Source organism: Canis lupus, chromosome 5 (genome assembly GCF_003254725.2).
Source record: "Canis lupus dingo isolate Sandy chromosome 5, ASM325472v2, whole genome shotgun sequence".
In the NCBI taxonomy this organism is placed as follows: Eukaryota; Metazoa; Chordata; class Mammalia; order Carnivora; family Canidae; genus Canis; species Canis lupus.
The window spans coordinates 66,709,229-66,852,994 of NC_064247.1; the positions used below are offsets into that span (position 1 = coordinate 66,709,229).

The 143,766-nt window shown below is 51.5% G+C and overlaps 2 long non-coding RNA genes across 5 annotated transcripts; one reads left to right on the plus strand and one right to left on the minus strand.

Moving 5' to 3' along the window:
* Positions 1-13,875: 13,875 nt before the first annotated feature.
* On the minus strand, positions 13,876-36,548 carry LOC112646775 (uncharacterized). 3 transcript variants are annotated; one of them, XR_007410933.1, is made up of 5 exons: positions 36,200-36,548; positions 34,881-36,127; positions 21,566-21,597; positions 16,211-16,309; positions 13,876-15,665 (listed from the first exon to the last, which is right to left on the minus strand). It is a non-coding gene; the product is annotated as an uncharacterized LOC112646775 (long non-coding RNA). The 3 variants fall into 3 exon arrangements; XR_007410932.1 differs by lacking the exon at positions 21,566-21,597; XR_003127863.3 differs by lacking the exons at positions 16,211-16,309; positions 21,566-21,597 and having other exon boundaries at positions 13,878-15,665.
* On the plus strand, positions 31,838-95,686 carry LOC112646776 (uncharacterized). Of its 2 annotated transcripts, XR_004816015.2 has the most exons (4): positions 31,838-32,092; positions 32,382-32,513; positions 59,150-59,282; positions 95,412-95,686. It is a non-coding gene; the product is annotated as an uncharacterized LOC112646776 (long non-coding RNA). The 2 variants fall into 2 exon arrangements; XR_004816016.2 differs by lacking the exons at positions 59,150-59,282; positions 95,412-95,686 and adding an exon at positions 35,702-36,548 and having other exon boundaries at positions 31,850-32,092.
* Positions 95,687-143,766: the final 48,080 nt, after the last annotated feature.

Consider the following 143,766-nt stretch of genomic DNA (forward strand, 5'->3'; position numbering starts at 1 on the left):
ATAAAAAAGACCCAGAGGGCAGTTAGCACAGCCCGGCTGGTTATTGGGCACTGGGTGTCCAGGGCTAACACTGCCCGGGGCAATGGCATGGCACTGGAGTCCCAGACGCTTTGGAAACAGCATGCCTGCTGGCTGCATAGGGAAGCCTTGCTCCCGTGGCACGTATGTTGTAGGACATCGTCCCTCCTGCTCAGTGCCCCAAGACAGGGGCTGGCATGTACCCACCAGGAACCCAGAGCTTTACTAGGACTGGGAGAGGTAAAAAAAAAAAATAAACTTCTGCTTACGAAAGCATGTTATTCAAAAAAGGATCGTCTGGGATTTGGGTCACGAGACGTGGATGTGAAGCTCATAGGAAGGAGTATCACACGTGGTGGAGAAAGTCTGCCATCTCTGAAGTGTGTTCTGTACGTGTATTACTGCACAGTGATGCTGACTTTATGAATCTGTCCCTTCCAGAAGCAGGGGCCTCATCAGATAAAACAAAACAGTAACAACAACCACCACTGAGTGTGTGTATTTTTTCTCGCCAGCATCACCGACTCAGACACTCGCAGACACCCTATAGCCCTCATGCCCAGATGGCAGCCTGGATGCCGCTCGTCAGCCCGGGTTTGTTGCAGGAACGTGTGCTCACTCCGTGCCGGGCTCTGTGCCTGGCTGAGGGAGGCAGTGGACCAGCCCCTCAGCTTAGGGAGTCTGGTGTCTCGAGGGGGAGACAGGCAGAGGTCAGACAATCCCACAAACATAAGGTCCTACACATGGCTGGTGCTGGGATGGCTCGTCCCACCTGTGGGGCAGTGTTTGACACCGTGTGGTACTGGTGGGCAGCCGGGACCCAGAGGAGAGAGTCCAGGCAGTGCGGCAGCTGAAGAGAAGCAAGTGGCCCCTGCATCCAGAGTCTCCTGACTCTGGGCTCCTTGTAACTGCTCGCCACCAGATTGGAACCTTCTAGAGCCCAATAAAGGACAAATGGGTGCTGAGCCCCAAACCGCCACCTGGATTTCAAACCCACACGATGGGAAGACTGTAACTGTCCTGCAGCTGTATGGTCTTGGCAGCTCTGGGGAAATGACCGCCAGCACCCAAGCCCCATGGGGGATGCTCGTGGATGCTCGAGGTCCCAGAGCCGACACATCCGGACACCTGCACCCAGGAAGGGTGCTGGAGGAGCAAAACCTTGTTCGCAGCCCAGAGTCAGGCCTATTGCTGTGAGGCACCAAGCTTGGGGCTGTAATGGGGGCAGGTCCACTTAGGGGCTGCTGGCCAGGGTGGTTGGAGACGGCCCCAAACCATAGGGAGCCATATGAGGTGGTTTGCTGTCTGTGCAAGACACAGGAAACTGTGTTCCGTGGTGCATCTTAGTGTGTGCGGAGTTGTGTGCGGGTCTGAGTGTGTGTGAGAACGTGCATGCGGGAGGACATGCACAAGTGTGTGGCCATCTGGGTGTGTGCCAGTGTGCACGAGCTTGTGTGTGGGAGTCTAGCGGCCAGGGCACCTCGGAGGGAAAAGGATGTAGATAGAGATCTGCTTGGCGCGCTCCCACGTGCTCCCGTGCTGGTCCACCGCACTCTCCGGACACTGCCAGTTATCAGGGGATTTCTGGAACACCCGGGAGTGATGGCAAGGTCCTTCCAGGAGGAAGCGGCTTCCTGGCAGAGGGAAGGAGGTAGCAAGTGCGTGGACCATTGGGAGGAGCTGATTGCAGAGGGGGTCACGGGGCTGGGCAGGCAGCGAGCTGTGCGCAGGATTGAATTGTTCTTCTCTGCGGGTTGGCATGCTCACAAAACCCTCTCGCTTCAACATCCTCCTGAATGCCTTCTCTATTTGTCTCTACTCTTTTTCCCAATATCCCCAGAGAGGAGGTCCACAGAGGGAATTATTCCCATTTTTGGCTGCAGAACTAGGCTTGATGAGATGACTTGTCCAGTGTCAAGTGGGTGCAAGTGACCAAGTGGAGTCCAGGGCTGGGGACCTGTCCATCTGCGTGGGGGCCCCCGAGACCTGACAAGGGGGGGTCAAGCAGAATTTTCCATCACAAGTGTCAAGTGTGTGCCAGTGTGTCAGCCCTGAAACGTTAAATCCCTCCCCATCTGTCCTCGATGGCCTCAATGTTAACGCCCCGGGGTGTCACTAGCTGCCCTGTTTTGCTAATTACTTGGTTGTATTACTTCTTCCATTGTTTATACCAAATACTTACACGCCTGTTTGAGGCAGCAGTTTGGAGGAATGCTTTGGGATGAGTGTGCACCGCCTACACCTCTGCTGCATTCCCTCTGGACCGTCGGGAGGAAGGATGGGCATCTCAGCCGTCCGGATGCTTTGTCCACGGAGCCCCAGACCTACACGAGTGCTGGCTCTGTCCTGTGGCCTCGGACGTTTGTCGTCCCAGAGATGCGGCTGCACAGGAGAGGCAGCTGGCTATTTATTGCATCCTCACAGTTTTACTGGGGTCCCCGTAAAACCTGCTTGCTGAGCCAGAAGGTTTATGGTCCAGGCTGTGTTCTGGGGATTGCAGATTCTGCGTGTCTGGTTTGTCATTTTGAGAAAAGCCACAAGTTTTGTTTTGTTTTGTTTTTGTTTTAAACAAAGGAATTTCAGGATTTGTGGGGAAGCTACATCCTGCAGGGAGGAAGAACATTTTCTGGGACATTTTCAAGGAAATAGAAGCTACAAAGATTGGGACCCTTCATCTGGTGTTTCTCAACCTTTAATTTTAAAGTTCTTAAATCTCTTTGTCTCTGTCTCCCTCTCTCCCTCTCCTTCTCTCTGTCTCTCACCCTGGTAAAATAGCTAGAGGCAAAAAGAAAAGCTTCAGGAAAAAAAAAAAGTTATCTCCATACAATTTCCAAAGACTTCATAGTTCTCGTAACTTAAACATAATTAAAACTTGCTTGCCAAGGGAAGAGGCGCAGGTCTGTGTTTCAAGAGGATGCCACATGCCACATGCCTGTTGTAAAGACACGTCTTGATTCTCCCAGAAGGAACATAAACTGTAAAGGTCACAGAGACGTGTTGTGCGTGAGTTTCAGGAGTGAGCAAGCACGGGAGCACGGCGCAGAGCGGTTTCCTGCTTCTGCCCCTTCCGAAGTAAGTGAGGAGCAGTGTAGAGAAGCCGATCCTGTCCACCTGGCCTCGTAAATATTCCCACTGCGTGATCTTTGCCTTCAGTGACAACTGCTACGGGTAGCATCCAATTCACAAAAACTGTGAGTCTAAGAGGAAAACTTTTGGTAGGCAAAGCCATTCTGCAAAACTTACCTTAGTGTAAATGTCACTCAAGGAATATTTCATGTATGTGCATATTCACGAGTAGTAAGTGCACAAAGTCACCTCGGGTGGGAGCAGGGCTTTTGCAATAGCTCACACTCGCCAAGATAGGTTGTTAGGTTTGCTGTGGCTGTGGACACAGCACGAGCCAGAATGCAGCAGAGTCTCCAGAGCAGCTCAGACTCACACACGGCACCAACCAAAGTGAGTGGAAAGGACTGGTAATAGCTCAGACTTAATCACCAATTTTAATAGGGTGAGTGGATGCACCCTCATTCGAGGTATTATGAATAAAACACCCTTCATGCTGGCTGTGGGGAACTGGTCATTTAAAAAAAAACACACACAGTAGGTCTCTCTCTGTCTGCACATCGTCTGCAATGAATCAATCAATAGATGTGGGTCATGTTCGCCCCCCTACAAGGCAGCAATGATCAAATGACCCCTGGAATATATGACGGCCGGGGGTCTTCTGGTGAAGACAGCAGACAGTTTCCCCCAGGACAGGGAGGGACCCGCTGGCTGCCAGATTGCCATCCCGCTGAGTGCTCCTGTGGGACACACTGTGCCAAAGCTGTGTCCCTCCCGCGTGGGGGTGACCAGCACACCCCATGGCGAGGGAGAAACTCGGTGGGCTCTTCGCATGTCTCAACAGCAGGGTTGACAAAATCCACAACTGGTGGAAAACGTGTCTCAGGAGTGACTTAACTTTTATGCTTTTAAGTTGGACTTGTGGCATTAAAGATGCAATCTGAAATACCTCTGCATCAAGCAACGTTGATGGCGATGTTGACATCCTCCCCTCCCCAGTCTTTGAGTGCTCCTGCTCGCTGGCCGTGGGAAGGAGTGAGCCAACCGACCCCAGGATGCCCGGTCCTGCTCCAGGCCGAGCCTCGGCCCTGCCTCATGCATGTGTGCACACGTGTGCATGGAGCATGTATGGGGAGGGCACCCTCTGGGAGACATGAGGCAGCAAGGTGGGGAAGGAAGAGGAGGCGCAGGACAGGCAGTGGCAAGGAACTCCAAACCCTGTAGATTTCCCAGGCCCGAATTTACTCCATTTGCAGCAAAGAAGGAAAAAAGTCCTTCCCTTCCTCTGACTCGGGGCAAGGCTTCTGGCAGTGGCGCTTTAGGTGTGGCCTGCACTCCCCAGCTCAGGATGGGTAGGGCAGCGGGAAGTGTTTTTGAGTGGGAGCGGTCCCTTCTTGGAGCTCAGCAGGCTGAGGCACCCTAGAAGAATGACTTGCTCAGTCCCAAAGTATGGAATGAGGGTCAGAGGTGCAGGGGCAGAGACCGTCTGGCTCAGCTCAGGGACATTCTTCCTGCCATCTGACCAGGCAGGGGTGTGGGCATCAGAAGCAGTCTCAATGTGAGTGTGTCCTGCAGGGAGTGGCAGAGGCCAGAGTGCAGAGTGATTGTGGCCAGGTACCATCGTGGGCAGCTCCCACCTAGATGTGGGTCCCACCTCAGCTCCCCCTAGATGTGGGTGCCTGAGGGGAGGGGCCCACATGCCAAGATTCCATGGCCATCCAGGGAGAGGGTCGTGCCTACAACGAGCCATCTCTCTGTTCCTAATGGATGTGAGGCTGACAGGGGTTACATGAAGGTTCAAGATCTGACCAGATTTCTAGCATGGGATGGGTACCGGCCACCGCAGCTGTCACTCACTCTCAGGAACCAGGCTCAAGGCAGCCATGGACAGTGGCCAGGGACCCCCAGCCCTGGTGACTCGATCATTATAGACCGTAGTAAGTGCACAGTGCAAGGGCTAAAGCCATCAAGGCATCTCAGCACTGTTAGAGACTGCCATCAGGGCCGCAGGCAGGCAGGCTCTCCCACCAAGACCGTTGAGATTGGAGTCGGCACCTGCTTGCCCCTCAAGAGCACACATGAAGCCTCGGCGAGAGAGGAGAAAGGCAATCTCCAGGGGCTCCTTCTCAGCTGGTGCCCCTCAACCCGGCACCCCCATGAGGACCACAGCTCACAGTCATGCCTCCGCAACAGCCCTGGCCTCTGGCTTTGTGCGTCGTGGGGCTGAGGAATGACAGTGACTAAGGAAAATCTCCTTAAAGGAGGAAAATAAAAGAGCAGGAAGGTTGTTTAATATTCTATAATACATGTTATGGCCTCACCCACCAGCATGGCTAAAATACGATGTCGGCAAGAAGACAGGAAGCTGCTTGTGGGCACATGAACTTCCCCTGTGGAAGAGGACACGAGTGCTGACAGCAGGCCCATCGGGTGCCTGGGCGATCCTGCTCTGAGAGACACATGACAGAGGTAAATGTGTGCACATCCAAGAATATGCAGACGTGCCCCATTCCTAAGGCCCTGAACTGGACCCCGCCTGGCAGTCCCTCCGCAGGAGAACGGACAAGTGAGGTTGGTGGGTTTACTCCACGGAATAGTACGCAGCAGTGAAGACGTATCCCAGCCCTGCAACAGGTGGATCTCAGCAGGTGGAGCCAACAGGCCCCATGTGCAGAGTGTGTGCTGTGTGATCCCATGTGCAGAGTGTGTGCTGTGTGGTGTTCCAAACAGGGGGAACCACTCGGGCTACCAGGAGACCAGGAGAGCAGCTGCCTTTGGAGAAGCAGGGCTGGAGATGTGAGGGGCTTCTGGGGCACTGGCACCCCTTCAGTCCCTGATGTGGATGGGGTTATACAGCTTAATTCCCTGTGCTCTGCTCATAGGACCTGAAGCTTTCCTGTAGGTGCTTTATGCAGAATAAAGAACCAAATAAAAATCGTCTGACAATTTATTTATGTACCAAATGATAGTAGGGAAGGCAGTGGGCTGGCTGTGGGGGCCTGAGGCCAAATCCCCATCTACTTGCTCTGAGAATGAGGGGTACAGGAGGTCTTCACCTTTGTGAGAGCATGGACCTCTCCAACATGCTGTGGGTTCTCACCCAGCAAAATGTATGTACCATGTTTTGCATGGAAACTGTGAGGTCTTGTGGACTCCCAGAAGCCCATCCAGTGACACCCAAAGGGGCTCACAGACCCCAGGCCAAGGGTTAGGAAGCAGGTTCTAGAACCTGACACCCTGTATCTGAGCTCCACCACTTTCTAGTGAAGGGGTCTTGGGTGAGGGATTTGCTGTTTGGGTTTCAGTTTCCTTGTCCATAAAATGGGGACAGCAAAGCTTGAGGGGAGAAGGGATGGTTTGTGGAGATGAGGCGCCCCACGCTGAGTTCAGAGCTGGTGTCGCAGTGAGAATGCTATAAATGTCAGCAGCTGCTAGGAGGTGGTGGGAGCCTCTTCCAGCTCCAGAGTCCCGGGGTCCGCTTTCCACACAGCATTCCACCCCGAACTCAGAACTGGGTAACACGAGTCAGCCTGTGTCCTCTCTGTCAAGGTCAGGTTTCCTTTGGAGAGACATGGTTTTGGCATTTGGGCTCACTGGAAGCCAAAGTCAGCTCACGAATGAGGAGATGTCACATGTGTCCGGTGACAGCGTCATGGGCCTCCTGCGTGCAGAGAAGTTTCCAGGAGGACATCCGCTCCATCCCAGAAACCACAGGAGAGTCCCGCGTGGTCTCAGGCTGTCTGACTGGGGTTTTATGGCAATCAACCTTCGGCCAAAAGACTGCTTGGAGCCTCCCTCGGAGTCTGCTTACTGCTGCTGGGAAATGCGTGCCACATGCCTGGATTCCCGTGGGGCCGGGAAGGATGCACATCCCTTGCGGCCCTGCCTCCTCCACCCCAGCTTCTCTCCTCTCATGCCAATAAAAAATAATATTTGTAGCAATAATAAAATAAGCCCAGATGAACTGTATTCCTCCCTCTACTCCCTCTAATATTGAGAACATTATTTTCCTGATTGAGAACTGACCTGAAAGTTAAGAGACTCCTGGCCAGACTGGCTTTCAGTGATGTGTGTGTGTGTGTGTGTGTGTGTGTGTGTGTGTGTGTGTGTGTGATATGTACGTGATATATGTGGTATGTAAGGGTGTATGGTATGAATGTGTGTGGTGTATATGGTGTGATGTAGGTAGTGTGTATGGTGTATGTGGTGTGTGATATATGTGGTGTGTGATGTATGTGGTAAGTGGTGTGTATGTGCTGTATATGTGGTGTGTCGTGTGTGTGTGCTGTGTGAGTATGTGTGGTATGTATGTATGTGGTGTGTATGGTGTGTGTGATGTATGTGGTAGGTATGATGGGTGGTGGGCATGGTATGTGTTGTATGTGGTGTGTGTGCGTGTGTGTGTGTTGCTCTACCATTCGGAGTCAGGCAGGACTCCATGCTCATCTCCTGGCTCCCCAGTTACCCTCTATGCCCTGAGCCCTTCCATTCAAGAGTGAGCTGATTCTGAGAAGGGGACATGCCCATTCCAGCTGTCCCACTGCTGAAAGGGACCAGTCCTCCGCCAACAAGTCCTATGGTAATTATCATCTATGCTGGACATTTGTAACATCAAGTGCAACAGGTAGTCTCAGTTGAGGGCTTCTTGTGCTCAGGGTTGCATTGAACCCTCAAAGCAGGGTCAGGATCCATTTATATCCAGAGAAGAAAACTGAGGCTTAAGGAAGGTAGGTCCATATTAGTGAGTGCTAGAGCTGGGATTTGAACCCAGGCAGCACCAGTAGTCCTCCCCACTGTTACACAACATTCCCTTGATACAGATATGAGAGCTTTCTCTTCATTCTCCACTTGACAAAAGAGGTTCATAAGCTGACTAGGACCTTCATCAAAAAGTGAAATGGACCACAGTCTAATCATGAGCAAACACCAGACAAATCCCAATAGAGGGACATTCCACAAAATACCTGACCAATATTCCTCAAAAATGTCAAGGTCATCAGAAACAAGGAAAGTTTGAGAAACTGTCTCAGCCAAGAGGATACAAAGGAGACATGATGACTGTCATGTGATCCTGGATGGGATCCTGGAGCAGAAAAAGAACATTATGTGAAAACTAAGACAACAATATGAATAAAGTATGGGCTTTAATTAATAAAAATGTAATAATGGCATATCAATATTAATTAATTAATTAGAGCAAATGTACTATATTAATGTAAGATGTTAACAATAGGGAAATGGGGTGTTAGTTTGGGGGATCTCTGCATGATATTCTCAATTTTTCTGTGAATCTAGAACTAAGAACTAGTCCATTAAAAAGAATAAGATGACTGATCGGCTGGAAGGATGGATGAACAGACAGGAGGATGACAGAATGGATGGGTGGATAGATGGACAGACAGATGGGTGGATGGATGGATGGATGACAGGATGAATGGGTGGATTGGTGTGGGTAGATGATGGGCAGATGGGTGGATGAGTGGATGGGTAGATGATGGATGGATGAATGGATGAATGGAGGATGACAAGATGGATGGATGGATGAATGGATGGGTGGATGCATGGGTGGATGGATGGGAGGATGATAGGATCGATGGGATGGAAGGAAACAGAAGGAGGATGGAAAGTAAAGCATTAAAGCAAGAATCTCAGAATTAAAGCAAGAATCTCAGAATATTGACAATTCTAGAATCTCAGTGATGACTATATGGGTTTTCACAATGGGTAACTTTCCCATATGTTTGAAATTTCTTCTAATCCAATGTTGAGAGGATAAAAATGATCATAGGCTAAGGGATGTATGCAACCCTCACCATTTGGTTCCTTTATTCTTTGCACTTTGCACTACTCTGCTGGTGAGGAGAGTGAGGGTGGCCACATATTAAGTATCTAAATACATATTTAATATTCATGAAAACTTTGTTGCTGTCCTACTGCCTGAACACATTGCCTCTGGAATTATGCAGTATGGTCCCCTTTTATTTCTAAAGTGGATCCAAATTTTGACAGGGCTAAGAACACCAGGGTAAACTAGGGATTACCCCCAGTTTACTAGGGATGGAGACAGGACCCCTGGCTAATCACTATTCAGTCCTCACAGCACACAGTCAGGCCATTGGATGGAATCAGGATATTTTTGGGCATGAGCTTTGTGCTAGGCACCTCCTCCTGCATGGGAGGAGGAGAATCTCACACCCAGGACTAAAGAATCTGTCAACGCTTTGGAGAAGTGTAACAGAGAGAAACGTGCATCTGGTGACAGGCAGACAGCACTGGGCACATTGCTGCTACCGGCACAGCCCCTCCTCGGCCTGATTGAGGATGGGACGCACAAACAACCCCAAATGCTTCCAATCTGGTCCTTGAGGAGAAAGGATATTTGTGGTAACGGAGAAATTTGCCACCCAGCGCTGTTGCTTTGGTGTCATGTTTCTGTGGTCGCAAGTTATTCATCCAAAATTGGTCTCTGCTAGGAAACGAGAAAAATATTCCATACTATAAAATGAGATTTGAAGTGATCTTCCATCCCAAGGTTGACGTTTGGGGGGAATGAAAGAAAAAAAACGATCAAAAGAAGAATAAAAATTGAAGAAATCCTCCCACCTTTGAAAGGTTTTTCTCGTGTCCGGACACTGGGCTTTCTTTTCCTGGAGTCAGGGTGATCTGCCCACTGTAACTTAGAAGGTCTCTGGTCTTCCCTACCATGGATGTTGGGGTGCAGTCTCAAAGGGCTAAGGGTTAGGGTACACCCAAATGCAAACCCCAATAGCACACTGTAGAATCCCCATAAGATGGCATAACTCCCAAAACGTGTCCTCTCTACCCCCTCAGTTTCCATTTTGAAGAAAGAGGTTTCTCAGTCAGCCTCTGGTCCAGTCCCTGGAGGAACTAAATGCACGCAGTGACAGCCTACTCTCTGGAAGTGCAGAACATGGGGTGTCTGCTCGAGCTCCCCTGCCCACACCTGCCCCAGGCTCTCCATTGGCAGGATGGGCGGCTGACCTGGGGGTCTCTGACATGGAGAGCTGTAACCTCTTGGGAGCTGATCAGCCCAGGTTGGTCCCAGTGCAGATCCCAGTGGCTCTGCTGTGTGACCCGTCAACTTGCTTGGATCTTGCTAAGCCTCAGCAGCTTCATATACAAAATGGCAATGTGATAATGCTCACCCCTGGGATTTTGTGGGGAATGACCGAGTCAACCCATGCAAAGTGCTTAACATGACGCCGGACCAAAGTGATTACTCAGCAAGTGCCCCCATAATTATGAAGCAGACGCAATTCTGGAGGAGTCTGATCTCTCCTCCCAGATCCCAGGCCTTGCCCGCCTACAGCTGACATGTGAAGGAGTGCTGTTCGCAGTTGGGGAGCCCAGGCTCTCAGCTTCCTGGAGGAGTGATGGGGTGATGGAGCCACCCCATCAGAAACATGGAAATGCATTGGTTAGCCCACCGCTGCTCCAGACTTCCCCCACCTTGGGGACAGGTGAGCAGAGAGGAGCTACACACACTGTCCTGATCGGGCCCTTCCCAAGCCTGCTCTGTTCTGCCTGTCACTTGATGTGACCTGGGAAGTGACATTAATAATTATCCATTTAGGTACACTAACTTCCCCTTGTGTGTGCTCACAAGGATACAGGCCACAGATGGATAGGTCGGCACGATTCCTCACCATGCCCTGGAAGGTGAAGTCCAGCCTGTGTCTCTGGGCTAACAAGCATTTCAGTGTGGGCAGCTATGCTTCCAGTTGTTTCTTCTGATGACAGACTTTTGGGGGCAAGGACAGAGATTTTGAGCCAATAGAGTAGGGACTGGAACATGCTGGAATGGGTGCCTGAGTTCCTCAAAGCCCTCCTTCGCAGCAACACCTGGGGTGTGAGCTGATAACCAGCTGGCTCAGCTGCAGAGGATGAAGCCACTCAGTGTGGATGCAGGATCGCTCTGGGAAGCGTTCACAAGGGTAGAGAGAGCATGATCCCCAGTCACTGCCACCCTTAGAGCTCTGCTCCTGTGGGAAGATATCCTGTCACCTGCTACTCATGCTGCACACCCTCTGCTTGGGGACCCTGGGAACCGTGGATAGAACCAAAGGCCAACTAGTGATAGGGATTCCTGGCACTAGTCTATCCCAATGCCATTCATTGCTCTCCCTGTCCATTCATTCACTTATTCATTCATTCACTTACTCATTTGGCAAATATACCATGATATCTCCCCTGGGTCAGGCTTTGTTCCAACATAGTGGGTACTGAAATACTTCTGCATCCTCAAAGCCCAGACCAACCAGTGCCTGGCACCCGGTAGGAATACATTTTTGAGGGATAGATGGATGGATGGACAGGTGGATGGATGCATGCACACATGGATGAATGGATGGATAGAGGGATGGACGGATGGATGGACAGATGGATGGATGGATGGATGGATGGATGGACGGACAGGTGGATGAGTGCTGATATCTGCGCTGTATCCACATAAAATCCAAGCAACAGTCTGTCTTTTTCACTTTTTCTTTCTGGAAAAAAGTAGATCACCCAGAGGTACAGACCCAGCCTCTCATTCCTACATCCTCTTATGTCCAACATTGACTGGGTTCCTACCTATCATATGTTCAGAATCATGCTGGGTCCCCAGGGTCGAAGTTAAAAAGAAATACGGTGTAGGTAGGTCTTTTCTCAGAAGGTAGGGATCTTCTGTTCTCATGGCCCTGCCCAGGTGAGGAATCCAAGATCAGAGAAGTTAGAGACTCAATCAAGATCACCCTCTCTGCTGCCTTGAGAGGCCAGTGTTTGCTCTAGGCTGGGGCTCTGAGAAGCCAATGCTAAGGAGGGCAGGGTGAGGAAGATGGACAGGCTCCAGCCACTTAGATTCGGAGGGAGGAGGGGCATGAGGGCTTCACGCCTAGGGGGGGCTCTGAGAGCTATGGAGCCAGGGGGTAGTGGGCAGTGGGTGGGGCCTGTGGGCTCTCAAGAGCAGAGAAGGGGTGACAGTGCCAGCTTTGGCCAGGCCAGCAGCCAAGCCCCCTCAGACACAACTGGCTCCTGGGACCGCCAGGATCTGCTCCACGTTCCCTCCATATCCCCCAAAACAACCTCGATGACAATAATGATAGCTGATAGACTTGACTCTGACTTGGTGTAGGCTCCCAAGCGGAGAGTCTGAGTCCACTGTTGTGCATGATGCTCCTGAGGGGGAGCCACCAGGGAGGGCAGCACCGGCGTACAGGTGAGGAGCTAGAGTGTGCAGAAGTAGGAAGGTCTGCCCTCTAGAATGGGCGCCCACGACCGCTCATCCCTGTGGCTCCTCTTCACCACCAGCTCTAGGAGCAGCTCCTGCTCACTATCCCAGGGCAAGAGCCCATAAGGATGGGATCCTCAGGGTGGCTGAGAACTTTGCCCCGGCACGCAGCATCTGAGTGGTGGTCTGAGGTTTGTTCCCTGTAGTCAGATCTGTCCCTGCCCTGTACCGCCTCCTGCCTCGGTACCCAAGTTCCTGGGCCAGACTCTAACTTACCTCCTCTGGGCCCCCGTTCCCCATCTGCAAAAGGAGCGGGTTCATTGATAACAGTGATTCTCAAGGGTGGCTTCGCCCCCCAAGGACATTCAGCAGTGTCTTGAGGCATTTGGGGTTGTCCTCACCGGGTGGCAGTGGGGGAAGGGTGGGATGATGCTCAACACCCTGCACCACACAGGACGCCCCCACAAAGAATGACCTAGCCCCAAATATCAACAGTGCCGAGGAGGAAAGCCCTGATCTAGCGGATGTCAAGCTTCCAGAAACTAAGTAAATGCCAAAGCTTGTCAGAAGTGGAATTCTCCTTCTGGATCTCAGAAAGGAAGAAAAAAAAATCCTTTCTCCCTTTCCCAGCATGGGCCCCAGCAAACCCACTCCCCAGCCTCACGCAGGGATCCTTGCAAAGCTGCAGTGAGTGATTGTGGGGGGCTGTGATCCAGACAGGAAAGGGACTAATTGCCCAGCGCAGACCCCGATTTTCTGACTATTTCATATCTGCACACGATCGCGGATCTGTTCCTACTGCTGTTCAGTGCGGGGGGCAGCAACTCCCTTCTTGCATTTTGTGTTTTCCCTCCCGGCTGCCCTGGGACCGAAGCTCAGTGAACTCTGGCGCGGGCTGCAAGAACGTCTTTATAAAGGGCCGCACGAGCTTTCTTACTCTATCGCAGTTCCTGAGGGTGATGTATCACGTTACTAATTCCCTTAATTGCATGTCTAGGCTAAAAACAGACTTTCTTAGTTTTCCTAAGAAGTTACATTCTTAATGACATTAAAACACTGTGGTAAATGAAGCTAAATGTTAACTGGTGCACTGAAATCATGAATCAGTATATAGAGTGTTTACCTAAACTTGTTTACCCTTCTTGGTCACTCATTTTGTAGGTTTTGCCAAAACTGAGAGACGAATCATGGTGTCAGATTCAGGATCTGGAAATAACTCAAGAATTCTTGTTTTCTTTCGATTTTCAGTCCCGGCCTGAGTGGATGCTGCAATCATGTAGTAATCAAAGAATTAGAGAGCAAAAGGCTGCAGGCTGATTCATTTCCCTGGATTTTTGCAGAGGATGGGAGGGCGGCGAGGCTGTAGGGAGAGATGACGTTTTTTCCCCTAAGGATGAAAATCTTAAAACTTGCATTGTTTGGTTCTTTTCAATTCAATTTTGGAAAAAATACAAAGCAAAGAGAGAGAGAGATGTGTGATTTAGTGTAAGGGGTAACAGCCAATGGAGTACCTACTGGATGCCAGAGGCCCTTCTAAATGCACTGCGTGTGTCGACTCCCAGAGTCCTCCCCACAGACCCAGGAAGCGGGAAGCAGCGTCCTTCCCAGATGAGGGAGCTGGGGCCCAGATGGGCTGAGTGCCTTCCCCAAGATGACCGGGCTAGCCAGCAGAGGGACTGAGATTGGAGCCCCAGCAGGCTGACGCCCGCACTCCTGACGATGATGCTTCCTGCCCAAAGGTCTAGCTATGAGGTCCTATGTGCTTTCAGGAAATAGAAACAGTCCACAACCGAGACCCATCTGTAACAAGCATTATCGCTTGTAAATCCCTTTCCCCTAGATAAGCTATCACATTGACTTCATGATGGGTTTTCCCCCCTCTCTGTGGGTTCAAAGTGCTCTTTTGCTTTGTTTCAATTTTTCTCTGTCTCTGTCTCTCTCTCCCGGGAAGCCACATTTTATTTGTAGATAATGTATTTTTTTATATAAACAATGAATTGACAAAATGATCAAACAGAACACTTCAGATCTCTGCATGTGACTTTATGTACATTTGGCATAAAAAAAAAACCCTCATAGACAGCTACTGAACTCTGGCTAATTGTTAGCTGTGCAAAAGAATCTGGGGCAGGGGGTATACTACTAGCTGCAGTTTGCTTTGAAATGCATCAAAAATAAGAGGGTTTGATGAAAGATGGATGGATGGGGGATGGATGAGTGGATGGATGGATGGATGGATGGATGGACGGATGGGTAGATAGATGGGTGGATGGATAGATGGATGGTGGATAGGGGATGGATGGGTGGGTGGATGGATGGATGGTAGATAGGGGATGGATGGGTGGGTGGATGGATGGATGGATGGTAAACCAAGTACAGCAACATACTAACTGCAGAGCTAAGACGGTAGGTACACGGATGTTCACTGTACAATTCTTCAACTTTTCTTCATACTTACAAATTTTCATTAAAAAGATTGAAAAAATAGGGAAGAAAAATTCTTGATAGAAATTCAAAAGACACAAGTTAACAATAGATATTCCTCTACCTCACCCTCTCCTCAGTCTCTCGGTTTCCCTGGCAGAGCAATCCCTGGCACCTATGGTTCTGGGCACCCTTCCAGGAGCTTTCAAAGCCTACCTCAGCATATATGTGCTCTCTTTCCAAAGATGGCAATGATACAGTAATAATAACTAGTATCGTACAGCCTTTGCTTCATGTAAGCACCATCCTATGTTGGTGTTTGATACATACAGGTTCATGACATCTCTTCCATGGCCCTGCAGGGTGGGTGCTGTCATCATCCCCACTGTACAGATGGACAAAGTGAGGAGGAAAAGGAGGCTGAACGTGAGCCCGATGTCAGCTGGCTCATCATGGGGAGCAGTCGGCATGCAGACTTTTTTGCACCCGGGGGCTCCCACTGAGTGACGTGTCCCAGTGACTGCTGCCTTTGCGAATCCGCCTCTTTGTTCTGAAGACTACACCACTTTCCATTTTGGGATGGGCCTTGGTTTATCGGCTTGCCTCCCCTCTCCACTCCAGCCTGTGAACCAGCATCTAGGCTGTGTCCAGGCTTCTACTACTGCGGACAGTGCTGCAGAGGGTGAACCAAACTGCACAGGCTTCTGAAAAAGCCTATGAGCTCTTAAGGTGGGACAAACCCTCGAGAGTGGAACCAGAGGGATGCCTGGGTGCCTCCATCAGTTAAGTGTCCAATGCTTGATTTCGGCTCTGTTCATGATCTCAGGGTCATGAGACTGAGTCCCACGTTGGGCTCCATGCTCAGTGTGGAGCCTGCTTGAAATTCTCCCTCTCCACCTTCTCCACTGCATCCATGTGCTCTCTCCCACTTAAAAAAAAAAAAAAAGAGTGAAATTGCAGGATCCCAGAAAAACTGCATGCATCATTTTGGTAGTGACCACTATATGTCTTTCCAAGGGGCTTGTCCTGAATGCCACTGCAGCCAGCGACATGTGAGAGCCCCCGACCCCCACTCTGCACACACGCACTGCCCCTCCCGTCCACCACCCAGCGCTGCGCCCATGCCAACAGCACCTCCCAGGTTGTGCTGTGCACCACATGTGTGGTCACACCTAACAGCCCCGAGATGTTGGGAGAACAATCTAATTGTAGTTAGAATTTTTTTTTCCTTCAATGAAGAGTAGAACATCATTTTATAGATAGGTTGAAACTCGTTTCTACTGCCTTTCCTTTGACTAAAATGTTTCTCTCCCAAATTGTGGACTTAAGCTATTGGTTGGCACACAGACTTATTCCTCTCTCCCAGGGTTCTCATGGAACTGGTAGGTGGGAAAATAACATTCACTGAGAAAACACTTCTTTTACTGCTCTGAAGGAAGAAACAAACTGTAAAAGGCGATGTGAGGGGAGCACCTGGGTGGCTCCGTCTGTTAAGCATCCGACTCTTGGTCTTGGCTCAGGTCCTAGTCTCAGGGTGGTGAGTTCAAGCCCCATGTTGGGCTCCACAGCCCACTTTAAAAAAAAAAAAAAAAAAAGACAGGGAACATGAAGAAGAAAAGAAACATGGATTATGAGAGCCGCCGGGATCCCTGGGCCACATCACCCACTTGAATCTCATTCTGGTCAAACCCTGTTGCAACATTTTCCAAAAGGCTGAAAAAGGAAATACTCTGGGAGCAGAGGAAGGGAAACATGCAGGGAGCATGTGCTTGAGCGCACGTGTGTGTGTGTGTGTGTGGCACACGCGTCTATGTGTGTGCTTCAGACATGGACTTATAAAGACAAAGTAAGGAAGGAGAGAAGGCAAGAAAATTAAACATGAAAAAGCAAGAAAACACGAACGTTATGTTCAGGAAGGCATCAAGCAGGGAAACATTGCAAGGGGCTTTCAAGTATTGTGAGAGTCTGCAGGTGTGTCCTCAACATCTAGAACATTCCGATCCAGTGTGCATCTGTGCCCTCGGAGAGGAAGTGGTATGCTTCTCCAGTGCCCTGCATGCCCGGTGCCCTCTGAGTAATTCGCTGGTATTTATGAGGAGAACACAGCTTAGCGGTCTCTTTCTGATCTCACACACTTGGAACGTAACTTAGGACAGTACTGTGTGTTTTCTTGTGAAACTGCTCCCTGCCCCCCACCCCCACCCTGAAAGCTCGCGGTTCTTGGGGACTCTTGGGCGGCTCCTGAGCCCTGCCTGTCAGGAAGGGATGGTCCACGGGTCTGGGATAGGAAAGCCAGGCTCATTTTTGGTTTTGGTTTTTTTTTTTTTTTTTTTTAATTGTGATGAAATTGCAAACTTACATCCTGAGACTAAAATTAAATGGAGGGAAGGTCTGCCGTTGTGGGTGGTCTTCCTCGGGCGTTTGGAAGGAGGGGTCGGATGGAGCAGGAGAGCGCGTTTAGCAACATTTCCAATAGGGTAATGACAGGAATAATGATAGCTGTCCCACTTGGGAAGGGGAAATCACAAAAGCCTACACGGCGACGAAAATAAACAAGCGTGCAAGGCTGGCCAAGGGGCCTGGGTCCGTTCTGAACTTGAAAAACATCAAAGTGAAGCCAGTTATCAGGCCGGCCAGGCTCCAGGCTCCGCTGCGTCCTGCCCAGCACTTTTATCAGCCTTGGACGAGCTCGGAGGACGGCTGCCCAGCACAGCTGTGGGAAGACGAACAGTGGACCAAGTCTAGGAGCATGTGCTCGGCTGCCGCAGCTGGAGGGGAGACGCTGATGCTGAACAGCGCACGGGACCCCCTGCACTCGGATGCCAGCAGCTCCGCCCCTCGGGGTGCAGCAGGGAGAGCCGAAGGAGCCCCACTGCGGCCCCAAGAGCCAGGAGCCTGGGCACATGGGGCTGTCTCTGAGGCCCCCTCTTCCGCACATAGGGGGTGTCGTGAGGGCGAAACGCACTGAACGTTCACCCAGTAAAGATGTTTTGAGTTTCTGCCATATGCCAGCCATGGTTCTGGGCACTGGGAACAAAGTAGTGAGAAAATAAGATTTTTTAAAAAGACTTTTGAAGAAATCAGGTTAAAATCAAAACCTCCAGAGAAATCAGATTAACAACGTCCTTGTGGTGATGGAAGTGTTCTGCACCACGCCGGTGGTGGTGGCAGGTGACTCTACGTGCATGACAAAGGTACGCACACACGCACACGACCACAGGTGAATCAGAGATGGGAGTAAAGAGTGGGTTGCATGGGCCTGAATACCCTGCTTGCAACGCCATACTAGAGTTTTGCACATGTTACCACTGGGGGATTTCCCTGAACCATTTCCTACAGCTACGTGTGACTCTACAATGATCTCAATACGAATTCTAGTGAAGCGGGACAAAGCCCCTGCCTCCTGGGACACGTGTTCTGGTGGGGAGCCCTCCCCTGAGAAGTAGGGTGGATATGGAGCCCTGCCTCCCATTAAGCATTAGGTGCTGGGCTGTGGGTAATCAGTAATTGCCTGGTTAGGGACACAGGGTCAGTCAGGGTCCTGCTGGGTTGGAAATAAACCGCCACTCAAACTGGGTTTTAAATGAAAGGGGGTTTAATTTATTAAATTAAAATTTAATAATTTTAATTAAAATTATTAATTAATAATAATTTTGCAAGTGTTTGCAAAGGTGTTTGCAAGGTGTGCACAAGGTTTGTGGACCTAGACGAGGGACGGCAGGCAGCAGTGGGCAACTGCAGGGACAAGGGAAGAGAGGTGACTTCCAGGTAGGGGGTCTACTTGGAGAAGATCCCAACAGGAGCTGTGACCTTAGGTAGGGGCCACAGTCAATCAGGTGGCCCAGTGGGGAGGGAGTGGACAACACCTGGCCTCCCTCCTCCCACTGCCAGCTCCAATCAGGAGCAGAGGCCGGGGCAGGACAACAGAGTCCATGAAGGTCAGCCACCAGGGCCGGCGAGAGGGCAGAGAAGGCAGGAGTGAATCTGGAGGGGCGCACAGAAGGTAATCCTCACAGAAACCGTCCATCAGGATGGTCTATCTTAAGACAAAGAGACTGGCGACAGCATCAACTTGCCCATCACATCTCAGGGCATCAGTAAGAGGGAGCACGGTGGGCAGCTGGGAAGGCTAGGGCTTGGGTAGCTCGCCCGTTGGGGCAAAGCTCTCCAGGTGTGACTCAGAGGAGTGGCCCCTCCTGGGAGTCACCTGGCTGTCTGCAGCTGAGACTGGCTGCATGCATCGGGGCCAGGGGGACAAAGGACTCATGGCAATGATGAGGAGCATGGGAAGAGGGACGAGGACCCCTCTCTGCATTCCCCAGAGCTTCATAAACCATAGGACAGGCTTTTGAAATTCCCCGGGTGGGGACTGGAGTGGATTTGGCTTCCATACACCCCAGGGGCTGACTCCCCACTGGGGTCTGGGGCAGTGCTGGCTCCCGCTGTTCTTCAGACCAACTACCCTGAGGACCAGAGCAGTGCTTCTCCCTCCCTGGCTCCCAGAGGCTCGCGTTGTCCCTGTTTGGGGCGCTGGCGCCACAGCTGTGAGCATCATACATGCACAAAGGCTTGCCCTCCTGACAGCCAGTGGGGGAAAGCCCATGGAGAGACTTGCACAAAACAAAGCAGAGAGGAAGTTGGATGGTGCATTAGTTTCCTAGGGCTGCCCTAAATTGCTACAAACCAGTGATTAGAACAACAGAAATGTATTCTCTCTCCATTCTGGAGGCCAGAAGCCCAACACCAAGGTATCACAACCTCCAAAGGCTGAAGAGGAGGATCCTTCCTGCCTCTTCCAGCTCCTGGGGACCCTGGGCGTCCCTTGGCTTATGGCCCTCTTCGTCTTCCTTTCTGGTTTAAAGTACCAGTCTCGGATTCAGGATGCTCTCCTTTGCAGATTCTTAACCTAATATATCTGCAAAAACCCTTTATCCAGATAAAGTCCCATCCACAGGTTGCAGGGATGAGAATGTGGACATACTTTGGGGGCCATGTGTGGTTACAGGGAATGGGGAGCCTGGCAGAGCAGAGGAGGAAGAGGGACCGCCCGGGCTGGGGAGAGGCGAGGGGAGGCGTCCACGAGGTGCACAGCCATCTGCCCTCTGAGAGCAAACTCTGGTGGCTCGGATCAGGCCCCGGGTGAAGTCCCACCCTCGCCATCACTCCCTGTGCTGGGTATTGAGTGCTCTGTGTGTACTTGTGGGATGGATTGCCTCGTGTTATATAAGTTGGGTGGCTAAAGCAGCCATCTGTGTTTTACAACATCCAGAAAGCCCATGCCGCCTTCAGGTACTGACCAAGTCAGCAGCCTGGGTCTGTGGGAGGAAGATCTCCTGCAGGTGGGCCAGCTGCATAAGCTGGGAGTGAGGGGGGGAGGGCTAAAGGGAAACCAGGGGCCCCTCCCTCAACAATTAGGATTTTCAGGATGGTGACAACTGGGGGTGAAACCTGGCTGGGCCTGTCAAACAGGGACCCAGTTTGTGTGGCGGAGGGTCAGGGCAGAGCTTCTCAGCCCAGGCTGCTCCTGAGAATCACCGGAGGTGATCGGAAAGCAAGCCCGGACTCCCGGACCCCACCCTGGCCACTGAAATCAGAGTTCAGGTGGACTCTCAGGCCTCTTCCTCAAAGGGCACCTGTCCCCTTGCACGAGGGCCCGCTTCTGCCCAGCACGGGGTCAGCGGAGCTGGAGTGGCGACACGGCGTTCTCGCCACTCCGCATGCTGGGGTGGAGCTCGGCTCCTGTACCTCCAGACGGTAACCGGCTAACTGTGCTGAAGCTCTCTGACACCACTGGCTCCTACTGGCTCCTGGGGGGAGTGCTGTCAGTGTTGGCTACCCTAACCAGGCACCTGGGCCAGCACTGAGGCACAGGTAGGTGTCCCGCAGGTGCTTGTGAACGCATGACACCTGGGTGTGAGAATTAGGGGAGGGAAGCAAGGGTCTGAGGTGTGCAGCATTCCTAGAGTCCTTTCCTGGCTCCTCATTTGGTTTTCTTGCTAACAGCAAGGACCAGCTTGAGTCTTTGCCTAAATTAAACAGCCCCTTCTGTGACTCTCAACCCAACGAAAATACACTCCCACAGCTTACACTCACACACACACATTTATTTTCATTGCTGTTCATACTTCTCCTCTTATAGTTTCTCTAATCCTGATCCTAAGACTCATCTGATTTTGTTCAGAGCCCAAAGCACAGCACTGAAGGCACACACCTGGTCTACCTGCAGCGAGTCAGTGAGTGGGTGGAAGGGCAGTCCAACACTGGGTGCCCACCATGCTGGGACGCATAGGGAGGCACAGAAAAGTCAAAGATATGGGTGGAGTATACCCTGCAAGGAGCAAGAAATATGATGTAGAGGAAGGAGCCATGGTCTACATGGTATAGAGGAGGGATCCCATGGTCTATGTGGAGTAGAGGAGGGAGCCCCTGATCTCTGCAATATAAAGGATAGAACCCATGGTCTCCATGGGGTAGAGGAAGGAGCCATGGTCTATGTAGGGCAGAAGAAGGAGCTGTGGTCTATGTGGGATAGACGAAGGAGCCCATGGTCTACATGGGGTGGAGGAAAGAGCTTGTGATCTACATGGTGTTGAGGAAGGAGCCAGTCTACATGATGTAGAAGAAGGAGTTCATGGTCTCCATGGTGTGGAAGAAGGATCCATGATCCACATGGTGTAGAGGAAGGAACCATGGTCTATGTGGGGTAGAGGAAGGAGCCATGGTCTAGGTAGTGAAGAAGAAGGGGCATGTGATCTAGAGGTGGACTGTCTGGCTTCAAAACCCAGGCACCGTTGTTCACCAGGAGCGTGAACCCAGGCAATTACTTACCTCTTGCTATGCTTAGCTTCCTCATCTGTAACCTGGAGACAAGAAGAGTGCTTTACTCTTTATGGCTGTTGGGAGAGTGGGATGATTGCACACACTGAGTTACTTCCATGCTTGTGAAAGAGCCTAACACCAACCAAGCCCCACGTGGGTTCACTGTCCTCATTATTCACCTACTGCGTCAACCAGAGGCTGAGTGCTCCTGGGCTCCTGGCTGTCCCACTGCCTCTGAGCTTTATTGTTTTCATCTATAAAATAAAGACGAACAGTGCTAGGCATTTAGTAGATGCTCAGCAAAATTATTCTCCTTCCCTGAAATTGCTTGTAGTCTAGTGGAGACAGGACGCCCAGGGAGGACCTCATAAGTGGAGGTGAGTCTGAGGGTCCTGTGGGGATTTCAGACAGTCGGCGTTGTGGAATCTCGGAGAAATCAGAGCCCCTTCTCACCCCGACTACGAGTCAGGGATGCCTCAACATCCTTTCCACTTACCCACCCTGAAAGCTGAGGTTAATTATTACAATTCCAGTATATCGCTTTCATTTTTGAAAAGTTGTAATTCCTCAACTAACATATATTTGTTGTGGGAAAATTAGAACATGCAGATATACAAAAAGGAGACAAAGACCCCACCATACCCCACCAGCCAGAGATAACCAGTTAACATGTTGGTGAGCGTCCATCCAGATTTTCTTACTTAAGACACAGCAATGGAATCGCCTTGTCCTCTAATCCACTCCAATCTGGCTTCCCCCTCACCACATCACTGACCCCCACCTTGTCAAGGTCACCAGTGACCTCAATGTGGCCCAGTTCCGAGACCACTTGGCTGATTTCATAGACACCCTATTGCAGTGACACTACTGTAATCATCCTTCTTGTGGAAACTTGTCATACATCTTATTTATATATAAATAGATTTTTAAATTAATCCCCTCCCCAAATGTATAGAATCTTAAAGCTATGGAAATAGCAACAACCACCCTGATCCCTGCCTTTGCATCCCTTCCCACCCCAGGAAACCAGTGCATGGAGTCCGATAAGGAGCAGCAGCCCCATTAAGACCAACTGGCCATACGGCAGACATAATGGGGGTATGGGATATGGCTCCGCTTGGCCGGGAAGAAGGAGGGTGTAGACCTATGCCACCCGGTACGGTAGCCCCTAGCTGCACGTGGCTACTGGGCACTGGCAGTGTGGCTGGTCAGAACTGAGATGTGCTGTCATATTTTGAAAAATTGGTATAAAGGAATTTTAAATATCTCAATTTTTAACATTAATTTGGGGTACTATTTTGGATATATTGGGTTAAAATATTTTAAAGGCATTTCCACCTATTTCTTTTTGTATCTTTTTTTTTTTTAATGTGGTTGCTAGAAAATTTTAAATTACATGTGTGGTTTGAGTTATATTTATATTGGGCAACACTGGCCAAAACATCCCCCTTTCTCACACCCGCAAAATTATTTATGCCTGTCAACGAGCGTTTATTGGCTTCCTGTGATCTCACCACCCCATCAGGTGAAAATTGCTCATCTTTGTTTGGCAGATAAAAATGTACCCCTTGAAGAGATGGGAGACTGCTGAAAAGAGCAGGCTCTAGAACCAGATCTCTATCCAAGGTCAGGGCGTGTCCCTATCCTCCTCGGGAGCACCCCTGCCTGGAAGGCTGGTCCGGGACTCCCAGCCTTCCAGATCTGGGCCTGAGAGCCTTTGTGCCTTGCTCAGCCTCGCTCTCTGCGGGAGTCTAGACTTCCAGGGGACTCTGCTTCTGATTCTGGAAGCCTGAGGGAGCCCAGATAACTGGGGAAAGAAAGCAGGGCCTTCTCTGCCCTTCAGCCCTGTCCTCCCCCTGCCCTGTAATCCTGCCCTGCAGCCTTGCCTTCCCCCACCCCGACACCCTCCCCTGCCCCTGTCTCCCCCACCCTACAACCTTGCTCCCTCCCTGCCTCCCCTGCCCTGCAGCCCTGCTCTCCCACTGCCTCCTCCTGCCCTGCAACTCTTCCCTCCCCTTCACTATCCAAGAAGAACAGGTTCTGTGGAGTGGAGGGGAGGCTGCCCACTGTCCTGCTGGGTCCTCTTTCCATTAGGGTGACTGTTGACAGGAACATGTCACAGGGGAAGACGGATGCTGGCTTTGTCACCTAAGTCCTCAGACCTCAGTGTCAGAGGCGGCCCCAAAAGGCCTTTTCTCTGTAAATCACTGCGTTTATTTAGTCCTTGAGGGCTGTACACAGAGCCCGGCAGGCCACAGAGGTGGTCCATCCAGTTCCCCCTGATGGTCACCAGTTGGGAGCGGGGCCTGCCCCGGACACACCATCCCTTCTACCACAAGGACACCAGAACCAGCCTGGTTCGAATCCACCTGCTTCAGGAATTTCTTTATGGATTAGAAGCACATGTCAGTCTTCACTAGATGTGATTCTAACCGTCCAGTTTGCATTATTTATAGCAACATAGTGAGTTGGTGAAACCAACACAGATTTGAGGGTCCTGCGGTGGCCTCTGACAGCACCCCGCATGCCTTCCGGGTGGGCCTCACAGCTGTGTTTATGGGGTGCCACTGTGCAGCCAGCAGTGGGCTTGGAGCAGCCCCTCAATCAGAGCCAGATGTGCCATTTTCTAAAAAAAGAAACTGAGGCCAGAGAGGCGTAGAGGTAGCCAGGGAATGGTGGCATCAGAACTTGAAGAGGGGCCACTTTTCATCAAGGGTCTCAAACAGACCACGGGCTGGGTGACTATGCGGGAGGCCCCGCCAGTGACCACAGCCCCACACTGGGATTGTTATGTACATAAGGAAGGCATGACAGTGTCCCTGGAAGGTGCTGTGAGTCAGCCTGAGCTAGAGCGGTGGGGACACCCACCTGCTGTGGGAAACCCAGCAGGCAGCTCCTCCGGAGGTTAAACCTACAGGCACCGTGAGATCCAGCAATCCCACTTCTGGGCTTATACCCAAAACGTTGAAAACAGGCACTTAAGCAGAATCTTGCACGCAAATGTCCCCCAGCCACACTATTCAGAACAGCCAAAGCTGCAAACGGCCCCAGTGTCCAACACCAGGTGCCCGAAGGGACTTAATGTGGCCCATCCACAAGGTGGGACGTCACTCAGTGTGACAGGGAGCGCTGGCACGCACACAGTGTGGAGCCCCTGGGAAGGGCCATGCTGAGGGAAGAGGCAAGCACACGGGATTGCATACGTGAAATATGGAATAGACACACCATGGAGCCAGAGAGCAGACGGGTGCTTGCCGGGCTGGCTTAAGGGGGATGGGGAGTGACCGCGGGTGGAGGGGCTGTGTCTCTTTGGGGATGATAAAGATGTTGGGAACTAGACAGAGGTTGGTGGTCATGCGACATCGTGAATGTGCTCAGTGCTGTGGGTTTGGCCCACTTGACGCCTGCAGATTTCCCAGCCGCATAAAGAACGTCAGGCACACGCAAGCAGAGGAGCAGACAACCGGGGCGGGGATTACGGACCTTCTCTGTGCTGTGCGGCAGGAGGGCCCTCCAGACTCTCCTATGTTGTCTTCAGTTTTTACAGCGCAGACCCCTTGTGCCTTCTTCTCGCTGCCCAGTGTCATCAGGGAGGAGGACTCCGCGATGACAGGCAGCGCAGTCAGGCGCTGGGGCGCAGGCGGGGAAGCCACTACAGGCCTCACGGAAGGCCAGCGGCCGCTGCAGCCCAGAGTCCCCCCCACCCCCAACCACAGGGCAGGGCGTTGCGGGAGCTGCAGGCTGATTCTCCAGGCTCCAGAAGGTTCTCAGCTGAGACCATTTGCTCTTTCAGAGAGGCAGGCTCCTTATCTCAAGCTTTCTTCAGCCACAGGGGAGGAGTTCGCAGGCCATCTCCCCGACTGCAATCTCCCGAGACGTCTCTGCACCCCTTCCTCCAGCTCCGGTCTGGGTAGGCCTCTCCAGCAAATTTCCTGCAGGCAGCTGAGATTGATAGCTGCCCAGAGAGAGCCCACCCCCCACCCCCCCAGCCCTGAGCTCTGCAGAGGGAGCTGGATGCTTTCACAGAGAGCTGCTGCATTTCCATAACAACCAGAGGTTGCTCTCCCGCATGTCCCAGCTAATGGGCTTAGAGCTCCCTTCGGAGACCAGAGGGTTCAGGATGAAGGCGTAAAGAAGCTAAGGCGGGCATCTCAGAACCACAGTGGAGATTCCACATCCTTGCTCCTTAAAGTAGCAACACGAAACAAAACAAAAAAAGTGAAAGGTGTTAATGCCCAGTGTTGACAAAGGTGTAACGAGACAGGCGTTGGCGTGCACAGCTGACGGACCGGTCAGTGAATTTACAGCCTTTCCACGCGGCCATCTGTCAGTGTATACACAGGAGCTTACAAGTGTCCACACCCTCGGAGCTGTAATTCCCTGGGAACTTACTGGCGGAAACACACAGGCGGGCCCACAGGACACGTCCACATCCTCGTGCGTGAAGGTGCATCTCCAGGAGCAGCTCACAGGCCGGTCCGGGGTGGGGGACAGGCTGGTGCAACGCACAGTGAGCTCCAGGGAGGCGTCAGCTTCACATCTGCGCTGTGTCCTGTCCTGGTGCTTCTGTTCGCTGGCAGAAGCATCTTCCTCTACACTTCCTTCCACTACAGGATTCATTTTTTTTTTTAGTTTAAAATATACATTTTCCCAAATAATATTTAAAGAAATGGAAATACTTCATGAAGAAATGGCAATGAGAGGGGCACCTGGGTGGTTAAGCATCTGTCTTGGGCTTAGGTCATGATCTTGGGGTCCTGGGATCGAGTCCCACCTCCGTCTGGTTCCCTGCTCAGCTGGGAGCTGCTTCTTTCTTCCACTCCCTCTGCCCCTCCTCCCTGCCCGCTCTCTCTCTCTCTCTCTCTTAAATAAAATCTTTTTTAAAAATGATGAAAAAAATAAGATCTAAAATTATATAATACTTCTAACTAGGTTTTATATATATATATATATATATATATATAGAGAGAGAGAGAGAGAGAGAGAGAGAAAGGTTAAGAGAGAGAGATAAAATATAACAAAATGCATAAAGCTGCTAATCCCCAGATGGCAGGGTTATGATCAATAAATTATTCCTTAAATGTTTCCATTTCTTAATAAACTCTATAATGAATGTTTTGGTTTATAATAACATAAGATACTTATTTTACAATGGAAAGAAACGTGCTGGTTTTCAAATCCCTGCCCATTGTGAACTCAAAGTTCATCTTCAGATCCCCTGTGGAGCTTCGCCATCCCAGGGGGCAGGTGTGGGTCCTGCAGAGCCCTCAGATTTGGTGAGTTTGGTCAGTCAGGACTGGGTTGCAGACCTGGTGCTAAGCAAGGGGCCTCCCCATGGAGCAGAAAAAAAAAAAACCGGCCACTGTCCCCCAAATCCCAGCAGGGCTCTGGGGCCCAGGGCCCAGAACAATGGAGGGTGTTAAGCTGTTTATTATTCCAAAGGAGCAGAATTAGCAGACTTCACCAGGTACTTAAGATACATGCCACCCTCCAGAACGCCTGCCTCCTTCAAGGGCCGCAAACCTCAAACCTCTTATTAGCGATGCTCGAACTGTTGAAAGAACACAGGCCCTTTTCAGGGCCTGACAAACCCCAGAGACCCCAGGGATGGCAAGGAACCTTCAAGGATGGTCAGCGACACCAGCTAGGGGTGCAGGGGGAGTTTCCCTGGATGTGGAAGGACCCGAAGCTGAGACCCCTCTGGATGCTGAGGGCCTGACACTGAACATGCCTTCCTCAGCCTGGTCCTCACCACACCCTGCAGGTTGGGAGCATTCAGCCCATTTTACAGATTTTTTTTTTTTTTTAACGAGCACAGAAAAGTTACCTGGCTCTGAGAGAAAACACCATTTATTCAGTCATCTGTTGAAAAATATGTACCAAAGCTGTACATGACAGGCCCTGTTCTAGACGCAGAGGAAACAATAGCAAACCCAGTCGACAAACCTCTGACCTCATGGACCTTGCATCTCCAGGGACGTGTAAACATCAGATACACAAATGTCAGGTCATGCTGAGTAAAAGGAAGGGAGGGAGAGGGGTAGTGGGCAAAGGAGACGGGGTCCATGCAGACTCTAGCCCTCCCAGAACCCTGCTGCCGTTTGGCCTGCACAAGGCGGTGGGTTATGTGATGTCATATCCTGGTTGTGACATCATGCGGCAGCTATGCAGGATGTCACCACCGAAGGAAACGAGGGATCTTCCCAAATTATTCCTGACAAGTGTGGTAGGCGTCTACAGGACCTCCAAATAAAAAGTTTCTTGAAAAAGAAAAAATTTTCAACCCTCTCCCTAATGCTAATAATAGCTGCTATCCATCAGGTTAGTGGAGAGACTGCAGAGGCCGACAGCCCTTCCTCCAGACCACCGCCCTGTGCCTCCGTATGAGCCTCTGAAATATGCATCCAAGATGGTCCCTACCTCCTTCAGTTGATGGGAAGAGGAGATGTTTCTGAACAGTGCCCCACCTGTGCTGTTTGTTTCTTACTGTTGTGACTCCGTGGAAGGTTCTGGAAGGTTCTGGACTGACCTTTTAGGAGCAAGGGCCAACGCCTTACACAATCCTCACAGCCACACTTCAGAGGCAGGACTAGACCCATTTTACAGCCTGTGCGGGGAGCAGAGCTCAGAGGGCGAGCAGGAGGCCCTGGGCCCACAGAGAGGGGGCCGGCCCCTGGGCCCAGAGGCTGTAGGAATCTGGCCAGGTAGGGGGGAGGGGAGTGGGGAGGGGGCCTGGCTCTGCAGAACCCCCACCCCCACCCCACCCCCAGCAGCTCTCCCGCACCTCACCCTCCGAGGACTATTGCTGAGATTTGGAGATGCCCATTTTTTGGTGGACCAAGGTCTCGTGGTGAGGCTGGAGCTGGGTCAGAGCCCAGAGGGCCTGCCGCTGCAGCCAGCGCTCCTCCTTGCTTCCAAGCCTGCCCGAGGTTTGTCTCTGCAAAGAGAGGTTTGGTATTTCCAGAAAGGGTTCTTCTTTTCCCTGAGAACAAACAGACCCCAGCTCGTCACCATCCCAAGGGGAGAAGACACGGAGGAGAAGTCGTGGGCGCTCCTGCCTGTGGAGAGAGGGGGGCTCCGGGTGGGCAGCACATGAGCGGGACCACCCCAGCTGAGCCCCCCCCCCCCTTGCAAGGCTCTCAGAAGCAAGGGCACCCCACAGAGAGCAGCAGAGCTGGCTGGGCCGCTGCTCTGACACCATTTAAGAAGTTGTGGGAGAAAACAGTGACATCTCTGACTCCCCTAGCTCCAGCCTCTCCTCAGGGTACTGCCAACCGACGGGGGAGCCGAGCCCCCACCCCAGTTCCCACCCCAGCTCTGGCACTTACTATCTGTATCCTACAGGGAAGTCGACTACACCTCACTCACTCCATCTGCAAAGTGGGCACAAGAGTAACTCCTGCTCCATAGGGTCGTTGGCAGAGCAAAAGGCCCCTAGATTTCTAGATGCTCTCTATATGTTAGCTCTCCTTTGTGAGACTTGTGCTTTATGAGAAAGCAAAGAAGCCAACGAAACATCAGAATTACTGAGGATAAATGACTGCCATGTAGCCTCAGTTCATCAAGATTTGCATTTTTTCTTTGGAAAATTTTAAAATGTTGTGGTTTTTGTTTTGTCTTGCTACATTTACCAGGGAAGAGAAAAGGCCACATGTGAACATGAGGCAGCTTTGTGGAACTCCCATCCTGGGCTTAGAATCTCCTCGTTCTCCCAGTTTGGACGGCAGACGGCCCTGGGCTGGGAGTGGGACCCTTGGCTTTCCTGCAGACCCACCCAACGAGGGGAGAGAGCAGAAGCAGGCATTCGGGAAATGACCCCTGTGCTGAGCATGTCTCTGCTTCACCAAATGCACAGCCTGGAGGGCACAACTCCAGGGATCCTTATGGGTGCTGCAGCCCCTGGGCCAAGGCCAGCCCCCACCCACACAGAGCATCTCCAGGGCATGAATTACAAACAGTGAAACCTCTGCTGTCTGCAGTTAGGCAAGTGGGAGCTCACAGGAGTCTGCACGCAGAAGTTTAGGGTCAGGGCAGTGGTTGTTGTCCTTGACTGTCCACGGAACTACCTGGGAGCTGGTAAAAAGTGCTGGTGCCAGCTCCCACACCCAGCCTGACGCCTCCTCAGTCTCCGGGCTGGCACCAGGCATCTGCACTGTCAAAGTTTTCCAGGTGACCTAAGGCCAGTCACCAGGTGGGGGATGGGAGGTTTAGGGTGAGGGCAGCAGGACACAAGCTCCAGCCAGCTGACCGAGAGGCCAAATGGTGAAAGGGAGGATGATTCAGGGTCCATCTGGCCCCTCCTTTGTGACCGTCCCCCAGCCTCTCCTCTGGGCTCCAGCTCGGCTGCTAGTGAACCCCCACTTCTCCTCATGACACATCCTTAACCTTTCTTGTCCCCTCCCACCCGGCCCATTTGTCACCCCTAACTCAGTTCTCTTCCTTGTGCCCCAGGCAGGACACACACCGTGTCTTCTAGATCCTGCCTCTCCGGGCCTTCGGGCTTCCTGCTTTGATGCTTGAGAGGTATAGGGCTCCTGCAGCCATGCTGGGAAGGAATACCAGGCTTCCTAGTCGCTCTCACTGACCAACTAGACTGACACGTGAGGCTTTTCTAGAGCAGCATTGCCCCAATACTGTCCTCAGGCCCCTGTCCAGCCAGAGTTCAGGCCACACTCAGAGCACCTCCTGGCCCATGCATTTCCAGCTGTCCCATCCCCTCTAGCCTGACAAGGGCCCAGAAAGCTCAGCACGGAGGTTGCTTTTGGGCTGCCTGCCATCCCGCTGTGAGGCTCCATGGCAATCACCAGGCCCCTATCCCTCCAGGCAGCATGCATAGGGGCCAGTGGTGCCTGCTAAGCAGGGAGCAACGACACCTGTCCAGGAATGAAAGACCGCACCCAGGGCTGGTACATACACTGCACAGTGGTCTCAGCAGGGCTTTTGCTCCCTGCCCATACTGTCACCCAGGGTGGCTTCCCAGGAAAGAATCAGCTTGTGTCTGAGCTGAAAAGCAGACTGCTCATCTGTCTATGTTGCAGAAAGGAATAAAACTTCCCGAGCAAGGGCCCCGGGAGAGATTAGGTTTTACGAAGGAAACCTGCAGGTCCTGCATTGCCTGAGAGGATGTATACCTGCAGATAAATCAGACAGGGGCTGAGGGTCGTGCGTCCCCTGTCTGGTCTGTGCGTCAAGTCAGTTGGCAAGGAAGACAATTCCGTGAAATAAAAGATCACTTTTAGGGTGAGGGAAGAAAGACGTGTGATCACTCACCCACCCAAGCGCACAGGTACACTGTGACATGGGAGGGCCTTCACCGGCTCGCTGATTCCCGGACGCTCATTGCCACGGGCCAGGAGAATGTAACGAGCAAGAGGGTGGTCGTTGAGACGTGCACAGGATCTCGGCGCTGGGACAAGCCTCAGCACATTGCCAGCCCCCTCCCTGTTTACAGAAGGAGAAAATGTGGCCCAGAAATAAAGACGCCCCCCGTGGCCACACAGGCAATGGGAACAGATGCGCCATCTCCCCCGTCCCGACCCTCTGCAGAGACCCCAGGCCCTGCTCTGAGCTGGCGTGCACACACAGACGCACGGCAGCAGGAACGCGCCCATCTCTAATAAGCCAGCAAATGTGGGGAAGGGGTGGGATCTTCTACCCCAAATGATTTTTTTTTTTACATCTGAATGTAGACATCTGGCATCCTATAAATAAAATAGAAAATGTAAATATTGTAAAACCCATTAGAGAGTGGTTTTAGGTTTGGTGAGAGCGTGGGTCAGCTGCTGCCCCGCTGCACTGTGCTGGGCAAATAGCACCCCACACGCGCGGGTGTCCTCGGCTTGTAGCCCGTAACCCTTGTCACGGAGGCGGCCAGGCTGCCCTTTGCCTGATTGATAAACATGAAAACACGGGTCACTCGTCTCATATTCATGATGTTGCATTAACAGCTCTCGATAGCTACCTAAAACCTTTTCTGCTTTCGTTTTATAACACGGGGGAGAAATGCTTTGTGAAGGAGGAGTACAAACCCAGGTCCCGCGCACACCAATTAAGCCTCAAGACGTGCATCCCGCCAGATTTCCAGCACTGCGTTTAAACTCCCCTCAAAAGACATTTTCCGTTTGAGACATATTAAACAAGCTTTATTTAATAATGCTCGATTTGACTTATCCAGTTTAAATATTTGCTCTGATCAGCAACCATTTGATCCCGGCTTCGTTCCTGGCTGCAGAATGATTTCCCCGGGTTATTTTTCTATGGTACGAGGTTGATCCCGGAGGCAGGGTATAACTGCTCTCGGGTTCCCTCCATTTCTCTAATCCGCGCTGTGGGTAGAAGGGAATAGAGCCATAAAAAGCCTGAACTGAAGGCCGCTTTTATAAGGTTTATATTGCTCGTCCTCCCATCTGTCTGGTAGGAAGCAGAACATGGCATTTAAAAGACTTCTCCTAATCAGATAATTATAAGGAGAGATTTCTCTTTTTTAAGGAGAGCATTGGAATATAAAGAAATTCCCGGGGAGGTGATCTTTTTGAGGTATCTTCTGACATCTGCTTTCCCCCACCCAGGGATTTTTATAAATCGCTCACACCAAACGCGTGGTCATGCATTAGGAGTGGAAGATTCTAGGACAGCATGGAGAGCAAGAGTCATTTAATACCTTAATTCACCATGTTTTAAAGGAGGGAATGACACGTTGATCTCTACTAACTTTGGGGACGCTCCATATACATCTCTTGGTTATTACTACTGCTATTGTGAAGATTTTACTATCAGTGTTTAAAAACTGAAGCCTTTTCTTTCTTTCTTTTTATTTTCTTTTTAGGCTTTATCTTTGCACACTGCCTTTGAAAACAGCCACCTAGAAGCCGGTGGCCCTGGTCCCCTCCCTAGGTCTCGTGAAGCCATTCATAGCGACACAGACCTCTGACAGCTGGCCTCTGGATACCAGAGCAGGGTAAGCGGACAGCGGTGAGGGCAGCCCGTTATCTGAGTGGCCTCTACAAAGGGGCTCTGCTCCCAGCCGGGGAGGGGTCTTTCTCGGTGAGAGGGGCATTTATGATTGTGGGCCAGCGCCTGGTTTATGGACCCCAGCCGGGTGGGAGGGTGCCGCCCCGCCAGCCTGCAGCCTGCGCCGGCCTGAAGTGTTTACCGCCGGGGTGATTTACACCATCCAGGTGTTCATTTGGGAAACATCTCGGCTCTGAGCTGACACGGCAATTGCCCCGGATTTGCAGACTTAGGCATTTTTTTCTGTTCCTAACGGTCCAGGACCTGAAGAGATGGTTTAAAAAAAAAAAAAAAAAGAGGACCGGCCAGAGTGGTTCGTGTCCTGTGATTTTCACACGGGAGGGCTGGGGAAGCACTAGCCCACTGCCCCGTGTCCTGCCCCATGCAGGAAATTCACCGGCACCGAATCTGCCCCTCATCACGCTAATTCCTCCTGTCTGCTCACTCTTCATAGATGCTACGTCAGGCTTCCTCTCTGTTCTCTTAGCACCCCGGTGCTTTCCAAAGGGCTCTGAAGCAGTGCCTTTCTTGGGCGAGATTCGGGGTCCTCCGGTATTGTGGACGCATCCTGGATGAGGGAGCCTGGGGTTGGTGGGGATTTGTTCTGTGTGGACCAGCCTCTGCTGGGGTGCTTGCACTTGGATGGACCCGCTCAACAGAAGTTTCTTCCATAATAGGACCACCTGCTGTTATTCTTGCTCACATTCAGCACAGGTGGCATTGTCACTATTTGTCACTAGGTTTGTGCCGGGAGTTCCAAACTCCTTGTGTCATCCAAACATTGAATTAGAACATGCCCCCAAGAAATCAAAATGATCTTTTCATTTCCCAAAAAAATACGTATTTTAAATTGTGTTTAATCATATCCATCCCACCCCCATTTAAAGGAGCTTGGACATTTATGACATATCCATTTTTACCCTTATACTAATCTTTTCTCCAGCCACTTCTGATAACGCTGATGAAAAAGAAAACAACTGGACTTTTGCCTCATAGAATATTATATCTATATCTATGTCTCGAGGTGAGGGTAGGTGAGGATGCTGGTAGGGGAATTGAGAATGATTCTTTGCCTATGTTTTAATTTTTGCAAATACCTTTTTTACCAATCCAGAGAATATTGGGCTGGTTTTAAGAGTTCATTTAAATTTAGCTATTTCTCTTTCATTGATAAAATGCCTCCAAAAACCATCGTTTGCCTGTTCACACAATCTGCAAACATAAAGCATTTGGTCAAACACAAGCATGTAAAGAGAAGGGGCCATCAGACCGAGGTTTCGCAAATGATAGAATTCCTTCCGAGTCCTACATTTAAAAAGTCTTTTCAGCCAGTGATTTGAATACTTACAAATTCACTGAAAAACAGCATTCAAACCTCCCCGGTGTATGCTCCTCTCTCCCGGATTATAAATACAGAAAACTTCCCGCTATAGAAAAAGATCGTTGATGCGCCACACTGAACAGGGACAGCATTTTCACCAGCAGTGCGACCGTTTTAAATTATCAGCCCCGGGGCAAGAAAAAAAAATTCCAGCAATAAAACAAAAACCTTTATTTCTAAACATCAGGCTGGAGTCCTTTCAAGTGATCGTGGACTCCCGGGGAAAAATGGTTTTTCTCTGTTACCGTTCACAGCCTCATATCGAGAAGCACCATGGAAAATATCATGCAGACTCAAAGAAAAAGATCTGACGTTTAAAAGAACGACTTTTGCCTTCGCTGTAGACTTCCTGTGTGCATTCGTAAACCTCTATTCTGAATCTAAATAGGATGCCTCCACAGACGTCTGAAAATGCATGTGACCACGGTCTATTTTCAAGAATGGCCCGGAGAACGTTGAATTTTCAAGCACACGACACAACACCAACGCCACCATGAGTACAATTTCACTAACCTACCGAATTCATTTCTTTTAACCCCTGCTGGAACTGTCCCAAGAAAGCAGGTGACTATTGAAAGATTTTGGGTTGGCTTTTTTTTTTTTTTTTATCCTAAATAACAAGAGGGATAAAATGAATGTCATGCTATAGGCTCTGAACATGAAAATGTAAGAGGGAGTTCGCCAGGATCTGGTAAATGGCTAAACAGATTAGTAGCCTTACTTTTTAACATATAAACATCTGAAACCCGTTTCCTGTTTAAGAAGAAGAAGGAAAAAAAAAAAAAAAGTCTAGGTGGATGACCTCGGGCACTTTTTTTGATTAACAAATGTGAATTGTACATCATGGTGGAAAAAAAAAATGGCGCACGCTTGGTGGTCTTTCTACAGTCTGTATATGGGAGAGAGAGAAAAAAATACAAAAATAAACGTTACCTTCTCACTTCCAGGGTGGGCAATGCCATTTCTACAGCGGCGTCCAGGGCTCTGGCAAATGTTAAGGCTGTCACCGCGGACAGAATCCCCATGGTCTGTGTGCCTCGATAGAGTCCGAAGAAAAACATTCCCTGCATTCCTGCTGGCGGGTCCTATCTCCAGGCCCCGGGCTCGGCCCTGCAGACCCGTGTCACCCCGTCAAGCGGCGTAGGACACGGCTAATCTAAACCCACGCCTTCCCCAGCCGGCTCGGCAGCCGGGCGAAAACCAGGGCCAGTTTGCTGCCTACACCCCACACGCCAAGTCGATTCTCTACCTTAAGGTTGAAGCACCAGCTGCAATTCGTTCAGCCGAGAAGGGCTTAGAGGTTCTGGCACATTCTGACAAGATAGATTTTATAGGGTTTGTGCTAAAATTTGATATTGGAAGTTGGGATTCCAATTTTATGTCCCAAATGATAACAATAACAGCTGGGACCTTTAAGAAACGTGTGTATTCCTTCTATTTCAGAATTACATAATAAAAGCTATTTATGTCAAACACCTTATAAGGGAAAGATTTAGGCGGAATGTCAATATAACATATAATACTTTGTATATTCGGATCGGAGAAAAGAAATCCGTATCAGCGCCACATAGCATTCTTGGTTTGGACTATCGGATATGTGGGGCCTTTAAAAATTTTAAGTAAGCATCTCCTCGCTTTAATTTACAAATTCACTGAGTAGCGCTTTTTTTGGGGGGGGTATTATTTCTATTTAAAAAAAAAAAAACAGTGCTGATGAATCATTATTTGTTTTTTTCACATCCTTCTGGTGAAAGGGCACAACTTGATGCTGTTCGAGTTGATTTCTACAATCTCCAAGCATGCAATACGAGCACTCACGGCCCCCATGCGCTGATGGCTGTCCTTGTCGGAAAGCAGCCGCAGCTTTGGGGAGTCACTGGCCGCCAGAACTTTTGTAATTCTGATGAGCAAAGGGGTCAGCTGCTCAGAAGGAAAATCTCTCTGTGGCAGCCCCAGGCAGCCTCCGCAGCTGGATCTCAAAGGGGCTCAGGATCGTCGCCTGCTCCCCAGCGACAGCGACAGCTCGCCCCTGTTTTCTGAGGACAGTGACTCCACTGCCAAATCGACAGGATTCCTGCAGATGCCGGACGCTCGGAAATGACCACGTGGCCTTGCCAGGCCGGCTTGTTAGAAAAGCCCAGCTTCCTCCTTATCTTGTCTGCTCAGACAAAGAGCAGAACCTAATCGAGAGAAGAGAACCCCAATTAGCAAAGCCCAGAGACGCGGCCCCCCACCCCCTGCCCCGCACCCACTTGCAGGGGTTCAGCTCCACCCTCCCTCTCTTCTGGCTTATCGGGCTGGCGGTGTGACCGGGTTAATGAGAAGAGCCCAGCTGGGCGGTGGCAGGAACGGTCATCCGGACAGAGGCCACGGGGACAGACGCAAACCATGGCTTCTTGGGCCCCTCTGGAACCGGCTGACACCAACTGAAACTCGGCAAAACACACGCTTCATTCCTCCTGTTCTTAGGTCACAGCTTGAGTGTGAGTGCTCCCGAGCAAACCCGACTTGGAAAAGTGACTTCTGAAGCCTCTCCCTTGTCTTCTCTGGCAGAAAGCTGCTGCGAGCCCAGGGGAAGGCAGCTTCCTTTCGTTCTCTCCTCCCACGGTGTGCCCTTCGAGTGTCCCCACTAATGCAGCACAGAGGACAGCAGGCACGGGTGGCATGTGGACTGGTGCCCCGGGCGCCGGCTGACCGTCGGGCATAACCACACTCCAGGCAGGGCCCGGGAAGGGCATCCCAGGGCAGTGTGGATGCTCCAGTGCAGACGTGCTGGTGCAGAGGGTCCTGGAAACACGTGTTGTTTGCAACAGCAGCTTTATCCTGATCGTCTCCTCTCTTCGGTGACACCCACGTTCACTATCGTCACCTCCACCACAAGGGAGCAGCGGGGAAGGGAGAGGCGGCCACAGTCGCAGGAGAGGCTGCTCTGTCCCCAGTGATAATCACACAGCTCACAGCCGGCCTCGGGGAGGCGATGCTGGATGCCAGGCGCCTTGCACTGCTGCGGCAGCTTACAGGAAAAGCCAATCTGACCACCCCCCTCCCGCCCGACAACCCAGGAGGCAGACTCACATTGCCTTCATTTTGTGGAGGCAGAGAGAGGTCAGCCTCCGAAGACCAGAGGGATGGACAGTGGCAAGTTCACAAGGTCAGGAGCCAAAGCCAACAAGAGCTTGGATGTAGCTCAGTGCTGTGATTTTAGGGATAAAGCTTGGGTCACACCACCCAGAGTTGAGCTCTAGTCCATCTCCTGGGCATATTAACTTGACCATCTTGAGCCTCCAAATGCTCACCTGCCAAGTGGAGTAGTGATGGTCCCACCTCATGGAGTTGCTCGGGATGGCATAGAATAGGGCAGGAAGAGGGCACCTCACATCTCCAGCACTTAGCAGACACTAGGTGTTAGTCGAGGACCTCAGCCCCACAACCAGGCCCCCTCTCCACTCACAAGGTGAGCGAGGCCGAGAGGCTCGCTTCGGGAATCCACCTGGGAATTGGACCATGTTCTCAAACATGGGATAGCAGAGCCTTTGGGGGCAGCCAGTGTGGGCCCCTGCATCTGCCCACGGAAGTGGGGCTGGCAACAGATATCTTCAGTGCCCTCAGGGAGGGTGGGCACAGTGGCCCGGGCCCCAGCCCTCACAGGGAGGGATGGTGTGGAGGCCCCAGGCCTGGCCTCGGTGGTCACATGACATGTCATCACAAGACGGCACAGGAGCCCAGCAGGCTCGCCGGCCACCCACCAGCCTCTTGGCCACCCCGGCCGCCCTCTGGTTTCTGTTGCATCTGTTTGGACAACAACCCCCTGCGGGAGCCCTCTTGCTCTACTGTCTTCAAAGTCCACCAGCCCTCACCCTTCAAACAATGTGTTGACACTTGCACAGAGCCACAGGAACAATAAACAGCCCCCGCCGCTCCAGCCCGGGGGCCTTCCCACCCGCAGAGGCTGGGCGGCAAGGCTGGAGGGGGCTTGGGCGTCGGGCAGACCAGGTTCAAACCCCACGTCTGCCTCCTGAGCTGGGCTTGCGCAGGCAAGTAGCTTGCCCTCTCTGGATCCCAGTTTCCCTGGCCAGAAAAGGGAAGCAGAGATGGGCAAAGAGCTGGTTTGTACTGAGTATCAATTATTGCATCGCCATTTAAATCAGACTATGGAAGGAAAACACCTGAATGTGTGGAGAGCAGGAACTCCTTCTTAAGAAACAAGATGCTGCCCCGTGACTGCAAAGGCTAGCGGGAAGGTCGACGGTGGTCTGGCGTGGTGGAGTCGGAGGAGCGCTGCCGCAGGACACCTGGGCTTGGCTCGGTTCTGTTTGGTGCCAGGCACCTGCTACATGACCGGGGACAAGCTGCTCCTCATTTCTGGGTCCATTCCCCCCACTGTATGAGTTGATCCCCATGTTTCCTTCCTACCGTCTTCCTCCAACTACCAAATAGAACCTTGTACCCCTGAAACATCACCTCAACACAAGCACACTGTTTTCAGCCACCCCGGACACCCCTACAGTGCTGGCATCTGTAAAGAAAATGATGCTGAAATTTTGCAAACATAAGAAACCTGAACATGGTAGGATTGTGGGTGATTCTTTTCTATAATGTATCTCTCTCTCTCTCTCTTTTTTTTTTTTACTTAAGTTTTAATTTTAATTCCAGTATAGTTACCATGCGGTGTGATACTTGTTTCAGATGTACATAGTGATTCAGCACTTCCATGCATCACCCGGCGCTCCTCACGACACGTGCTCTCCTTCATCCTCATCACCTGTTTTCTCCATCCCCAGCCACCTCCCCGCTGGTGACCACTAGTGTGTTCTCTACAGTTAAAAGGCTGCTTTTTTCTTTCTTTCTTTTTTTCTTTGTCCATTTGTTTTGTTTCTTAAATTCTACATATGAGTGAGATGGTGTGGTATTTGTCTTTCTGTGATGGACTTATTTCACTCAGAACAATACACTCCAGCTCCATCCATGTTGTTGCAAATGGCAAGCTCTCATTCTTTTTTATGACTGAAGAATATTCTATCATGAATATATATGCACCACCTCTTTATGCATTCGTCTGTCGATGGACACTCAGGCTGCTTCCATAATTTGGTATTATAGATAATGCTGCTATAAATACAGGAGTGCATATATCCCTTTGAATTAGTGTTTTCATATTTTTTGGATAAACATCCAATAGTAAGATTGCTGGATCATAGGGTAGTTCTAGTTTTAATTCTTCAAGGAGCCTCTATATGGTGTTCCACAGTGGCTGCACCAGCTTGCATTCCTTCCAACAGTACACGAGGGCTCCCCTTTCTCCACATCCTCACCAAAACCTGCTGTTTTCTGTGTTGAATTAGCCATCCTGACAGGTGTGAGGTGGTATCTCATTGTGGTTTTGATTTGCATTTCCCTGATGATGAGTGATGTTGAGCATCTTTTCATGTGCCTGTCAGCCATTTGGATGTCTTCTTTGGAGAAATGTCTGGTCATGTCTTCTGCCCATCCCTCCCCACCAACAGGGAAGAGGTGAGGGGCAGAGAGAGAGAGAGAGAGAGAGAGAGAATCTCAAGCAGACTCTGCAGTAAACACTAAGCATGGAGCCTGACACCGGTCTCAATCCCACCACCATGAGATCATGACCTATGTTGAAACTGAGAGTTGGACATTTAACCAATTGAGCCACCTAGGTGCCCCTCTTCTGTCCATTTTAACTGGATTATTTGTGTTTTTTGAAGTCTTGAGCTATATCAGTTCTTTATAGATTTTGGATATTAACCCTGTATCAGAGATGTCATTTGCAAATATCTCCTCCCATTCTATATGTTGCTTTTTATTCAGTTCTATTGACTGTTTCCTTTGCTGTGCAGAAGATTTTTATTTTGATGTGTCCTGTAACATATCTTAAAGTCTCATGTCTTCTCTTCCTAACCCCTTCTATGAATTTCTCCTGATAAGCACATAGTTGTGATGGTAGATGTAGCTGTGCCCTCCACACAGCCCTGTTGCTCTGACACGTACCTCGCCCCATGTGCAATGTTCTAACGGGGAGCCACACCCCTCCCTATTGTGGGTGTTTGCATGATTTCATGTTTGTGTTACATGTTTATCTCTGTAATAGGAATATTTTATCCAGAAAGCTTTTTGTCGTATTTCAGTTTATTCAAGGCAGGTCTGGGGCAGAGAGATTTCCAGTAGTGACAAAACAGAGGCAAAGGCTATCAGCCTTTGATGACCTTTGATACATTTTAATGGCACTAAGGAGCTCCCCAGGGGAACATGAAGCACCTATGCCCAAGCAGCATCCCAGAGGCTAAAGTTTGGTAGAAATGGCCCTAGGATCTTTGCTTTTGAACTGAAAGAACTGCATGAACTCAGACTTTTACAGACATGGTGAGGAAGACATTTTTTTTTCTTTAATTTAACTTATATCACAAATTCTCTGGAGGAGAATGGCGCTTTTTTTTTTTTTTTTAAAGATTCCATTCACTAATTCATGAGAGACACACAGAGAGACACAGGCAGAGGGAGAAACAGGCTCCTTGCAGGGAGCCTGATGCAGGACTCAATCCCAGGACCCCGGGATCATAACCTGAGCCAAAGGTAGACACTCAACCGCTGAGCCACCCAGGCATCCCTTGGAGAATGGCTTTATAGATGAGATTAGTATTAAGAGAATTCTTTACAGAGACTATGGAGAAAACACTTCTGCTGATTAAGGACATATCTAAGTTTATAAGTGAGATGGCTGAAAAAGCATAGAAGCCCAGAAACAGAAAGAACCTCTGTAGATTAACAAGAAAATCACAAGGCAATAGAAGGGAAAATGGAGAAATATATGACTAAAAAATTGGAAAAAATCAGAGAAGCAGTTAAAAGATGAACCAATGAAGCAAGTCACATTAAATATGCCTACTATAAAATATAATCACTACTGTCAGCTCTTTGCTGGATTTCCTTATGGCTTTTTTCATGGTTTAGTATTGCTTTTATGTTGAATTTCATACAGGTATAGGGACAGCCTCATAATCTTTTCAGGGCTTATCTCAACCTGCCCTGGACTGGATTAAATGTCAACATTGATCAGCTGATACCTGAGAACCTGGAGGGAATATTTCTTCTAACAACACAAACTCTCAGAGGTTTTAAGCAAGGAGAATCCATGAAGTAGCCAGGGGTGGATTAAGTCAAAGACCAAAACAAGACTGACCAAGATATAACTAAAAATAAAATCAGGGCAGCCCAGGTGGCTCAGCGGTTTAGCTCTGCCTTCAGCCCAAGGCGTGATGCTGGAGACCCGGGATCCAGTCCCACGTTGGGCTCCCTACATGGAGCCTGGTTCTCCCTCTGCCTCTTTCTCTCTCTCCTCTTTGTGTTTCTCATGAATAAATAAATAAAATCTTTTAAAAAATATAAAAATAAAATCAATGCTAAACTGTAAAATCAAAATTACATCAAAGTATTTCTTCCTCTCTTTGATGTATTGAATATCAAATCCTTTTTTTTTTTTAATTTAAAAAACTATTATTTTTGGAGGAGGGAACCCAGTAAGGGGCCTGTTTTCCCAGACGAGCTAAGCACAGGTGATGACAGGGAAGCTAGTTTCAGAGACATGAAGGCATTGAACACTGCTTATCTCTATAGTGACAGACCCTTCACATGTGTGCCTGCCATGAAAGAGGCTTGGTGTGAAGGTGGGTGGTAGGTGTGTCACAGTAGGTCTCTAGGAACTCTCCTTGCAGGAGCAGGTGCAGCTCCAGGGGCTTGGCAGCCCAGAAAGCAGATGGCAAAGAAGCCAAGGTTGCTCAGGGAAGGGCATCAGAGGTGGTCTGAACGTTATGGTGCAGGTACACCTAGCAAGCCCCTCCTGACTCTGCCTCTTTTACTTGAATGTTGCTCCTGGAAATAAGTCTTATTCATTCACAATGAGATGTAAGTCATAAAATGCCTTCCCCAAGAGGGATGGAAAGGCAGGGACAGAAGTTCATACCATGGTGCAAGTGACTACCTGCATGCAAAAGCCAGAATTGATGCAGAGCTTCAGGACATGAGAGCTTTGATGCCGGGGAGGGGCAGGAAGGAGGACCCTCCAAAGCAGGAAGAGTGGGCCCCGAGCCAAATCACTACCTGCTTTGAATCTGCAGCCCTTAAAATGAGCACAGGGTAAACTCCAGGTCAGCGTTGCTATCATTATTATCATAGAGGGTATCAACGGACTGATCCATCCTTACAAGTCTGGAGTCCCTTTTAGCTGGGTGCTGAGGGAGTGTCGGCAGGTTCTGCGTGTCTCCTAGGCCACTGCAACCAAAGTGGAGAAACAGTCAACACAGGTCCTCTGAAGGGTGAGCCCAGACCCGAGGGGAAATCCTGGTAGGCAGGCAGCCCATCCTCCAGACGGTATGTACTCTGGGGATGCCCGGGACAGAGGCCAGGGAGCAGCACCCCGGGGACTCAGAATGGCTGTCCTCAGCTGTGGAATCCCCTTAGACAGGCCCCTTCCTCTCCCCACCATGCCCCCTGCCCTGGGTGCTGCCAGTGGCTCAGCATATCCACTGCACATACACCCTCCAGAACTGGGGAGACAACCACAGGTGGGTTTGGGGACCCACTGGCCGTATCACAACTAAAACCCTGCTAATCCCCTGACCTTCCGGGACCCCCAAGACACTCTGCCTCCCGGACTAATGCCAGTGCAGAGCCTGTGTCCAGGTCTCCGCCAAAACACCAGATTGCTTTCTTTCCCCGGTACAGTCGACCCGGTCAACAGCTGCTCTTCCCCTGTCCGCACCTGCTCCCTGGAGCCAACCTCACACAGCAGCTGGGATGGCCTTTCACTCCCCAAGGTCAGTGTGTCATCCTTTTGCTCAAAGTCCTTCAGAGAGGGAAATACATCTACTGTTTCAAACCTGCACACTGCTGGGCATAGGTGGGACAACAGCCCCAACTGGGGATGGACAAAGTGGACCGTGTGGCCACCCATCGTTCATGGAGTGCAGCCAGAACGACCCAAGGGACTCATGGCACTCCAGTTATTGGGTTTTGGCCCCACAGTGGTCTTGTCCTGTCTTTGTGGCCCAGCCAACCAGGCCTCCCTCAGTTAGCCATATCTCTGAGCCGCTGCACACACATGGTTCCTCCTCACCTGCCTTCCTTTCTCATCTGGCTGCCTCTGAATACCGGGCCCTAGAGTAGCTCTGGCCTCTCCCCAGAGATATCCCCTTCCTGTCACCCTTGCCACACTTTGGTCTGTCATTTTTGCTGGTTGGCAAGGACAGGGCCACCCCCGAGCAGGTCCCCACTGGTGTCTGCCACGGGCACCCAGCAGACAACCGCAGATACTTGTCCAGCTCCCTGGATGCCTCCTACAGAAGAGGAAGAGTAGCTACCAGTCTACCGGGAGGCTCGGCGAGCAAAGGCAGCTTGGTGAAGCTTTCCTGAGCTGACATTTCCTGATTTGAACAACAGCCATCCAGTGGAGAAAAATGAAAAGTCTAGAGCAAAGTGCAAACCTCCGTGGTTTCCCCAGATGTGAGCAGCCCCAGACTCTTTCCACGCACAGTCCCACGGCCTCTACTATAGGGTGAAAGGTGGAGAGCGAAAGACTGGCCAGGGCCGGGACTCTGTGGGCAAAGCACAGAAGTGGGAATCCGTGAAAAGCTCCTGGAGGAACAGGCAGGGCCACCAGAGCTGTTGCGAAAATTATCGGGGTGACTGCGCTCTGGGCAGAGTAAGCCCTACATGGAGTGAGGGGTTGGTGAGCTTCCCGTGGGTGGGTGGGACTGCCACCCCAATGACCCCTTGGCCAAGGATGGAGGCTCAGGGAGCAAACCGCACGGCTGCTCGCAGCAGCCCTGGAAGGTGCCACAGCCCAGAGGAGCCCTTGCTGTGAGTCAGGTTGTGCACAGAGCATCCTTCTCCACTTTCCTACCCTGATCCCCAGTTCATAGAACCAAACCCTGGTGGTACCCTGCAGAATGGCTGCCATTGGAGCCACCGCTTCAACGCTGGGAACAGTGGCTGCGCCTCCCCGCCCTATGTCATACCAATGCTATTTCCTTTTATTATAAATAGGAATTTCACTCAAAGGGGTACAGCCTCATACCCCTTGGCTGCTTTGTACTTTAATCAGAGCTTTCCTGCTGAAAATGTTTATCTTCCAGCAAAGAGGTGCTAATTTTATCTTGCAAAAGTGGATATCTGCTTACGTCCCTTCTACCTTGGAGAAAGATAACCAAAAGCGCATTATGTCATCTAAATACAGCATCCTTGGAGATCAAAAGGCATAATGTATACATCTGCCAAAGTTGATGGAGCGGCCATTGGTGGGCTCTTCCGCCCCGGTTGTATGCGCTTCATTGATAGGCACACTTTGCATTTCTATGAAAGAAACTTCCAAGCCCTCTGTTTGTGCCAGTTGATTTCGGTGATATTGGGAGGTTTTGAAATGAGAATCCAAAATAGATGTGCCCTTCTCACCCCTCTGTGTAAGCCCTCACCACAGGAAATGGCACAGGTTCAAATTTTCGTAATGGAAGCACCGTGGGACTAGATAAGGCATATGTCCCTCACAGTGACGTTCTGATGTTTAAAATATAGTCAAAATGATCCATAGCCAAACTCCACCTGAGCGTATTTGTCTTTTGACACGAGTCCTGCTTCTGGTTCTGGTTCAGTGTTCCTCACTTTCTTGGATCCCATTTTTTTAAGTGTGCACATCCCAACACATACACACACACACATTTGAAATCAATGTCCTCAAAAATAAACATGCTCTTAAGATGGGCATGGGACCCTGATGATTTGTCTATTCCAGTCTAGCAGGAAATCTCATCCTTTGCTTTTCAAAATGTGGTTCCTGGACCACCAGCATCAGCAGCATCTCAGAGTTACCAACACAGGACCCAGGCCCGCCCAGGCCTGCACAATGACGGTCTATAGCATCATCAAGAGGACAAGCTCCTAGTCGGTGCACACAGATAATCGAGAAGCTCTGGTCCCATTTGTTTCCATTTTAAAACGTGTATCTTCTTGTAATTTGGTTGCTACTCTCTAAATGGACTAACCACTCCTCTGTGCTCCATGACCCAGCGTTTGACTAGCCTAATTTGGGACACTGGGGCCAGGATTCTTAGGGCTTCAGATCGCTCCGTTGGGAGAAGAAATTGATGTGTGCCTACAACTCTGCCCTTGGGAGATGCCCCAGATAGGTCTTCAGTATGCTCCAAAGGATGAAGGCATATAGTTACTTCTTGATGTAATAGTGCTGCATAATAACCAACCACAAAACCTCAGTGTCCTGAGGACAGTAAATGTATGTTGCTCATGTATCTGGGGTGAGCTGCGGGTCAGCTCTGCTCATCTGTGCTGGGTTTGCTCACATTACTGAGATTGGTGGGCTGTGGCTGATTCGGACTGGCCACAGCCAGGACAAATGCGAAATCAACTCAGCCGCATTGTTTCTCATAAACTCAGGCACGTCCTCATGGCATGGCAAAGACACAGGAGAACACATCCCAGTGCGGGAGCCCATATCAAGCTCCTACTTTCCTCATGCTGGCTAATGCCCCATTGGCCAAAGCAAGTCATGTGGATGAGGCCAAGGTCCAGGGGTGAAGCATGCTGCCCAGTCCACAGTGGGAGAGCCCTTCACAGTCACACCCAAAGGCATGGATATAGGGAGGAGTGAACAACTGAGACCATAACTTACTGCCTTGAGCGTGACTCTCTTAGAGATTTGACTTCCCCGTAATCAGAAGACAGTTCTCTACCTCACAGTAATGCTGAGAGGCTTGGATTAGACAGTGTAGCTAGAGCAGATAGTGTAGCGTCTGCACGAAGGACATGCTTCATAAATGGCAGCCCTTCCTGTAATGACAGTAACAACCAAGGATGATGGCAGGTCTCATATTCCAGCCCCAGGGGCCTGACTCTCCCTATTCCTCATTCTCTACAGAGAACAGATAAATCTATGTTCTGTATTTCAGGGTGGAGGGAGTTGGAGTGTGTGTGTGTGATTCTGTGTGTGTATGTGTGTGTGTGTGTGTGTGTGTAGCCAGATTCCCCAACTCTTGCTTTAGTGAAGCTCATAATGAGGTTGAGGCTCTAGCAAACCCTGATTGCATTATGCAGACACATTTTCCCAATAATAACCACATTCAGAGCGATTGCCCAACACCCAGCTATGATACTGCAGCCGCCCTGGAAAGATCTCAGCTCTCACTACACCTCCCACAAAGATTAAAATGTGGCCATTATTTTAAGAGCCCAGTAGACATTTCCATTAGCCTGAGGGTAACATGAATACACATTTTTCTGCTTTGGGACAGATTTTTGAAATCAATCTTATTGAGGCAAAATTTATTTACAATAAGATGCGTCCATTTCAAATTTTGACAAATGTATATACAATGCAGCCATAACCCCAATGAACATACAGTTTATTTCATTCATTTATATCGCCACAAAAATCCCCATGGCCCCTCTAAATCAATCCTTCTACTCCAGGCTACCCCTCATCTGATGTCAAAGCTATAGATTCATTTCGCCTGTTCTAGAACTTCTTTTAAATGGAATTATGCCGTATGTACTCCTCTATCTCACTTCCTCCACACAGGATAATATTTTAAGCTTCATCAATATTGCTTTGCATATCAGAACCTTGCTCCTTTTTATTGCTGAGTATTGCTCCATCATATGGATTTATCACAGATTGTCCATTAATTAACCTGTTGATGGATGTTAGGGTTTTAGGAGGCTTTTGACCACTATCAGTAAAACTGCTCTGATCATTTGCATGCTAGTCCTTTTGTAAGCATGTGTTTTAATTTCTCTCACTTTATTAGAAATTGCCAAGCTGCCTTTCCAAGTGGCTGTCCATTTTATATACCCACCAACAATATATGAGAGTTCCAGTTGTTCCTTATCCCCGCCAACACCTGGTAGCATCAATCTTTAATTTTAGCCATTCTGGTGGGCATGTAATATTTCCACACTAGTTTAAATTTGTGTTTACTAATAACTAATGATGTTGAGCATTTTGTGTGTCTATTGGATATTCTCCTTCTCTTGGTCATTTGTAATTGTCTTTTTAATATCACTTTGTAAGAGTTCTTTTGTATTCTGGACACACAACAATATCTAAGTATATGTATTGTAGCTATTTCCTTCCACCTGATGTTTGCTTTTTCATTTTTTTAAAGATTTATTTTTATTTTATTTATGATAGATACAGAGAGAGAGAGAGAGAGAGGCAGAGACACAGGCAGAGGGAGAAGCAGGCTCCATGCAGGGAGCCCGACACAGGACTCGATCCTGGGACTCCAGGATCGCGCCCTGGGCCAAAGGCAGGCGCCAAACCGCTGAGCCACCCAGGGATCCCCATGCTTTTTCATTTTTAATAATATTTTTTAAATTTTGAATTTCAATTTATCGATTTTTTTTATTTTGTTTTCTGACATGTCTGAGAAGTCTTTGCCTACTCCACGTTTGTGAAGTTTAGAAGCTTCATACTTTTAGCTCTTGCATTTAGATCTTTGATACATTTTATTTATTTATTTTTTTATTTATTCATGAAAGACACAGAGAGAGAGAGAGAGAGAGGCAGAGACACAGGCAGAGGGAGAAGCAGGCTCCATGCAGGGAGCCCGACGTGGGACTTGATCCCGGAACTCCAGGATCACGTCCTGGGCCAAAGGCAGGCGCTAAACCTCTGAGCCACCCAGGGATTCCCTCTTTGATACATTTTAAATCAATGTTTCTTTATGCTGTGAAGTAGGGATTGGGGTTATTTTTTTTTCTCCATTTGACTTTCCAGTTGCTCTTCACCAGGTTGAGCAAGTCACCGTATCACACACTGAAATACTAACAAACATGAGTTGCAAAAATAGGTAATAATCACCAGGACTACATAATTGGGAATGGAAAGATTCGTTCCTTCAGGTGGCTTTACTGCCCTAACAGCTAAAGGCATGTGACAGAGTGTCAGCTAGTGGTCCAGCAGCCATAGGCAAATCTCTTTTCCTTATCTCCCCAGGCAACCACTTTTCAGCCTCTCTTACAGCTAGCAGAGGACACAGTTTGGCCAATGAGCAATAAAAGAAACTATATTGTAAGACTCCTGGAAAACTGTTTTTCTCCCTGATAAAAAGAGTGAGGTTGCTTCTCCATCTGCCTGCCTTTGGAAGCAATCATACAATGATCTGATGCCTAAATAAATACCTGCCCCCTGTGACTATGCTAGAAGGTCAGGAAAACTTGAGAGATGCTACCCAGGGTCCTGCCATCACTAAGAAATTAATTCCACCATAGGATGGAGAACCCCAGACTTCTTATTTGGGGAAATAATCTCTTTATTATGTGTGCTGTATCAGGTGGATATTATTTATAAACCATAACCAGTCCAGAATGAACCTTCTCTAGAGTGAATCAGCTAAAAATTTTCATTACCAATTCTTTCCAAACAAGAGAATTAGGGAAGGTACAAGCCAGGGGACGGGGTCTGCAGAACATAGTGGAAACACTGCTCAGCCAGGAAGCTATAAGCCTGAGCTTTTGTGCTGCCAGCCTCCCCGCATTTCTAGTCTTCCTTCATTTTCTTAGTGTCCCATGCTCCTTCTCTTGTTAGAGACTTCCTTCTGCTTGAAATGCTCTCTTCTACCTCCACCCTTTCCTTTGTCTGGCTGGTACTACTCATTCTTCAGGTCTCAGCTTAAAGATTACTTCCTTTGAGAGTGCTTCCTGATCCCAGGATCATCTCTCCTAAAATCCTGATTTTTTTCTCACAACAATGATCCCAGTTGAAATTCAGCACCTGATTTGCTATAACCAGTCTCCTCCACTGGAACATAAGCTTCCTGAGTATGGGGATCCAATATGCTTCTTGGTACCCTAGTATGGTGCCTAGCACATCAGAAATCTTAAGCATGTATCTTTAATTGGTTGGATGATGAATGGATGGAGGGGTGGAGGGGTGGAGGGGTGGGTGGATGGATGGAGAGAGGGATGGATGGATGGATGGATAGATGGTTGGATGATGGATGAATGGATAGGTGGGTGGGTGGATGGGTGAATGGATTGAATTGAATTGCATTACCACCAACTTGTTACATGACCTTAGGCAAGTCACTTCCCTTCTAGGTTATAGTTTTCTCATCTGTCATATAAGAGTTTGAACTCCGTGGATCCTAAGAGTCCATCCACTGCCAACTCTTTGTCAAATTCAATCCAGATGCTCAGATGTGGCTTTGTTTGTAAAACTGCCCCCCCCCCCCCATTTATCCATTTACTTTCCACCACTGCTGGTGATGCCGCAACTGTTCCAGAAGCTCGTTCCAAAGAAGCATCCCATGGAGGACAGCTGGAGCTGGTTGCCCTGACTACCCCAAGATGCCGGGTGCAGTGGTTTACAGACATAGGAAGGCCACAATGTCTAGTGGTTTCTCCATGATGCCAAGTCCCTAGTCCCCTTGTTCTGTAATGCGAAAGCAGAATTTTTAGTGGGTTGGTAGTAATTGTCAGAGGAGGCCATACCTATTTGCTTACATTCCAGCACATCTGTTCATCATCACTCACATGGTGGATAAGAAGAGCCTTCTTTGCAGATTAAAGATCTCAACCAGTGCAATTTCCTGCAATGCCTATAATGGGCTTTGACATCTGCATAGCGGGTGCTGCAGGGGTTTAATCCTGAGCACCTGGCTGTACGTGGAAAGCTGTTCTAGAATCCACAGCATGCATATTGTGTATTAAACCCATAGCCTACACACTCATCATAGCCCCCAGTGGGAGCAAAAGCAAAGACAAGTGCCATCACATTTATTTTTTCCCTTTGTCCATGTCCTCAGGGAAGAAACACTGGCTCCTCTGCTACCCCCCTCCAACCACAAGAATCATGACAAGAGGTGACCAATTACTGAGCCTGCTGTACCAGGAACAGTACTGGGGACATTTCATACTTTCCCTCTATACTTCACAATTCTTGATTATGCATTCTCATTTCCATTTGGTAGATGGAGAAACTGAGGCACAGAGGCATGCTCAGATTTGCCCACAGTCACACAGGCCAAACTGGTGGGTCTGAGATTCTAATCCAGATCTGAGCATCCAAGGCAGAGCAAGTGTTCTATTCCTGGTTACCTTCTAATAATAACCTGTGTCAGAAACTAAACAAGGTGTCAGACTGTGGACTCAGAACCAAGTGAGCTGGCTGCTCAGCTGCTTCCCTTGCCTGGGGGTGAGATAGGGGTGAGCAGTTAGACATACACGGGGACCTCCTCTGGGTTCACTGCCGTCCACTCCAGCAGCCTGCAGCTTGAAGGCAGTGCCCCTACCCGAGATTACCATATAGCTCTCTGAAACAGGATTGGAACCATTTTTTTCCATAAATTAAAAGAGGATGCTTAGTAGAAAGAGATTGGGGTGGGCAGAAAACGAGATACTCAGAGCAGCTGCAACATCGTGGGGTAGAAGCTAAGAAAATCTCCAAGATGCCACTTTATAGAGTATTGATGTTGCTTAGCTAACTGCTTCCTCCAACCTTATTGTCCTGTGAGAAAAGTAACCTCCCATGTGTACCAGCTCTTGGTCTTAAATGAGTTACTTGTTGCTGATAGCATTCCTGAGTGATACACAATTTAAGCACCAAAGCACCTGCAACACACCCAGTTCCCTTCACTGGCTGTTGGTAGGAGAAAGGAGGGAGATCTGGATCCTTGACTCACTTTCAGAGCCCCCAGTACTCAAACCTCTGAACTTCGCTCCCAGACCATCTTAGGCAAGCCAACCGATATCCTTTGCTTCTCCCCTACAAAACCCCACCACAAATTCCAACCCCTGCATTGTCAAGGGATCCTTTTCCAGTGGGAATAATAGCCACTGTCTGTTCTCTAGCTGCACTTCCAAATTAAAAACAACCCCCCCACACACAGAAAATCAGAGAGAGAGTTAGCCTCCCCACATTCCCAGCTCAATAAATACAATCAAATGATGGGAGTTGAAAATCAAACAGCCTAGCATTCCATCTGAATCGGGAATCTGTAGCCCAGATCCTCTTGGGTAAAGCATGCCCCATCACCACATCATTACCCAACCCTGCCATTAGGGAAGGCAAACCCGTACTTACAATCACAATGAACGTAATGTGTAACCAGGAGGCAGCTCGCTTCCAGGAAAGGCAGCAGAGCCTTCTCCATCCCCCAGCTGGCCCTGCCAGCCTCCTTCCATCACCAGCTCTTGTTTCTGTGCTCAGCTGAGGTCCCCATGACATCAGAGACCTAAGGTCTCTCTGTCCCTCTGTGTTGTTCTCCTGCTTCCTGCCATGAGAGACACTGTCTTTCTCTGAACGTTGCCTCTTCTCTAACGTTAGCTTTCTTGGATAAGGCTCATTCTGCCTTCAATGGGGACTATAGGTCAAGATCTCAGGGCCAAAGAGTTTATATTTCACCATGAAAATGCACCTTGTTGGCCACCATGAAGGACAAAGAGGAAACTGGCGTCTTCTACGTGGCTTAACAGAGTCTGAGTTAGTGCAGCCAGGCTGAAGGGACAGTGGGTGGTATGTAGCCAGACCCCTCACCACGTCCAGGCCCATTGGCCCACCTACAGTAATGCCATCTAAGGAAAACCTGGAGATCACACATGAGCGTATGAATGTGGATACAGAATGAAGTGTTTTTATAGCAAAGTGCTGGGGACAACCTAAGTGTTCAAGAATACAGAATTGATTTTTTTTAAGTGCAAAAAAAGTATGCAGCCATTAAGAAGTATCTTTGTGAAGAACATTTAATGCAGAGAAAAGTTAATAATTCATATATATGAATGAAACACGCTGAGTGAAACAAGTAATAGAATGAGACACATACTGGATACTACTTATACCCTGTAAGTACCCAAGTATGAGGAACAAGGTGTATCTTTTGCAAGAATGCACTGGATAACTAACCCTCTGAAGGGCATGTACCCAGTAGTGTTCTAAGTACACTGATACCTACCTACTTCTAAGTGCCTGTGCACGCATCCTTTGACACAATTATTACAGCAACCCTCTAAGGCAGGGACCATTTCTATACACTGAGGCTTCAAGCCACCCAGCTCATCAGTATCAGATCTGGGACTCAAAACCAGGAAGTCCAGCTTTTCGATTCTATGCTGCAACAAAAATGTTTGCATTGAATCCATCAGAATGATGGTCAACAGAAAACAAGAAGGAGATGGAAGACGAAAGGAAATAAATAAGCAAACAAGTAAGACGGGGTCCTTCATGGTCCTAAAATGCAACCCTCTCCAACATGAGGTCCTAGGAAGGTGAGGGAAGAAGGAAGACAAACATAGGTATAGGTATAGATACAATACAGGTACAGGCATTTGTACAGGTACAGGTGTAAGTATAGATGCAGAGAGAGACGTAATATAGACGTACAGGTATGCAGGTAGGTATGTTATGTGTATCTGTAAACTTCCCGCTTCCTAGGAAGATATGCCATCCTTGGGATCCCACATCTCCCACCCACCGGCTGCCTTATCCTGGTCACACCAACTTACTCAGGGCTTAGCACTTAACCCATAGGAAAAATAATTCATAAGCTGGCCAGAAATCTCTAACCTCAAAAATGTTCACAAAGGTCATTTGATTCACTCAGGGTCCAGAGAATTTGAACTTAAAAACGTGGAAGGAATGTGCCAGTGAAGGGGATGCCAGGACAGAGGGATGACAGTGTGGAAGGGCCGCTGTGGAGCAGTCCAGGGGATGAGGTGTGTGCCTTCCACAGATGCTGTGAGGTGGGCTGGCTGGGTGCGAAGAACAGGGTCGTGGGGGCTGTGCAGGAGGTGGAAGAAGAAAACCTCCCAGGGCCTGGTGTTCCCCAACACCCCCCTCCCCGGAAGGCGGCCTGGGCTTCTCACTGCACGGCACCAGGCTTCCAAGAGAGAGCATTCCAAGTGTGGAAGCAGAAGCTTCAGATAGATGTCTTCGGACCTGGCTTCCAAATTTCCTCAGGGCACGTGGACCCCGTTCTGCACCCCCATTTCCCCATGAGACACACAAGCATTTGTAACTTCAGATGTCGGCACACCTTCTCCAGCTCCCCCTTGCTGCCTCTGCTCCCTGCTGCCTCTGCTCCCACTTGCAGGCACCCTCCCGTTGGCTGTGAGGCCTCAGGCAGGCGCTACCTGGGCTGGTCACCCCTGCCATGGGCAGGCACGGAGCCACCCCCCAGGCTCTCTGTGTCGTGCCTTCCATGTGCCTCTTACCAGCTCCCCACCGCCACCATCGGCAGGCCGCTTTAACGGTTAATTATGTACACTTTGTACTCAGAGAGGCCAATTCTACACGCTTATTTCTCTCCTTTTTCTCCTCTTAGAGAGAGAAAAAAAACTAAGCTTGACCTGGAAAACACAAAACGCTTGCCCAGTATTAACAATTTGTCTTCATCAACCAGTTAGCACTGGGACAGCATTCCCAAGGGAACTCGGAACTCAGAGCATGAAGCAGTCGGGCTCAACCACAAGCCTGGGAGCGGGCGCTCTGGGCCTGCTTGGTGCTCCGTGGATCTGTGTGGTCTGGGGGGGGGGGGCCACTCACTTGTGACCTTAATGCCTCTATTTCCCAGCAAAAGTATAAATATCAATGTCCTTTCCTGGTTGAGGTTTTTCTCCCGCAGATACTCAAATGTTGGACTGAAAATATTTGTCCAAATGTGAAAATGAAACCATAGAAAATCCCATGCATATAGGATAACTGGGTTATCTTTCCCTGTGTGTGTGTGTGTGTGTGTGTGTGTGCTGTAGAGTCTAAGAAGCAGTGACCCATAGCTACAAGATCAGGGTTCTAATCCAGCCTGCAGAGGAACTAATACGTGGCTTTATGTAAAGCCACTTGACCTCCAGAAACCCCAATTTTCCATGTGTACGAAGAAGAATGCTGGCCCAGATTAGCAGTCCTCAACCTCAGTGGTACATCAGAGTCATCTGGGAAGATTTTTTTGAATACTGATGCCTCTACCCCACCATGGACCCATTAAATCTGAATTTCTGGGTATAGGGCCTGGGCCTTGGATTTTTTTTTTTAATTCCTTAAGTGATTCCCAGTATGCCGCCAGGACTGAGAGCCTCTGAACTGGGTTCATGGTTTTAAAACTATTTTTAATCAGAGATTCAGTTCTTTAAACAAACACACCAGAGGCCCTGTGTGTAGAGCAAATCACATGCAGTTGTTCTGTGTGAAGCTGGAGAGGGACCCAAAGTTCTGCCCACTGAGCCTCTCGTCCCTCCACCATCCAATCTTGGAACCAGCCCCAGGGACCCCTCGAAGCCTTGGAACCTGAGTGTTCTGCTGAGCACGGTTTAAAAACTGTTGGAGACGAGACAATTTCCAAGATTGTTTAAAGATCTAAACTTCTGAAATCATGTGAGAACAGTCAACATCTGGAGCATTATCTGAATCATAAATATCCTCACAAATCTATCTGCTCGATGAAACCTAGTTTCCGCCCTATATCGTGTCTGATTATAGAACCAGGAGCCAACTCGGCCACAGTTGGAAAACTCGGCCAGCTGCTGACTTCCCTGGGTGCTCTTGCCTTGCAGCCGCCCAGGATCTATTCCTCAGAGACCAAGGGTTAGTCCACATGGCAGTGGTTGAGGAGCAGGGTCGCCGGAAATGTCCATGGAGCCATGCAGCTGGGGTATGGAGGGAAATTTACTTGTGTTGCACAAGAAATACAGGAAGCCCATTTTCCAGACTCAATGCGGAGCTTGTGTCATAAGTCGGACCCCAATCAAGAAGTCCCTGTTCTAGCCCTCAACTCTTTAAAACAAACTTCCCTTTGCTGTGCGAGGTCAGAAACATAAAGATGCCAAATACAGCCCTGTAAAGACAGGGTCAGAGTCCCCAGAAGAGTGTCATGTGGGACGCTGAGGAGCAGCAACATGGAGCCATGACAACATGGACAATAGGAAATGTCAGCATCACCATCAAAGCACAGGGCCAGAATCAGCGAGGGGCTATTGAGGCACTTGCCTCACCTGCACCATTTAAGGAGCCACCAAAGAACTCAGTACTCAAGTAAGAAATATTTTTAGTGCCAGATTTCAAAAACTTAAAACTAATGCAAACAATTCTATAATTTAAAAAATGAACATTTTAAATAGAAGATCAGTATTCCTGACTTTTCTTATTGCCACAGGCTCCAATATGGCTCAGGTTAGTAAAAATAGAATCCTTTGGATGGAAATAAAGAAAGTCTCATTCAGCCTATTACTAATGAGATTTCAGGAAAGAAAACCAAAAATACGTCATCATGCCATCAACAACAATGACCACAACTACCACCATTATCAGCATCACCACCATCACCACCACCACCACCATCATCATCATCTTGATCACCATTACCACCATTACCAACACCATCATCACCATTACCACCATCATCACCCTTACCATTGTCATCCAGTGGTTATGATTACTGAGGACTCGCCATGGTCTAGACATAGGTATTCTCTGCATTTACTTTTCACAACCTTTCTGAGAAGAAGAAATTATCACTTGACAGAAGAAGAAATTACCACTTGACAAAGGCCTCAATGGATAGGAATTTATCCAAGTGTGAAAAGAGGAAGTGTGAGGCCCACAGAAAACTGCCTGCAGAACCCAGGAGGTGGCCTGCAAGCAAGAACACTGTCATCCTGGCTAAGGTTTCCACCAGTTCCCTGACCAGGAGTAATAGACACTAATATCACCAAGGCCCACTGGGTGGTATTGATAGTGGCCATGTTTAATTGTGATTATGATAACTTTATAGAAAATAGGACACATGTTTACACTCTGTTATGCACTTGGGCAATTGCTTTTGCAAGTCAGTTGGCTCAGCTCTAAAACAGGAAGAGGGCCTGACTGATGTCCAAGCATCTGAGAACACTACGGTCTGTTCCTCAGCTGCCCACCTCCTCTATGACCAGCCTTTGGGCTGGTCCTTTCCCCTTGACTCTGAGGTTGCAGCTGGGTATTACCTGGGTCTTTCCATGGAAAGGGAGGTAATTGCCCCAAGGCTAATCCTCCTGAGGTATTACCTGGGTCTTTCCCTTTCCCTGGGAAGGGAGGTAATTGCCCCTCAGCTTCTCCTTTAGGCTTTTGTAACTTATCAGGCAACCTTTATAAAGCTTCAGGATAGAGAAGCCTTCCTGCCTTGACAGCCTGGACACTGGTGGGTGTATTAGGCAAGCATATTAGGCCAGATTACTGAATGTGGAATCAAGAAGTCAAGTTTCTGACTCAAGCCCTGAAGATACATTTTTTTCTTAGCACAGCTGCAATGCAGTACACCGCGCATCCCCTCTTGCTCGTTCTTCTAGCAGAGACCTAACAACATGGAAGGTGTAGGGATGACAAAAAGAGAGAGAGACCCATGCTTAGTCAAAGGGCCCCTCATCGTAAAGAAGAGAAAGGGGCAAAGACATGGAGAGAGCAGAAGTCGCCTGAGGCGGGGAGAGTGGGATCCTACCCAAACCCACTTTATTTTATTGTTTGAGGAATTTCCAGGAATCTGGTTAACAGGCCTGACGCCTACGGCTTGGATATATACAAAAGCAAGTGGTCTTAAAATGAACAAAGACAGTGAATGCCACTTAGCTCAGAGCCTAGGCCTTGGCTAGCTGAATCCTATGCTTGTTTTAAGTATAAATTTCAGATACAATCTGGACACTGTGGGGTGGGCATGAGGGGGCAGTGTAGATGACAGTTCTCCCCTTCCTCCTGGGCACAAGGCTGGGCTGTGTTTTCTAGAATCCTTTGCAGTTAGATATGTTTGATTGCATTATGAGCAGAAGTGGTGCTCTCCCCTTCCACACTTGGCTTGTCAACACTTCCACATGCTACCCTTCCATCCAGGGACCCAAAAGGGTACACAGCCACAGATGCATTCATCCCGGTCCCTGCATGTTGGCATGGAGGAAGGCACTCGGCAGATGTAGTGAGGGAGAAATAGCGCAGATCTGGTTAAAGCCCTGAGATGTTGGGGTCATGAGTTATGGCACTTGATTGGCTCTAATACAGGCAGCAACAGGCATTAATCTGAAGGGATCCAGTTGTCAAACCACCAAATATCAGGAAAGGCAGAATGAGGGCATCTGAGGACCTATGCCACAGGAGTTCAGGCATTACCTTTCTGGAAGTTTCCATCAATGTGGCTCTCCTCAATACTTTCAGATTCTGCTTCTCTCAGTTCAAAGTTTCAGATTCCCAGGAAAATTATTTTTATAGGCTCAGCCCGAGTCAGCTGACTTCCTCTGAGCAACCAACAGGCTTGCAGCTCCAACGGCCCTGCTGGGGCCCAGAAGTGGGTACCAGAGGCTTTTCTTTGGGAAGGGGGATTATAAATTATCAGCCACCCTAAGAGGTATCTGTCCCCCACAGCTTCACCTGAGGATGAAAGGATGTCCACCTGAATCCTTTTCTAACCCCCTCCCCCCAAATCTGTTCTTCCTTCTGTGCTCTTTCTGTGTCTCCTGAGATATAATCCCACCAAACCTTCCAAGGAAGCAGAGTATTTGGAGCTCACCTCACCTCTCCCCCTCAATCCCTGCAGCCAACTGGTCACCAAGAACAACTATCCAAACACCTGCCAATTCATTGCATTTCCAAGGTCCCCATCACTCAGCAATGCTCTCTTAACTCGTCTTCTTCTTCCCTCCCTCCTTGAACCCATCTTCAACCATGATCAAGCACAGGAGATGTACTTGTGTAACCACCAGGACAGCAGGGACCACTTCCATCAGGATGAGATAGTGAGCAATCAGAACAGACACTGGCCACAAGCCATCAGTATAGGCTTATCGGGGATTCCCAGCTCTGATAATACTACTAAAAAACATCTCCCCGATACCTACCAAAGCAGACTACGTGACCACCCTAGAGCCCAGCACTTCCACTCCCAGGTGCATACTCAGAGAAACGAAAGCATACGTTCACCAAAAACATATGTACCAGTGCTCATGCCATCTGTTTGTGATAGCCTTCTATTCTCCACCGACAGGTGAATGAATAAATACACTGTGGCTTGTCGTATAATGGAATGTTATTACTCTGGAAAGAGGAAGAATAAAGTACTAATACTTGCAATAACATGGCTGAATGTTGAGTGAAAGAAGCCAAGCACCCAAGAATATATACTGTATGATTCAGTGCATATAGTTCAAGAGCAGCCAAAATGAAGCTAGGATTTTGATGAAAGTCGGGGGAGTGGTTGCATCTGGGGAGTTGAGCAACTGGCCGAAAAGTGGCTCCAGGGAGCTTCCTTCTGGGTACTAGAAATATTCTGTGCCTCGACCTAGGTGTATGCGTATTTCAGAATTCATTGAGCTGTACCCTTCAGAACTGGTCACTTCATTATCTATATGTGAACCTTGAGTTAAAGATAAGTCACACGTCTTCCCCGTTCTACCAGCATCAGGGCCTCCCCTTGCCTCCAGGAGAAGGGCCACTTTCTTTAGCAGGGTACAAAGCTTCTTCACGACTTCACCCCCTCTTGGCCATGTCCAGCACCCACTTTCCATCAGTTTTCCAGACAAGCTGTGCTCATCGGTGTCTGTGTGCTTTCGTGGGCTATTCCTTCTGTCTAGAATCCATCCTTCCTCCCTGTTGGTGCAGCAAATTCTTCATCATCCTCAAGGCTCATTTCAACTGTCACCTCTCCCTTGAAGCCTGCCCTGATCCAGCAGGGAGAAGATGCTCCTCCCCTTCTGCATGCACTGGTCTTCATGGACCCGTTTTTGTTTCCTGTGGCCACTTTAACAAATGACCACAAACTGGGTGGCTTAAAACAAAATAAGTTTATTTCCTCATGGTTTGAGAGTCCAAAAGTCTGAAATCAAAGTGTCAGCAGGGCTGTGCTCTCCCTGAAGGCTCAAAGGGATCATTGGTTCTGTGCTTTTCTCTTAGCATGTATTTGTGACAGTCCTTGGCTTGTGTGTGCATCATTCCTGTCTCCGTCGCCTCATCCCATGGCCTCATCCCCCATGTCTATCTGCATGTCCTTTCCTGTCTCTTACAAAGATTTCATGGAATTAGGGCCCACCTCCATCCAGCACGATCTCATCTCCATCCTCACCTTAAATTTTGCAAAGATACTATTTCCAAAGGAATCATATCAGATCTGGAGGTTCTGAATGGGGGGGGGGGGGGGAGGAGGAGGGACTCTTCAACCCACCGCACTCTCTTCCTGTTGCAGTTCCTGTTTGTGATTATCACGTGTCTGTGTCAGGTGACGGTCCTGTCCCTAAGAGTGAGGCTATCTTCATTCTGGACCATCAGCCACTGGTGCCAAGCCCCTCAAGCAAGAACTCCAAGCACATATCCATTAGGTAAGTAATGAACGAGCAATCAGAGTGTGCTCCTCTGTCCGTGCTGTGCTCTAAGCCCTTCTAACTGTGGCTTCACTGGATTCGATATCCTGCCCGTTTGCGCGAATGAGTTCTTCCATCTGAAGGAGTCCGCCAGGAATCAAGAGGAAAGAGAGAAAACTCAGTGGGTTTAATTGCCATCCAGCTTCCTTTTGTTCCAGAAACTCTCAAAGCCAGCAGCCAAATGATTTAGTAAGTCTCAGGAACTCCAAAGCTCTGCCACAGAGGAGCTTGATGGGAAAGATCAGATCAGCACTATTGGTGTGGGCGGAGGGCTGTGAACGTTTTCCAGGGAGCAGATGGAGGGCAGAAGTTGGGGGACTTTTTATGAGTGTTTGCTCCAGCTGTTGGTTGGTGATTTGGTTCCTGGAGCAGCTGGAACCAGGCAACTCGGCCTCCAAATTCCAACCTGCTTGGCAATTACTGAGAAATGGCACAGCCTATAAATTGGGTAATCCCTGCCCACTGTCCCCAGGACCACTGCAAGCCCACGAAGGTGAATACTCAGGCTTGCTGACCTGTGGAGGCACCTGCATTCCTGAGGACCCCAAGCACTCTGTGCTCTTTCTGGGGGGTCTGCAGGAGACACCTAATGTGGGATCTCCAACCAGGCCTCTCTGTCCTACTCTGACCTGTCACTGTAGCCAATTCCTGCCCTGTCTCCTGAGGTCTCAAAGCTGAGCAGCCCTGTGAGTCTGCAGTGTGCTGTCTTCCATGCTAAAACAGGGGAGCTTCTTCCTCCTGTCTCCAGGGACCCAGGTTCCATCCATCTTGTCGGGACACCCAAGGATGGTCCCTATCTTCTGGTTGCTGGGTAAAGAGAGGAAGTGTCAGGAAGGCAATTTCCTTGGAAAAAATGCAGACACTGCATGGTTATTTCCACTCACCTCCTGAAGGTGTGGACGTGGTCACGTTGCTTCATCTAGTTTCAAGGGAGGCTGCAGATGGGTGGCCAGGGGCCCAATGAAAACCCAGGGGCTTTCCTGAAACTAAGGGAACCTTGTGTGTCAACTACACTTCAATCAGAGAAACAAACTAGGGGCTTTATTCATAAAGGAAGAGAGGGAGAAGGATAGTGAGGAGCAGTTAGCATCGTCTGCAGCAGACCTGCCTGTCCAGCAGAGGCTTCATGGAGAGTGCACGCAGGGCAGCTGTGACGTGCTTGAGGAGTGACAGCAGGAAATGCACACTGGGGTCTTCAACTTGTTTCTCTCTGGTTCTTGGGAAGGGAAGAGACCTCTGCGCACTATTCCCCTTTGGGAGTCACCAAAAAATGACTAAAATTAGGTCAGAGCAAGTGATCTTATACACTGTTGGAGGGTTATAGTTTGCAACAAACTATACAATTTAGAAAATCCTATCAAAAATTTAAATGTACAAATTATTTGATCTAGCAAGTAAATTTCTAAGAATTTATTCTACAGCTATATTCACATAAGAGGCAAAGACATATGTTAAAAATGCTCAGAGCAGCATCATTTGTTATAGTAAGACTGAAAAATACCCCATGTGTCCATCAGTAAGGGGCTGGTTTAATAAATTATACTACATCCATATAGTAAGATACTATGCAGTTGTCAAAAAGAGTAAAGCTTATCTGTGTGGACCAACATAGAACAATCTTCAATATGTATATATACACATTTTAAATTTTAATTTTAATATATATTTAATTAATATATAGTTGTATATTACTACATGTATTTAATATACATATAGTTATATATTATTATATATTTTGTTATTTATTATTCATATATATGTTATTAAATCTGTTATCTGCTTAATACACAAATACGTATGATATATTATTTATATATTATGTATATATTATTATATATTCATATATTGTATTTAATATATATTCTATATCTTAATACATTTATATATTACAACATACTTAATACACATATCTTTAATATATATGTATATATTACTTATACATATATATTTTATCTGTGTGTCTATTACATGTATTTATATATACATATGTGTATTACATATACATATATGTAATAAATTTTATATATATGTATACAACAAAAAGCCAGGTAGAGAGGAGAGCAAATAGTATATTTCTGTGTGCGTGGTGGGGTGTTGGAGGGCATGTGTCCTACATGCCTGCATGTGCGTGGCCCGTCGAAATGTTGCACAAGGCAGTGGCAATGCTGGTGGGCTCCGGGTGGAGATACAGAGTCTGGAACAGGGGAGAGAATTTCTTCTATCTACTCCGCTTTGTACATGCTGATCTTTGTGACCTTGTGTACAAATCACCTCGTCTTATTTTAAAAGCCAGGCAGATAAATGAATAGGTCAATGGTGGGATTTAAAGATTCTTAGAGACGAAAACTTCTATTTCAGTGGCCCCCTCCCTGCTGGGGTGACCTGCACCATCACCTGCAGGTTCCCCAGCAGAGCTCATCCGCAGCCCGGCCAGGGGCCCCACTGCCTGGACAGATGCTCAGCTCTGGAAAACATCGCAGTGACTCTACTGTTTACGGAACCCAAATGCAGCAGCCGCCCGAGGGAAACTTCCCAGATCCCTAGGCAGGCTTCTGTCCCAGGAGTGGTTTCACTGCTACGCAGCTGTAACTGCAGTGTTCGTGGGGTCTCCACAGCCACATTAGAGCTGCTTTGTCCAGAAAACAGAGATTCCAAAGACTTTTTAGGACACAAAACACTGTCTGTGCAGTGATTCCACACATTACAAACCAACAGCATCAACAACAAAAACAAACGAGAAAACAAAATGACAGAAATAAAACCCTAAAGCTGGCATGTCTGGGATAATATGGGCTAAGGTGCCCATGTGGCTTGTTTTTAAACTGTAGATAGTGTTTTCTGTTTTCTTCTTTTTGATGATCTACAGTTTTTCGTTGTTCTGAAATGAACAGACAGCAAGGAACGGTAGCAGAGAAATTGATTTTTCCCTGGCTATGTCAAAATATAATTCACAGAGCACACAACTCACACTGCTGAAGTATGCAATTCCGTGATTTTCAGCCTCCTCAGTGACATGAGAGGCCACCACCACACTCAGTGGTGGAAATTTTCTTTAGTGGTTTGTGCTCGCTGTCTCTACCCGTTTTCCTGTGGCCCTGCATCTGGGCATCTGCCTCTTGTGGACATTTTGTACTGAGGGGGTCACTCTTAGAGGTCCTTGGTGTCTGGCTTTTTTCACTTAGCAAAACATTTTCAAGATCCATGCTGTCAGCATGTGTCCTTACCTTGTTCCTTTTTACCCACCATATAATACTCCACCGAGCAAACCATTCCACTAACTTTTTTAAATCTCAGAATTTGCACAGCAGCTGTGAAAATAGCAACTCTATTGTATTTGCCCAGCACCTACCACTTCTCTAGATTCTCAGTCTCCTTTTTGGGTGGCCAGCCAGGACCTCCCCATTCATTCCCCCCTCAATATGAGCTTTTCAGATACAGCAGCTCACATTTCACCTTTGGCTGTGGATTCGAGTCCAGACAAGTGGACTGAATTCATCATCATCATCATCATCATCATCATCAGACGTTTGGGGTCTTGCTGTTCATTGAACCTGCCCCTGTGCTATAGCTGTCAGTCTTTGGGAGGAAAATAGGATGAGGGACACAGAGTATGGGCGGTCAGAGAAACAGCTGCACCTGAGAGAAGGCAAGGTGGTCAGGCGAGAGCAATATGTGAGGAGATGTGTGCCACCTCCTTCAGGAAGACTTTCCCAACTGTCCTTGTCCATAGTGACCTGGGAATCTCAATAACTGAGACTCAAATATCGACTGAGTCATCTGCATGCCTTGGGCAATTTACTTCCCTTCTCTATACCCCAGTTTCCTTATTTGTCATCCACATCACATTTTCCAGACTTGACCACAGCAGTATGCATCCATCGTGCATGCCTACGATGTGACCCTCCTTCCGGGGAGAGCTGGGGTCCATGTTCTCTCTGTTTGAGTCTGGGTGGGCCTGTGACCCAGCGATAGCACTGCTGCTCCCACCTTTTCTGGAACACTCGTGTGTGGGGCACAGGGCCACCATGTTGTGAGGAAGCCCAAGCCCTGTGAGGAACATCTGAGACTTGAGGTCATCCCAGCCCAGGTGGGAGCCATTAGTTGATTTAACCTCCCTTACCCCTCGCCAGTCACGGAGGCTTCCCAGCTGAAGCCCTGGCTACAGCAGAGCACAGACAAGTCATCTCCACCGTGCTGCGTCCAAATTCCTGACCCACAGAGGCCATGAGCCTAGTAAATTCAGTGTTGTTTCAGGCCAATGAGTTGGGGAGTTGGAGGTGCTCTATGTAATAGCAACTGCAGGAGGATGGAGAGAGGCCAAACCACAGACTTCAGTGGAAGAGCCTGATGAAGGAGGAGTCACCAAGTCTCAGTCTTCCTTCTTCCCCGTCTCCTTCAAACTTCTATGCTTTCTGTTCTCCAGATAACAGGAGCTCAAGACTCACAAACATTAACGAGAATTTTATCAAAATGTATCATGCCCTCAGCTGGATTGTGGGCATCTTGAAGGCAAGAAGCATGCTTGGCTCATCTCCTGTAGAGCAGGTCTGGCTGGGTCACACCTAGAAAGCAGAGACCTGACCGCACTCCTCTCTGTAACCCCGATGCCCAGAGCATAGTAGGTGCTCAATCAATTCTAGTCTGCGACTTGGACATAAACAATGATCATTTCTCTTAAAGAGCTTTGAACTTTTTCCCTCTTCATTGGATTTTTTTTTCTCAAGAATTCTTTACTTTTTAAAGGATAATGTGGTAATTCAAGCCAACCCTGGACTATCTGTTTAATCTTCTTTCCCCTAAATATTAGCTCAGTGGGAAAAGGAGCCTAACCTCTCTGTATATTTTTCTCTGTGTATACTTTTGGCCAGAAGACTGGAAAACCCAAGACTAAAGCAAGATGCTCAGAGATTCCGGGAAAAGACGGAGAGAAAGCTCCAGCCAAGGAAGGAATAGGGGTGTCAGGGGGGCAAGGACAGATGTCACACATCTTCTCTAGAAGGACTCTGTCTAAGGATTTGCCTGTCTCACGCGTGAGTGATTCTCAGTGACAAGCGCGCGCACCTCTGTGACCCCCGCGGGGAGGACGGTTTCCAGCTGGGGCTGCTGCCCAGACCGACCTGAGCCAGGCTGGGAGCACAGACCCCTTGTCTCTCAATCCTTTCTCCAAAGACATGTGTGCTGAACTGTGTTGACGGCTGCACAACCTAGCTGATGTATCCTAAAGGTCAATGAATTTTATGTTCAAATGGGGTGGACTTTATGGTATGTGATTTTTACTTCAATAAGGCTATTTTTAAAAATTGTGTCATTGGAAAAATTACATAAACAGATTTGCACATATATATATGTACCTATGGACGTATCAACTCACGTGTATATATTGTACACACATATGTACATATCTGTATATTCGTGTACACACCTGTGTGTTGTATGTGCATGTATGTGTACACCACTGCAGACACATGTCCAGGTGTACCTATTACACACATATTGCATGTGCACACACGTGTATGTGTACATATGCATATATGATTTAGTGTGTTAAGAAGGAAGGCCCTTTCTAACAGGAAGAGTCCCTGACTTAGAGGCTGGAGTCCTGACCTAGCCCTGGCTCTGCCACTAATGTGCCGAATGGCCCTGAGCAGGACACTGCCTCTCCCTGGACCACATCTGTAACTCTCGCCCTCTTCTCTCAAGAAGTTTCTCGTGCAGCAAACAGAGAGACTCTTTGAAAACGTCAGTCCTCTGATCAAAACCCTCCCACGGTTTCCCATGTCTGCCAGAGCAGAAGCTGTAGTTCTTTTAATGATCTCCGTGGGTCCTTACAAGGCCTCAGAGTAATACTACCCAGTAGATGGAGTGTTCTAGGTCTCCCACTCACTGTGGTAGCCACCAGCCACAGGTGCCTGTTGAGCAACTGGAAATGTGTCTCCTGCGGCTGAGGAGTCAATTTTATTTTAATTAGTGTAAACATAAATGTAAGGAGCCAAGTGAGACAGTGACTCCTGAATCCTTAGACCATCTGACATCCCTCGCTTCCTCCCCAGCCTGAATCACTTCAACTTCATCCCCCTGACTTTCCCCTCATTCTCTCTGTTCCAGCCACATTGGACTCCTCACTGGCCTTCCACCTCTTCTGCTCCAGGACCTTTGCACCAGCTGTTCCCTCTGTGCAGTTTCTTTATTGATTATGTTTCCTGCTCACTGTCTAGAAAGTTGGCCCCATGAAAACAGGGATCCTCACCCATTCTGTACATTTGTGCTTCTCAAAGTTTTAGAATAGTGCTTGGCACATAGCAGATGCTCAACAAATACTTATTGAATATAAAAAATTGAATGAAGACTCCTGTTCTGGTTTAGCCTGTGGAGAAGAATGGTCTGGCCATTCACTGTGATGTGCCTTAGCTCTTTCTGGCTCACAGGACCCCAGATTCCCTGACCCTCCCATGTCCATGCAGATGGAAGGCTTTGGTCTGAAATAGCAAGCCACCCATTCCCAGGCATCCTGGCTTTCTGTGGCTCACGAAGATGCTTGCGTTGTTAACTGGCTGTAATAGGCTGGCAGGTGGGAGGGGCTCAGCCTGGAGAGTCCCCACCAACCCCCTCAAACCCCCGCTCCCCAGCCTTTCCCGGACGCCACTGCCTTCTGCGTCAAGTGGAGAGCTGGGAATGGTGAACTCATGTTATTGTACAATCTATCAGCTCATTCCGCTCCCCCACCCGCCCTCCTCATGTCTGGGAGAGAAGGCCGGCTTCTTAGTGAGAAGCAAAGGCTATGGATTCCCACAAACACACACAGTGAAGAGAAACAAGAAATTACTTCCCCTCCCAGACCAAACCCCATCCCGTGAATCGGTCTACGGGTTGGGTCTAGCGTCTCCCCTGAAGTAATTCACCCTTGGAAACTCTAGGAACCTGGAGGCTCCCCAGATACGGTTGCCTCCTAGACTCTGTCCCCTCTGGAGATTTCGTTTTGCCCTCCTTTGTCCCAGAGCATTTTGTCCACGTGACAATACCCAGCTCTCCCAACATAAGGGGAAGGCCGGCTGCTTCCCGGCTGCTAGATCCCCTCACCCGAGCTCCCTGCAGCCCGAGGACAGTTTACAAAGACAGGGCTGCTCTGCTCGCTTGCTCCAGCAGAGCTTTCCTCTTGTAGCCAAACTAAACCTTTAAATGGTAGAGAGGCATTTAGATTTCTCTTCTGCCCAGCTGACAGTAGGTTTACAGTTTATAATCTGGCCTTTGTAAAAGCATTTGTCAGCCTGGATATTTCATTTTCAGCCCGACCACCCATGCAGAGGGACAGGCAGGAAGCAGCCCTTCATTTGCACCAACAGTCAGCGTGGAGGTTGGCTCCAGAATCACAGAATTCGGTCGCAAAGGGGGACTTTTTTGGCATTATCTACTTCGCATCTCCCGGCGAAAGCAGCCCTTGTTTATAAGAAGCAATTCCTGAATGCTAAATTTGGAAATTCTACGTATTCCTCTAATCCGTTGGCCCTGAGCAGGACCGGCCTCCTCTAAGAAAGCTTCTCCACTTCCCCAGCGTCCCTCGGGTGTCCAGCTGAACGTCGGGGCCCGTCGGGGAAGGCGGGGAAGGCCGGAGCGCCGCGGCCCGGGCAGCCGGGGGCCTCTCAACTCAAGTGCTGCTTCTCCTGTCCAGCGACGCGCTCCGCGGCCGGCGGGTCTATCTTTAAGTGCGTGTGCACCAGTGTGCAGAACACGGTTCCCTCCGGGCCGGCCCTGCCCCGCCCCAGCTTTGGCAGCATCTCGGGGCTCTGGTGCGTGGGAGTGGACCCGGGAGGAGGGGGAGGCCGGCACTAAGGCAGCATGAACTGATACGGAACCTCAGTAGCTCGAGCTGGCATGATAGCGGGGAAGGAATGTAATATAGTAAGTAACACTCACGTTTTATCTACATTGCTTGAAGACATTTTCGAGGGAGGAAATAACACCGTTTCGGGCGACAGATGAAGGAGACAGAGTCAGCGATGGTTCATTTGCAGAGCGCACTCCCCCTCCCACACCTTCCACCTGAGCCAGAACGCTGGAATTCGGCTCCGAGCTCTCCAGCCACCTCCCCTCCTGCTGCCGGGCCTTTCTTTTTTTTCTTTCTTTCTTTCTTTTCTTTTTCTTTTTCTTTTTTTTATTGGAGTTCAATTTGACAACATATAGCATAACACCCAGTGCTCATCCCATCAAGTGCCCCCCTCAGTGTGCCAGGCCTTTCTGCATCAGAGCTCACACCTCTGTGGTCTAAGCTGTGTACACATGACCTCCTTCAGGGGATCCAGGGTGAGCTGGCCGGGGGGACACAGATGCAGAAAACCAAGGTGCTTCCCCACTCTGCCTACACGTCTCTTCTTGCCCTGGAGCTGGGGTGACTTTTTCTGCCACCCACAAGTTAGGCACACCCCAGGCTCCTGGACCTACTCAGCTACAGAAGGAAGACATTGGCCACATGTTTGGAGTATAGATTACATGCCAGCCACTTACTAATGGCACGGCGGAGGTGGGTGGGCAGGCAGGCATTTTATCCTGGGTCAGGTTGGGTGTCTCTCAAGCAGAGCCTGAGGTAAAGATTCTCACACAAGTAGATGATCCGGGACGCAACCCCAAAAACACCGGTAGGGGAGTGAGGAAGGGAAGGGAAGGAGCCTGCAATGCATCTTGTCAAACAAATTACCCCCTGGGGGCCCCTGCAGAGTAATCCCTCTGGGGAGTTCCACTGAGTAGTATAGAACATGCACCCAAGAGCTTCCCATTCTGAGGGGCCTGGGACCTGGCTGGTTACCCACCAATTCACTGTCTCACATCATCATTGCCTGAGGGATGCTCCCACGTGGCCTATTGTACACTTGGGCAGAACCAGCTCTAAGAGTGCAGGCAGTTGGAAAACTGGCATTTGCTTGAATAGCGAGGGTTAGGGGTATGGATGGGCTCAGAGAACCTAGGGTCACTTAAGTAGAAGGGAATGGAGACAGGCCCAAACCTAGGTGGCCTTACACATTTCTAACCCTCACCCCACTGCCTCACCTATCAAACACGATACCTGGTTTGTTTGGCGTAGAGCCCTCTCTCCAAACCACACTTTGGTTTCTGTTCATGCATTATCAATTCAAATGAATGTCCGTGAAAGCTTCCTGGTTTCTTACAAGAGACACATATTTTGTTTGGATAGATTTCTCATATGCTACATTGCAAATACTCCAACCCCAAAGGCTAATGTTACCCTTAAAGTGGCTGTAACCAAAGTCCGTTGGGAATATCCAAGCTATACTCAATTTCACTAGAAGTCTATGCCAAAGCATATCTTACCCTCTAAAAATTAAGATTTCAATGTAAAAGACTGCTGTGGAGACTAGTTTTTACTGAATGACTACATGGATATTGCGTTGGGCTGAGCACTCACTCACATAGATGTGCGTGGAGTAACTCCCGATCTCTTAAAAATATTGGTGACTTAAGGCAATTGCTTCTCTAAGAGTAGACCACCTGACCTAGAGTTGAGAGAGAATCTACCAATGTCAGCAATAAAGATACTACAAATCTAGGGGTGAGGCGTGGGTGGATACAAAAATGGTTCAAACTCATCTATCCAGGGAAATAGGATAGTGTTACACTATTGTTTGTTTTTACAGTGAGATTATTTTACATGTTTCAAACGACATAACATTTCTCTTATTCAAAGGATCAGTTTAAAAGAAGAAGTTACTCTCACACTTTTTTGACATTAAAAAGCTCAAAAGAGATGCCTTCATTCCCGAAGTCATATAGACCAACACATTGATTTTGCTGATGTCACATAGAGCTGACATGTAACCCACACATATTTATATAGTGGTTTCTAAGATTTTTCATTCAACAGAGATTGTTCCTGTGAAGGCCTATGTAGAACTTCAGTATGTAAAGCAGATAAATATGAAGCTGTTTTGATAGAAATCGGGTAATGAGTTCTGGTTGAAACTTTTATTTCCTATCCCCCTGCATAGTGTTTTCTCATATACCTCCATGCAACCCCAAGTACTGAATAAACCAGCTTGAAAACTACTAATCAAGACCAAATTCTACACCCGACACATGAGAAGAGTAAAACCAAGTGATATTAGGTCATTAGGGTAACATAACATAGCAAGTCTGCAGGCTGACCCAAATCAGAATCCAACTCTTTAACTCTGGGCTGCCCTCTAGAGCTGTAGGTAAACCAGAATACTTAGCAGAGATTCCAGAAGGGTCATGCCTTAGCAGTAGGGCTAAAGGGACCCTAGAGGCAAAGTTACTCTAGACCTTCCCTAACAAAAGATTAAAAACAAGCCTCAAAAGGATCAAGCTGCCTTTCAAGTAACTTAACCTCCTGCCAAAACAAATTTCAACCCTCTTTAAAGGAAGACAACCAAATCCAACAACTCAATAACAAGCATTTGTAATGTTTGGCATCCAATCAAAAATTACTAGACATGTGAAAAGCAGTAAAATATGACCTATAACCGAAATAAAAATCAGTCAAAAGAAACAGAGCCAAAGAGTGACAGCAATGTTAGAATTAGCATGGAAGGACTTTAAGCTGCTTTCATAAATATGCTCAAGGATTTAAAGAAAAATGTGAACATAATGGAGAAAGAATTGGAAGGCATGAAAAAGAACTGAGTAGGAAGTTTAGAGCAGAGAACACTATCTGTAAGATGAGATTTCCACTGGGTGGGCTTTACAAAAGACTACTTACTGCAGAAGAAGAGATCAGGGAACTTGTGGGCGTAAGAGAGTAGACCATATAAACTGAAACAGTTTTACGGGACATCAAACAGAATTATATGCATGTAATTGAAGTTCTGGAAGGAGAGGATAGAGAGAGAGAGAAAGGAGTAGACATTTTTCAAAGAAATAATAGCCAAAATTTTTCTAAATTTGATGAAAACTATAAACCCACTATAAACTTCATCCAAGAAGATTAGCAAAACCCAAGTAGGATGAACACAAAGAAAACCACACCAAGGCACATCATGATGAAATTGCTGAAAAACAATGATAAAATATAAAATTTTAAATCCAGAGGGAAGAAGACACATGGAGTTCAGAGAAACTAAACGTAAGGATCCTCACAGACTTCTCAGCAAGAGAGAGAGCCCTCATGGCTGCAGGAAGCCGGTGAACAAGAAAGCCCAACTAGATCAGAAAGCCGAGGTAGAGCTTCTGGATGGAAAGACATGCCACCCTACAATGATCTATGCCAGCAAAGTGTGTGCCTCACATGCTGCCTCTCTACTCACACAATTCATCCCCTGTGGTAGATCAGATCTTTGTTCAACAGACCTTCATTCCCTTCTAGCCCCAGCCTCCATGGGAGGAATGTATTTCTTTACCACTTGACTTTAAGCTTGGCCAAGCAGCTTGCTCTGGCTAAGATATTAAGATTTGCATTACACTAGCAAAGGTATGATGTGTGCTCACACAGTTGAGTTTTCCTTCCTGCCATCCTGTCTTTGACCATGAGTAGAACACACTCTGGCCAGAGCTTAGCACAGCTCAGCCCACCCTGCATCAGCCCCACCTCATCCAATCTCAGCTGGCCTGAGAGATGCACGAGCAAGAAATAAATGCTTATTCTTACATGCCACCATACAGCCTCCTTTCCTTTAAAACTCATTCTGAAATATGTTTGCATATTCATTCTGTTGCCCAGATGTGTAACCTAAAGCAAACCACTTAGCCCCTCCTGGTCTCAGTTTTCCTCTTCTGTAAAACAGGGATGTCGGGCTGAATCAGTGGGTTCCAGCATTTGCCTGAAATATAAAAGCCGTCTTTCACTATTTTCCCACTCAAAGCACATTTGGGAAAAGTCTCCTTTACGTGAAAAAACTAACTTGGTAAATTATAATTAGTTAATACAAATTAGAAAATTAAATAAAGGCACATATGACTAGGAGTAAAATGGGCTCGAAGACATGAAATATTATCCCACCAAGGTATGTTTAGTTAGCACAGGAAAAAAAATCACAAGGCAGGGTGCAGTTTCCAAGGGATCTTGTAAAAAAAAAAAAAAAAGGAAGAAAGAAAGAAAAAAGAAAGAAAGAAAGAAAGAAAGAAAGAAAGAAAGAAAGAAAGAAAGAAAGAAAGAAAGAAAGAAAGAAAGAAATGAGCCCTACGACCTCTCAAGACCATTTCCCTCAGATCTATACAGGAAATTCTCTCCAAAATGTATGTCTACAAACTCCACTCAGCCTTACCATGTTGGAGAAGGGTTCCTTCCCTCTCCAGAAACAGGGAGCCACTTTCAGCAGGAGGAAAGGCAATGACAAGGCAACCTCATCACCTCTTCTGGGTCTCACTCCCCTGAAATGTTGGCCAACCTCCAAGTCCATGAATTTGTGTTTTCCTTGCTGCCATTAGTTTGTTTTTAAAATGTTGTCCATTATTGTCTGAATTCTTCAGATTGTCATTTCTCTGCCCAACGTTTGATCCACTGCTTCCATGTAGCAGCTGTCTCCAGACGGGTCCCCCTGAAGGTAGAGCCTGAGACCAGGACTTGAGACTGTTTGGGAGATGACCCCAGGAAGCATAAGCAAGTCAGGAAAGGGGGATGAGATAATAAAAGTGCAACCTCTGATGAGCTGGGTGCAACACACTTCAGAGTTGTCCTATGGAAGGATGGGCAGTCCAGGGTAACTACCCACCAAATCCCGTTCCTCCTGGACCGATCACACCTTGGCGTTTCTGGGTTGCCCTTCACATGCACTGACAGATTTACCAAAGTGCTGGAGAAAGCTGCCAGGTAGAGGTGAGAAGGGGTGCAGAGGGCTGGAGGGAAGCCACTCAAGGTGCCCAGGAGCCACGCAGCACACCTCAAGGGGGAAGGTGTGCCAGCAGCACCTGCTGCCAAGCACTAACCACTGCTAGGGGTTGCCACGGGCCAGACACTGCACTATGCTCTTCGTAGGCATGATGTCACTGACTTCTCACTAATTCTGTACAACGGACACTATTGTTCTTCTCATTTCTCAGATGGAGAAAATAAGGCCGTGAGAGGTTACATACCTTGCCCAAAGTCACCTAATTTGGGATCGATTTAGCCAGTCTGACTCTGGTCTCATGAGCACCAGACTTCTCCTTCCTTTTGGCCATGACCCTGGAGGGTCTATCAGCTCTGACCTCTGACCTTGGGCTCACCTTAAAGTGCCATCTGCTCTCCTCTCAGTCCCCTATCCCCCTTGGGTGCTCTCTGAGCACATGCAGGTGCTCAGAACCTTAATCTCAGAGCCACGGAGATCCTGGGCTCCGTGCTGACAGACCCCGTGCTGCCCGGCTCACAGAGGCCCTGCAGATGTGTGCAATTAGAGGGCGGGGAGGGCCCGCATTGGAAAACATAATTCTGCAAAGGATGCCACAAGGACTTTGTCAAGAATACCAGCCTCATATGACCGGTGCCCAGGGAGCAGGGAAGGCAACCATCATGCCTCCTGGGACAACTCTAAATCCTCCCCGACCGCATTTAAGAAGAAGCTTGCAGGAAGAACAAAGGGTTAGCGGGCTGGACGACCATCACGATCCTGGCTGGGCTGGTTAGGGTAATTCCAGGACAGACCATGATTAAACTGCTTATGGTTTTGGCTTTGAACCCACAGAGCTCAAGGCAAAAGGAGAATGATCTAAGAGCCAGGCCCATGTGGAACCTTCAAAAAAGGGACCCGAGGGATGTGGCCAAGCCCACCCACCCCCCTGAGCCATCTGTCCTAGCTGCCCCCAGGGACCTCCCAGCTGACGGAGAAGGGAGGACCCGGGAGCCAAGGAGACCTGGGTTCCAGTCACTAAATAGCCATTTTCCTAGGGCTTCCATCGCAGAGACCCCAAACTAGAGGGGGAGAAGGCACTTCAAAGAACAGAAGTTCATTATCCCACAGTTTGGTGGCCACAAGTTCACGGCCCAGGTGTGACAGGGCCATGCTCCCTCCAGAGGCTCTCGGGGACAGTGCTTCCCACCTTTCCAGCCTCTGGTATTGCTGGTCACCCTCAGTGTCCCTGGCTCATGGACACATGGCCTTCCTATCTCTGTGCCCCACTTCCCTCTTCTTATAAGGGTGCCACTCACTGGTTTCAGGACCTGCCCCAACCCAATATGAACTCGCCTTCACTTAGTTACATCTGCTAACACCCTATGTCCAAATGACGCGACCTACTGGTACCAGGGGTTAGGAGTGGAACATCTTTATAGAGGACACAACCTGACTTTGTGCTGTCCTCCCAGCTTCTCTAGAATAGAGGTTACACACTCAGCATCTAGGGCACCAGCACCGGTCTGCAGTGTGGCCTGCTCGTGCCATCCGACATGCCCAAACTATCTGTGGTGAAGGACCAGATCTTTTCTGTTTCTGATTCCTCATGGTCACATCCAAAGCCCTACTGCCCAAGCCTAGGTACTCAGCATTCACTGCCTGCAGTGCACCTGGTGGCCTTGTATAATGGCAACAGGCTCATGCTCGCTACTCAGTGAGATGAACCCACTGAATGGGCTGCCCTAGAGCTCTAGCATGCACACGCACGTGCACCCATGCATACACTCATGTGCACACCCATGTGCTCATGCACACACACTGTGTCTCCCCTACACCAGAGCTGCCGACCCTGGGAACCTTCACCCCAATCCCCTCTCCCCCAGGCAGCCAGGCCCTTGCCTCCTCAGCTGGCAATAATTCTCCTGAGCTCTGCTTCCCACTCCCCATCTCTCCTATGGAAAGTAATTCAAACTTGTCAGGGACTTTCAAAGTCAGGAAACTTTAGTTTCAGAAACAGGTTAGAAGAGCCTACAAACTGGGCTGCAGTGAGACCTTATGATACATTTTGTGTATCAGATTTGACATTAAGAAGCAGCCCATAGATAAACAGAAACTAAACCACTCTTCAAGGAGGCAGCTGCTTCCCACACCATCATGTCCTGTTTAATTACACCATCACTCGGGCCTGCACAAACGTTCACGGATGGTCAAGGAAGAGCCAGGCACACGTGACTGGGGGGAGTCACAGCCCCCAGAGGAGATGGCCCAGGATGCTGGAAGTTTAGCCTGTCGGTACCACAGGTGGCAGAACAGACGAGTCGCACCCGGTCGGCCCAGCACAGCCAGCAGCATGTGCATCATCACAGTTGTGCTATTTCTCCTGAGCCCAATCCCACGGGGTGAGGCGATGAGCCCAGGTGGTGGCTACACGGTCCATTGTCCCCACCCCAAGGAACCACAGACCAGGGGCCCGGGACCCTTTATAACAAGCAGTAAACAAGGTGTGCTCACCTGGACCTTCTTAACCATCTGCATGGCAGCTGCAGAAACAACTCAGCGTCAGAGGATGGCCTGGCATTGTGGCCTAATACCAGAAGGACAGGCAGTGAGACTTGGGGCATGCAGACTGGCCCTTTCAGTGAAGCGCACCACCCTGTAGCTTGGAAATGAAATTTTAGAGACATGATGGGAGACCCTGGGTGGGCCTCCGCCTTGAGCGATACTAAGAGTCTCATTTTACTACATACATGAGTATCTCCTAATAATAGAGTCAAGTTTGACATGTTTCTCGAATTCCTATAAGTAGTAGGATTCTGGGAGCCTCCTTCTGCTAGGAAAATTACCCACATTGATGTGCATAGCTAAAGTTCATTCACTGTTCACCACTGTGCAACATTCTGTAGTGTGACCATCTGACAGTATTTCTCCTCCTGTTGAGGGTGTTTGGGCTCTGACCACTCGTTTACCACTACAAATCGTCCTGCTATTAACATCCTTGAACTAGTTTTCTTGTACACACTTGGAGGATTTTTTTCTACGAAGCGCTTCTCAAAGTGGGGTCCTCAAGCCAGCAGCTCAGCATCACCCAGGAACTTACTAGAAATGCAAATTCTTTGGTCCTACCCCAAACCCATTGAGTCACTGCAGGTGTGAACAGCGGTGAGGGAAGGAACAAGTGACAGGTACGGGAGCCCCAGGGGCCTCCTCAACAAGCAGGGGAAAGAACAGCGATGGAAAGTCACAAACAACCCGACTTTTAACTACAGAAACAAATGAGGGGTGGCTGGAAGGGAGGTGTGGGAGGATGGGGTAACGGGGGTGATGGGCGTGAAGGAGGGCACGTGATGGAATGAGCAGTGGGTGTTACATGCAACCAATGAATCACTGACCTCTACCCACCTCTGAAACTAATACTACTCTATATGTTAATTAATTGAATTCAAATAGAATTTTTTAAACGACCCCCAAGAGCCAAAATAAAACAAAAATGAGTAAGTGATCTGAATGGACATCTCTCCAAAGAAGATATGCAAATGGCCAATCAGCACATGAGAAGATGCTCCATATCATTAATCATTAGGGAAATGGGAATCAAAAGCATGGTGGAGGAGACACCTGGGTGGCTCAGCGGCTTAGCGCCTGCCTTCAGTTCAGGGCGTGATCCCGGGGTCCTGGGATCGAGTCCCGCATCAGTCTCCCCGCAGGAAGCCTGCTTCTCCCTCTGCCTGTGTCTCTGCCTCTCTCTGTGTGTCTCTCATGAATAAATAAATAAATAAAATCCTTTAAAAAAAAAAAAGGCATGGTGATGTAACTGACCCCTGACCCCCACTAGAATGGCCAGAATCAAAAAGACAGGTCGGAGCAGGCATTGGAGAAGACGGGGAGAAGTCAGAACCCTCACTCACTGTTGGCGAGAATGCAAAATGGTGCGGCCACTGGAAAACAACCCGGCAGCTCTTCGAAAGTTTGAACGCAGAGTTCCCACAGGACGCACCCATCCTACCCTTACGTGTATGTACCCAAGAGAAATGAAAACATGTTTGCACAAGAACTTGTCCACAGATGTGCAGAGCAGGTTTGTTCATGCTTTTTTATAGCTTATAGGTATGGCCCAAAGTGGAAACAACCCAAATGTCCACCAGCTGATGAACGGACGAGCCGAATGCCCCACACCCACACCAGGAGTATCACTCAGCCGTCGGAAGGAAAGAAGTACTGATGCTTGCTACATAGAGATGAACTTTGAGATGTTGAGTCGAAGCAGCCAGTTACCAAGGTCACATGCCGTAGGGTTCCACGTAGAGGGAACGCTCCGAACAGTCAAACCTGTAGGGAGGGAAAGCAAATTCGTGGTGACGCAGGGGAGGGAGGAAGGGGAAGAAGGGAGGGTGACAGGGCTTCTTTTTGAGGTGACGGAAATATTCTAAAACTAGTGGTGATGACTGCAGAATTCTGAGACTTTGCATAAAAACACTGAATTGTACGCTTTAAATGAACAAATCGTACAGTATGTGAATTATACCTTAATAAAGATGTTCACACAGACACACACACACAACAATCACATCGGAATGTTCTGGAACATTTTCCCTGTTCTTCCAGCAGACTGGGGAACAGGAGTGGTGAGGAGAACTTAGCGACAAGGGTAGAACACAATCCCTGACTCAGACACACCTGGACCCTAATCCCTCCACCGTGTGTGAGTCACATCAGCCTACGTGAGCACCTTTGCTTTTCTGCTCTTCCCTTTTCCTCCTTTGTAAAATAGGCGCTAACAGTGCCTAGGCTAACAGTGCCTAGCCCCTACGGCGCCTGTGAGGGTCAAACATGGTTATATGTGGCCACCAGCCACAGGGCCTTGACACATGCTGGGGCAGCCTCATGTCACCAGGTTACTTCTGATCCTGCCAGCCACCGGCCAAGGACCACTCAGGACCCAGAGAGAAGTGTATCCTGACGGATATAACCTGGAAAATTAGTAACTGGGGTGAAGGGGATACCCTGGTCCTGCAGTATTTGGGATGATGTGGAAAGAAGCCCCAGTCCCTATGTTTTTTCCTGACACAGAGATGGACCCCACTCCCCAAATTGGAAAGGGTGAGAAAGATCCTTCTGAGCTCAAGGACTACCACAGAGAAAAATGACAAAAGACAGGGGCCATTTCGGCTCTAACTTCAAAAGGCCGCCTCTGAGTAGGGCCTGGTGCTACCAGGGTCTCCCACCCAACCCCCACCTCTGCTTGGAGAGGAAAAAAAAACCCTTGGACAGGATCCATCTTTAACTCACTTGCTGTGTCTGAGGCCCAGACACACGCTGTTTAGACAGCCTGTTTCGGTGGGTGGTCAGGCCGGGAGACCCGCGTGCAGAGTTTACAGAAGGTCCTGGCACAAATGAACTGTTGACGACCAATTGGAAGGGCTCAGTGAAATCACAACATGTAAAATGTGAAAGGGGGCCCTTCTCCGTGTGGGGGGGTGGGGGGGAATGGGAGAAAAAAGGAAAGAAAGGCCCATTTGGAAAGAATTCAAGCAGCCACAATAAGGCAACGCACAGAAGTCTGGCCATCAGACACATACGCCCTCTGCAGAACTCGGCCCCCCCCACCCAGTTAACACACACACACACACACACACACACACACACGGGGCTTTTTTTTTTTTTTTTAAGTTTCATAGATTTAAATAGTTTTTCTGCATCAAATACAAGAAACAGACCGACATTTTGTCATCCCCTGTTATGTGGCAGGCTAATATTTGGCTATTTACGCTCCATTGGAGACCATTTCTGGGAGAACACAGGCCCCTTCCAGGTTGGTGGCCGCCTGCCCGGCCACCCGCACCCACCTTGACCGCCAGGGCTTGGCGAGGCCTGAGCCGGGAGGGGCCGCCCCGCCACTGGTTTGGGCACAAAAGCCTGGCTGGTGCCGTGGAGAGGCCTCCGTCCGCCCGGTGGGCTCCCACTGCAGCATCACCCATGGAGGGGAAGGTGGGGGAGCACCCGCTTCGTGGGCCTGAGTGCCAAGCACCCACCAGCACAAGACGCAGACGCGTAAATCCTAGAACCTGCCCACGGTAGCTTCACATTCAGTTCCCCACGGAGTCCCACGGTCGTTCGCAGAAGCTCTTTTGTTTTTTCTAGTGTTTGTGCCTCACTGTTACTTTCACGCGCATCCAAGAACAACTTAGAGCTTTCTTTTGTATTTTTTTTCTTTTGTATTTTTAAGAAGCATCAGACTGACATTTCCTTTTGAAACTTTCAAATGTTACTCCAAAGTCTGTGTTGGGGGGTTTTGTGCATAGGGATACGAAGCATTCATGCGCGTGAAGGGTTTTGAGCTCCCGGAGGAGGGGTAAGCAGGTGCACCCACCGGCTCTCGGGGGGCGCAGGCGGCTGGCAGTTCTGACAGGTAGACAGACCGTCACCGTGAACGTTCTCTCACAGTCACACACGGGACGGGAAAGGTGCATTTGAAAGAATTTCTCCAGGAATGTAAAGTGTGTCGTGGGGCTACTTCTCTTCAATTTTACTAGCTCTTGCCAAATTGCATGTCACGGGCGTGCTCTGAGGGACAGTCTCGCCACGGTGTTGTCACACTGTGGAGTCTGGTCCATACGACGAGCCCGAGAGGTAACTCAGGGCTTACATCACCGCTTTCCTACCCACTGGTGAGAACGCGCACCTTTTCAGCGGTATATTAATGTCCGGCTTCATCTTCAGCGAACCACCTGTGCGTACCTTTGCCTACTTTTCTGTTAGGTCCTTCTACTGTTGATTGATTCATTTAAAGTCTTTTGCAACCTTGTGTGATTACAATACTGACAACGCCAGTGCCCACGATGCTTCAGGGGCTGCTGTGAGCGCACTGCGGATGGCACCTGCTCCCAGACGAGAAGGTGGGGACGCTGGCAAGGGGAACACTTGCGGGCAGGACGGCCACTGTCGGTGGCCCTGGGACGGGAGCCCAGGAGCCCTTAGGGAGGATGCAAACAGCTCCTTCGAGCTAGTGGCTCCATGGGCTTCCCTCCCCCACCCCCATCTTCTCAATGGCACATTTGTCAGGGAGAAGAGAATTATTTTCCGTTTTAATTGTAATGCACCAAAGCCCTTTCACACGCGTGGTGTCAGTGTGGGAGCTGCCCGGACTGCAAGCTCGGGAGGATGCGCTGGGCAAGTTCCCTCCGAGTTCCACGTCTGGATGCACATCTACTTCCTTTCTGCAGACACTTGACTTTATTGTACTACCTGTCGGGTAAACGCCGACCCTTTCTCTGGGGGGTCCTGATGGCTGCCGGCGTGGCCAGTGCATTTATGTGACAGACACAGAGTCCAGCCGGGACCTGGGGGGCTGTGTGGGACCTGCCCAAACCCTCCTGGGAGGGTGTCTGCTCGTAAGACAACCCCGAGAACCCTTGACCTATAGCCCGAGTGTATGGCCTTGGAGATTATCTGAAGGAGAGAAGGTGACAGTCCCACAAGATCCTGTTAGGTCTCCTTTAGCCCCATCCCCATCTGCCCTACCAGCCACTCAGTGGCAGGGAGTGTCCCTCAGATGGCCAGCTCCCACCATTCTTGGGTCCAGGCCAACGGCTGAGACTAGGACTCTGCTGGGACCCGGCTCAACCACTGTGCTGAGCGCTGCTGCCTCTCTTCCATTCACCACTCCCCCCCTCCTCTGTCTCCACCTGTCTCTGCACTGGGCACTATCCCCACTTACAGATGCTGAACCCCTGGGGCTCAAGGGGGCGACAAGTCTTTGTTGATGTCCCACACCTGGAATTTAAACATAAACTGGGTGCCAAAATGAGTGCTCTCTCTCTCAGTCCCAGAATGTGGCCGTGTCTGCTTCTGGCAGCATGAGGGGATTTTAGGCGGTGTGTAGAGAACACCTATTTGTGTCCACAGTGGCAGGTTCCTTGTCAGGTGGGGTGAGGAGTTGCAAGCCTCACATGAGCTTCTCACACTGCTTAGGTGAGGCCAGCAGGGCTGGACGTGCTGGGTCACAGGCCTGCTTCTCTAGCCGCCCACCTGGGTTGCACCCCAGCCCTGCCCTGATGGGCCCAGTGGCCTCGAGCCACCTGCCTCACCTGCCCCCACAGCTCTGTGATGGGACTTATCTCAGCTGGCTGCTGCCAAGCCTCAATGCTGATGTTGAGAACAGTGCCCGGCACAGGAAGCACGCGGTGTTCTCAGTTAAGATGTGCAAAGAGGTTCTACTCCAAGAAAGATAATAGTATTTAAACTTAAATGTTGCTATTTAAAGTATTTTTATTTAAAGAAAAATGGGAATAGCATTTTGTAGATGTAGAAATAGTGGCCCAATTTACCCAATGTCTTCATCGACGCTCACTGATTCCAGAGTGTGGTTCTCCATCCTGTGTGTGCTTGAGAACCGCTGGGGGAGCTTTTAGGACACTCAGGGCCTGGGCCCCACCTCAGGCCCCTTGAAGCAGAATCCCTGGGGGTGCAGCACAGGTCAGGAGGGTGTCGGGTCCCAGGTGACCCACACACAGTGGGTCCCCTCTGTGTAGGTGCTGAGTGAGGACTCTGTGTGGCGGGAAGACCAAAGGGCTCCAGCCTTGGAGATGTGGATGGTTTGTTGGGGAGATGACTTTGACTGTGAAGGAGGTGGAGGGCTGGCATCGTGGGCAGCAGTGGGGACTCTGGGGGCCCAGATGGGGCAGTGAAGATGGCATGAGCCGGAGAGGTGACTGGGAGACATATTGTGTCATTGAGGCAAAATGCACATAACCAAAAACTAACCATTTTAAAGTGAACTATTCAGGAGCATTTAATGTGTTCTCATTGTTGTGTACCTGTCACCTGCATCTGATTCCAGAACTTTGCCATCACCACAAAAAGAAACCAATCCCCATTGGTGCCCTCCCGGCCCCTGGCAACCACTAACCTCCTTTCTATGTCTATGCATGTACCGGTTCTGGACTGTCCTGTGGATGGGTCACACCATACGTGGTCATCTACGACTGCCTTATGCCGCTCGGCATGATGTTTCCCAGGTTTGCCCACATCTAGCAGGTGTCAGAGTTTTGTTCCTCTTCATAGCTACGTAGTATTCCCCTGTGTGTACAGACCACACATTATTTATCCAATCATTGGTTTATGGACATGTGGGTTGTTTACACCTTCAGGCTGTTGTGAGTAATGCTGTGAATGTTTGTATTCAAGTGTCTGTGTGGACATGGATTGTCATACCTCTTGGGCAGGTATGATGAAGAACCCTATGACCCAGAATCCCATTCCTAGCAGAGACTAAACTCACATTCTTTAAACAGCAGTACTTGGGGCTGTTTGTTTTTCAGGAGGGACTGTGTATGGGGTTTCTAGACCTTTTCTTGTTCCAGCAGCCCTAGAAAGCAGGGCATAAGAGTGCTTCCAGCTTGCCCTCAGTGACAGAGCTAATGGAGGGCAAGGCAGGGAGGGCCACAGGCAGCCTAGGGGAGCCCCTGCAGAGACTCTGCACTTCCCCTCTGTCCTCACTCTGGTTTCTTGCCGGGCCTCCATCCACAGAGGTAGGTTGCCTATTGATGCAAAAGGAAGAGATCAGCTTTGGTGGGTCTACGCCAGATAAGGAAGATGTGGAGGCAGACAGATGAACAGCATGGTAGGTTGGAGAATCTTCTGGAAACATGGCATCGGGCTGAGTCAGTTTGGACAGGGCCTGAAACCTCAGATGGTCTGAGGAATAGAAAAGAGGAAAAGGGAACACATGCGGATGTGCAAGGCACAGAAGACCAAGGACCCACAGGGCTCCCGTGCGTCCACAGACATCACCAGGTGGTGGTTCTGGGCTCCAAGCTTGGGGGTATCTGCCATTGTAGACAGGAAACTCCTGCTTTTGTTATCCCTGTTGGGCCCTGGGAATTGCCCCCAGCCTGTCCCATCCAGCCATCTTATAGTGGAGGAGTCAGAGACGGAACGCACAGTGGGCTATGCTCAGACAACGATGGTAAGAGGCCTCCACCAGTGTCTCGGCTCAAGCCTGTCCACTCTGGGAGCTCTGAAGTCACTCTGAGGACAAGAGAGGAGGAGAAAGCCTGTGGCTGGGCCTGGGAGAACCCAGTGAGGGACAAGGGGCCAGGGAAGGTGGCCAAGGAGGCATGACTGTGGAACAAAGATTCAGACAGGGTCAAGGAACCTGGCATGGCCCCCACTCTGCTGCCTGTTGATCCCAAGCAGACCTCACAGGCCTCGCAGACCCCAGCCCTGTCATGTGTCACAGGAGGTGGTGAGACCGGAGGCCGTGTAAGGACAACACCAGCCCTGAAGGACACTTCGTGGGAACGTGCTCACCTCGCCTCCCCCGATACCCTACGAGCACCAGTTCTGGGGTCCAAGGTCACACCAAGCTGCATGACTTCCTGACCTGATGAGTCTCCTTTTTCTTATTTGCGAAATGCAGATAATAAATGCATCCAGCCCCTACAGGAGCGGCCAGCCTTCCACGCACCAGGCCTGCCCAGCATCGGGTGCTCGACTTGCGCCAGCTTTTGTCGTTGCTGTTTAGCCACCAAAAGAAACCCTGAGCCTGAGCCTGGCCCCAGCGATGCAAATCTTAAGTGGAGGAGGAGGATGCAGAGGAGAGGGGGAGGAAGAAGCTGGTTCGAGTGTGTGAGAAAGTGGCCCTAGGGTCTCCAGTCCTCATTTCAAATGTGGACTTTAATTACACATACGGGGCCGGCAAAGAAAAATATGAACCCGCAAGAGGATCGTGACCTCAGAATATGTTTTTAAATACACAGAGGAAATTCCCAATTTGATGCTGCTGGATGGGTAGCGTTCCCGTTCTTTTCCCCTTGCTAAAATCTGGAGCGTGATCTTCAGCCAAAATCAACGCTACCTTGACACTCTGCTTTTCACAGGAGAGAAGGGGCCCGGCCGGCGTTGGCTGCGGCGGTGAGACCCTGCCGGGGTGGACGCGGTGGCACCAGCAGCACCTCCTGCTCAGAACCTCAGCGCCACCTTGGGAGGCGGTGGCAGGAGCGGAGACGAGAGCGAAGCGCATCAGCAGTTTCCAACACACAAAAGGAGGATGCTGCGCGTTGTTTTCTATCAAAAACCAGATGCCAGGTTCAGCGTCTGACTTACGAACAGGGTGTAACCTGGGCCACCGAGCCTGGTGGTCGGTTTCCCGGGCAACAAAACCGTCCGTGACCACAGCGCAGCTCAGCGAGCCACTTAATCAGGTCCCCACGTTATTTGTGCTGCTTTAATCAACAAAACTTTTTTTTTGTTGCAACCATTTTTATGGAAATTTTTTTTTTTTCCAAAATGACTTGCACATTTCTCAGAGGGTTCGGAACATATTTTGAATTTCTCCAGATGCCACGGCTGTGAGTGTGGGTCAGCGCGCTGGCTTGCACGGCCGCTCTTCACTCATCCTGCCAGGAGCACAACAGACAAGATCCCTGCCCTCAGGGCACAGACACTCTGGGAAAGGAAGCCAGCAGGGGAAGAAAAACACCCCGTGGTGCTGGTGTTAGGAGGAGCGAGGTGCCCAGAGCCAAGACGGGGAGGGGGCGCGGGACCACGGCGAGGTCGGCCCCGTTCCTCCGAGTTTCGGGATATTTGCCTCCCTACAAAACCATCCAGCCTGCTATGCCCTTGAGGATCATATGATTCGTGTGGGTAATATGTTTCCTTCCCCCGTGGTCATCCTTGAATAGGAATTTCTGAGCAAACCAAAGGGAGGGCAGCGAGTGCGGACAGCTAGCTCACCCCCAGGCCCTCACCGCAGGCTGGCCTCTGCGCCCAGGCGAACGCGGTTGCCTCTCGGGTTGCCAGTCCACGTCAGCGCCCCCCAGAAGCTGGAAGCACAGGGCTGCGGAGCGGGGGTTACAGCCAGCATTAAGCGGCACAAATTGAGTCTTTAACCCATCGTGACAGCTCCAAAGCTTTTTCTAAGTATCTAAATTTACTTTGATTTTTTAAAGATTTTATTTATTTATTCATGAGAGACACACAGAGAGAGGCAGAGACACAGGCAGAGGGAGAAGCAGGCTCCATGCAGGGAGCCCGGTGTGGGACTCGATCCCAGGACCCCAGGATCACACCCTGGGCCAAAGGCAGATGCTCAATCACTGAGCCACCCGGGCGTCCCTAAATTTCCTTTTAATAATTGGCTAGATTCTGGAAGAGAAGTTCCTGCCTTTTGGGGAATGGCTCTATTTCCTCAGGATTCTGACTTCAATGAGGTCTTACAGGATTCTGGCTTTGGTGGGGTCTTTAGGATTCTGGCTTTGATCGGGGTCTTTGGGATTTTGGCTTCTATCAGGTCTGCTGGATTCTGGCTTCAATGGGGTCTATGGGATTCTGGCTCTGGTGGGATCTGCTGGATTTTGGCTTTGACAGAGTTTGTGGGATTCTCGCTTCAACAGGGTCTGCAGGTTCTGGCTTTGATTGGGTCTGCTGGATTCGGGCTTCAACAGGGTCTGCGGGATTAACCAGGAACCTCAAAACTAAGTGGACGGCAGTGACTGAGGAGTGCTTTCTTGGTGAAATTAGCACAGCTCTGCAAATCTGTCCTGCCCCTCCTTGAACCACTGGCTGCCCAGCCCCAGCCCCAGGGGGACAGAGCAGCACTGGCAGCAGGTCCTGAGGCCGCACTGTGCACTGGGTCTCGGGGCAGGCTGCCTGATGACAGCTTGCAGGGGAGCCCCTGACCCCATGCCTGGAGCAGGACAGTCCATGCAGGGGGCTAACTTGGGTTCCGGGTCACTGTCACTGCGTGACCTAGGCAAGCTACTTGGCCCCTCTTTCCACTGGAGCATCCCCACCTCTAAATCGAGAATAACTATAGCCTCTGCTTTGTGGGAGAGTGGAGACAGGTGAATGCACTATCCATGTCAGAGGCAAAGAAGTACAAGGGCATAAGTGGGCAGCGACTGTTGGCTCTTCACTATCACTCACATCCAGTGTGGGAGGACCCGGCACAGCGCCTGCTCCTCAAGACACACCTACGAGGACTGAATGCTCCACTCTCACTCCGTCATGTGTTAGAATCACCCCGTGAACTTTAACATCCCCACTGCCCCAGCCAATGCTTATCAATCACCACCTGGGTGCTGGGGTGCTGAATCCAGACAGCGGTAGATGGTAAAGCTCCAGGTGATCCCTGTGTATGGTCCAGCTGGGGACCCCAAGTAAATCTAGCACAGAGGCTCTCAGAGCAGGGTCCCTGAACCAGCAGGATCAGCATCACCTGAGAGCTTGCTAGAAATGCAGATTCTGAATCAGATATTCTGGGAGTGGGGCCCAGCCATCTGCACACTAACAGTCCCCCTTCCCTGCCTCTGTGATTCGAATAGCACTGGAGTTTGAGAACTGCTGATCTAGAAGGTTCTGAGTAGAAGAAGAAAACACAGCCTTTTTCATTCCACGTTCAGCTAAAAACCATTTTCACAAGCATGTGTTTTGAAGCATGGCAAGGTGTCAAGGAGAACCCCATCATCGCTCCCACCCCGTGGGGCCCGGGAGGAGCCTGAGGCCAGCTGGCCGTGGGATGCCGGGCTGGTTCTCCCTCCCACCCTCCACTATCGCTAATTCCACCACTGACACACAGACGCACCTCCTCGCCCCGCAGGAAGCAGAGCATATCCCAGCCATTTCTCTCCCGTCTGGGCTCTGCCCTGGGGATGATAAAGGCAGACCTCGGCTCTCGGAGCCTCCACGGCTAATTAGATCCAGATGCAGCCTAATGAGCCCACAGCCGCCTGGCCTGGGCCTGGCGGACCCTTGAGCCCACCACTGCCCAGGAGGGCTGCATCTGCATGGGGAGGAGGGCACGGGCGCCCCAGGCCTCCTTGTCCACAGGCGCAGATGGTGACTGTCGTGTGCGGAGGGCCACCACAGGGAAGGGGCAGGAGCACCTGCTGAGTGAGACGGGACACAGCTTAAGACAACCGTGTGTGCTAGAGCCATAGCAGGGGCGCAGGAGGGCCTGTGGGGGCCGCCCTTGGGTCCACTGGGAGACACTTCTCCCATCAGTGCTTCTCGGAGCCCACCAACTCCGCTTGCCTGTGAGCCCTCCCAGAGGGGCCTGCCCCACTGGCTCCCAGACCCAGCTGCTTCCCTGAGAACCACCAGACTGTATGGCCTGTTGGGTCTCAGCAGGACCTGTCCCTCCTCCGGGGTTTGCTCAGGGATGAACAAGGTGTGTTTTTTCCCTGCTCCTGAGAACCTTCTAGACCAGCAGTTCTCCAACTGTGGTTCCATCAGACTCACCCAGAGGGCTTGTTAATGTGCAGATGTCTGGGCCCCACTCCCAGGGTTTCTGATTCAGAATCTGCATTTCTAGCAAAATTCCCAGATGATGATGATGATGCCAGTCTGGGGACCCCGCTCTGAGAGCCTCTGCACCTGGCTCCCCACCTGAGCCACACACAAATCAACAAAGAAGGCTTTTGCATTCTCCCACTTCCCACCCTCCTTCCCAGAAATTAGGGAAGGATGGACTTTGGGGTGGCCTCTCATGCTGCAGATGAGTGCACTGAGGCTCAGAAAGCTCAAGGACACACTTGGTGTCACTCCGAGTCAGGCACCACCTGGATTCAATGGCTGCTGTTCCCACTAAATCCTGTGGCCTCCTTAGTCCTCTGTCCCCACCCTCCCTTGGTCCGGGCGGGGGGGGGTTGTCTTCCAGGAGTGAGCATCCCCAGAGGCAAAGTAATGCTGAGGCTGTAGTCAGAAAGGCCAGCACATACCCCAGCCCAGCACTAGAGATGGCCACTTCTTGTTCTCAGTTGGTCTGAGATGCATGACCCTGACTGGCCCAGTGGCCCTCATCCAAACTGCGGTCAGACACCCACATCCCTCCTGTCTTGTGGCTCTGCCTTTCCCATTGCTGGCTCTGGTGGTCAACAGGTGCATCTGAGGTAGGCTGGCAGGAGGGCAAAGGGCACAGGGCATGGTGGGGAGGTTTGGCCTGGATGTGGCATCCCTCATTTCTGCTCATGTTCCACTGACACAGTCTGGCCCATGGCCCTCCTGCAAGGGCTGCTGGGAAACATGGTTAGGCTGGAAATCAGATGTGAACAACTAGAGGATCTCCACCCCAGGGAAGCTTCAGCCAGCAGCAGGGAGATTCCACACCTAGGAATATTTATCCAAAAGCAGTTAAAACATTTGCACAGAAGACTTGCCACAAAACGTTTACAACGGCCTCATACGTGAGATCCCCGCACCGGAGCCCGCCCGACGTCCATCTGCAGGAGGAGGAAGGATCGAGCAGGCTTTCTCGCACCGTGGAATACTACTCAGCGCTCAACAGGCAGGAAGGGCTGAGGCCCCCGGAAGCACGGGCCAACCTCAGAGACGTCACACAGAGTGAAAGAAACCAGAAGCGAACGAGGACGTTCGAATGATGCCATCATACGGAAATCTAGGACAGGAGAAACCACTTCTAAGTGAGGGAAAGCAGATTGCAGCTGTCTGCGGCCAAGGTGGGGCAGGGCTGCAGAGGGCGGGAGGGGCCCTCCAGGAGGCTGGAGATGTGTCACGTCTTCTCGGGGAGCCAACAGGGGGCCATGCGTGGATGCATTTGTCCAAAGTCACCAAGCGGCACGCTCGAGATGGATGGTACCGTAGGCAAATACTGCCCAGTGAGGTTGATTGACCAAGAAAAATCTGGGGAGCTCTGCATGAGCTACCCTGCCCCATGGGTAACTGTGTCCGTGTTTTCCGCCCCACCCCATGGGAAGCTCCCCAGTGAACCTTCTCTGCCCCCTGCCAGTGCCGCACCCCACGTACTGCAGGTTGCTCAGCATCCTCCTGGAAAGAGATGCTATTTAAAGTCTCCTAGAAGTAAAGCCCCTCAAAGTCACCAGAGCTGGTGGCATCCCAGAGCCTGTACACCTCCCGGGCAGCTGTGAAATGATGTAGGGCGGGGGCTTGCCGCCAGCTGGCCCACACCCGTGCCTTGAGCCAGCTGTGCCCACCGAGTCTCCAGTGCTGGCCAAGGGCACCTCCGAGACACACACACTGGTGCCCCCAAGCCCCCTGGCTTCGGACTGCCGTTCTTCCCCAAGGTCCTCCTGACCTTTAATCCTGGGTCCTGTGTCATCCCCCGGACAGCAGGCCTTGCAGGTCCCATGACTGCTCACCTCATCCCTGACCTCTTTGTAGAGACAGCCAGCTTTCAGCTATGGGATACGTCCTGCCCTTCAGGCAGAAATTCAGAGTCACAGGTGGCCTAAAACATGTCTTACCTGGACTGAAGAAAAATTCATGGGACCAGTTAGATGGGTCTGAAATCAAAACTGGGATCCGTGGTGATGAGCAGAAGATCCGGGATACACGGGGATCACCTCACTGTGCCTGCCCATCTCCCCTTCACAGGACAAAGGACTTCCTGGCTCCATCTTGCTCCATCTCGCCAGTGCTTCTAGCAGGAGTCACCATGTCTCTTGTGACAGCTCCCCTTGGCCGGAGATGGTTGGGCCAAGGACAGGGGGGACCTGCCCCACATGGGCCAGTCATATAGCACTGACACCTGGTCAGCGTCACAGGTTTAAGAGCCAGCTCCAAGCCATGTATGGACAGTGGACTCTCCCTGGGTTTTCTCTGGACTAGAAATGAGTGTGAGGCTCAGTCCCTCTTCACCAAACACAGCTTCTGGGCACAGGTCAGGATGGAATGGTGGCCAGTTGCCCTGCTGAGAGAGGAGGGCAGGGGTCCTTCTGGAGAGACCCCGGGGAGAGCCATGGAGGTGTGTGTGGTGGTCCCCTTGCCTGTGGTCCGGTCATATGCTTCTCTGCCTTTCTCTTGCTTCCTGTGGCTTTACTTTATGTAGCCAGAGAGATTTCAAGATGACAAGTTCACGGTGGCTGCTCGGGGCCCCTGCAGAGGGAAACAGTCAGGAGCCAGTCAAGGATACCCCTCATCCCAGAAGGGAGAAAGGGGCTCACATCCCAAGAAGATGAGGCCATGAGCACAGGAGAGAGGTCAGCAAACAGGCGTCCCCTGGCAAAGACCCAGCTCCCCTCATCCCACTCCCCTCTTTGCTCCATCCTTCCCTCTGTGTTGCTCTGCAAGGACATCTGTCAGCAGATTTAAGGCCCACCTGGGTAACCCAAGACCAGCTCCTCCTCTCAAGACCCTTAAATTCATCGCATATTTTTTAGAAGATTTTATTTATTCGTGAGAGACACAGAGAAAGGCAGAGACACACACACAGGCAGAGGAAGAAGCAGGCTCCCACAGGCGAGCCCGATGTGGGACTCGATCCCGGGACTGCAGGATCACCACCTGAGCCGAAAGCAGAGGCTCAACCACTGAGCCACCCAGGCGTCCCACCCCAGGCATCTCTTTAATTGCATATTTTTGCCTACAAGGTAGTAGCCACCCCTTCCTCAAATAAAGTCACAGCCACACTTTCCAGGGATTAGGATGTGTCATATCTTTTGGGGGCCACCTTTGAACCTACAACACAGCCTTAGCGCGTTTGAGTCGGGTAAGACCTCAGAGGGGCTTCCGCCAACCCCCTCCCCATTTACCAATTGGAAACAAAAGCGCTAAAGAAGTCATTTCTACGGGAGATTACTATGCAGGTACACGAGACACAGGGTGGGGACAAGCGCCCCGGTTAGCACATCCCCAGAGAGGAAAAGATTGCTCAAAGTACTAAAAACAACAGTAGTGGGAGTGGTGATAATGCGTCAAATATTCACCGAGCGTTTACTTCTCGGCAGCGCTGCACGAGGGCACCGGGGATGCAACCGTGAACACAAGGCATCTTCCAGGCCGAACTTCCCTTCTCGTCAGGGAAACGGTCAAGGAAATATCCCACGCGGTCCATAGCAAAGCGCCAGGAGGGAAAGCCATCAGAGTGGGGGGGACAGGAGGTCAGGAGAGGGAGGTGGTAAGCTCTGAGCTCGGGAGGCCAGGGAAGCCCTCACTGACAAGGGGTCCTTACTGAGTAAACCTGGAAGGAGAGGAGGGAGGAGCTCGCAGAGACCTGGGGAGAACATTCCAGAGGGAACAGAATGTGCGCAATCCTGAAGCAGATGCGAGCCTGGCGCGCCAGAGGAGAGGCAGCAGCAGGGAGAAGCTAGCGGGTACTGGGCCGCGGACGGAGGGGGCTTTGAGCGCACGAGGTGACGGGGAGGTGGCCGGTGGGGCTGGGTCCAGCGCCAGCAGGATCTGCGCCGGGACTGAATGTACCATGTGCAGGGGTGGAGGTACACGGCCGACCCCAGGGCTTTTGGCCTGAGCAACTGGAAGGAGAATAATCATTTACTCTCTCTTTGATATCCAGCTGTGGACAAAACAGTTAAGGCGCTTGCCTCCTGGACTCTACAGGCCGGGGGAGGGGCGGCGGAGGGGGTGAAGCCCTTGAAAAAAAAAGGAATAAAAAAATTGCATGTAAATTATAATAAGTGCTTATCAAGTAAGTGGGGAAAATCCATTCCATAAAAATATTAGCTCTTGGTGGTCAGGAACACATTCTATCCCCGGCTGTGTCCCCGGCATCCCGAAAGCGCCTCGCTCTATGGCATTTGGTGGTCAATGAGTATTTGCTGAAAAATAACTGAGAAAGGACAGGGGAGGCCACAGTCAGTGAGCATACACGTGTGTCAGGGGCTGTGCGCGGGGCTTGCGTGCGGCGTCTCAGGCGATCTCCACAACAGCCTTTGAGGACAGTACTGGCGGCATCCACATTTTAATGATCAGAAAATGGAGTCCCAACAAGACTAAAATTTTACTTGAGGTCAGCTGAACAGCAAATGATACAGATGGAATTTAAATCTGGCAGCCTGGCTTCAAGGACCCTGTTTTAACAATCACATGATTCTGCCCCAGTTAGCCTTCCATCCAGCCATCTGTCCACTCAACCATCCTTTCAGCCATCCATCCATCCAACCATCCACCCACCTACCCAACCATCCATCCACACAGCTACCCACCCACTCACCCACCAACCCATCCATCCACCCACCTACCCAACCATCCATCCACACAGCTACCCACCCACTCACCCACCAACCCATCCATCCACCCACCTACCCAACCATCCATCCACACAGCTACCCACCCACTCACCCACCAACCCATCCATCCACCCACCTACCCAGCCATCCAGCCACCTACCCATCCAGCCATCCACCCACTCACCCAGCAACCCAGCCAGCCAGCAAGCCACCTAGATACCCACTCAACCATCCATCCACATAGCTACCCACCATCCACCCACCATCCCAACCATACATCCACCCAGTTACCCATCCATTCATCCATCCACCCATCCACCCACCTACCCACCTACCCACCCATCCACCCACCTACCCACCTACACACCCATCCACCCATCCATCCCTCCATTCATACATCCAACCAGCTACCCACCCATCCAACCATCTACCCACCCAGAAACCCACTTAACCACCCTTCCACACAGCTACCTACCACCCAACCAGCTATCTACCCATCTACACACACACACACACACACACACACACTGATCCATCCACCCAACCATCCATTCACATAGCCATCCATCCATCCATCCATCCATCCATCCATCCACCTGTCTACTGAGCCATTCAATCAAGCATCTACTCAACCATCCATCTATCATCTATCTAAGCACTCATTGAGCACCAGCTGTGTGCCAGGCCCTGGAGATACGATAATGAACAAACCACACATGCTCCTCATGTTCTTGGAAATTCCGGCCTATAGGAGGAGACCAACATGAAAGTTGAACCTAGGAGGATTAGTGGTGTGAGCCAAGGAGTATAAACAGAGACACATCTGTTGGTCGTGGAATTGGCTCCACCTGGAATGAGCTGTCATTGCACATGGAAGCCAGAGCTCGGCCTGGAGTGGCTGAGAATGTGCTCACAAGTCCTGCCGTGACAGGGCTGACCCAGGAGCAAAATTGTGAAATCATGCAGCTTGTCCATAAACCTCTCTCTCTGTTTGGAAACTTCCAGCACCCACACCAGGGGTTCTCACGCTATCCTCTGAATGCCAGAGCCTCCCACTCAGGCTTCCTGAGCTCCAGAATTCTCTCTCCCTCCTAGCTAACTTTTCCCCTGCTCCAGGACCTCATGTCCTGCAAGTCCTGACCCCCCAATCCTGTTACATACTAATGATGATCCCCCATCAGAGTAGCAGAAGGTTAAGACATGGGAAACAGACCCTGGTCTTCAGAAGATCGTGAAGGAAATGTACCGAATGGTGGCATTTCTGGCACTGTACTGTACCGGATAGCCTGTCTTTGACCATTAAACCCCCATTACTCCTGCTTTAGGAATTAGCCTCTTGATTTCCTCTGGGGATCTGTCCCTTATCTCCTCTCACTCCACGAGATTCAAGTGTGGTTGACACAACCCCCAATTTCAGGAGTGAACACAGGAGCCGGGCCCAGACAACCCAAGTCACAGTGATTGGTTCAGAGATGTCATATGACCAGGCCTATAAGAGTCACCCCTAGGGTGTTGCTGGAAAAGTGGAAAACAAACCATGTTCTTCACCTTAACATGACCACACTGGTACATGTAAGTCCAGAGTTGCCAGAGGCTGGTACATGGAGAAAATGAAACCAACCTAGAGCAAAGCAGAACCAAGGGAAGGGCAAAGGACAGACTGCCACATTATCCAAGTGCCTGGATCCAGCTGTGCCTGAACTCCTGGGTTGGGGGAACTTGTATTATGAGTCACAAAGTCTCGTGTTTTTATTACTTAAATGTGAAGTGAGTCTCTGCCACTGAAAACTGAAAGAATCTTGGCTACCATGATATGGGTGGACTCAAAGAACCACACATAAGGTCAACCCCAGAAGAACACCAGGCACAGATTGGAGTCCTGACATCACGTCCCCCGAGACGGTTCTATGGCTCCATCTTCCCCTCTCCCAGGCAGATGTGGAGACGCCGCTTCAGGTAGCTGCGTGGCTCTGAGCAGACACTCTCCCACTCTTCAGCTACATTGTCTCGTCCATATAAGGTGGAAGGCGGTAGCAAAGGTGCTGCCCGGTGCCCCTGGGGGGGCTTAGTGGGCCGATGCCGGGAGGGTGTGCAGAGCTCGGGTGTGAAGCAGGGGCCCGTCCCCCACAATGACTGAGCTGTCCTCTCCCTAGGCTTCTCAGCGACCCTGGGGTCCTTCCTTTCCTCTGTGAAGCCACAAGCCTCTCATCGTATTTATTTAAGTGAATGAAATGAGGTGACAAACTGCACACAGATCAGCATCCTCTCCCAGCACCAAGGAGAGAAACACGACAGGGAAGGATAAAACCAGTGTTAACAGGGAATTATTTCTGGGAGATGGGATTTCAGACAATCTTAATTTCATTCTTTGTGCCTCTTTTGTTTAGCATTTTACCAGTTTTCTATCGTGAAGTCATATCCCTTTTCTAATCTGACCAAAAACAAATTTTATTTTAAAGGAGAGAAAGAATTAAAAACAGAAATGGGGCAGCCCCAGTGGCTCAGTGGTTTAGTGCCCAGGGCCCAGGGCCTGATCCTGGAGACCTAGGATCAAGTCCCATGTCGGGCTCCCTGCATGGAGCCTGCTTCTCCCTCTGCCAGTGTCTCTGCCTCTCTCTCTCTCTCTCTCTCTCTCTCTCTCTCTCTCTCTCTGTCTGTCTGTGTGTGTGTGTGTCTCAAATAAATAAATAAATAAATAAAATCTTAAAAAAAAAAAAAAAGCAGAAATGACCCGACATGGAGGCTGGCAGGAGGCAGGGAAAGAGGTGGAGGGGATGTTCCTCGTGGGGGACTCTAAAACGTTGGCCTTCTCTCTGTCTTTTGGAATTTCAGTCCATGTTACCTTAAAATGGATATGCACATGGGGTTTACTTGCCAGGACTCTAAAGAAGCTGCCAAACCCCGGAGCAGCCCAAGAGACAGAAATAGACGAGGTGCCCCAACTGAGATTATCAGAGTTTCCCAGTGATAAGGGCTCCTGATGTGGAAGGAAACGTGTTATGTAAATGCACATCACAGAAGCCGAGTGGGCCGCTCCAAGGCTGTCCACACCAGACATCGCTCGCTGATCACCACTCTCCTCCCACTGAGCCCAGGGAAACCTGCGTGCTGCTCCTGGGATGCCACCCCAGTGGGCTGAGCTGGCAAAGGGGATGAGAGCTAGCTGCCCCACCTGGAGCCTCGAGGAGGGTCCCAGACTTGAGGGGTCTGTGCTCAGCTGGGATGAGGTCGGGAGTCCTGGAGCTGAGAGCAAGTGGACCTGTCCATGGATGAGGGCAGAGTTCTCAGACTGGAGGCTGCCTTGGAATCACTTGGAAAGCTCGTGTACTGATGTGTACACTGTCCCTGATTCTGCAGGACCCAGGTGAGGGGTGGGGACAGTGGGGTGAGGGGACTAAGAACCTGCATTTCTCACAACTTCCCAGGAGATGTAGATGTTGCCGCTCTGGGACCCTGCATTGAGAATGACCAGATTAGAGCAAGAAAAACCCAGAATTCGTCACTGAGGTTGATAAGACGCCAAAGGTTCTCGACATTAACTGCATCCAACCTGACCCCTCTACCTGCAGCCCTGAGATTTTGACCTAGTCGGTTTGGGGTGGGGTCAGTATGGACATTTCCTTGAAACCTCCTCAAGCATCCAAACATGCCACTAGAGCTGAACCCAGTGCTGGAGGCCTTTTCCAAAGTGTCAGATTTCTATTCCCATTACCTCTTCGTGCTTTGAAATGTCCATTTTCCTCTCTATTTATTTATTTGGGGGGACGTGGTAGAACCTAGTTTTAATTGTTCATAGCTATAATTTCAGTGCCAAAGATGGAGCTTGGTGGTTGGCATTTATTAATTACTTATTGAATGACCCATTTCTCTCATGAGTGACCTGGGAGTCCTAATGTGAATCTCATAGGATCTGCTGGATCTTGGGGGGATCTGCTATGGTCACAGCCAACAAGTCTGAAGGAGGAGTGCAATCTTGAAAATCTTGAAAATCTAGAGTATGGTGTGTGCTCCAAGAACAAGGTGGATAAACCAGCCATATCGAAACCCTAGTTATAACAAATGTGATGAAAGAGGAAGGAAAAGAGGGAGAGAGGGAGGGAGGGATGACTTTGATTCTGAAGCCAGAGTACTTAGAAAACCAGGCCAAAGGGAGCCCTGCCTCCGAGTAGAGTCAGAGCTCCAGGAGCCAGAGCCCCTGGTCCAAGAACGGCGCCTGCACAGGAGGCCCCCCAGACATCACTCCTGGACTGAGGGAAATGAGTGGGGGCTTTGGGCAGCACCGTGGGAAGCTGACACCTGAAATCACCATGTATGGCCTGTGGGGTTGCTGGGCTTCTTGTGATTTTTTTTTTTTTTTTTTTTTTTGCATACCCCAGGGATCCAGATGGCTGAGGTTACTGGGTGAGTGGCTCTGGGCCCAGAAAGATGCTGCTGTGCTTCTTCATTCTTGCCCCGTAGACTGTGCTACCCCAGATCCAAGGAGGCCAAGATCCTCCTCGGGGAAGCATGTCCAGGCCTGGGGATGGGGCTGCAGGAGGAGCAGGTTGGTGAGTTCTACAGACCAGCCCCAAGGCCACACAGGATTGCAGGGCTACTTTTAAAAAGATACCAAGCTTTGCATAAGGGCCTTGGCATGGCAGGCTCCTCCTCCTGTGGGGCATCGCAGCAGGCGCGGGGCGGCGGGGGGGTGGGGGGCTGGGGAGGGGGAGATGGGGACTGCTCCATCCCAATCAGTTTCTGGGATTGAGTCGTCTTTCTCTAAATAAGTAAATTAGCTCTAATACCCTTATTTGCTATCAACCTTATAAACCTAACGCAAACCAGATGGGCCTGGCTTCCCGAGCCCCCCACGCTGCACGGCCCAGCCTCTTCTGATCTGCCCTTGGCTGACTGGCTTCCTTAGCCTCTGCACCCCCTCCTCATCCCTACATAAACAGCCCCTCCAAAAGGAGAGCATGTTTGGATTGCTGCCCATGCAAGAGGCTTCCTGGGGTCCTCCCAGATCCTCCTGAAGAGCAAGCTCAGGAGTCCACAGAGATGACTCATTTACAGGGCCAGCCCCAACCACACCTTTGGTTCCCCATCTCATAATTTATTATTTTGCAATAAGAAAGCATGGATGGTCTTTCCTACTTCTCATCAAAAGTGATGTTTTTATTTCTGGAACTTTAGAAAAGACTATTTAAAAAAAAAGAAAAGAAAGAAAGAAAGAAAGAAGAAAGAAAGAAAGAAAGAAAGAAAGAAAGAAAGAAAGAAAGAAAGAAAGAAAGAAAGAAGAAAGAAAGAAGAAAGAAGAAAGAAAGAAAGAAAGAAAGAAAGAAAGAAAGTAAGAAAGAAAGAAAGAAAGAAAGAAAGAAAGAAAGAAAGAAAGAAAATGTAACACCACCTATAACCTGTCTACAAGGATGGTTAATGCTCTGGGAACCGAGACTGGGTACAGTCTCTGCCGGTACTCCTGAACTCTGCTGCTGCAGCGTGAAAACAGCCGTAGACAACACGCCGATGAATGGATGGGCTGTGTACCAATAAAACTTTACCAACAAAACAAAACAGAAGCAGGTGCTGGGCCCTGTTCGGCCCGCGTGCCCTACCCCTGTCTGGGGCCATGCTGTACGACAGAAATAAAGTCTGGGCCTCATATGTAACTTGACATTCTCTACTAGTCACATTAGAAAAAGTGAAAAGACACAGGTGGAATTGGCATCCACCCTGTACTGTATTTAACCCAATGTATACGAAATATTGTTCTAACATGAAACACAATATTAACAAATTACCAATGAGAAATTTTACTTTTTCCTTTTTTATTTTATTTTTATTTTTTTTGGTACCAAGTCTTCAAAATCCAGACTGTATTTTTACACTGACAGCACATCTCAGGGAGGAGGAGTCACATTCCAGATGCTCAGGTGGCCGCGGTGCTGGGTGGCCTGGGTCTGTGCCCTACTTCACTCCTGCAGCTTGTTTTACAAAGCGGCACTCTCACCCACTGCACACTTGGCTGTGATCAGCTACTTAACCTCTCTGTGTCCTACGTTCCCCATTTGTCCAGTGGAGAGCATCACGTCTATCTCATAATGTTGGTTTAAGAATTAAATTAGGAAATGCTCACAAGTCCTGCCTAGAGCCTGGAAAACAGCAGACACCTAACAAGGTGCAAAGTCTCGGGTTAGCTGTCAGCATGAAGGCACAGCCATGGAAAAGCATTATTCTTGTGTGCTCTCGCATCACCCCCACCACCAATACAGCAGGGGCTATTCGAAGTCAACCATCCAGCCCAGCCTCCCAAAGTAGGGAGAGGCCAGCCTGAGGCCCAGAGAGGTTAAGTAATTTATCCAAAGTCACTCAGCCAGAAAGGCCTAAAAGCCGTTAGTAATAATGGGCACATGAAGCCTTTAAAGTGTCAATTTTTTATTCATCAAAAAATCAATGAGTTTGAAAAGCAATAAATGTGATTTACCACATTAATAGGTTAAACAAGAAAAATCATAATAATCTTAGTAGATGCAGAAAAAGCATTTGACAAAATGCATTATTCATTCATGACCAGAAAGAAACTCTCAGGAAACCAGGAATACAAGGACACTTCCTGATCCTAATCAAAGGCGCTTCAAAACCCTACTGGTGAGAGCCTCAACACTAGAACATGGCAAGGATGTCCTCTCTCAACGCCCCCGTTTACACCCCAGGGCAATCAATTAAGAAAAAGAAATAAAGTGCATGCAGATCAGAAGGGGAAAAGTAAAATTGTCCTTTATTTGCAGGTGACATGATTATCTATTTAGAGAAATCCCAGAGTTCTAGAATAAATAAATGAGCTTAGCAAGGTCATGGGACACAAGGTCAAGATGTATAAAGAACTGACACATACTTCACCCTTTACCCAAAAAATAACTCAAAGTGTATCATTAACACCCACTCGAAGAGTTACAGCGATAAGAGACACTGAACCTGGTTTTATTCCAAGTCTTTTACCCCATAATGTGAAATTAGTGGGACAGTTGATAAATTTTACCCTAAACACCGGTGCATATAGGTATATCGTCCTCTCTGTTTTCAGTGGTGAAAATTTGAATGGCCTAAAGAAAGCTGGAGTAATCCTGAAGCTGAGAGTGTTTCTTTAATTGACTTTGTTCTGTGGTACCAATAACATCTGCGCATATCATCTTTATATCTGAGCCAAGTTGTATGTGGAGAAGTTGCTATAGCTATATTTACAGAAAACAATTTTTACAATTAAAATTCACATTTTAACATAAAAAAGGAATTATTAGCCTAAACATAAGATGCAAAACTATAAAGTTTCTAGGGAAAAAAATATTAAAATCTACATCGCTTTGCATTTGGCAATGTGTTTAGATATGGCACCAAAAAAATCCATAAAAGAACAAAATTAGGGGTGCTTGGGTGGCTTAATCGGTTAAGTGCCTGTCTTCAGCTCAGGTCATGATCTTAGGGTCCTAAAATTGAGCCTTATGTCAGGCTTCCTGCTTGGTGGGGAGCCTGCTTCTCCCTCTCCCTCTGCGCCCCCTCCACTCGTGCACTCTCTCTCTCTCATATTATTAAATAAAATCTTTTTTAAAAAAAAGAACAAAATTAATAAATTGTGCTTTATCAAAATTAAAAACATTTACTTTGTTAATGACACTGTAAAAAGGATGAAAATACAAACAACAGACATGGAAAAAATATTTCCAAATCAGATAGCTGATAAAAATGACTTGTATCCAGAATATATAAAGAACTTAACAATAAGAAAATAAACAGACCAATTAAAAATGAGCAAAAGATTTGAACAGATACTTCATCAAAGAATATATGAAAAAATATCCAACATCTGTTGTCATTAGGGAGATGCAAATTAAAATCACAGTGAGGGGCCCCTGGGTGGCTCAGTCAGTGAAGCATCTGCCTTCGGCTCAGGTCATGATCCCAGGTTCCTGGGATCAAACCCCACATCGGGCTCCCTGCTCAGTGGGGAGTCTGCTCCTCCCTCTCCTCCCTGCTCCTGCTCTCTTTCTCTATCTCTGTCGGTGTCTCTGTCTCTCTTTCTCTTTCTCTCAAATAAATAAATAGTTAAAATCTTTTGAAACACACACACAGTGAGATGTCACTACATGCCTGTTAGAATGGCTAAAATCCAAAAACCTGGTAGGAATTCTCATTCCTTGCTGACACTGCAAAAATGGTAGGGTCACCTTTTAAGGCAGTTTGGCAGTTTCTTATAAAGTTAAACATACGCTCACTATAGTGAACAGAAAAGTCATGTTTACACAAAATCATTTATGTGAATGTTTAGAGCAGCTTTATTTGCCAAAAACTGGAAACGACCAAGATGTCCTTCATCAGACGAGTAGATGGACAAACGGTAGGACATCCATACAACGGAATACCACTCGGCAGTAAAAAGGATGGGTTTGTCATCACTTCACACTACAGGAATCAGCCAAGTGCATTTTGCTAAGTTCACGAAATCAGATGCAAAGGTGACATCTTATCTATGGCATTTATATGACAGTCTAGAAAAGGAAAGATTGCAGCATGGACAGCAGAGAAGTGGTTGCAGGGAACTGGGAGCAGAGGAGTAATGCATTAAAAGGGACACGCACGGGAATCCTGAGGGCAGTGGAACTGCCCTTTGTGGCACTGGGTGACGCCAGACTAAAAACGTTCGTGGGAAAACGGGTGACATCTGAATGAAGTCCACAGTTATCTGATGATAATGTACCAGTGTGAATCCCGTCGCTTTGATTGACGATCGACGTTCCAGGGCTGCGAAAGGTGACAGTGCTGGGGGAAACTGAACAAATGCATACGAGAACTCTGTTTTCCCTTCGCAATTACTCCAGAATCAAAGAGCTCCCTTGTGTTTCTAGCCAGGGAGCTTTGTGGGTCACCCCTGTTACTGTCCACACTCTGCGTCCTCTCGTCTGATCTGGTGTGCAGTGCGCTCCCCCAGGTCTCATCCACCTGTCCTCATCCAAATGTGGCAATAGACACAAGAAATGAGACCCCGTTCTTGCCATTACAGAGGAGGGTCTGGGGTGCCCAAAGATGGCGAGGAGCTCGCCCCATGTCGCAGAGAACGCAAGCACTGGGGCTGCTGGTTCCTGGCTGGTCCTGGCTCCAGCTCCCACCCCCGGGAGGCTCACTAACCATCTGTTTAAATGCAGGGAATGTAGCAGTCATCAGTACTCTTCACTCCACACTTTGGGTCCCCTCCGTCCTGCGGCATGCAGACACGGGGCTGTACTTCCACCCCCTTGTGCATGGATGGGTCATACACTAGTTCTGGCCACTCCATTGTGGGCAAAAATGATGTGCATCATTCCAGGCCAGGACATCCTTCAGGCCCCCATCTCCCTCAGGCACAGGGGGCTGGCCATGGTCCAGGAGGTGGCTGCTCCATCAGCCGAGGACGCTATGGGACCACAGGGAGGCAAGGACCCTGTCTTGCATGGGGCGCATGGGGGGAGAAGAGAGGCCTGGTTTGCATAAGCCACTGTGAAGCCACCGTGATCTGAGGGTCACTTAGCATTGCAGCAGGACCCGCCTGATGGACTTGGTAAGGGCAGGGGATTAGTAGGTGCACAGTCTGAAAAGTAAGGAGAGGCCTTCCAGGTCACTTTGGCCTTAGAAATTGGGTCCTGCTGTCTTGACACCTGCTCTTTTCTTACTACCTGTGTAGCGGGCCCAGAGCCCCCGGGTGACATAGGAGCAGGGAGAGGAGTGTGGACAGCCAACCAGCCGGAATTCCTGTGATCCCGTCAGGACAGAGCTGTGCCTCACCCCAGCCCCCGTTCCTCCAGGCAGTGGCAATGATAAGCACAGCGAGCAAGACAGCGTGGGGATTCAACGCATGGCTCATGGTCGACGCCCTACAGCAGCCAGATCAGTGGAAGCAATGGCAGGTCTGCAACATAACAAGAGGCTCCCTGGGCTTATTCTTCACCTGGGACATGAGCCTTCCCGGCCCCCGAGGGGGGCTAACTGGACCCCGTGTGCCATCGCCGCATGGGTCTGTCAGTTAAACACCAGAGCCACAAGGATGGGGCCATCCTGCTGCCTGCTGGTCACCCAGCTGGGCACAGGGGGGCCGGGGTTTCAGAGTCCCCTGCTCCAAACGCCACCTGGCTGGACGCCCTGGGACTTGGCACACATTACCGCAGCTGGGAGGTACAAAGCCAGCTCAGTCCTGTTTTCTCTCCATGAAGTACGATGGCTCCTAAATTCATAAAAGTGACTTATCACCCCCTCACTCTATTAATCCTGACTCCTCCTGAAACCTGCCCGGCTGCACATATCCCATCGACAGAGGTTATGGGTCTCATACACGTGGTCATGGTCCCCTTGCCCCCCGGCCCCAGATGCCAGCAGTGCTGAAGGCACACAGGACCCACCAGCAGGGACGTGAGAAGATAGCATGCAGCTTGCCCAAGCACTGACCAAAAACCAGGTTTTTCCACCAAGGCTTTTACAGGATGTAAGGGTTTGGGGTGAGACCTCATGGGGCCACTGAGTGGTTGGCTAAGGGGTCATGTGGAAGTGAGCCAACAGGCCTCGGTGTCCTTGGCTGTGGGGCAAGCAGCAGCCCTCCGTGGGAGGGTTGTCATAAACACAAGCCAGGTCACAGATGCCCCGCTCTCGGAAGCACTCAGGACCCAGCACTGCTCCATACTTGATCAGTGTGGTAAGGATTTCTGCTTAGTCATGAGGCCTGTCATCCCGGGAGCATGACGGCTACACACCCGTGTGTTCGTGCATCTGGCACCATGCTAGGGGCTTCAGGGCTCAGCGGCCTCTTCTCCCACTGAGGGTGAGGATTGTTCTGAGGATCAGGAGTTTGAACAAAGTGCTTGGTGCATGTAGTGGGCTCCTGGCCCCAAAAAATACAAGTCCATGACTTCACCCCCAGAGCCTGGAGATGTGACCTTACCTGAGGAAAGGGTCTTTGAAGATGTGATTAAGTCAAATGTCCTGAGGTGAGAGCATCCTGAAATACTCGGATGGACCCTACATTCAATGTTGAGTCCTTAGAAAGACTGAGGGATGTTGAGACACGAAAGACAGGCCATTCGAAGAGGGAGGCGGAGGTAGAGGGACACCTGCAGCCCCCCACAGCTGGAAAGAGCAGGAAGTTCCCTCCCCTGCAGCCCCCCAAGGAAGCACAGCCCTGCCACTCTTGGATTTCAGACCTCTGCCTTCCTGAACCAGCAAAGAACAGGTTTCTGTGCTGTAAGCGCCCTGGTTTGGTTCCAGTGGACTGAAGGAAGGGCGCACGGCCCAGCTCTGGGCACGTGGCTCATGCTCAAGTGCATCTCCAGCACCCTCCCCGGGGCCCCCCGGTCTGGCAGCAGGGACACAGCAGTGAGCATCGTCAGCGCCATGGGGAAGAACACTGCGCGGGACTACTCCTAGTCATCCCTAGGCCATTTCGCTCCACTGCCCCATGCCCATGTCTAAAACAGAACAAACCTCAACCCCACACCAGGGAATGCCAATTATCCGACAGACTCCGTTTGTCTCCCATCTGGGTCTGTCCTGAGGCCTCTGCATGGTCTGCAATCTGGGTTTCGGGGAATGGGTCTTGGGCTGCCCACACGAAGGTGCTCAGGCACTAGAACAGGGCCCGGTGGTCAGAGAATCCCTTAACCCACAGGGGTGGGGTCCCAGCCAGTAAGCCTGGGTCCCCCGGGTCCACGGAGAACTCAGGCTTCGAGCCTCATTGGCAGGCCTCGATGCGGCTCCTCTGGCCTAGAGGGTCAGGTGACCGAGCCCTCTGAGATCCCAAGGGCTGGAGACCTTCGTTGGCAAGGAGAAAACCAGAGAGGAGGCCACCATCCCTCCCCCCGAAGCCCTGTGGGTGCTCGCACCCCAAGATAGGACTGGGGCCAGGCTGTAGGGGTCAGAGACACCACTTCCCGGGCCTCTGTTTTCTGGTCTTATAGATGGGCTTATTCGGAGCACTTCACATGCAAGTGCCTGCATGCTGGACATTACGACAACATCTGCATTAAATCGTGGCGCCTACAAGGTGGACTCCAGCAATCTGTTTGAATTAGAGACATCCTGATTCCAAACAGAGTCCACTAGCTTTTTACTCCCAGACAAAATCGAGTCCACCCTGTTAGACATGAGCCCTGTGATCACAGGGAGGTGGCTTCGACAGAGGCAGGGCCAGCAGTGGCTGAGCCACCCGCAGGCCACCCGCCACCAAGCCTGGTGGTGGCTTAATCCATCCCACATGGAGCCCTGGTAGGCGCTGACCTTTGCCCATTAACCCCGAGACCCCGCTGCCCTGGCTTAGAACTACTGTCTGTGCCCGATAACCCCTCGCGCCATAACCCAGCAGGCCTCGCCCTGGCTGCAGAGATGGGCTGATAACGCACTGCGTTCCGGGGTCAAGTGAGTGGGGCTCGGCTAACAGCCCCACTGCCTGTAAAAAGTAAAGATCCCGTGCCTCAGCCCCTCGAAACAAGGCCACTGCGCTCTGGGCCTCCTTCGCCATGCAAACCTGGAGGGAATCACCCAAGCAGTGCAGGAACTGCTGGCAGAGGGCGGCCAAACTTGCCCCAAAGAGGCTTCTCCTGGGCCTTGTAGCCCTGCTGAGAAGAAGTAGCCATGATGTCTGTCCTGTTCCAATCTTTCAGACAAGTTGTGGATGTAGATTCAAGGGCTGTAAGAGAGAGCCCAGGGGGGCAAGGAATCCCAGAGCTCACCCAGGAGGTGACCTAGGACTGTGGACTTGGCTTCTTGGTGGGGAATGGGCCTGGGTCCAATCCCACCTGCTTTGCACCTGAGCAACCATAGGCAAGTCACTCCCCTGACCTTGGTTTGCTCCTCAGTGAGATGGGGCAAGGGATCTGGGAGGTGGTGCTCCCAGCAGCTTCCAGCACAGCAGCCAACGGGCAGTGACAGCACGGTCAGCAGCATCCCCCACCCTCCCTGGCTTCCATGTTGAGTCACCCCTCAGACCTCCTTCCTAGGAAGGCCAGAGAGTCAAGACATGATGGGTGTCCGGCTAGCCCACACCGGTGTGATCCCTGCAGCGAGTCCTGCTCCCGCACCCTGCCCCAGGTGACACAGAGTCACCTCAGATGTCCTCTGAGCCTTTTCCTCCCAACTCGACCCCATGTGTGGGAAAGTCAGATCTGGACAGGAAAGAGCGGGTCCACCAGGCGTGAGACTCAAAGCCCCAAAGTGTCTGTGGATGTCGACAGAGAACCATCCTTGCCAGGACACCAGGCAGGTCCCTGAGACTGGTGCAGACACAAGCAAGGTGTCACCCTGGGCCTGGGTGGGCGGCCAGGGCTCACCCCACGACCAAGGCTGCCCATAGCAGAGTCTTGTCCGAGCCCCAGACATCGGAAGCGCTACACGAACACCTGAGATTGTGCCTCTGGGGACTTCGGGGACCGGCTTTGGGGCCAGGGAGCTGTCAGAGGCTGGGGGAAGTTTGAAGAGAGCCTCCTGGGAGTGCTGTGAGTGGAGCGTTTTGGAAGCAGGAGGACGTGAGGAGTGTGCCCCACTCATCCTGGCTGGAAGCAGAGAACACCTGACCTCTGGAGCAGACCGCGCAGATCATGACATCTCGGGGGCCCCCCTCTGGTGCCCTCTGGGGCTGGGAACACAAGAGAGAAGTCAGGGGGGCTGTGTTGCAGGCTCTGAGCTGCTGCAGATGCTCAAAATCACACACGGAGCAGGCTCCACCTCCACACTCAACCCGCAGGAGGCTGACACCAGAGACTGTTTGACTCGTTCTGATTCCAAGATGGAAGGGAAAGGGCAGCGTGTTTGGGACCCATGGCCCCTGTCTGCACTAAATAGTTCAGGACGTGCTGCTCAGAGTGGGGTCCCCAGACCAGCAGCTGCAGCCTCACCTGGGAGCTTGCTGGAAATGCAGATTCTTGTCCCACCCCTCCCTGACCCCCAACACCGTGAACCGGTGACTCCAGGGGCAGGGCCACTGCTCCTCGATTTAACAGCCCCTGCTAACTGCCGAGAAGCTGTGTCAGAGACCCTGGGAGGTTTAAGGTACCCCGTCCCAAATACCTGGCAGTGGGGACACAGGTGCTGACAGTAGGCCCTGGGCACCAGGCGTGGGGCATGCCTGGAGCCCTGGCTCCCCAGACTGTGTCATGGGCTTGATGCCAACAACCCTCCACGGACCCTCCATGGTTAGACTGAAGGATGGTCTAGCATGATGTGAGGGAGACCTACGCTGCTGTTTACATTATTTATTCCTTACCATCATCATCATCTGCTTGGCTGGGGAGCAGCACCTGCTTGAGTTGAGACAGGTAGACGTCACCCACAGGGCAGCTGGGAAGTCTGAGAGAGGAACCCTCTGGGCTGGGACACGTCAGAAGTGGTCCCCCTTGAGAGCAGATGCCATCGGCCAGAGGCCAGCTCCCAGACTGCAGATAACCCAGAGACACCCATCCACCCCCCAGGGATGGAGCTCTCCCACGGAGGTTGTGCAGGTGCCGCCAGCCCACCCGCCTCCCTGGGTCTTGTTCCCCTCTGCCCTGCCTTCAGGGGCCAGCATCAGGTACTGGGAGATGCTCGAGACCCTTGTTGGACCAGTGAGCCGGAGCAAGGGCACTGGGTCCCCTTGGCCACCCGGCACATCATGAATCGCCCACTCCCTCATCACCTCTTGTCCTCTGTCTGGGACACTGGCCCCTGGGAACTCCACCTGAAAGTGTGGCCCTGCACCCCAACAACTAGCTCCTTATTCTCCAGACTTCTTCAACCGGGCAGCTAGTTGTGTGTTCACCATGACCCATCTCAGCATGATTTGAGATGCACAAAACAGTCTGGACACAGGGAGGTCTGGCGATAATGATGATGACGATCTTGCCCACCGTCCAGTGGCGGGACCAATCCACCAACAGCCATTAGCCTACCAAACAGTATTGCTTTGTTTTATTTAATTACATAGTGCGTCCAAGTGCCCAGAAGAACGGGCAGCTGCGCAGAAAGAACATTCGAATCAACTGCCCCGCCCCGCACAGATGCGCACTGGTGCTTTCTTGGACAACAAAGTCTCCCCAAGAGCTGAGCAGACAGGTCCAGGGCGAGGGGGGCCGGGGAGGGGAGCCGGGGCGCGGGGAGGCCAGCGCAGAGGGCAGCTGCAGCTGGTCTGACTAATGGAGGGGCCCCCCCTTGGACAGGGCTTACAGACATCAGCCCAGATAAACGCATCGTCTGTGCAGGCCATTTTTCCTCTGCTATCTCCTGTTGAGGCCATGCTAACACCCCGTCAGCCCGCCGAGTGATGGATGGCCTTGGGGCGCCGACCCGCCCCACCCCCTCGTGCAGACCTTCTGAAGAGCTTTTCAGATCCCACCTGCTAGCCTGCCAGAGCGCTTCTCTTTGGGGTGAAGAGGGAGCACCCCAGGCTGCAGCGTCACACACGTGAACCCCTTGCACACACGCGCCCGCACATGCACACTCGCTACCGCTTCACACCCACCGACGTGCAAGGTGTGGGCCCCAGCAAGCCCGGCTCTCAGAAACTCATCTGGGATCACACGGCCGGACCTTGAGCCCCTTCCTAACCCTCTGCACGTCTTCATAGGGGTCACACTCAAGCCCCAAGGGGGCCACCATGCCAACAGGACAATTCTGGACGAGGCCAGCTGTCTCCGGGGAAAAACTGGCTGGGGCCTCCAGTCCCCCGAGCCCTCAAAGGCGGTCAGAAGCGGCGGGGCGATGGCGAAGCCCGAGGCCAAGCAGTCCACCTCCAAGCCGTGAACTCCCTGTGAAGGAACAGAAAGAGCCACACATGCTCCTGCTTGGGAATGGATGTGCGAGTCACGCGGCTGTGCCGGATAAGCAGCGGGCTGGCCGGCGGGCCCGACCCCTCCTCGGACACATCCAGGCCCGTCGCCCACCCCGCCCCTCAGCCCCAGCCGTCTCCGGGGAAATGACAAACACCGGATAGAACCGATGGGACCCCGGAGGCCGGATGCCCACCACTGGGGACTGTTTATGTTTGAGTCCGTCCTGGAAGAAAAATGTGAGAACGCCTTTCCAGAACATGGTGGCCAAGCGAGGTCTGCCCGGGTGCCAGGGAAGCCGCACAATGGGGCAAATGCGTAGCGGAAGGATAGGGCTGGGCACGGCCACCGCCGGACAGGGGACCGGGCAGATTGGGCCCTTCCCTCCGCGCTCTGCCCACACGCTGCACAGAGGCAGCTCGGGTCTGCTCCCCCGCCTGGTACTCCAGGCCTGACCCTGTCCCTGGGCCTACCGAGGCACACGAGCCAAATCCAGGTTGGTTTTGATGGTCTGTAAAAACACTGAGTTTGGGGCAACGGACACTCTACACGCCTGCACACAAGTTCCGCGTGAGAGTTGTCGTAGGGCCTTTCCAGGAGCGGCCCTTTTATTTTATTCCAGCTCAGACACTGTGTCCACTCAGGGGCAGGACGAGAGTCTCCTTGTGGAAGACGGGGAGCTTTCAGCATCAGGCATCAGGAGGCCGATCGTGTGACTTCCCAGGAAGCTCCAAGAGCATCAGAGCCAGACCACATCACTGTTACTGGCCTCACCTCTTAATAAAGAACCAAAATCCTTGGGGTGTCCACCCAGAAAAAAAAGTCACTGTCCATTAAAACCCTGCCATGTGCAAAGTGCAGTGGGTTAAAACCCCCTGACGCCCAAGGGAAAAGCCAGCGGCTTCTATGAACCAGGGGAAGTCGTCCTGGGCTCTCAGGAGACTGGCATTTGGGGACTGTCGGGCCTGGTGTCCCTAGTAAGAGCTCTGCTTCGCACCGGTGGCGTGGCTGCAGGCAAGGGGCTTGCCCCTCTCGGCCTGGGCGTCCTCGCCTGCAGAGCGGACACGTCGTGGCACACCCCGCCCCTTGCTTAGGAGTGGCCGTGAAAAGCACATGAGGTGATGCACAGAAAACTCGTGAGTTGGCCCCAGGAGGTAGACGGATGTGTCTGTGCCTACGGGGGACCCCAGCCGACAGAAGTCCCTTCCCTTGGTCACAGAGGCCAAACTCTGCTCCACGACGTCCCCGGTGGGCCAAGCTCCCATCACGAGGGCCTTGTCCTGGTCCCCGTGGCCCAGAGCTGCCCACCCGCCACAGCGGGGCCCAGGAGAGCGGTGCAGGGGCACTGGGAAGACCCACAACCACAGCATCGGACCCGCCGGCCCTCGCCCTTGGCAAGGAGGTCTGAGAACAGAGTCTTTATTTGGGGTGATGACTTCCCTTGCTTTAAAATCAGGGGTGTGATGACACAGGGGAAGGGGAGGTGGGCGCAGGGAGGTAAGCACCGTCTCGGTCACAGCCTGTGAGGTAAGTACTCTCGACTCCATTTCACAGACGGCAACACCGAGGCTCAGAGCCTCCCCACGGTGCTGCCCCGCCCCCGAGGCCTGGGCCCCGGGGCATGTTTTCTCCCACCAACACGTGCGGGCTCACCCAGCAAGCCGTGCAGTGAGCGTGGGGCCTCCAGGGGAGAGACCACCCTGCCAGGGCGGCCTGGGGGCCTTCTCAGGAATGTGCTGCTCAGAGGCCCTCCCACAGGGTCATCTGTCTCACTGCCTCCAGGGATTAAGATAGCAGAGAGGGAACCTCTCCCTGGAGAGCCATGCTGCCCGTCCTCCCCTCCTCCCTGCGCCCACCTCGTCGTTGGCAGTGCCCCGTTGGAGGAAGGCCAGGCAGGGCCAACTCTCCACCCCTGCTCTTGACTCTGGTGAACCCACACTGGCAGGGGATCTGCTGGGCCGCACGGAGCCAGGCACCGCATGGCATCATCAACCAAAGAGGTGGTCACTCCCCCATAAGGACGTGAAAGCACAGAGGCATGAGTCACCTGGCCCAGGTGACTGGGTGGGAGGAGTCCTCCCCACACAGGGAGACGTGTCTCTCTGGCCAGGTTCAGCTGAACTGTAGCTCAACACGACCTCCCGATACATGCTGCCACTGCGCACTTGTGCCAGCCAAATCCAGAGCCACCCTCGGACAGGTTTCAGACTCCAAGAGATCTGGATTCAAAAAGAATATTGTTGCCATGGGGGGCGTTAGACCTGCACCACCCATGTGCAAATCCTGGCTCTGCCCTTCCTGGCAGGCATTGCCTCTCAAGGCCGCCGTCCCCCCAACCTGCAGCCCGGGGAGCACAGTGGCTGCTCTTTCGGGCTGTTGGGAGAAGGAGACAGTGGTTGGCATCACTGTCCTGATTTGTATTCTTCTTTGCATGTGGAATGAGGCCAAAATTTGAAATAATTAAATGCAAGAGAAAAGAGATGGAGGGGAATGTGCAGGGAGAGGCCCAGCATGGACTGTAGCTGCCTGAAGAAGCATCCTGGCCGCTGCCCCGACCGCACCCCCTTCTGCCTACCTGTTCACCGCAGAGCCGCACAAATGCGCCACCAGCAAAAAAGAAACACAGTGAAAGTTTTACAGCTTCTTCCTTTTATTTTATTTTATTATTTTATTTTATTTTATTTTATTTTATTTTATTATTTTATTTATTTTTTCAGCTTCTTCCATTTCAAAGCATGGTTCTTGCCCACAGAGAACTGGTCTGGACACAGGAAGCCGGATCAGGGAAGCCCCAAGTTCAGTGATGGCTGGGATGGCACCCCAAGGTGTCTGGTGCCAGAGCCACGCCACCCCCATGAGGACAGGGCACCAGGCCATGTGCTGGGACTGTCAGATGCCAGCCTCCCCAGAGGCAGACCCTGAGACAAGGCTGAGAGCCAGCACTGTATTTGGGGGCAACCAGAGGAGCGCCAGCAGGAGAAGGGAGACCCCAAGGGCGAGACTGCCCTGCTAGGTGCCTCACAGAGCAGGAGACCATGTGGGCAAGTGGGCTAGTCCCCTGGACACTTGGGGAGCTGAGCAGAGATCACCCCGCCTGTCCAGGACAGGGAGCCAGCAGGGCTGCCCATGTGGGAAGCCACATGGGGCCACACATCCCACCCCAACATTCCTACCCTAATCTGCATTTCCCTAAGTTTTATGTCATGTGCTTTTTAATAAGAGAGCTAACTATGAATCTGATAAAAGACACAAGAACAGTTTGCCCCGAATTTCTCCCCAGAAGTGTCAGCTCTGCAGTGTCATGGTCCCTCTGCATCTGGACCCAGGTCTTTGCCTCTGGCCACACACCGCTCCCACCCCCTTGGACACCTGCAGCCCATCGGGTGACACGTCATTATATATTTGAACAACTACTGGTGTCCATCAGCAGCCTGAGGCCATCACTGCCTGGCTCCGATAACCCAGTCCTGACAAGGCCCCCTTGAGATAGAAATTCCTCACTTCTTGGTGGTCAGGGCTGGAGTGACCCCAACGGGAGCTTGCCTTCATTTTGGCACATTCAAATTAATACTAAACCGTTGCCCGTGGAAAGGCAGTACCCCCAACACAGCAGGCGTGGAGACCTGGGCTCTCCTCCTACACCCTGGGAACCTTGGGATGCTCCAGGGCTGCAAGCTGGACCCCCTGATGCCCAACCATCCAAGTCACCTGCCTGTCCACCCCTGCCTTTGACCTCATGATACACACAGTCACAGGGCAAAGTGCCAGTCAAGGATGTGTGTCCTTGCTTCTTTCTTTCACACATGGTTTTTTTCTTGCTGCCTATCAAATGTCTGACCTTCTCCCATCAAAACTCACCCTCAAAAATAATGTCTTCCCCATCACCCACACCCCATATGAGTCAGGGGGTCAGAGGGTGATTGCTTTGGGGGCAAAGGGTCACACTGGGGGCTTGGAAACTGCCAGCGCATGTGTGGCAACTTCTACTCCAGCTGAGTGCATGCCCACGTCGTGTCCCAGCAGTTGCGCTCCTGGGTACACGCCCAGCACGAACGCCTCCATATGGTCACTAAGTTCCACGTGCAAGAAGGCCCATCGCAGCCCTATTGGGAACAGCAGAGAACAGGCAACCACCAAACACTTACTGCCAGGACCGTGAGAAGGATCAACCCACGGGTTGTGCTCATGACGTGAATACTTCAGGGCAGCAAGAACGAGGCTCAGGGCCACCCCAGAGAATCCCAGCTAGCTCCATGGCTGGGTCTGGGATGCCACTTGTACATGTGCCCCCAACACAAACCAGGGTCCTCCCCCAGACGAGGTTGAGAGCCACCTCCTGGAACGGTATCTTGGGAACAGAGACTAGACCTGAAACCCTGCCGGGGTCAGCCATGCTGTGTGACCTTGGGCAATTGCCTCAAATTCTCTGCACACTTTCCTTTCCACCTCTGAGAGCTGGAGGTAGTGATACAGGCCACAGACATAAGCAAAATAGCACAAAATCTTGTACATGTGATAAAATAATACAGCAAGGATACTAATTGGGAGCTGTGGTGCATAGGCAGGGATTCGATGCCTTGTTGTGTTTGGAGCCCTTAGAACATCACCTGGTGTCAAGCTAGATGCCTCAATGCGACTGTGATTTTTCCTAGGCAGTGTGCGGGGTAGTAGAAAGATTGTAGGCTTGGAGACTGGGGCACCTGTAGGCTCAGCCACTTACTGTGTGTCTTTAAGAGAATCACTTAACCTCTCTGACCCCAGTTCCCCATCCATAAAATGGGTTGTTTTGGGGACACAGACAAGAAAGCGCAGCTTTCTAAAAGGTACAGCATGGATTCTTGGGTGGTAAGGGAAAGTAATTTTAGGTGGTCAATGGGCAAAGCTTTTATTTTAATGGTAAATAGATTTCTTTTAATGCTCATTAGGAAAAAAATGCAGAATTAAATATCAAATTTATCACTTTTCAGAACTATTACTGATACTGGGGTTCCTTTTCTATAGCTAAATGTCTTCTATAGAGAGCCCATTTAAAGAAAAATATTCGTAAAATAGTGCCCAGGGAACAAAGACACGGCACCCAGGTGGAGTTCGGCTGGCACGCTGCCCACAGTCCCCCTGCCACCTGAGCCCCCACTGAGCCCGCCTGTCCCTGCTTCTCAGCCTGGACCAGGGGACGGTGCCCGCCCGGTGCGGGGAAGCCCCGTCGGGGGAAGCCGTTCAGGCGGGTGTCCTGAGGACGCAGGCACTAGCGTGTGGTCTGTGCGGTTCCTCCGAGAGCCCCCGCTGGGGCTTGTGCAGGATCCTGCACAGTTACCAGAAACCTTCACTAACCCTTTGGCCTGTCTCCCTTCCCCACAGCCTCGTCCGGGCTCTGTGTGGACAACAAGTGACCACGAGCGTCCTGATTTCCGACCACATAAAACAGAAGTCCCAAACTCAGCGTGTCGGCCGGGCTGTGCTCCTTCTGGACACTGTAAGAAGAATCTGTTCTGTCTTTTTCTGCATCTGGAGGTGCCTTCATCCCTGGGTTTATGACCTCTGCCTCCATCTTCAAAGTGGGCAGGGACGCAGCCTCAACCCCCTCCCTCTTCCTTCTTTCAAGGGCCCTGTGGTGATGCTGTGCTTGCTCAGATGACCCAAGACAATCTCCCTGTTTTAAAATTTGTAACCCAATTGCACCTGCCACGTCCCTTCTGCTATGTAAGGTCACATACTGGCAGGTTCCAGGGATTCAAACGGAGATGTCCTTTGGGGCCATTATTCTGACGACCATAGACGTCTGGGACGACCCTCCCCACCCCGCACTCGGCTACCTCCACCCAGATCCTTGCCTCAGGCTCTGCCTCTGGAGGACTCAAACCCACCAGATGCACGCTGCCCCTCGGCCCTTGCAGCTTCCTTGTCCTGTCCTATAGGGAACCAATTTGGGATGTCTGTGTGGCACCTGACCTCATGCTGCCGCCATGCCCACCTGCATCCTAGCGCACCCCCATCAGCCGGTGTTCCCGGTGGCCCTGGAGTTTCCCCTCTGGAAGAGCAAGTTTTGTCTCCAAGTTGATCCTGACGGCCTATTCACCTTACAGGAAAGACCCCAAATGAGGCAACATTGGCTGCTTTCCCTGAACCTCCCAGCGCCCCTCTGCCTACTGTAGCTGGGATCCCCAGGCTGCCGGGGTGCCTGAGACTGAGCGGACACCCTGCTCAGCTGAGGTGACCAGGCCACAGGACAGCGGGGCCTCTCTTGGTAGAGGGAAGATTTTTTCCTACACTCCTGGGCCTGGGAGTTGAATCTGGCTGCCCCAGTACAAAACCCAGCTCTTCCACTCCCTAGCTGGGTGACACTGGGCCAATCATTTCATTTCCCTAAGCCTCCACTTTCCCATCTGAGAAATGGGACAGTATTTACCTAGTCCAGGGATGGTGCCGCAGAAGCCAAAGCTGCACTTGTGGAGAAGGCAGCGGCGGGATTGGCCACAGCTCCACCAAGTCTGGACTTTATCTTGAAAGTCCCTTGAGGCTTTCATGACATTGCTCAACTGGAGCATCAGGCCTTGGCACCTGCATGGGCAGACGACGGGCCAGGGTCCCCGAGAGGTCGGGGGGCACAGGTGCGGGGCAGCTGATGTTCTGCTCCGGGGAGGCCTCTGGCCAGGATCTGCCGCTGGGAAGACATGGGGCCCGTGTGACCTGGAGCCAACATCTACGGACTGTGTCTGGGCCGAAGCTGGAGCCCCGCTGTTCAGTTGGTTACCTTCAGGGGACACACACCCCACAGAGGAACAGCCTGGCTTGGAAGCACTGCCTCGCTCGGGAAGAGCACCGACCATGCTGCCCAGTGTGGATTCTCCTTTCCAGGTCTCTCCTGCGCGTGGGCAGCTTGTCTGGGGCCTGTGGCAAGGTGGGATGGAATACAGACGCAGAGCATCCCCTCGCCTCGGGGACCCTGGCGGAGAAACCGGGCAGAGGCCGACGATGGATGAGACCAAGACGCACACCATCGCTGCCTGCATCCCGGAGTGTGTTCTGGGGAGGACCTTGCCCCCAGGTGGCCTTGGATGAGGGTGGGACTCAGGGCTCTCCTACGGCTCTGTCCGCAGCAGGACCCACACACAGTCGGACGGGAGCCAGCACAGGCGCAGCAGAGCCCCTGACGCATGTTGCCTTGACCATCCTCACAGTAACCCCGGGAAGGAGGTGCTCTGCGTCGGTGCCGCTTTATAGATGAGGAAGCCGAGGCCCAAGGACACACAGCCAGTGAGTGGTGGAGCCTGGGCTCGGAGGAAGGCCGTGTGAACAAGCGGACGCGTGCACACGATGCAGCCGCAAGCCAGGGAACGAGGCAAGGAGAGAGCATGGCCCCGCCGACACCTCGATCTCAGACTCCCAGCCTACAGAAGTAGGAGAGGACAAACCTCTGGTTGGTGACAGCGGTCCTGGACATCTGGAAACAGCTGCTCTACCCGAGAGCGCAAGGCAGGCTGCAAGTGCTGCGGTGTTAACGCCCCTTGGGGGAGATGGGAGCCAGTGACGAGACACCCGGCACCTCACCCCTCGGCTGGGACATCAGTGGGGGACGTGTGCCACACCCTCTCCGAGGACCCCCATGGGGCCATGCTCTAGGAACCCAAGGGTGCTACCTGGATGACTCCTTGTGGCCTTGTCTCACCTCCCCACCACTCTGCTGATGCCCTCCCAAACATGCTACGAGCACTTGAACTCGAGGCTTGTTGGGGAATAAAATGAAGACACCATCTCTCCCCGTCTGGACACAACACCTCCAAGGACAAGGACCCAGAAACATGAACCTTTCTTAAAGACTTATTGAGTACCTGCTTGGAGCTTTGCATGGAGTACAGCAGAGAACACAGGCCCAAATCGGGGGCTATATGCAGACGAGATGCCTCTCATTGACGGACCTAATTGGCTGCCAGGGGGAGGTGGGGGTTCACCACTGAACATTGCCTTGTCCACCTTTACCTAAGTTGAAGGTCTCATCTTTGCACACCATGACTCCTAAATGGACTGACCCAATGCACAAAGACTCATAATAACTCAACTCACAAGAGACTGATATATACTCCATAACCTATATTTCGTGAGAGCCTGCCTTTCCAGGGACTGGAGTTGCTCAGGCTCCCAGGCACCACCTTTCTGGCCTTCTGACACAGACACCCAAGGCCGCTGGGAGAACATGGGCCCATCCCTGCAATCACAAGGCCTTAATGATCGTGCTGCCTGTGTTCTAAATGTGTCCTCTTCTGCCCACCCCCACCCAGGGCAGGGACCTCCTCTGTCTGGTTCACAGCTGTGTCTCCAGGGCTGGCACAGACTTCAAGGCAACACTAACTGCAGGAGCTCACATCTCATGCATGTGAAAGTGCAGCGTGGAAGCGGTCAGTCAGCACCCGCTCTTGCCACACGGTCACGCAGGAGCTCCGTCCAGTTTGTGTCCTTGTGGTCCTGGTATCCGATCCTGCGGCATCCAGCGGGAGACAGAGGGAGACGGAGAGTGTGGAGGACACGGCCCACTTCTGAATACCTTGGTGAGAAACAGCAGCCACCTTCCTGCTCACTCCTGTTGGTGAGATCGAGTCATGTCACCCCACCTGGATGCCGTGGCCTCTGGCCAGGCGGTGCTCCCTGAACACCGTTCTGCTGGCTGGAAGGAGAGGCAGCTTTTTGGAGGACAGCCAGCCATAGTAGGTGCATAATCCATGCTTGTTGTGTTCATTGATCAGTGTGTTAACTAATGAACGAACAACCCCCAGAAAAGAGATTTCACGAATGGGGGGGGGGGATGCTGAGCTGACTCGGGGACCCCCATAATTGAACACGTCAGGACACAGACCTACTGCCTGTCCCACACGTCACCACCAGGTGCATCACCCACTTAACGGGGCCTTGGAGGGTCCTGGAGGCCGGCTCTCCAGCCTCTGCCTTTCTCACCCAGTGAAGCAGGCCCAGAGGGTGGGGGCTGTGCCCAAGGTCACAGGGCAAGTCTGTGAGTGAGGAGCCAGGCCCCCGGCCACCTGACCCCCAGGCCAGCGCCTGGGCCACTCCATAGCCGCTGGACCCTCATTGTTCAGCTAATTACTGCAAGTCTAGGCCTGCGGAGCGTCTGTGTGGGGATGCTGTGTAAACATTTCCTCTTGGGCAGAGCAGGAAATGAAGGGATGACAAGGTCAAGTGACTTTCCTCGGCTCCTGCTGTCCTGCCCATCATCCCAGGCCCCGCCCAGGCCTGCTAGTGCCTTCCCAAAGCTCCCGAGCTGGGCCAGGGGGTAGCCGAATGATCGGTCGTGCAGGAGCCAGGGCTCTGGGGTGGGAGGGCATCGCCTCCTGTTTCTGGGCCACGGAGCCCCAGGGTTGAACCGTGCCCTGCCCCTTCCTGGCTGGGCGCTTTGGGGCAAGTTGCTCAACCTCTCTGAGCTTCCATTTCCTCATCTGCCAAGTCCCCTCCCCGTGGGTTGTATGAAATGACACAATGTAAGCAGAGCATCTGGCACAGACCCTGACAGGCAGGGGGTTCTCACCATTGTTTTACTATTTTTAAGCTCTATTTAAGAGATTATTCACTAAATTGTACACTTTAAAATGGTTAATTGCATGTTATATGATCTTTGCCCCGATGAGAGAGAAGATCATGTATGAGATTGTTTCTCCACCGTCCCCCACCATCACACACTCACACGCTCGCGCACTCTCATCCGTTATCACGTTGAAAACTCACAACACCGCTGCAAAGGTACAGCATGTCCCCAACCTGCAGACGGATAAACCAAGGCTCAGAGAAACAAGGCCTTGGAGGTCATGCGAGGAGCTAGTGGCAAGGCCAAGGGTCAGCCTCAGTTGTATCCAAGGTCAGAGGCGCACACTGACTGTGTATCCACTGGTCGGCCCCTGTGTCCCACACGAGTTGTGAGACTGAGGAAATACCTCTCCTAGGCTGCTCCCCCCTCCCCACTGACTTTTCTGCCCAGAGGTACTTCACAATGAGCTAATCCGGCACTCTATTTCCACAGAAGAGTAAACAGACCAGAGAGGTTAAGTGACTTGCCCAAGGTCACACAGCTAATTAGTACCAGACCAGATGCACAGCCCAGGCTTCCTGCCTCCCCCGCCAGGGCGGCTCCTGGACTCTCCGCAGACATCTCCAGGGGAGCTGTGCTCCAGAGACAGGCCTCCGCGACCGCGACGCCAGCAGGCAGGCCAGTGGTGAGGAGCTGTCGCAGGTTCCCCGGACTTTCGTTCGGGGACTTTTCTGTCCCCGAGCCAGTCAAAAAACTGACCCGTGCCTCAGGTCCCTCGGAGTTCTAAAAAGAGAAAAGTGGCTTTGAAACTTAGAAGGAACCAATTTCCCAACTGCCTGTGCATCAAATCAAGTTATTTTTCCCCCTCGTGCGGACTGTGGGATTTTTTTAAAAAGATATTTCCCATTACAAAAAAATAAGTTCAAAGAGGGGGAAAAAAAAACCCTCCGTGAGCCCCTGTGAGCACGGCGGGAACTCGGAGCCGCCGGGGACGGGTTGCCCTCTGCTGGACGAAAGGGGCACAGCCGTCTCTGGACTCGGTCCCCGGAGGGCTTCGAGAGCCCCCTGGCCAATCCCCAAAACTACCGTGACCCCACGAGGCGGTTGTTGCGCTGCTCACGGCGGGTGTGCGCTTTGTCCACAAGCAGGAGCTACTCAGAACTCAGACGTGCGTTTAAAGGCTGAGCTGGCTCGTTCGCTCCCTGTCCCCCCGACCCCCACCGCACATCTGTACTGAGCACCCCGCTATCTGTTGACCCCCATGCTGGGACAGGACGGAGAAAACCCTGTTCGGCAGGGCGCGCCCTGGGCCACGGACAATGAGCAGTTTAGCAAATTAACAGACGCAGCCGAGCAACAGAGTCCGGGTGGTTGTAAGTGCTGTGAGATGAATCATCGAGGCAGGAAAGAGGCAGTCGGGCCAGGGCAGGCCACGCAGAGCACGCAGCTGGGCACGGCCAGGGAGCCGTGCTCCAGACAGAGGGAACAGCTGGCCGGAGGGAGAGCAGGAGGCCCGGGGCCGCGACGGAGGGACCGCGACCGAGGCCACGCCGCAGGGCAGGAGGGCCCCACTGCCCTGTCGACATTCGAGTGGAACCACGTCCGAGCAAACCCGTAAGAACAGGGCTCCACCCATAGGTGTGACACCTGCACCCTGTGCCGAGGGGTTGCTGTGGACCAGACCTGGGAGTCGGGGGTGGGGGTGGTGGTGGTAGGAGCAGGGCTAACACCACACACCCCCAGTGGCAAGCCCGGGAGTCCAGCCCAATCGTGGGGTCAGCCACGGCCAACTCTCATCTGGGGTCAGGGGCCAGGGTTTCCCGACTTCTGGTCCCCACCTGATCACCCATGGAGGCAGGCGGCCCTCGTGGAAAGCTGGCATGGGGAGCGCACAGCCTTCTAGAGGTTTCCAAGCCCTTGAGAGCAGAGGCAGGCTTCTCCGGAGTGTGCTGTGCTTGGGCTCCCCTGCCAGACCCCCACCCACCCCAGCCCAGCCAGGCTGGACCTGTTGTGCTGAGCAAAGGCCTCTGTGTCCAAGGCCACTGCTGCCCTCACTTAGTTTCCTCTCAGGAAGGGGCCCTGTCTCCCTGTGGCTTAGGTCATGATGACGAATGGAGGACAGCTGACCCCTGGCCCCAGGGTCGGAGGGCACTAGCATGTACCCATGCCGGGCGGCATCGGAGGGCTGGGCCTGAGACCCGCAGACTTGCACTGGTTCAGCCCATTGACCCCTCTGAGGGGGCAGGGGCAAGGGCAGGTTTGACCCCATTACTAGGCTCCCCTGCAGCTACCTGGCCCTTCAAGCAGAGGACATCCTGTGGCCTTGGCCAGCAGCAGCAGCATCACTAGGGACCTGAGAAAAATGCAGAGTCCCAGGCCACACCCATACCCACAAAATCATGCTGCATGTTGTAAATGCCACCCTGACTCGGGGTCCTGACATGCACAGCAGGTGAGACCGGCCTTGAAGCCCAAGCTGGGAGAGGACCACTGTGCGTCCCGCAGGCCACTGCCAGCTGCTGGCCTGGCCTCCTCTCCCCATCACCTCCCTGTATCCTGGCCTCCTGAGCTGACCGCAGCTCCCAAGTTGCCCTGCCCCCTCAGGCCACAGTGGGGCCATAATTAGCTCACACCCATCAGCACTCTCCAACAGCCCCCCAGAGAGGAAAGCACTTCTCAAGTGCTGACATGTGAATATGCCAGGGAGGAAGAGGAGCCGCCACAGTGGGACACCCTGGCTCCACCGCCTGGGGCCTGGGGCAACCCCAGGGACAGCAGGACCGTGGGGACGAGGTGTGGCCATGGCACTTGGGCCATGTGAGCGACAGCCTGAAAGTGTGCACAGGGTCAGGGCCCTGGGAGGCCCCTCTGGTGGGAGACGGCCTGGCTAGCTGGGACTTGGGCATCGGAGGGGCCGAGCCAGCTGGCAGTTCCGGCTGGAGCTGGCTCCCACCTGCGGACCACTCAGTACACGTGCACACTTGCCAAGGAGGTTCTCCACCGTCACCCACGTTTCTAAGATTGCATTATGAAATTTTTTAAACACAGAGAAAATTAGTAATAAAAGCAAATGAGTCCCATGTATCCACGACTTGGACTCAGCAATTACCTTTTTGTCAAATTATCTGCTCAGCTGATCGTCACAGATATTGTTGAACTCTGGTATCTTATAGACATGCGGGTACTTCCGTCCTAAATATTGCAGCAGGCATCTCTAATCACAGAAAGACGTCCTTGCCATGCCATTAGCTCACCTAGCAAAATTCACAATAATTCCCTAATCTTCTGATACATGGTACATAATCAGATTTCCCCACTTGTCTCCAAAATGTCTTTATGGCTGGCTTTTAAACCAGAACGCAGTGGAGGACTGCGTGTCGCACATGGCTGTTTGCAGCTTCCTACTCCAGAGGGGTGTCCTCGGCTCACCCTGGACTGCTGAGGATACCAGGCTCCAGCGTGTAGAGCGGCCCTGTCTTCAGCTCCAGGATGAGCCCAGACCACAGCCGAGGGAACTAGGCCCTGGCACTCAGACCACACCTGGCCTGGCAAGAGCGACCCCGGCAATGCCCCCACACAGCATCCGTAGACAAGCCAGGCGGACCTGCCTGGGAGAGAGTCACAGCCGAATTGGGACAGAGCACCCCAAGGCTGTCAGCCGGAGCTGCCCAAACCCCTCTGGGTTTGTGCAGACGTGGTGTCAGCTAATGGGAACCAAGGATCAGAGGACACGTTCGCCCACAGTCACCGGCAAGTTGGCTCCTGGCAGCTCCACGGTACACACACGTTGGCCCTCCAAGTTCCGACATCCCAGCTGTGGTGAAGCTACAAACAAGATGATGTCCCACCAACCGTGTGGTTCCCGTGTGTCCTTCCCCCAGCCTCTCTGTTTCTGCTTCGACGGCCGTGCTTCGGGGCTCCTGGAACGACTGACTAACCACATGGGAGTCTGAAAGCCCGCTCTGCAGTGTGGCTCACACCCTACCCCGAGCTCCCAGGAGGCTTGAGCTGATGCAGGGGACTTGGCTGGAAATCACTGTGGGCCTGGGGTCTTGTCTTTCCTTCCTTCCTTCACCCCTCCTGGTCTGTACCATGGCCTTACCCCTCGCACACAAATCCTGCCTCGGCTGTCTCTAGGGAACCCGATCTAAGCTGACCTGCTGAGCACCTTCCCAATGAGCCTTTAGAGAAATCTTATTAAATCAATAGAGCTGCTTCCCAGGGCGAAATAATTCATATTTACATAAATTTGCATGTAGTTCTGGGTCCCCAGGAGTCCACCACACCCCCCTTTGAGACCATGCACCCCGCTGTTCACATCTGCTGGCTTGATGGGGGCAAGGGTGTCTGGTGGAGGGTAACAGGCAGTGTGCTGGCTGGCGCCGGGACTTCTGCAAGCTCCGGAACTTTGGGCAGCTTCCTCAGTGCAAAATGGATATAATAATAATAAAGCCATCCTCACAGGATTCTCACGGTGACTGATTGTAATCATCCATAGAAAGCGTTTAGCACTGTGCGACACATAGTGTGGTACACTCACTGATCCTGTTATTCGTGTCACTTAACTGGAAGCTACTTCCAGTCCTTACTGGTCCACTGGCTATAACTGGATATACTGAGCTCCCGGAAGCCGTGTAAAAAGGTCTGACTCTGTTCCAGGATCCAGATATTAGAAATCACACTCAGTAGCTACTGCCCACATATCATCTCAATTAAATCAGCAGACAGGGCCCGCGAGGGGCGATGCTATCATATGGGGCAAGCAGGTGCAGCGCCAGGGGAGAGAGGTGAGCTGCCCCAGGGCACGCAGCCAGCCAGCAGGGCGGCGGGGAGCCAGGCCCACCCGTGGCTCCCATCCCCTGCCCCCAGAGGCTCTGGATGTCTTTGGGAGACTCCCAGGTGCCACGCGCAGTGTTTGCCTCTTCTCTGGAAAGGGCGCTTGAGCACCGGAAATCTGGATCTGTTGTCCTAACTCCCATGTCTTCTGCTGTTCATCAACCTTGGAAAGCAGCTGCTAAAACATCGCTTCCGCCTCCTGGGTTCCCATGCAAATCACTCCCAGAGCTGGGCAAAGTGCAGCGCCTTCAATAGGTCACAGCCTTCACCTCTTCCTCTCCTTCCCAATGCAGGAACTGAGTGTAGTTCCTTTCTCCCCACGCCGGGCGAGAGAGGAAGCCGTTTCTGCCCACCGCAGGCCTGGGTGGGCTGCCTGCCGGCTTCCTGCCTGCCCTTTGCCCCCTGTCACCCCCCACCCATCCTCCACCGATACATGGGCCACTTTCAGTCCCACATTCCCACTGCTCCTTCCAGGCAGCCCACCTGGATTTCACCTACCACCAGGCAGGAACAGGCCACGGTGGCCAGGGTTGGCAGAGGGGTCTCCTTTGAAACACAAAGAGGGGCTTCACCCACCAACAGCACGGCTGTCTATCCCTCCCCACAGGACAGCCACCGAGTCCCTGGGGCTCACAGATTTGGGGTTGGGTGTTTCTCACATGGCCATTCTACCGCACCATTAACGCCTGCTCGGTGGAGAAACACGTAGAACAGAACACAGGGAATAAACCACCCGTGCTGGCGTCCATAACAAAGATGGACCATTGAGAGGGACCAACTGGGCCAGGCCCTGTTACGTGTGTATAGACTCTAATCCTACGGCATGCCTCATTCAATGCTTGAGTCGCCAAGAAGCTGCCATCCAGCTTGCATGCTCCTAGGAGTGAAGAGCTCACTCCTTTCCAAGGCAAGAAATGTAGAAGATGAAGCTGGCCTCACTGCTCCTCCCTCCACCAAACCTTGGAACACCCTCCAACCACCCCCTCCCGGAGCAAGCCAGCTGTGGCCCCGAGACCCCTGAACTGCCCTTCCTCCCAAGTTACCACTCAGTATGGTATTTGCCACCATCTGACTCCCTTTCTTTGGACAACAGAAGCAAGCCCCTGCTGATGGCAGCCTTCATGCCAGGAGCTTGTGGGCATCCTCTCAGGCCCCCAGAGGACCACCACGCGGCACTGGTATCACCCCTGGTGCACAGGTGAGGGCCTGCGTGTCACAGAGGGGAAGCTGTGCGTCTCAGCCCTCTGCCCGGAAATGCTTCGGGAAGTGTTTCCATGAACCCAGAAGACACCAGAATACCCCAGAGCTCCTGTGGAAGTTCTGTGAGCCTGATGCAGGCCCCTCGCCCTGACATGCGAGTGTGTCTGCACCTCCTCACACCTGCTGGAAACTCCAAGGACTCCTTGGCAAAAGGGGCGTTGGGGGCAGCTCCTTGTCAATGTTTGAAATTAGCTTTACCCTGATGCAATCATTACCTCTTTGTGGTACTTTAAAAGATGGAAAAATTAAGGAATCTGAACCTCTGGAGGGCAGAGACCATGGGATAGTCATCTGTCCCCCAGGGACGGGGGCGTTAGTGTCTGCTTGAACAGAGGAGGGCAGGGGGAGAGGCAGGAAGCCTAAAATAGCCTCTTGGAAAATTGCAGCCAGATTTTTATTTTTATTTTGTCCGCATTTGATCACACAGCAGACATCGTGGGCTAAACTCATCCAGAATGAGCTGGGAGGGGCCAGAGGCCTCTTTGGTACCTTTTTTCTCTGCTGTGGCCAGTCCCGTCGAGATGTCCTGGGCACACACCTTGGGAAAGCTTCGCCTTTCGTGCTGACCACAGGAACTGCGCATCAGACGCCAGATGGAGAAGATGAGCGAGTTTCTAATTTGGGGTGTGCTCTGGCCGGAGGGTATCAGCTCCACCCCGGCCAGGCCCCGGCCCCAGGCGAGGTCTTCAGTGATGCCCCAGCGAACACTAGAGGAGTGACCCGACCCAGCTGGTATTTGCTCTTTGCTCGGGGAGTGCGTCTCCCGGGCTGGCCAGCCGCCCAGCCCTGCCAGGCAGAAGGGCCTCCCACCCGTGGGCCTCCCTGCGCGCCAGAGGGAGGGATGCTCCCAGCAGCTCCACCACATCTCCCTGCAGGTGCCAGGACCCTCCCCAGCACACCGCCACCCACACACCTCTAAGAATAGCCGAGGCCACAAGTTTGCACAAGTTCTTTGTCTCGGGCAGAACTGAGCGGGCAAAGAAAAACCCAGGAGCCAACAGGAGAACAGCTGGCCGGCTCTCAGAATCACCCCTACGGGGCATCTCACACGCTGATGAAGGAAGTCAGATCCCCACACCCACCCAGCCGGGGCCGCCCGGGCCATTCCTCATCAACACCCTTAGAGAAGTCCACATCTTGCACCCAGCGAGGCCACCACCCGGAACGCCACCAAGGAAGAATGTGCAGCTCAGCATGTTCACGAGAGCGAATAATGGGAAGGAGGCTACACCTGCCGCCGCCGCCGGGGCCGGGGATGTGGACGCCGTGCACCCAGAAGATGCGGTCCTTTCCTTCCGCAGCCACTGGAAGTGTGGTGTGGAAGTGTGTTCTCAAGCTGCTGTTAAAGGGAACAAGGGAAAAGGGCCCGGATTTTGTAAAACCCCACATGTACGCAAATACGTACAAAGAAAATGTCTACAGGGTCTTTCTGGCTGCACCCTAAAATATTGACAGGCTCACATCTGATGTGCAGGGCTGCAGGTGATGTTTGCTTGGTGCTTCTGTGAATCTGGGCACTCCAACTTGACCTCTTTGAGGTGTGATCGGCATACACAAAGAAAGTACTCATTTCAGGCGTGTATCTCATCAGGATCCGACAAGCCTGTACCAGCCGTGAAAATACCGCCATAAACAAGATAGAGAACATCCCGTTACCCCAAGATGTCCCCTTAAGCCCCTCTTCAGACAATCCCTGCCCCCTCCCCCAACCTACCCCACAAAAAAACATTTCTCTCCTTTCTGCCACTACCTTGGAACCGCCTTTTCTGGAGCTTTCTATGAGTGGAGTCACACTACATCTTGTCTTGTGTGTCTCCGTCCTTTTGCCTGCCACGATGTTTTGAGCCTACCGTCTATGTATCAGTAGTGGGGGATTTTCCCCCCTTTATATAGCTGAGTAGCATTCCACCGTGTGGATGTGCCACCATGTGCTTATCCGCTCACCCCTTGATGGGCATTTGGGTCATTTCCAGTTTGAGGTTATAATTACAAAGTAGTTGTGAGCATTCACGTTCAAATCTGTGCGTGCATGTACGTTTTCCTTTCTCTGGGAGGGATGGGTAGGAGGGAATTGCGGATTCATACGGTAAGCGTATGTTTGGTTCTAGAAGAAACTCTGAAACTGCCACCCAAAGTGATTGTGTCATCGTACTTTCCCACCAGCAACAGAAGTTCCCATTGCTCTGTTCCTTGCCAACAGTTGGTATTGACAGGCTCTTTAATTTAGCCACTCTCGTGGGTGTGTATCTCGCTGTGGCTCTAATTTGTGCTTCCCTGAGGACTCGTGCCGTTGAGCATCTTCAGCGTGCTTGATGACCATGCGTACATTTTTTTTTATGTGAAGTATCTTTTAACATTTTTCTAATTTTTTTCATGAGACTGAATTATTATCCAGCATAACACATTTTTGGTTTTGGGTTTTTTTTAATTTACTGGATAAAGGTCCTTCATGGGATCCATGCATCGTGAATATTTTCTCCTGATCAGTGACTGGAATGGGCTTTCCCATTTTCTTATGATGTCTTTTGAAGAGCCTAACTTTTATTTTTTTTAAAGATTTTTATTTATTTATTCATGAGAGACACAGAGAAAGAGAGAGAGAGAGGGAGAGAGGCAGAGACACAGGCAGAGGGAGAAGCAGGCTCCATACAGGGAGCCTGACATGGGACTTATCCTGGGTCTCCAGGATCACACCCTGGGCTGAAGGCAACGCTAAACCGCTGAGCTACCCGGGCTGCCCTGAGTTGTTTGTTTGTTTGTTTGTTTGTTTGTTTTTTAAGATTTTATTTATTTACTCATGAGAGACACACAGAAAGAGGCAGAAACATAGGCAGAGGGAGAAGCAGGCTCCCTGTGAGGAGCCTGATGCAGGACTCGATCCCAGAACTCCGGGAATCAGGACCTGAGCCAAAGGCAGGCGCTCAACCACTGAGCCATCCAGGTGCCCCAGAACCCGAGTTTTAAATGTTGGTTAAGTTCCATTATCAGGAAAAAAAAAAAAAAAGTTCCATTATCAGTGTTCTCCTTGTATGGTTTACACTCTGTGTTTTTATGTAAGAAATCTTGGACTATCCCAAGGTTATAAAGATTTTCCCCCATACTCTCTTCTTGGAGTTTTCAGTTTGGGCTTATATATTTAGGTGTATGATGCATTTCAGTTTAATTTTACAAGTGTTGTGAGTTCATGTTCAAGGTTTATTTTTCATCCATCATCTATAATGTCCAAAATGGGAGCCATAGGCCACAGGTAGCAACAGCATGCTCAAAATGTGGCTAGTCCGAATTGAGACGTGCTGGCCTGTAAAATACACAACACATTTTGGAGAACTGGAACAAAAAAAAAAAAAGTAAAATGCCTCATTAATGATTTTATTGATTACATGCTGAAATGACAAAGTCTTGAATATATGGGCTTAAATAGAATTAATTAAAATTAATTTTACCTATTTCCTTTTGCTTTTTTAGTATGGCTACCAGGAGCTTAAAATCACATATGTGGCTTGCATCATGCCTCCAGTGGATGGCTCTGGTCCCTGTGGACACCCATACCGGCACCGTCTGCCGAAAACAACTCTCCTTCCCCTGGCCTGCCTTTGCACCGTGGTCGGGAATCAACTGTCCATGCACGTGTGGCTCTCTGCCCCCGGTCCCTGGTCCCCGTGCCTGTCCATGTGCCATGGCCACACCACCCAATGACTGCAGCTTTATAGGAAGATTTGAAATCGGGGCACGTAAGTCCTCTGATTTTATCCTTGTTTTCCGAACGTGTTTTTGTTATCTTAAGTTCTTCCCATTTCCATGTTAATTTTCAAATCAGCTTCTCAAGGTTTGTTGTTTTTATTTTTGTTTTCATTTTTCAAGCCTGTGGAGATTTTATTAAGATTACATTAAATCGGCAGGTCAATTTGGGGAAGGCTGGCATCTTAGAAACAGTGAATCCTCTGAGCCATATATGTGATGTAGCCTGCCGTTTCAACCCACAATACGTTATGGTTTAACTTATCCCTAAATAAGTTATGGTTTTGGTAATTATTTTACATGGTGCTTTTAGATTTTTATTTTCCAATTATCGACTCCAGAAACACAACTGAATTTCCTACAAAGTGGCCCAGAACATTGCTCTCTTACTGCATTGACTTACTACTTCCAGTAGTATTTTTGTAAGCTCCTTAGGATTTTCTGTGTTTACAATTGGTGCCGTTTATGAAGAAAGACATGTTCTTCCTCCTTTCCGATCGCTCTTTGCTGGCGGTGCCTTCTCAGGCCGGCCGTGCCCATGGGCAGACCTCAGTGTGCGTGGTCGGGCGCAGGCTCCTCTTCCTTGGCTCCAGGCTCAGGGGCGCAGCAGCCTGTGCTGCCCATTTATCCGTGACCCCTTGTCTGGTTCAGGAAATCTCTCTCATTTCCAGTGTGCTGAGAGTTTTCATCATGAGCTGGTTTTGAATTCTCGCATTGTGTTTACTGGCTGTACCAGGATGACCGTACGGTTTTTCTCCCTTATTCTGTTAATGTGGGTGTTCCCATTTGTTTGGCCAGCACCGCTCACCTGAGACACCTGCTGGAAGCCTCGTACCCCAGGTGCCCAGTGCATCCCAGAGCCCACGTGACCGGGGAGCCTGGGCTCTGCCCTGATGTGCTCACCTTGAGCCCAGCCACCTGGGCACCAGCCAAGGGCAGGGCTCCCGAGCCAGGACAGAGCTGCATGGCCCTTTGCCTGCAGAGTGCTCTCCTGCGTGCTGGGCGGGGGACGTCCCCAGGGCACCCCGAGCCGCCTGGATGCCCTAAGCCACCTCCAACATCAGCATCCGCGCGCCCTCTGCAGCCCTGCAGGGAATGGTGCCCGCGTAGCACCGTGACACTGCGGCGGTCCCTCAGCACAGCTTGGCCACAGGAGCTCCAGACCTCGCCTGTCATCAGGTTCACTTAATCCCCAGAAAACAGTTTAATCCATAGCGTCCTCCGCAGGATTGAGGACGGAAAGCGTAATTTATTGCTGCTGAAGTACGTCTTTTCGTATTTCCAAACTTCCTTGGGGAGCCATCCCTCACAATGTCAGCAGCTGGCTCAGGAGAAGAGGAAAGGGCAGAGCCAGGAGGAGGGAGCACCCTGGCTCTGGGGACCCTCGCCCAGGACCACGGCTGACCACCCCAGGCCAGGAAGACATCCGGCCCTGAAGTCCTTGGAAGGGGGCTCCGAGGGCCCTGGCGTGACCCAGGCTCCTGGGCCCACTGGAGGAGCCCTGGGTCTTCCCCACTTCCTGCCCGCCTGGGCCCAGCTGCCCCGGTTTTATTAGAACCAGTTGCACATGAGTTTCCTAGAAACAAAAGGGGCTGATCTCATCCGCCTTGCCCCGAGCAGAGGAAGTGCTAGCACGAAAGCCTTCGCCTTGGGCCTGCAGCCTCTCCAGCACCACCTCCCTGAGTCCTCACAGCCAGCCAGGAGGCCAGTTCAATCGCGGGAGCCACTGTAGAGTCAGGGAAACTGAGGCACAGAGTGGGCTTCACAGTGAGAGTTGGGCTGGTGACCCCAGGCCTGCCCCTTGTGAGGTAGCAGTCGGGTTCCTGTCCCTGGTTCTGCCCAGGGGAAGCAAGAGCCCTGCAGATACTGCCACCCTGCCGCCCTCCTCTCTGCACCTCAGGTGGAGTCAGTGACCAGTGCGAGCCCCCCTGCGTGGTGACCCTTCACCTTTCGAGGTGAGGCCCAACCCCCTTGGGAATAATAACTGAGCACCTGCCACCATGTGCCACATGGCTGCCGGCTTCCGAGGTATCACCCCATTTGGTCCCAACAGCCATCACTGTCTCCAGGGCACAGCTGAGGACTGGGACCTGCAAGGTGGGGGCTCCACACTGCCAGGGGCATAGGACCGAGGCCACTGCCCTGAAGCTCAGCACTCCCACGTGACTGTGGCCCCGTGATCTCCCATGGGGTGCACAGTCATGGCCCCCAGAGCAGCGGATCACTTATGCATCCGGCCACTGTCTGCTCCTGAGCCAACCACAAGCCCTGGGAGGGTGGGAACTTCCACCTCCTTGTTCTCGGCTTGTCCCCAGAGGCCAGGGCTGTGCCCGGCACACGGCAGGACTCAGTAAATAAAACTGTCGAGTGAATGAAGAACAATAGTGAGCATTCACGAAGCACCTGCTGGTGTCGGGGATGGTGCACCTGACTCACCTGGATACACGCACCTCCTCCTCGGAATGCGGGGAGCTACCATGTCAGTACGGGTGCCCGCTCTCCCGGCAGGTGGGAGTTGGGCCGGGTCACCTGGAAGGCACACTTGCTCACCTGTCTGCCTACTGGGCTGGCAGGTCCTGGAGCCGTAGGGGCGCACAGGCACCCCACCCCAGAGGCCTCCACACGTGGTCTTGATAAGGCATTGGGGCAGCCAGATTCTCAGGTGGTGCAGCCTGGCTTCCCGCATTCTGGGGCAGCAGCCTGGCCAGGCTCAAGGCCAGGAGACAGAGATCCCACCACCAGATGGGAGGAGGCTCAGTGTGTGGACATGTTTTAAATCTGCCACAGGTAAGCACTAGTATCATCTCCGCTTCACAGATGAGACCACTGAGGCACAGAGAAGTTAAGTGGGCGGTCCACGGTCACACAGCTGGCCAGTGGAGGAGCCAGGATTCCAGCCCTGAGCCTGTGCTTGGGACTACCACCCTGTATTACAAATGCAGGAGTTCGTGTTTCCCTGATGCTCCTACCTGGATCCCGGACCAAAATCCTTCTAATTGGAGCAGGAAGTTGAATCCCCCATTCCAATGAACCAGTATTTTCTAAGCTCCCTGGGGGCCCAGGCCTCAGGTTAACCCCTAGTGATGAGGACACAGGAGGACACAGTCCCTGCCCTTGGGGAGCTCCAGGCCATCCCCCCATCGGCAGCCCAAGAGCTCTCAATCAGACCACGGGAGAGCTGACTGCTGGGCCAGAGGAGGCAGGGACGCAGACGCCGGGGGATCTGGGGATCTGATGGGGCTTCACCGAGGAGACGTGACATCTGATGGACTTAGGACGGGGTTCCTTGACCTCACCTCAGCCTGGCTGACATCTGGGGCCAGATATTCCCCGTCCTGGGGGCTGTCCTGTGCACTGTCACCCACACCGCCAATTTCTGACAACGAGAAATGTCTCCAGATAGTACCGAAAGTCCTCTGGGAGCAAATTAGCCCTAGTGGGGAACCACTGGCTTCAAGGAAGGAGCAGATGGAAGAAACACCCCTACATACAGGCAGGTTCATGGTGAGGCTGAGAGGCAGGCCGCCTGGCAACATACAAAACCGGACAGAGAAGCTTCAGCTGCCTGGGAGAGCCTTGGCTATCTCGTTGGGAAATTTGGACTCTGTCCTGTAGGCAGTGGGGAGCCATGGAAGGTTACTAAGCAAGGAGTGATAGGAAAAGGCTTACTGCTTAGAAAGATCACCGTTAGTGGTATGGAGGTGGGGAGAGTGGCTGAGAGGCCACTGCACTGATCCAAGCAGGAGAGGACATAGGCACACACAAGGAGTGTCGCCAGGCGAGATTGGTGAAATGCTACAGGAATCTGGGGCAAGGGGATGCTGAAGATAGCAGAGCTCCAGCCAGTGGATGCCCTGTGTTGGGCCTAGAAGGCAGTGGCCAGGAGGCGGGGGCATTCCTTGCTGCTGGAGAGGCATGCAAGCAATGAAGCAGGGCTGCAAGTGAGCCTGGCTGAAGAGGAGGGCACACCTTCCAGATGCCCAGCTGAAGGACCCAGGCACAGTTCTGGAGCTGCATGCCGAGGAAGGGCGTGCTCACACGTGGGTCAGGAGGGTGTGCTGGAGGGTGGTGTGTAAAACAGACCATGCGTGCACATGCCCATCGGGGATCCCAGGATGAAGCTCCCTGCCCCCCCCCATGTTTTTACAGTTGACTGACCCCAGAGGACTTTGCAAGTGCCCAAAGAACAGGCCAAGGACTGCCCTCCCAAGGGCCACCCCATCGGCCAGAACAAGCCCAGCAATTTTCTCAGAGTAGGTGTAAATCCCAAAAGGAGAAACCTGATTTCATGTGGCCAAACATGGGACTGTAGGTGAATCCATGTGACGCGGAAGCAGAGTCTGAAGGCATCTTCTGCAGCCCCTTCCCCCATCCCTCCGCATCTGTCTGCATTGTGCCAGGAGGCCTGGGAGGTCCCATGGCACACACCCAAGAAGGGGCTGGGACTCCATTGCTGCATGCCCCACATGCCTTGCTCTGTGCCTGGCACGGAAACGATGCTCAAAGAATATGCATGAGTCCAAGCTGCTGCTTTGCCCATTAGACAAGTTCTGGAACTCTTCCATAAACACACCTTTGAAAGACCAGCTCCTTCTGCTAAGCTATGCAAACAGTCAGCACCTTTTAATCCAAAGAAAGAACTCTGAGCCTTTTTATCTGACCCCGAGACTCAGCAGGGCCTGAGGATTTTGAGCCAAGGGCCCACACAGAAAGCGGGAGAGAAGGGAGAGCCGTCAGCGCTGCCAAGTCAGGGCATCTCCAGCCGCAACGCCCCCTGGGTTGTCCCCAGGACTGACTTGTGCACAAGCAAATGTTGTGGGTTGAACCTTTACTGCTGTTGTCTCCCGCACGTCCATCTGCTCTGATGGATGATGTTTCCCGATGGCGAGATGCGTGGTGGGTGACGCCGTGGACCTGTCCCTGCAGCCAAGCTCTCAGCTAAGTGCATGGGTCTCCCTTCAGCCTGCAGCCTGGTGCACAGGAGGGCTCCCTCTGCAGGTTGGGGCACCAGCCCCTCAGGTTCTTGGATGCCCTCTCTGTCCCCATCTTATAGGTGAGGACATGAAAGCACCAAGAGGTTGCTGTCTCATCCAAGGTCACACAGCTGACAGCAAGCAGGCAGTGAATGCCTTTAACTAGGAAACCACAGAGACTCTCACAGCATCTGTACCCATAAGTACTTTCTGAGTGAACAAGGACACTAATAGAGCATAATGATCCCAGTGCCTGAGGTGCTCACCATCATCACCATCATTATTACCAGGGCTCAGCTTTATGGGGTAAGGTTGACGAACAGCAGGCCAGGGATGGCAACCAGTCCCCCAGATGCCCCGGCCATGCCAAGCTTTCGTGTGCCGATGCAGTCCATCCTGAGCCTGGACACCCTGCTGAGTCCTCTGGTCAGCCCCTACCTCCCCCTCCTGGGGATCTGAGGCCTCCACCCTCGGGTGTCCTGGGTCTCTTCCCACACAGAGCCTGGGCTGGGTGTCCACCCTCATCCCCTGCCTATAATAATCTGAAGGTCAAGACAATGCAGAGATCAAGAGCACGGGCTTGCAGACGGTGGACAGGCCTTCCCTGCACACAGGCTGCTGGACCGGCTTCCTAATGTCCACTTCCTTGTCAGGACAGTGGGGATGGGAACAGACCAACCTCATAGGACTATCACTTCCTTTCCCAAAACCAGTGATGCCCACGTTCAGCCCGAGGTCTGACAAGCTCCCGTCCACGAGGTCACAAATCCCCAGGCCTGGGCAGAGCAAAGTTTCCATCAGAGGCAGCACAAGCCACTGTTGGACCCGCAGCTCACCAGGCAAACAGGGCCGCCCACCTGCCAGGCATGCCGGGGGAGGCGTCACCCCAGGGTCCTGCCGCCCGCGTGCTGGGCATTGCCATGCTCCATAAGGGTTGGAGATACGTCTGCACTATTGCTTCTGCCAATACTCCAATCTTCTCTGTTGCTGGCCGTATTCCATTGTCCGGACATACCACCGCTGGCTTCCCCGCCTGCTAGCGCTGGACACTGGGCTATTATCCACAGAGGCACCGTGGACAGTTTGGGGACCTGTGTGCTCACTTCTCTTGGGCACATGTTCAGGAAGGGAATTGCTGAATTAGTTTAGATCCCACCAGCAGTGTCCGGGAGCTCCAGCCCCCTGCAGCGTCTCCAACGCTTGGTATTCTGGTGGGTGTGACTTTCACGGGCTTTTCTCTGATGAGTAATGATGCTTGTAGGACTCCATGTGCTTCCTGGCACCATTGGTATCTTCTGTATGGAAGTGCCACTTATGGGCTTTTGCACTGTATTTCCAGTTCTTTGTCTTTTTCTTACTGATTTGTGGGGATTCTTTATATGTTCTGGATAGGAGTCCTTTATCAGATATATGTATTTGGAATATATTCTCCCATTCTGTAGCTCAACTTTTCACCTTCTAAATGGTGTCTTTTGGTAAACAGGAGTGTTTTATTTTGTTTTTGTCTTTGTTTGGGGGGTTTTTTTGTATATTTTTTATTGGAGTTCGATTTGCCAACATATATAACACCCAGTTCTCATCCCACCAAGTGCCCCCCTCAGTGCCTGTCACCCAGTCACCCCATCCCCCCACCCACCTCCCTTTCCACTACCCCTTGTTCCTTTCCCAGAGTTAGGAGTCTCTCATGTTCTGTCTCCCTCTCTCGTATTTTCACTCATTTTCTCTCTTCTCCCCTATAATCCCTTTCACTATTTTCTATATTCCCCATATGAATGAGACCATGTAATGTTTGTTCTTCTCCAATTGACTGACTTCACTCAGCATAATACCCTCCAGTTCCATCCACGTTGAAGCAAATGGTGGGTATTTGTCGTTTCTGATGGCTGAGTAATATGCCATTGAGGAGTGTTTCATTTTAATGGAGTCCTTTGTACCAACTTTGTTACAGCAGCATCCTCCAGGTCCCATCTTGGAAATCTGTCCCCTCTTGGGTCCTCAGAGCACTGTACACAAGCACTTGCCGGTGTGCTATTCTTTCCATCTCGGCCCTGCAGACCTCACACGGTCAGGGAGGTCAGTCCTATCACAGTACCCAACCCCTGGCACAGCACCTAGCACACCATGGGAGAATCGTGGGGGACCCCTGGGGTCTCCCTGGGGTCTCCCTGGCTATGTGGCTGCCCCTCATGGTCTCCACCCTTGGCACCTGGAGAAGGAGGGTGCCCTTTGGTGGAGCTCCTGGGCTCTGGGGCCAGAGCGCAGAGTGGACTCCCAGTCGGCTGTGTCAGCTGCCCTGACCACTTCCCCAGGGAGCCCACCTGGACCCGAGTCATCTCCCAGCCCGGTCCAGACACCAGGGCATCCCAGGACCTCACATCTTCCCAGAAGGGAAGATCAAAGCCCCAGCTCCACTTCAGAGGCAGGAACTTGATTGTGGAGATAACCAGGCCATGGGGTGAGTGAGCAGAGAAATCACAGTGGGAGGGACAATTGGGTCACTTGAAACCCTTACTCCTTGAGCACATGGGAGGCTCCATCAGACCCTCACATCCTGGGATTCTCACTGGCTTAGAAGCTCTCAGTTCAGAAAACTTAGAGGGAAAACTCTCACCTAGGTGTCCAAGACCTTGAAAGGAAGAGTCAAGGATCCAAAACTCCCCAGCATTGAGGGTGGTACAGGGACTTTGGGTCTGACGCAGCTCCTGCCGCTGACCGTGGGTGCCGTTCCCGTGTGGCACCTGCACTGTAGGTCTACCCCTAGAAAGTGCACCACGTGTTCCCCAAAGGGCACATTCTAGAATGTTCAGTACAGTGCTGACACCAATAGCCCCGAACTGGAAACTACCCAGATGGCCATCCACAGTGGGATCAGAAAATAAATTGGGACGTATTCACCTGATGCTACACAGCAGGTGGACATGAGCACCCTGTCCCAACACGCAGCAACTTGGACGTATCTCCCAGACGTGCCACTGAGAAAGGAGGCAGACAGAGTAAATACTCTGTGACCCTAGGGGGTGGGAGTCACAGCCAGTCACAGGCGCCTCCTCGAGGTGTTCAGGGTGACAAGCGAGGCTGCCCTGAGGAGGGGGCCGCGAGGGGCCGGGGACTGTCCTGACCCGGGGCGGCTGGCTCAGCCCACAGGGCATCATCGAGGCACCCCTGAGTCCCGCACACTCACCCAGGGGTGCTGCGTACTTCTGTCCAGGGCTTCTCTTCAGACAGGGTGGGTGGGCCTTGGTGGCAAACAGGCTGGGCTTGCCCCTGGTGGGCGGCCCGGCCCCCGCCTTTGCCCCATGGGTGTCAGCTGAGCGCGCCCCTGGAGCCCGGGGAAGCCGGTACCACCGGGAGCAATAAACACGCCGCAGCTGGGACGCGGTTGGCAGGGTCCCGATCGCATCCAAGGACCGAGCAGCAGGGACGCAGACCCGGAGCCGAGGAACAAAGGCTGGCCGTGTGAGGAACAGCTCCCCTCTCCCTCGGAGGACGCGCTATTTATTTGAACAAGAACCCACATGGCTCCTTTTTATCCCCTCCGGAGCATATTTTATGTCGCCAAGAATTTCATGGCTATTAAAAGCTGCAAAGGAAAAATCCTCTTAGGGCTGCCTGTTTGTAGCAAGGGGTCGACAGGTCTTCCAAGCGAGGAGGTGGCAGGGCTGTAGCAGCTACCCTTAAGGTAGCCGGCTTCCAGAATCTACGGAAGCTGAACGTGCGCCCCGACCCAGGGCCCAGCAGGGCCACTTCTGTGCCACCCCCAATCAGCAGAGACACACGCTGGGCATGTCCACGGCTACCCGACCCAAATGCCCAGCGATGGGCATGAATGGAGACATGAACCAGGCCAATATTCACAACAAACTCAAAAAGTCGACAGCCACAGACCCACAAACCTAATAACCATCAAAAGAAGCCGGATACAGAGGCTCCCGTGCTATATGACTCTGCAGCCATAAAGCCACAGTGGTGGGGGTCAGCACGGCGGTCCCTGGGAGGGGTGAATGTGAGACCGGGGCAAAACGGGGACTCGGGGACACTTTGGGGTCGGGCCACATTCTGCGCCTTGGCCCGGGAGCTGGTATCACGCATGGGCACACACACCTGGTGACAGTCCCGGAGTGCTGCAGTCATGACACTGTGCTCTTCCGTAAGTGCTACCTCAATAAAAGATTAGTGTAAGTGTAAAGCACATTTTAAAGATGTGTCCTGGCTAAGCCTTGAAAGAAAAACTGGAAAATCACCCCCATTTATCTTCCCAAAGGGCCCCTTGGGAGCTGCTGTGTCCAGGCACGGAGCAGACAATGCGCTCGGGAATGCAGTCACAGTGTCTTCTGCTTGTCGCCAGCCCAGGGCCATGCCGCAGAGGTGGTCAGTGGGGGCGCCACAAGGTGGGAATGATTCTAAGCAAAACTCTGTGTGGATCCCGCCCTGTGGCCCTGAGACAGGAAGCCGGCTTTGCTGCAAGCCACAGAAGCTCACAAGTCGGGGGCCAGAACAGGACAGAAGGGGCGTTGTGGCCATTTTGTAGTGTGCACGCCTTCTCTTGCTTACTCACCAAACGCTGCTCTCAGTGCTGCTGGAAAAGGTTTAGCAGATGTGAATTAAGTCCCTAACCAGTTCATTTTCAATTAATCTAAGGGAGATGACCTTGGGTGGGCCTGGCTTAATCAGTAGGAAGGTCTTCAAAAGAGACTGTAGGTCCTCCCTGCGGGGGAGACTCCAGTCTTAGGGTCTCGATTGCTCTCCCTTATCTATCATCGTTCCTTTGTGTCTGCCTCCTGGGGACAACCAGCCTCACAGGCCCCTGGAGTCCCAGCCTGCTCATCATCCTCCCTCCCTGACTGCCTGCCCTGTAGTTACTGGCCGCGCTTAGCCTCCATAATGGTATAAACCGATGCCTCATGAAACTTGTCCGTCTGTCTACCTCCATCCATCAATCCCTCCACCTGTCTCTAGATGTAGGTATCTACACAATATCCATGTGTATACTGCATATCCGCCCACATATCTGTGTCCCCTCCTACCCCTTCTGCTCCCCCACCTGACCCCCAGCGCTGAGGCTGTCACCCCACTGACAGGTGCCAGCAGCATCCTAGGTTGGTGCTTCCTGCAACATCCCAGCCTCCTCACCTGTAAAATGGGGACAGTCACAAAGCGCCTTGCTGGCCTCACTCACCTGTACTGCGAGGATCAGATACATGAGCGCAGCAAAGCCCCTGGAATCGCACCCGCCCACCATGAGGACTGAGTGTGAATGAGGCGTTCTTTCCTGTGAGAAGGAACTGGAAGGCTCGCCTGGATCCCCCTCTGAGTCCGAGTGGGGCCGGGCTAGATCTGCCCTCCCTAAATTTAGGTCACTCCAGTGAAACCGATGTTGCCAATGTACCTACTGCTTATGTTTTTGGCTTGACTTACCTAATTTGTTTCTTTTACTCAACCTTTTGCGACTTAGAATCTTATTCAGGGGGACGCCGGGGTGGCTCAGAGGTTGAACGTCTGCCTTTGGCTCAGGACATGATCCAGGGGTCCTGGGATCGAGTTCCACGTCGGGCTCTCTGCACGGAGCCTGCTTCTCCCTCTGCCTGTGTCTCTGCCTCTCTCTCCACATCTCTCATGAATAAGTAAATAAAAATCTTTAAAAAAAAAAAAAGAAAAAAAAGAATCTTACTCAGGATGGAAATTGCCTATCGCCAGGAGAATGGGGGAGCCAGTCTCAGGTTCCAGAAACGGAAAGCAGCTTGAGAATCCAGTCCCTTATCTACAATCCCAAAACCCAGAGGCTCTCAAAGACACACGACTAGTTTTTGGTTTTCATTTTCTTTTGTTTTCATAAATGCGGGCATTCTCATTGAGGGGCAAAACCTGACCTCTCCGACTTGAGGTCATTCTGTGTATTTATTCCCATTACATGAAAATCACGTTTCACTGAAGAGCCATGACTAGACACAAGCCTGCAAGCCAGTGTGTGCACACACGCGCACCGCACACGCAGAGCTAGGGAAGCCTCACGGGACTCGGGAGTTGCCTGGCCTGGGCATGCGGGCCGCCTCTGCTGCAGCGGGTGCCGGGGTCCCTCCCGGAGCTGGGCTGGGCCGCGTGCAGGAGCAGCCCCCACAGCCCTCGGCACGCCAGCCTCCCGGAGCCAGCGCCCCCACAGAGCCTGGTGGAAGCCACCTGCTCTTCTGACTCAAGCTCAGACGGCACCTCCCATTGGCACTTTCTCGAGCTCAGGTGGTCACAGGGGTGGAGGCACATCCCTCCCGACAGCAACCGCATACTCAGAAGGCGCCTCATGTTTTATAGGCTTTAGGGTTGTCTGAGTCTGTACAAGCATCTATTTCTTTCCCAATTAAAAAAGATGTCTGTGCCTCCCTCTGTGTTCTTTGTAGCATAGAGTCCAAGTCCCCTGCTCTGTCACCTACCGAGGACATACCCAGGCAAGCCACTGGGCCCCACAGAGGGGCCCTCACAACCTGGATTCGTGCTCCACGACCAACGTGCCCGCTGCTGTGTGACTGTGACAGCTCTCTCGCGTGGCTCTCAGCTACAGAGAGGCCCCCATTGGAGGCTGCAGTGCTGGTGGGCAGAGAGACCCTCAGGGGCCCCCTACCCTGGGGCGTGGCAGTGGTGGCCCTTGGGGACTCATCCTTGGCCCCGCCCAGCCCCTTTCCTCCCCCACCCCCACTCCTCCAGACTCCTGCATGCTGGGAAGTCCAGAAGCCTCCGCATCCTCCATCCTCCCTTCTTGTGCCAAATGAGGGCCCACAGGGAGAGGAGAGCCTCAAGGCTGAGGGAGGATGGTCATCAGTCCCTCTGAGACTCCATAAGAACAGTGCTCTGCAAAACAGCTCTGGAGTTCTAGGTGGTTTCCACGGCTCGGGACTTATAACCTTGTTTTCTTCTTTTCCCATGTAGAGAAAATGCCTTGGCTCCTGGCCAGCCTCTGACCAGCAGTTCGTAATTACCCACGTGTGGAGCAGGGCAGGGTGGAGCCTGAGAAGGGCGTGTAGGGTCATGGGGAGCAGGGTTCGGAAGCCCAGGGGTTCTACTGCTTCCCGTGCCCCAAGGAGGCTCTGCAGGGGAGGCCTGGACACATTCGCAGAGCTGCGCCGACTCCATTCCTTGGGCCTGCAAGTGCCGCCCGTTCAAGCAGAGGAGGCCCCGTCCTTACCCCAGGACTGTAATAGTCAGTGCAACAGCTGCTGTAACAAACAGGCCCTGAAATGTCAGTGGCTTTACACAACCAAAGTTCCCTTCCACTCCGGACGTAATCCAGGGCACATCAATGTGGCTTCCCGTACTCATTCAGGGACCAGACTCCTTCTACCTGTGGTTCTGCATCCCCGGGGGGCGGCCAGTTTCCTCCACAGGATGCTCCCCCATCCCATCAGCAAATAAAGGTGGAGGAGAAGATAGAGAAGGCGCACTGTTCTCAACCAGGAGGCCTAGAATGGCCCGTGTCACTTCTGCTCCCACTCCTCTGGCAAGAACAGGGCACCCAGTCCCACCTAGAGGCGGGGGGGAGGGTGAGCCGTCCTCCTGTGCCCAAGGAGGAGAGAGTACCACATCTTGAGTCCGGCCTGTGGGTGCTAGAGGGCTCATTAAACACCAGGTATGACCCCCTGGAGCCAGTACCTCGCCAGTAGCAGCACTTGCTGTTGAGTGGCAAAACATCAGGATGAGAGTTTCAAGGACTCTGCAGGGGCAGTTTCCAATTCTGAGGGTCTGAGACTAAATCTCTATAAGTATAGCCTGAAGGAAAATACTCTCTTTGGCCACCACGTCCAACAACAACCCTCCCTCCTCACCTCTACATTTATTCCTCTCCTATAGACCTTCCTTCCAGATTCTCAGGTGTCCTCAGGAAACAGTGGGCTGTTACTCTCTCTATTAACATCTAGATTATAGGCAAGTGCTTTCAAATTGAATAACTGCTACGCACATATCATTCTATGCTTGTGGAGAAATCTTGACATTAAGTTCATGCAAATCAAGAAAGGCTCTCTTATGCAGTCAACAACTTGCACAACTGCGCCCAGCAATCCTGTTGTAACTTCCGTCATCGGCTCAGCCTTGGAATGGGAATGGTGTGAGCTAGTCCTCAGCCCAACCGTAGAATCAGAGTGGGAAGGAAATGAGGTCATCAATTCTGGTGGTTTTGAAAGCCCTACTCCCTCCATCTCCCTCCAATTCCCCAAACCCACTGGTCCAGTCCAACCTCCTCAATTTCCTATAGGGAACCTGAGGTTCAAATGGAGCTGGGACTTTCCCAAGGTCAAGAGCCTTGTTATTGGTCAAAATTAGACAGCAGATTGGTCTCAAACTCCCAGTTTGGCCATCTGGACCAGCACTGCCCCCCCTCCCCCAAAATAATATGAGCCACATGTGTAATTTTAAACTCTCTAGCTGCCATATTTTAAAAAGTGAAAAGACAAAAATTAAAAAGAGAGGTGAATGTCAATTTTAATAATATATTTTCTTTAACCCAATATACCCAAAACATCAAAATGTAACATTTGTTAAAAATATAACAACATACTTTACATTCTTTATTCCATACTAAGTTTTCAAAATCTGGTGTGTATTTTACACTTAACACGTCTTCATTTGGATGCTAAATTTGCACTGGAAACACTCAATCTGTATTTAGAGCTCATAAAATTTACACTTGAAAAGGTAGATTCACATGCCAAGTTGGTGCAAACAGGCGTATGAGTTTCCTTAACAACTGAACCCCGTATCCGTTGTCAAGTTAAAATTGATTAAAATGAAATAAAACTGAAATCTGTCAGTCTCTGGGTGACACAGGCCACGTTACTAGTGCTCGGTGGCCACGTGTGGCTCCCGGAGCGGGTACCGGTCTGGGCAGCTCTGAAACGCTGGGACCCTTCACAGCAAGGAACATCTGTGAGGATTGCGTCTCCCCAGGCCCATCTGAGAAAGAGGCAATGGCCCTGGGAAAGTAGCAGGGGCGCGGAGAGCGTTGTCCTCCTGCGGCCTTGCCTCTGTGGCGGTTTCCCAGGGCTCCTGCCTGACAAATGGTGGTGCTGGGCTTCCCCTCGGGCTCCCACGGGGGAGGGCGGCCTGGGTCTTTGGCAAGAACGGGCCGGGGGGCCATCGGTACCTGGGGACCCCCTGGACGAGGCCTGACGAAGCTCTCTGTTGAGGTGGGACGCTTGGCTACCGAGCAGAGCCAGCGCCCCGACACCCTGAAGGCCCACAGGCCACGTGGCTGCGGAGAGTCTGGTTACAATTCTGGGCACTCAAAGGTGGGCCCCAGGTCCCCCACTGCCGGTTTCCTAGGGCCACTGCCCCAGTGCCACCAACAACAGAAATGTGCCGTACCCAGTTCTTGGTGCAAAAGTCTGAGATCAGGGTGTCACCAGGGCTGGTTCCTTCCAGAGGCCCTAAGCGAGGGTCCTTCCTGCCGTTTCCAGCTGCGGGTGTTGCTGGCAAACTTCAGCATTCCTTAGCTTGTTGGTGTACCCGCCCCATGTCTGCCCCGTCTCCCCATGGCACTATGTGTCCCCCCCGTGTGTGTCCATATCCAATGTCCCCCCGTGTGTGTCCATATCCAATGTCCCTTTTCTTGTAGGGACACCAGGCTGAACTCATCTGAGCTTCTTTACATCTACAAAGACACTGTTTCCCCAAAGGACACGTGCATGGGCACGGGGTGGGGGCCGGGGGTGTTAGGACTTGCACAGGTGTTTTGGGGGGACCCAACCCACAGCAATGCTTTACAGTCAACCATTCATTGAGTTCCAGTCCACCTGGGGGTTTGTGTCTGGACGTGCAGACAGGAGACAGCCCCAGACGGTGGGAACCTCACACTCAAAGCCCCAGACCCCCAGTGGGACTCCCAGTCCCTCCCCCAGCACTTCCTGGACTCTCTTGGCTCTTCCAGCTCAGAAACTGGGGCAAGATGCCAGTCTGCTCAGGTTGGAGCCTCCCCAGTTCAGTGACCCATGATAACAGTTGTGATTGATTCCGGCCACTTTTCTGCAGAATGGACCAAGATTTGGGAAATGGCAACGTGATCTTTTTCTGCTCCTTCCACCCCCAATGAACCTGGAACACAGAGCGTAAAAACGAATTCTCCTCTAACTAGCTAATGAAGGGAAGGCCAGGGGCAGCCTGTCTTACTCCCACAGAAGGACGTCCCCACCTTCTGGAACCCTCTTCCTGGTTTCAGCTCACAGCCCCTACCTGACCCACACGCAACCCAGCCTTCTGCAGAGTGGCAGAGAAGAGAAGGCCGAGGCTGAGCTACCCCAGGGACACAAAACCACACCCAGCGGTGGTGCACGCCCAGGGCACGCACCTCGGGCACCACGAGGGCCACACGGTCTCTGCACCAATGAGGGAAGAGGAGCAAGAGGGCCCTGGAAACGTCTACAAGGTCCCTCCTCCAACCTGGCCAGACGGGCTCTGGGGAGAGTGTTGATGCCAAGGCAGGGGTGGGGAGTGGGGGGGCTGGTGTGGACACTGGGGGGAATCTGCTGCCAGGTCCCGCCCTCCAGGCAGAGGTGGGGCAGGGGGCCAGCTCCCCAGAGAGGTTGGCGGCCCAAAGCTGAAGGCTCTCCCCAGGTGACAGTGGGGACAAGGCTCCTCTGAATGCAGCCACAGCCCCCATCTGGGGAGGCTGGGGCTTTGATCACAGCCCTGTGTCTGCCGGCTGGAGCCCGACCATTTCCCTGCATCTCATTACGGGAGCACTGCGCCGCCAGCACATCAGACAAGCCTGGCATTCTCCGTTTGACCTAATAAAGCCTTTCTGAATTGCTCTGTTCGTTCCTGGGGAAATGAGGAGGCCTGCTCCAATTACTCCCATAAGAAAAGCCTCTTAGAAAATGCTGGAGTGTGGGCAAAGGAAGGCTCTTCCTGCCTGCCCGGGAGCAGGGCTCGGAAATCCCAGGCGCCTTCTCCAGACAGCCCCTGAGAGGAGCCTGTGTGGAGCACCGAGCACTCCGGGAGAGGGCGGGGCCCCGGGGGGCCTCCCAAGGCCCAGCTTTCCCCCCACAGGATAGGGGGGCTCTTGTCTGGCAAATTGGCAGGTGAAATTGAGCATTAAGGAAACATGGGCCTGGCCAGGTCAGGGTGGAGGCGGAAAGAATTTGGGTTTGGTAGGAAAGATGGAGAAACATAATAGAGAGGGAGGGAGGAGAGAGCACGCCTTTCACAGGGCGCTGGGTCTCTGTGCAGTAGGAAGGTCGCAGCCCTGCAGGACTGGGTCAGAGGTTACCCAGTCTGGCTTTGGAAAATCATGAGGTGCATCATCTTGCTGCTCAGGGACCTTCACCCCCCAGCCCACCACCTCCCAGGGAGGAGAAGGCACACCTTCCAGCATGCAACTCCAGAAACGGTGGAGCTGGGGGGGGGGGGGTGCTGGCTGGAGCAGGTTTGGGGAACACTCCTGGGGAGCCAGAAGGCAGGGACGGGCAGTGGGAGATGCTGGGTTGGAAAGCTGTTCCAGGAGAGGCTTCAGTTGTCCCCACAGAGAGCGTGACAGATCAGGTCACCCCTCAGAGCTGCCCCCGGGGGAGCAAGAGCTCCAAGCCTCTAAACTGGATTTGAGCTGCCTCCTGCTAATGCAAAATGGTATAAAATTAAGCAAAGCAGACAGGTTGGTCTGAGAATGAGCTTAGAGATGCAATTATACATCAAATTTTATCAAACATTGTATTTTTTAAATGAGCTTATTTTCATGATTTCGGATATTTTTTTTTCTTTAGGCTAAAGGTCTAATTTACTCTGAAATATCAGTCCACTTGAGGTAGACTCACTTTCTCAGCACGTGGCTTATCTGCCTCCACCTGTGCCCACGGCAGGCATTGCTAATCAACCACACACATCAGGCTCCTGCTAATCACAGCTCCTCCGATGCGACATTCCCTGTGCCTGAAGCTCCTTCAGGAGCTTGGTTGGTTCTTGGTTTAAATTCTCCAAAACGACGGTCCCGGCCATTCCCGGCTGGACCAGCTGTCCCAGGTGCTCACCCTGGTATGGTAGGTATCACACTGCACTGCCTGCATCTGCTTGCTTCCTGTGTCTCCCACCGGGTGGGAGCTTCGTCAGAGCGCAGGTTAATGTCCGGTTCACCGTGTCCCCTGGGTCCTGGCCCAAAGCCTGGCACATAGGTAGGAGCTCACTACTGGCGAGCATTGCAGAGGTGTCCTCAGATCCTTTCCATCTTGCCTCATTGTGACATAGACGCAGGTGTCCGGAGGGGCTGAGCCCACCCCAAGGTTCAGGTGTGAGTCCTTGTCAGAGAGCTCAGCCCAGGAAAGTCAGACCTAAACCACACAGAGCACGTTATTCCACTGGCCAGAGGGATTGGTCCAGGAATGGACACGTGATCCATCTGGAACCAACAAGATGTGATGGGGAACTTGCTGGGGGTTTCTGGGAAAGAAAAGTTGGCTCTTAAGAACCAGCTCTTTCTCCTTGTGAATGGAGAAGTGTGTGGAGATGATGTCCACTGTAGCCCTCTTGCAACCAAGAGGGAAGGAAGCCAGCCTGAGAATGACCTAAAACAGCAGAAGGAGCTAAAACCAGGTCCTTAGTGACACCATCGGATGCTAAACCAAACCAGTGCTGACGCCCACCC